Source organism: Lissotriton helveticus, chromosome 10 (genome assembly GCF_964261635.1).
Source record: "Lissotriton helveticus chromosome 10, aLisHel1.1, whole genome shotgun sequence".
In the NCBI taxonomy this organism is placed as follows: domain Eukaryota; kingdom Metazoa; phylum Chordata; class Amphibia; order Caudata; family Salamandridae; genus Lissotriton; species Lissotriton helveticus.
The window spans coordinates 456,083,684-456,227,862 of record NC_136071.1 but is presented as its reverse complement, the minus strand read 5'-3'; positions in this window follow the sequence as shown (position 1 = coordinate 456,227,862).

Sequence of the window (144,179 nt, the reverse complement as noted above, 5' to 3'; positions counted from 1 at the left end):
ATCAGGATGTGTTCTGTTTTGGTATAAAATATCGGATACGTCTATCTCCACATCTGTATGGGCTTCGGAATAGACGGTTTATTTAAGTCTTTAATCTTGGCTAGGCCAAGACAGGTTGTCTGTTGAATGGTGTCATTCAAGAATATTATTTGTTCTGGGATCATGCAGGCTCTAAATAATGCTTCTAGGCCTTGTACCTGCCAATCTTTTGTACCCCAGATGGTTTTTGTTTCAATGTTGTTTTTTCAAAATTCAAAACCAAATGTAATCATTTTTTCATAAAATGTTTCAGAATAGATCAATTTAGTATTTGTCAGCATTGTTTTCATTCCTGTCTTATTTAATATTTTAAAATAAAACGTTTCTGCATCACTTGTGTTGAACCCTGAGAAGTATGGGAATTTCTCATAAAACGTTTTAGAGCTGCTTTTAGGCGGTGTTGCACAATGTTCCCATTGGTTATAATTAAAAACATTTCTAGGTTGAGCAGATTTATGCAAATAGTGATGACCAAAATGATTGTAGCAATACATTTCTTCATAATTTGATGAACCCTGTAAATAATCATGTTCTGTAAATTTTGCTGACATTACTAAATCTGACTTATTTTAAAGAACAGGGGTCCTAAGGATTCACAATATGACAAGAAGATAACAATATAGACTACAATCAGTGCTATATTCTGAAAAACGCCCAGCCGGACGTAAGTTTATTCATAGGATAACGTTGGAGTCGTGTTGGCCCACGGAGAGGCCAAAAATAGTAGCAAGGTAGGGTACAGTCCTGTACCTATCCCGAAAGGTTTAGAAGAGATAAACCAGGAAGAGGGAGATAGAACAAAGAAGAAGTTTTTCAGGCAAGCAAGAAGTTTTTGAGCCAGAAGGTGAATTGTAGTTACAGTAAGTGCAGTTACAACAAATTCACCCTGCAGTGTCAACAATTTCAACTAAACATATTAAGTAATATGCTACACTGCATATTGCGTCGACGTTTCGATCCCTAAGGGCTCATAATACAATGGGATCATCATCAGGACAATTTTTACAGTTAGTGCCTGCAATAAATGAAGCCTGTAAAGAAAAAGGGGGGGAGAAATAATGACAATTTTAAGGCCTAGGCCTACAACAAAGGAAAATTTCAAGAAAACTTAATAAACGACAGGGCACAATTATAAGTTAAAAGGCCATTTCATTACTTGAACTCGCCGGTTCTTAGGTGGTGTGATTGTGATTTAAAAAAAAAAAAAAATTATTTACATGTGGAGAAGTGCTAAACAAGCGGCGCAGTGACATAGGTGTATATCATCGAAAATTGTGCTATATCCGTGGTGACATAGGGGATGCTTTTATTGCGTTGTATGTGCTCTGTGATGAAGTGACTCAGTGAGTGAAATAGTGCCTATGGGCAGTCACCTTTCCAATGGGGGCAAGAGTAAGTCTTTCCAGGAGCCGGAAATTGGGGATAAGGGGGTTCACGATGTAGCTCCCTGCGCAGGGTACTGGGTGCAGCCAGGTAAAAAGTGATACCATTAGTCGTGCTGCCATGGTTGTGCAGTATCCAGGTCGGAATTGCACTGAGGGGTAAGGCTTACCTGGCGCTACTACTAGTCGCCTTTGATTGGAATAATTCTTCTTACCGGAGAAAAGGAATTTCCACCTGGTTCGCAACATCAATTGCTGTGAGATATTAAAATGTTGCCGTTAGTCTGGGGCTCAGATTGAAACATTAGAAGTTACTGCAGGGAGGAAAGGAGGCTTACCTGGCCACATATAGTGTGGGCCGTGTAGGGGTGGGAAAAATTCTGTTATTTTCCGTGTTTTGGAGGTCTCCTTCTGATGGATCCTCGTGGTTGCTGGGGATTTTAAGTTTAACCGTAAATGGCACAGCTCTGATACTGGTAGGAGTGCTACAGATATCCGCATTTACATGTGGAAGGCTTACCTAGCTACGTATGTTGTAGCCGAGGGCGTGGAAAGGAATAGGCGCTCTTCTTTTAGGAAGCTTTGAGTCAATCCGTAGAGTTGCTGGAGAGGAAAAATAACCGAATGAGGGACCGGGCTCCGTGAGTTTAACCGTAAATGGCAGGAGTACTACTGATATCCGCATTTACATGTGGAAGGCTTACCTAGCTACGTATGTTGTAGCCGAGGGTGTGGAAAGGATTAGGCGCTCTTCTTTTAGGAAGCTTTGAGTCAATCCGTGAAGTTGCTGGAGAGGAAAAATAACCGAATGAGGGACCGGGCTCCGTGAGGGACGGAGTGTTCTAATTACCGGCATTCAGATCACGGGCTTACCTTGCTTCTGGATGGAAGCAGCGGCGGGTTGGGCGAAGCTCGGTCAGCTTCTGCCCCCTTCACAATGGCAGCGCAGGTCCGCTGTGTGTGGAATCCTCGTGGGCTAGGCTTATGTGGTTGAATACTGAAAAGGAACGAAGGACTAATTCCAGTAGTCAGTATTGGCAGACATCTTGGAATAAACAGGGAGCTAGTATCGAGTGGATACTAATTGGCGGACATCTTGTAATGGTTAATTCGGCAGGGTCCCCAGTACTTTCGATTTGCACAATAATTATGCCAGTAATATCGGGAGTGGCGCGGACATAAAGTCTCTATCAATTGTGATTTGGGCATTAATTAGGTGATGTGACATGGAATATTTACCATATTGTATTATGGCGTGCGGTGGTGCAGAAAAGGGGGTGAATTAAACTTGTGCAGATAAGGCGAGTAGTGCTGGCCAGCCATGCTCTACATTCATACACATCTGAGTTGATAGGTTTAACCCATCACTGTTTGCAAATTTCTAGTGTTCACATCACATTATCTCAAGGAGAACACATTATATACAATGTTTAACTGATTGTTTGGGGCTGCATACAAATACTTAGAGGAGTGATGTCCAGTCCTCTGTGCGATTAAGTCCCTTGTGAATAGAGTCCAGTAGTATTATACATTTTAGCTCTTCTTTATTCAGTAGGTGGGACATGCTGCCTCCTCTTGGTGGGAGCTTCAGTGACTTCAAGATAGTCCAACGAATGTCATCCTCATTATGATTGAATTCCTCGAAGTGTTCCACCAATGGGGCGTTTGGCGTGCGGCATCTGATGCGGCTCCTGTGTTGACATATCCTGGTCTTGATTTTCTGAGCTGTCTGTCCTACATAATTTTTCTTACATGGACATTGAATCAAATAAATCACGTTGGTGGTGTTACAATTTGTAAGTGTGTTGCATTTAAAGGTGACGTTATCAAATACAAAACTTTTTCCTTCAATTGTGAAATTACAGGATATACATCCACCACATTTCACGTGTCCAACTGTGGGGGACAGACCCCAAGCGGATTCAAGAGTGGAGGAGTTGGTAGGACTAGGGAGGGCAGCCCGAACCAAATGGTCCTTCAGGTTCTTACTCTTTTTAAATGCAAAAAGCGGGCGTTCCAAGTCCAAGATTCCTGCATTTATTACTGGCCAGTGTTTCAGAATCATTTTTCTCACATTATTGGAGATGGGAGAAAATGTTGTAACACAAGCTATTTTGTCCTGCTTAGTTTTCTGGTTAGGGACAAGGAGTGTCTCTCGTGGGCGATACCACGCTCTTTTGAGAGCATTTTTGACAATCCTTCCTGGGTATCCCCTATTTTTTAGCTTGTTCGACAAGATGGTGCTTTCACGGAAGTAATCTTCCTTGTGAGAGCAATTGCGCCTAATACGTAAGAATTGGGAGAAAGGTAAGGAGTCCCTCAGTGCCCTTGGATGGTTACTTGAGTATTCTAGCAGAGTATTTCTCTCTGTGGGCTTTCTATAGAGTTTCGTGAACAGCTCACCATCCTGATGTAATATTGTCAGATCAAGGAAATTGATGGAGTTCTTGTCAGAGGTGAGGGTGAATTGGAGACCCAGGCAGTTGTTATTCATCCAGTGTAAGAAGTGGGAAAGTACACCGATGTCTAATCTCCATAACAGGAAGATGTCATCGATGTACCTTCGCCACATAATGACACCGGAGAAAAAGGGGTTGGAAGGTACAAGGATTGTAAGTCTCTGCAACTCGTCCATAAACAGTATGGCCAGGTTTGGAGCAAAAATAGCCCCCATGGAGGTCCCCTTGATTTGTTGGTAAAATAGGCCTTGAAAGGTGAAGAAATTTTTGGTCAGACAGACTTCCAGAAGCTTACAGATAAAAGATGTTGGAATGGCATGGGGACGTGGACGGTTGTCCAAAGTTCTTTGTATAACAAGTAGGGCTGCTGTTTGCAGAATATTAGTGTACAGGGACTCCACGTCCACGGTACAAAGTGTGTCAGTGATCGGATTGAAGGGATGGTGTTCAATCAGATTGATCATGGCCATGGAGTCGCGCACATAGCAAAATGTTTGGGGAACAAATTCTTTGATAAAGAAGTCAACATATGCTCCTAGGGGCTCCAATACTGAGCCGCAAGCTGACACAATAGGGCGGCCAGGGGGAGCATTTAGATTTTTGTGAATCTTTGGCAAGGTGTATATTACCGGTAATCTTGGGTTTTTTACATTAAGGTAATTAAATTCTTTTTTAGTCAAAAAACCTTCATGTACTGCCTCAGTTGTTATTTTCAGTATTGTTTCCTGAATACCTTTAGTTGGATTGGATGCCAGCCTGAGGTAGTGGTCTTTGTTTCCTAGCTGCCTCTGGATTTCAGCTGTGTAGGAGTCCAGCTCCTGTATCACAATGCCACCACCTTTATCAGCGCTTTTTATCACGATGGAGTCATTATTTTTGAGGGAGACAATAGACTCTTTCTCTTTTAGAGTGATGTTATATGGTACAAACTTTTTTTGTCCTTTCATGTGCGAGAGGTCCTTAAGAACTAATTTCTCGAATGTGGTGACTTCAGGTGGGATCATATTAGCCGATGGTAGAAAGGTAGATGGTGGCCGGAATGGAGTTTGAGCATTTATCTCGGGAGAGGGGTGAATTTGAAAAAATGCTTTTAGGCGTATTCTTCTAAAGAATTTCAGGAGTTCGGTGTGTAATTCCATAAAATTCGGGGCCACAGTTGGGACAAAAGTGAGACCTTTTTTCAAAAGGGAGAGTTCGTCTTGTGCCAACACATGAGTGGAAAGGTTAAAAATAGGAATGGTCTCTATTGTGGGGCTAGGCTGTATTACCATTGGTAATAATTGTTCCTGGTCCTCCTTTCCGGCGGCGAAGGATCAAGTACATCAAGACGTGGTGGAGCACATCAGAATTCCAATTCTTTTTTAGCCAGAGGCCAGCAAGAACCACCACAGCGAGGGAAAGCCAAAAAACCCCAGAGATGGGTAAACCCACCGGGGGAAAGGAGGACCAGGAACAATTATTACCAATGGTAATACAGCCTAGCCCCACAATAGAGACCATTCCTATTTTTAACCTTTCCACTCATGTGTTGGCACAAGACGAACTCTCCCTTTTGAAAAAAGGTCTCACTTTTGTCCCAACTGTGGCCCCGAATTTTATGGAATTACACACCGAACTCCTGAAATTCTTTAGAAGAATACGCCTAAAAGCATTTTTTCAAATTCACCCCTCTCCCGAGATAAATGCTCAAACTCCATTCCGGCCACCATCTACCTTTCTACCATCGGCTAATATGATCCCACCTGAAGTCACCACATTCGAGAAATTAGTTCTTAAGGACCTCTCGCACATGAAAGGACAAAAAAAGTTTGTACCATATAACATCACTCTAAAAGAGAAAGAGTCTATTGTCTCCCTAAAAAATAATGACTCCATCGTGATAAAAAGCGCTGATAAAGGTGGTGGCATTGTGATACAGGAGCTGGACTCCTACATAGCTGAAATCCAGAGGCAGCTAGGAAACAAAGACCACTACCTCAGGCTGGCATCCAATCCAACTAAAGGTATTCAGGAAACAATACTGAAAATAACAACCGAGGCAGTACATGAAGGTTTTTTGACTAAAAAAGAATTTAATTACCTTAATGTAAAAAACCCAAGATTACCGGTAATATACACCTTGCCAAAGATTCACAAAAATCTAAATGCTCCCCCTGGCCGCCCTATTGTGTCAGCTTGCGGCTCAGTATTGGAGCCCCTAGGAGCATATGTTGACTTCTTTATCAAAGAATTTGTTCCCCAAACATTTTGCTATGTGCGCGACTCCATGGCCATGATCAATCTGATTGAACACCATCCCTTCAATCCGATCACTGACACACTTTGTACCATGGACGTGGAGTCCCTGTACACTAATATTCCGCAAACAGCAGCCCTACTTGTTATACAAAGAACTTTGGACAACCGTCCACGTCCCCATGCCATTCCAACATCTTTTATCTGTAAGCTTCTGGAAGTCTGTCTGACCAAAAATTTCTTCACCTTTCAAGGCCTATTTTACCAACAAATCAAGGGGACCTCCATGGGGGCTATTTTTGCTCCAAACCTGTCCATACTGTTTATGGACGAGTTGGAGAGACTTACAATCCTTGTACCTTCCAACCCCTTTTTCTCCGGTGTCATTATGTGGCGAAGGTACATCGATGACATCTTCCTGTTATGGAGATTAGACATCGGTGTACTTTCCCACTTCTTACACTGGATGAATAACAACTGCCTGGGTCTCCAATTCACCCTCACCTCTGACAAGAACTCCATCAATTTCCTTGATCTGACAATATTACATCAGGATGGTGAGCTGTTCACGAAACTCTATAGAAAGCCCACAGAGAGAAATACTCTGCTAGAATACTCAAGTAACCATCCAAGGGCACTGAGGGACTCCTTACCTTTCTCCCAATTCTTACGTATTAGGCGCAATTGCTCTCACAAGGAAGATTACTTCCGTGAAAGCACCATCTTGTCGAACAAGCTAAAAAATAGGGGATACCCAGGAAGGATTGTCAAAAATGCTCTCAAAAGAGCGTGGTATCGCCCACGAGAGACACTCCTTGTCCCTAACCAGAAAACTAAGCAGGACAAAATAGCTTGTGTTACAACATTTTCTCCCATCTCCAATAATGTGAGAAAAATGATTCTGAAACACTGGCCAGTAATAAATGCAGGAATCTTGGACTTGGAACGCCCGCTTTTTGCATTTAAAAAGAGTAAGAACCTGAAGGACCATTTGGTTCGGGCTGCCCTCCCTAGTCCTACCAACTCCTCCACTCTTGAATCCGCTTGGGGTCTGTCCTCCACAGTTGGACACGTGAAATGTGGTGGATGTATAGTCTGTAATTTCACAATTGAAGGAAAAAGTTTTGTATTTGATAACGTCACCTTGTAAATGCAACACACTTACAAATTGTAACACCACCAACGTGATTTATTTGATTCAATGTCCATGTAAGAAAAATTATGTAGGACAGACAGCTCAGAAAATCAAGACCAGGATATGTCAACACAGGAGCCGCATCAGATGCCGCACGCCAAACGCCCCATTGGTGGAACACTTCGAGGAATTCAATCATAATGAGGATGACATTCGTTGGACTATCTTGAAGTCACTGAATCTCCCACCAAGAGGAGGCAGCATGTCCCACCTACTGAATAAAGAAGAGCTAAAATGTATAATACTACTGGACTCTATTCACAAGGGACTTAATCGCACAGAGGACTGGACATCACTCCTCTAAGTATTTGTATGCAGCCCCAAACAATCAGTTAAACATTGTATATAATGTGTTCTCCTTGAGATAATGTGATGTGAACACTAGAAATTTGCAAACAGTGATGGGTTAAACCTATCAACTCAGATGTGTATGAATGTAGAGCATGGCTGGCCAGCACTACTCGCCTTATCTGCACAAGTTTAATTCACCCCCTTTTCTGCACCACCGCACGCCATAATACAATATGGTAAATAGTCCATGTCACATCACCTAATTAATGCCCAAATCACAATTGATAGAGACTTTATGTCCGCGCCACTCCCGATATTACTGGCATAATTATTGTGCAAATCGAAAGTACTGGGGACCCTGCCGAATTAACCATTACAAGATGTCCGCCAATTAGTATCCACTCGATACTAGCTCCCTGTTTATTCCAAGATGTCTGCCAATACTGACTACTGGAATTAGTCCTTCGTTCCTTTTCAGTATTCAACAACATAAGCCTAGCCCACGAGGATTCCACACACAGCGGACCTGCGCTGCCATTGTGAAGGGGGCAGAAGCTGACCGAGCTTCGCCCAACCCGCCGCTGCTTCCATCCAGAAGCAAGGTAAGCCCGTGATCTGAATGCCGGTAATTAGAACACTCCGTCCCTCACGGAGCCCGGTCCCTCATTCGGTTATTTTTCCTCTCCAGCAACTTCACGGATTGACTCAAAGCTTCCTAAAAGAAGAGCGCCTAATCCTTTCCACACCCTCGGCTACAACATACGTAGCTAGGTAAGCCTTCCACATGTAAATGCGGATATCGGTAGTACTCCTGCCATTTACGGTTAAACTCACGGAGCCCGGTCCCTCATTCGGTTATTTTTCCTCTCCAGCAACTCTACGGATTGACTCAAAGCTTCCTAAAAGAAGAGCGCCTATTCCTTTCCACGCCCTCGGCTACAACATACGTAGCTAGGTAAGCCTTCCACATGTAAATGCGGATATCTGTAGCACTCCTACCAGTATCAGAGCTGTGCCATTTACGGTTAAACTTAAAATCCCCAGCAACCACGAGGATCCATCAGAAGGAGACCTCCAAAACACGGAAAATAACAGAATTTTTCCCACCCCTACACGGCCCACACTATATGTGGCCAGGTAAGCCTCCTTTCCTCCCTGCAGTAACTTCTAATGTTTCAATCTGAGCCCCAGACTAACGGCAAAATTTTAATATCTCACAGCAATTGATGTTGCGAACCGGGTGGAAATTCCTTTCCTCCGGTAAGAAGAATTATTCCAATCAAAGGCGACTAGTAGTAGCGCCAGGTAAGCCTTACCCCTCAGTGCAATTCCGACCTGGATACTGCACAACCATGGCAGCACGACTAATGGTATCACTTTTTACCTGGCTGCACCCAGTACCCTGCGCAGGGAGCTACATCGTGAACCCCCTTATCCCCAATTTCCGGCTCCTGGAAAGACTTACTCTTGCCCCCATTGGAAAGGTGACTGCCCATAGGCACTATTTCACTCACTGAGTCACTTCATCACAGAGCACATACAACGCAATAAAAGCATCCCCTATGTCACCACGGATATAGCACAATTTTCGATGATATACACCTATGTCACTGCGCCGCTTGTTTAGCACTTCTCCACATGTAAATAATTTTTTTTTTTTTTTTAAATCACAATCACACCACCTAAGAACCGGCGAGTTCAAGTAATGAAATGGCCTTTTAACTTATAATTGTGCCCTGTCGTTTATTAAGTTTTCTTGAAATTTTCCTTTGTTGTAGGCCTAGGCCTTAAAATTGTCATTATTTCTCCCCCCCTTTTTCTTTACAGGCTTCATTTATTGCAGGCACTAACTGTAAAAATTGTCCTGACGATGATCCCATTGTATTATGAGCCCTTAGGGATCGAAACGTCGACGCAATATGCAGTGTAGCATATTACTTAATATGTTTAGTTGAAATTGTTGACACTGCAGGGTGAATTTGTTGTAACTGCACTTACTGTAACTACAAGTCACCTTCTGGCTCAAAAACTTCTTGCTTGCCTGAAAAACTTCTTCTTTGTTCTATCTCCCTCTTCCTGGTTTATCTCTTCTAAACCTTTCGGGATAGGTACAGGACTGTACCCTACCTTGCTACTATTTTTGGCCTCTCCGTGGGCCAACACGACTCCAACGTTATCCTATGAATAAACTTACGTCCGGCTGGGCGTTTTTCAGAATATAGCACTGATTGTAGTCTATATTGTTATCTTCTTGTCATATTGTGAATCCTTAGGACCACTGTTCTTTAAAATAAGTTAAGTAACCCACGGTCCGAAGGTCCCCTACTGGGTTCCCTTGTGTCCAAAAACGATTACTAAATCTGACATCATATTATTAATATTTTCAAAGTCCCAATCATCAGAGAAAGTACTTGGTTTTACAAAGTCACTTAATGAAACCTTAAACTGGTGTGGATATTTCAAGAGCTCAATCGGGCCAAAAATGTTAAATTCAGTTCTGTCCCATGCTACCCCGCCGGGTATTGGATTGGCTGTGACGTTCACTGATGATAGTTCTCTTTTCTCGATGTGAGATGACTTGTGAGGCTTTAGGACCAAGTTGATGTTCTGACTTGCTGTGTCCATTGTACTGTATTTTCCTTCAATGAATGTTCCCAAACAAAGAACCATGATGAGCCAAAGCTGGAGAAAAAGTACACCTAACACAATCCAAAATTCAATCCATGGAGAAATCAGATAGGTTTCTTTGAGTTGATGAAAGAGTTCTGTTACTTTTTCTTTGAAAGTTTTTGTTGCTGGAGTTTCTTCAGGCTCGCTTGGATCTTCAGAAAAGTCATCAAAATTGATGAAGTAGCATGATGCAGTTCTGTCAATTGTTGGAATTGCTTCCGGGTTTTCATTTGCTTTTGGATTTTTCTTTGTTTCATTAGCATAGTCTGAGGCTACATCGTTGTAGACTGGTGTTTCTTGATGAACTGTTGCAATTTGGGTTTCAAGAGGCATAAGTTCCATGGCATTGTTGCATAGTCCTTTTTTATTTACTGCAGGTTTATCAAATGTGATTAGTCTTTCAGTTTGAACCTCTTGGATTGTAGCAAGATTTGGTCTTCTGCTATTTCTTGGGAGTCCACTGGGCCTACTACTTATTATTGGCCACATGATTGTGGTTTTACCAGGTCGATGGATACAACTCGGTTCTCCTTTTTACCAGCAAGGGGCGGTAGTACAACTGATCTTGTTCCGCTGACAGCTAAGACAGGTACTGCTTTTCTGTAAGAAGGCCCAAATTCCTTCTTTACCGCGATCTTCTCTCTGACCAGATCCCCAATGTTTGGAATCCAGACAGGTCTTCCTGGGACAGGTGGTTTTTCTTCAGTGGTTGTTGGCTGTTGTTTTAACTTTATGTTGCTCAGGTTCCTTCTTGTTTCATTTAAGTCCTGTAAAACAGCCAAACGGTCTTTGATATCAAAGCATTTTTCTTCTACCACTGAAGTGTGACTATCAAGGTCCTGAATGTTCATTCTAGTACCGAACAATAGTTCGTACGGACTGAGACTTTTTAGAGAATTTCTTGGCAGATTATTAAGACTACGTTGGACACTTGTTAAATGTTGGACCCACCCAGCACCTGAACCTAATACCCTCGCCGTTATAGATTGCTTTATGTCCCGGTTTTTTCTTTCTACTACCACATTTCCCTCAGGATGGAAGGGACAAGAGTACCGCAATGCAATGCCCATGCTGGTCATGGCCTCCTTATAAGCCCTAGAGCTAAAAGCAGGACCCTGGTCAGAATGTAGCATGCCAATTGCGTATATGCCGATAAAGACTCGCAAATCTTTTATAACAGTTCTGGCGTCAGCTGAGCACTGGTGTCTACTTTTTAAGTGAATCTAGTCTTAAACATAAATGGGACGCATTTCTCCTGCTGGAGTTTTGCGTATAGATAGCCTTATGCTTTCTAAAAGAAGGGTCCTGGCATTACTCTGGTCGGTTCGCGACTGCGATCTCTGTTGCAGTCTTGACAGCCCATTGCAAATTTATAATGTTGCAGGCTCATCCCCGGCCACCAGTATTCTGATTGTAATTCTTTCTGAGATTCCTTGATCTCTCGGTGCCTTAGACCCAGTCCCATGTGTGCGTCTGCTATTAAAAAGACTCTCCTGTTCGTGTTTGGAATTACTCTATCCCCCACTCCAGGGATTTGAGCAAAAGGAACGGAGTTTGCATCTATTATGTATGTATTACTGAGTGGATAGTTCAGAGGTAATGCTGCATAGTCGCCTTTTAAAGACGCTTTTACCGCCAGCATGGTTTCTCCGTCTATGTATTTTTCTGAACGCTTTTTTGTGGCTACGGAAGCCGGTAGGACCGCTTCCGCTGTGGCTCTGTGAGCCAATGAATTCCCTGCAACGTGAACGCCATCACGTCGATGACTCAGTGTATGTATCACGTGAGTCTTTTGTAGTTCTTTCTGTAAAAGAACTACTTGTTCCCAAAGAGTGTTATGCTTTATTGTGGCACCTGTGTCATCTTTGTAATCATTTTGAACCCAGTTCTGCAAGTCATTGTTGTAAGACTTGACACAGTAATGAGAATCGCACACTATTAGTGTGGGGAATTCGCGATCGGCAATATCAAGCGCCATCTTAAATGCTAGTAGTTCAGTTCGCTGAGCCAAACAATCTTTTACAGATTGAGTTATAGAGACAAGTGGTCTCAATTTTCCTTCGTGCCAACGGCATTTAACAACCGCGCACGCAGCACTGTAAGCTTGTTTACCCACCACTGCGGGTTGTGCTGATCCGTCTGTATATATTATACAGGCGTAATGTTCCAGAGGCAGAATTTCGATTGGCAGAGGATATTCTTCTTCATATTCTAGATTTTCTAGTTTTTTCATTTTCGGGTCAAAATAGTATTTCACGTCTTCTGCAGCAAGAGATTTTTCCCATTGTATCCATTTTGGATCTAATGCCACAGCAGTCAAATTGCGTGGACTTGGTAATGCCTCAAGGGCTGATTCTGATGTTAAAACAGTTATTCTTCTGCCTTGGGCTTGGGCTCTTTCTTTTGCTACAGCAGTTTGAACCGCTATTAGAATTTTTTCAGTAGAACTGAATTTCATTTCAGCTTTTGTGTACAAGTGTGATTTGTAAGCTATTGGTACCGTTTCTCCCTCATTAGAGGTTAGGTACATGAATCCGCATCTTCCTGGGATGACTAGGATTACAAGGTTCGTATGTTTTCGCGAGTTTGTAATTTTGTTTTGGCTAACATGTCTGTTTGCAATTATCTTAAAATTCCTGTGTGTTTCTGAGTCCAATTGACTGGTTTGAAATCAGATTTTATTAATTCATAGAGAGGTTTAACCCTCTGTGCATAATTTAGAATGTATGTTCTTCCGAAATTCAGGATCCTAGTATTGATTGTAAGTTCTTCAGCGTTTTAGGTGCTAGGAGTACAGCACACTTCTCTAAGAAGTTGTCTGCTAGGCTTTTGCCTTCACTTGATAATTCATATCCTAAAAATAGGACCGTTAGATGGGCAATTCGTGACTTTTTAAAGTTGAATTTGTAACCCTCAGCTGCAAACCCAAGTATTATGGTGTTTACTCTTTTCAAGTGTGTCTCCAGGTCGCCATCTGTTAGATAGATGTCATCGACATAAGATAATGCTTCATCATCATATATTTGTAGTAACTCTGTTACTCTTGCTGAGAATAATCCTGGGCTATTCTTGAATCCCTGTGGGAGTTGACAGAAGTGTTTTTTCGACCCCATTATTGAGAACGCGGTCAAATACCTGCTCTCAGGTGCAATGTTTTGACAAAAGAACCCATTAGAGATGTCTAATGTCGTTTTATATTTTTTGCGCACGATGGTATTCATCAGTGCTGCACTGTGTGAGTTTTGTACTGCAAATGTTTTGCAACCGGAGTTTAAGTGTCTGTAGTCCAAAACTAGACGATATGAATCGTCTGGCTTGGAGACTGGAAACAAAGGATTGTTCATTAGTGAGGTGCATGTTTCAATCACCCCCTGATATTCAAGTTGATCTAAGATCTCCCTGACTTGTTTTTTAGCTTCTTGCTGAACAGGATACTGCCTTTGTGCAGTGGGTTGACTTTTTAACTGGATTTTGTGGTGAGGAGAGTCCTCATCCCATCCTACATGATTTTTATATAATGCAGGATCTTGGGCCACTGCCCATTTTCTTGCTAATGTATATTTTTTATGAATTGGAATATGATTTGAGAAGGCAGGCATAATCATTTCTTCGCTATGAGGGCACTCCCTGACAAACTCTGGTGGCCAGTCTTTCTCAGCTAAAAGGATGTCATAGCCCTTCGAAAGGTTATCCCAAAAGAGACCCCTTACTTTCCTAGTCTTGTCCCCCACTATACGCAGTGTTATTTTGTATATTTTATGAGGTTTGCTAACTCTGGTATCTGCAGTTTCCACCTGAATGTATTCATTCGTGTCCACTGTCTCCAGAAGATTCATCAGGATCTTGCGAGCTATGGTCACTTCTGCTGCGCTGTCTAGCATTGTCTGAGCCCACTCTCCGTTTTTCAGTTGTGTCCTCAGTATCCTCGGCATGTTTAATTATTTTAAAACTGGCTACCTTCTTTCTTGGAAATTGTAATTTTTTACTTTGGTGAGCAGGTTCCTTATCTTTGGACTTGACGTGCTCTTCCCTGTGTTCTGACCGTCCTCTTCTTTCCGATTTCTGCGAGGAAGTCTGAAAAGATCGAGAGGGACGTGTATCAATATCTTGATATCTGTCAGGTTTTCTCAATTTATCCCTATCTCTAAGGTTGTATCTTTTCTCAGAGGGCTCCCTTTGGGGAGACGTGTGTCCTCGGTCCGGAGATTTTTCTCTCCGTTGAGGAGACCTTCCTCTGGACTGGAATCTTTTTTCTTTGGGAGTGGATTGTTTATTACCATCCCAACTCTTTTTTGGAGTATTTAGATTATTTTTAATAAAGGTTTTTTCAGGATTTTCAGTTAGTTAGGGTTTTACTGGTTTCCCACCCAAACTGTCTCTTCCTAGTTCTTCCTAGTATTTTTCTATGATTCTGGCAAGTTCAAAAGGTTGTTCTGCTATATCTGTTTCTTTAAATTTCTGGCGGATCGCCACAGATGCTGCTTCTCCTTTTATGTTGGCTAATAATATAGCTGAGACCTGCTTGAAGTCTTTCAGTAATTTCATACCCAGAGTTAAAGAAGGTTCTGGACCGTATTCATTTTGAATCTGTCTTAGCACATCTGGTATAACCGCCATGGACGGAACACCATGTGTTTTTGTGTAAATGGAAGCAAAGACTGTGCCCCAAGTGTCACAGTGTTCCACATGTGGTGCGATCCCCATTGGAAGACAGATAGTCAGAAGTCTGTGTTTTTCAGTAGCTGTAGTATCAGGAAATACTGCCTCTATTTGAGTGATTTTTTGTGCTAACCAGAATGGAATTTGTTCCCGTTTTGCGGGTGTTTTACCAAGACATGATTGTATGTTCTGTGGTGTAATTTTATTTGTGTTCCCCTGATGAGGGGTCAGCTGTGGAATGTTAATTGCTGGTTGGACTGTTGAAGTCCGCATTACATATTGGACCAATTGTCTATGTATTTTAATTAGTATTTTTTGCTGAGCTAAAAGTTCCTGGACTGACATTTTATCAATGTCTGGATGTGGTGTGTAGCTGGCTAGAACTGGCCACGTTGCTCCTGGTCTACCTAGTGGACCGAGCCTGGTGATGTGATTTTTATGTTTTAGGGCGCCTTTAAACCAGAGCAGGTGCTCTTGGTAATTTAATGGGATTTCAACCTCCTCGAAAGGAGTGTATTCATCCGGAGGTTCCTCTATTTTGTAATAGTGAATTCTTTTGTTACAGCGTTTGCTGTTGGAAAGTGTATCCATGCCGATATTCATGGGCCTCTACCACGAATATGACTGTACCACCTCGTGATGATAGTCCATTTTCTATAAGTTTAATAGTTATAGTTTTTCTTATATTTACCGGAATGATTATAGCATTCGGGTCATTTTCTTGGATAGTTGTGTCATCCGCTAGGAGTTGAGCTGCTAATCTAGCTTCCTCCCTTTCATCTTCACTTTCCGTCATTTTTACTAACAGAAAGTTTGTTGCAGATCAAGTTTCTAGGGAAACAAAGATTAGGTGCACAATATATTGGAACACTGTATCCTTCAACATTGACTAAACCAAAAACTATACATAGGAATCTCTTCCTACTAAGTTCAGGCGGATTTTAACCTTTTACCCACTCCAGACGTCTTTTGGAGTATTTATGGGAAAAAGGGTCTGTGTGAAAAAGCACGACTGAGTTACTCTAGTGTCTTGCGTTAGATTATCGCCTTACCAAACATTGGGCGCCATGTAGTGTAGTTCCTATATTCCCAATAGGCTCTGCACATTGGAATAATATAAACAGCAGTGTAGACGTAGGACTGAGGTCGACTAGGTCTCTACTGACTATATTAGACTTAATTAGTTTTGCCTGCTAGCTCAGAGGTCACTAGAAACTTTCTCGAATAAACAAGGAGGAGTTTAACTTCCCTGGATAGACAAGAAGGGATTAGCTTCTGACTACCATAAACATGACAACTTTGCTCCCTCAGAATAAGAGTGTATCTCTAGAGTCGTGTGAAAACAATAGACAGCTATTTCGCTCAGTCAGTCGTGCATACTTAGTTTCACCAGAGTGCAGAGAAATAGAGAGACGGGCGTTTTCAATAAAAGGTGTTATTTATTGAGCAGTCTTCTTTCTCATGCAAGAGAAATTAATTGCCACAATTGCAATACTTAATGTAAAGTAAAGTGCGTACAGTAAAAGGAGTATTATGAAATAATACTGTAAAAGCATTGATATGGTTTCTTAGCCATATGATACTTTAAAATGGATAAAATATATACATACATATATACATTGACTAACGTACTCAACTGGTGCTTCTAAATACGCCTACCCCAGTGTACCTGACCTAAGCCTATTACGTGAGAAGGAGTAAGTAAGTTGCAGTTTAAGGTAAGTTAGTTTTGCCAAGAATCTGAATCAAGAATTCTCTTAAGGGTTTAGTCAGCTCCGTACCTGGGTAATAGAAAGCAGGAGGTCTGGTATCTCTCTCTCAGGACTCGATATCCTAGCAAACCGCAAGGGCGGCTGAGAACACCGGAGCTGGATTTTCTCAGCTGGAGAAAAAGACAGCGTCTTTCTCAGTGCGTCAAAAGGGAGGGGCGGCGTCCGTGGGCTCTCGCATCAGCTGGGCTCTGGGGCAAGTAGATAGCCGCTCTGCTCCAAACCACCGTGTGTTTGCTTAAGGCAACGTTGGTATATTTATACCTGAAAGGTGCCGGGTTTGACGTAATGTTGGACATAAGACGTCAATAAAGATGTCACTAAGAACTGGCCGTTCTTTCAGTGTTCGCAGGAGTTCTAGGACAAATCAAAACAGAAGCTTGGGGATTTCCCAGGTTGCTGGAGGTTTGTTTTGTTTAAAGAACTCGTTGTACTCTCTAGGAGCCTGGGGAAGTAGCCTTGCTTAATTTGGACTGCATGGGCTACGACTAAATATGGATATGATTCTTGTGTCTTTATAAGGATATTATTTATTATAACCACATAAGGGCATAAATCAGGAATGTCGAATTAGGGTCCAAGATAGAAATACAACAGGGTGACGGTTTTTCTCGTTTCGAGGGGATCCACTTAAAGATCCTGCGGAGCATTCAGAGGGTGTTGAAGCAGGATGCGGAGGTGACATTGACCTGCTTGGTCGTGCAGAGGGTGGAGTCGAGGATGACCCCCAGGTTGCGTGCGTGGTTGGTGGGTGCTGGTGCTGTTCCCAGTGAGGTAGGCCACCAGGAGTTGTCCCAGGCTGAGGGGGTAGAGCCGAAGATGAGGACCTTCGTCATGTCATAATTCAGCTTCAGCCTGCTGTCCTTCATCCATTTGGCGACGGCCTTCATTCCCCTGTGCAGGTTGGCTTGGGCGGTGAGAGGATCTTCAGTGAGGGAGATGATCAGCTGGGTGTCGTCGGCGTAGGAGATGATGTTGAGGCTGTGCTGGCGGGCGACGTGGGTGAGTGGAGCCATGTAGATATTGAACAGCGTTGGGCTGAGGGAGGATCATTGCGGTATCCCGCAAATGATCTCGGTGGTTTTGGAGCAAAAGGGTGGGAGGCCGATGCTCTGGGGTCTGCCGGAGAGGAAGGATGTAGTCCAGGCCAGAACCTCCTCTTGGATTCCAGCGTCATGGAGGCGCGCTGTTAGGGTGAGGTGGCAGACCGTGTCGAAGGCGGCTGAGAGGTCCAGGAGGATGAGGGCGGCTGTTTCTCCTTTGTCCATTAGGGTCCTGATGTCGTCGGTGGTGGTGATGAGGGCGGTTTCGGTGCTGTGGTTGCTGCGCAAGCCGGACTGGGATGGGTCCAGGATGTTGCTGTCTTCGAGATATCAGGTCAGTTGTTTGTTGATGATTTTCTCTACGACTTTTGCCGGGAACAGGAGCAGGAAGATGGGCCGGAGGTTCTTGAGTTCCTTGGGGTCCGCCTTGGGTTTCTTCACTAAGGCGTTGATCTCGGCGTGCTTCCAGCTTTCCGGGAAGGTTGCTGTCTTAAAGGAAATGTTGATCATTTTCCGGAGATAGGGGGTGATGGCTGTGCTGGCTTTGTTGAAGATGTGGTGTGGGCTTGGGTCAGAGGGGGATCCGAGTGGATGGAGTTCATGGTCTTGATAGTGTCTTCGTCATTGACGTTGAACCAGGTGCTCAGGCGGCTGGTGCGCCTGGTGGTTGTGTGAGTGGTGAGCTCGGTGGTGGATGTGGGGGTCGTGGCATTGAAGCTGTTGGGGATGTCAGCAATCTTGCGGTGGAAGAAGTTGGCCAGCGAGTCACACAGGTCCTGAGAGGGGGGAATGTCGTTGGTGTTGGAGCTGGGGTTGGAGAGTTCTTTCACGATGTTGAAGAGCTCTTTGCTGTTGTGTGCATTGTTGTCTAGGTGGTGCTTGAAGGCAGTCCTCTTGGCGGTCCTGATGAGCTGGTAGTGTCTGCGGGTGGCGTTCTTGCGTAGCTGTTTGGTATATATTCGCGGAGCCAGTTCTTTTCCAGTTTTTGACAGGTGCGCTTGGAGGCCTGGAGGTCTTCGGTGAACCAGGAAGCTTTCTTGCTGGAGTGGTTGGTGGCGGGGGTCCTGAGTAGAGTGAGGGTGTCGGCGCAGTCGTTGATCCACTGTTTGAGGTTGAGGGCAGCGGTGTCGGGGTCAGTGGGGTCAGGGGGTGGTCTCAGGGCGAAGGTGGTGGTCATTTGGTCTTCGGTGACCTTGCCCCAGCAGCGGTGTGGCATCTGTTGGGTGCGGTGGTGCGTGGTGGGTTTCCTGAAGGTGAAGTGGACGCATCTGTGGTCAGTCCAGTGGGGTTCGGTGGTGTGGTTGAAGGAGACGTAGGGACTTGCAGAGAAGAGGGGGTCAAGCTTGTGTCCCACGCCGTGGGTGGGTGATGTTATGAGCTGTCTGAGTCTGAGGTTGGCGAGGTTGGTGATTAGGGCGGTGGTGTTAGCATTGTTGTTGTTCTCAAAGTGGAAGTTCAGGTCCCTGAGGAAGATGTAGTCTGTGGAGGCGAGGGCGTGGGTGCTGATGAGGTTGGCGATGGAGTCGCTGAACTGTGGTCGGGGCCCGGGTGGTCTGTAGACGAGGGTTCCTCTTAGGGTGGTGTTGGGGTCGGTGTGTATCTGGAAGTGCATGTGCTCGGCGGTGTCGAGGGTGTCGTCGGTGTTGGTCAAGACTCTGATGGTGTTCTTGTGGACGATGGCGATTCCCCTTTCCACTCCATTGGTGTGGTCTCTGCAGAAGATCTTGTAGCCTTCTGGGATGGCCATGGTGATGTCTGTTGCTGAGGTGGTGTTCCACCAGGTCTCCGTCAGGAAGGCAACGTCGGGGGCGGTGGAGTCGAGGAGGTCCCAGAGTTCGATGGCGTGTTTGCGAGCGGAGCGGGTGTTGAGGAGGATGCATTGGAGGTGGTTGGGATCTTTACTTGACGGTTTGGCAGGCTGGACGCTGGTGAGGCTGCAATTCCGGCAGGAGAAGGGTCCATGGGTGCGCTTCAGTGTGGCCCGGTAGCAGGCATGTTCTCGTCTGGGGTTGAGTGCATGGAGGGTGCTGGCGTCGTAGTGCAGTTGGGTGCTGGGGTGTCTTCGGGGTCCAGGGGTTCTGGCACTGGGCGCGGTCCAGGCGCGGATGGGCACAGACGGGCTTGCCTTTGGCGTGCCAGCGGCTCGCCCGCTGTGCAGGCCATGGAGCGGCCGCCATAAGAAGGGGAGGTGGGAGGGTGGAGCAGCTGGGTAGGGGGAGAGGGCCAATGAGGCGGGGGGCGGGGCCACAGGGTACGCAGCGGCAGGGAGCGGGTTTGGCGAGGGAGCGGGCACAGAGGGGAAAACAAGCACAGGCAAAGGCAGAGAACAAAGTGGCAGAAGCAAATAATTCACAAGGCAATATAATCCAAAGACAGAAGCAGATACAGTACAAAGCAATACCAGAACAAAACAACACAGCGATCACAGGCAAAAATGCGAGTGGGCAGAAGCAAACCTAAGGCCTACCACTGGCCACCAGGGATGAGGCGCAGGTGGTAGTCTGCGGGTGGAGGCGGGCCTCGAACACCCTCAGGAGCAGCGGCTGGTCACTGGAGCAAGGGCACAGTCCGGTGGAGCTGCGCGGCGTGGGGTGCGACCTGCCTGGAACACAGGGTCAAGGGTCGCTCTCACTGCCGCGCAGTGGCCACCAAAAGAAAAGGAGGTGGGAGGGAGGAGCAGCTGGGTGGGGGAGAGGGCCAATGGGGGTATGGGGGAGGGACCACAGGGGACGCAGCAGCGGGGAGCGGGATCAGTGAGGGAGAGGGCACAGAGGGGAAACAAGCACAGGCAATGGCAGGGAACAAAGTGGCAGAAGCAAATAAGTCACAAAGCAATACAATCCAAAGACAGAAGCGGATACAGTACAAAGCAATATCAGAGCAAAACAACAGGGTGATCACAGGCAAAAATGCGAGCGGGCACAAGCAAACCAGCGACCGCTGAGCCTACTTCCAGGCGAGGTCACCCCCACTCACCGCTGCTCCTGCCGACTCCTGCCTCGCTCTTTTGCCGCTTGCCTCTCTGCCTGCCTTGGACGACCCAGCCGCCGCAGGGCCGCCACTTTCCCACCGCTGACTCCCGGCGGACACGCCCCCCTCCTGCCCATTCGCCACCCCGCTCCCGCCACCCAGCTGCTCCTCCCTCCCGGCTCCTTACTTAAGGGGACCGCGCACAAGGTGAAGGGAGCGACCGCTGAGCCTACTTCCAGGCGAGGTCGCCCCCACTCACCGCTGCTCCCGCCGACTCCTGCCTCGCTCTTTTGCAGCTTGCCTCGCTGCCTGCCTTGGACGCCCCAGCCGCCACAGGGCGTCCAAGCACTTTCCCGCTGCTGACTCCCGGCGGACACGCCCCCCTCCTGCCCATTCACCGCCCCGCTCCCGCCACCCAGCTGCTCCTCCCTCCCGGCTCCTTACTTAAGGGGACCGCACACGAGGTGAAGGGAGCGACCGCTGAGCCCACTTGCAGGTGAGGTCGCCCCCACTCACCGCTGCTCCCGCCGACTCCTGCCTCGCTCTTTTGCCGCTTGCCTCGCTGCCTGCCTTGTATGCCCCAGCCGCCGCAGGGCCACCACTTTCCCACCGCTAACTCCAGGTGGACACGCCCCCCTCCTGCCCATTCGCCGCCCCGCTCCCGCCACCCAGCTGCTCCTCCCTCCCGGCTCCTTACTTATGCCGCCCCCGCGCACGCGCAGCGTTGACACGCAGCGGGCGCGCTGATTGTGCGCCAAGGGCGTGCCAAAGACAAGCCCGTCTGCACCCGTCCACGCCTGGACCGCGCCCAGTGTCAGGACCCCTGTCCCCCGCCGATGCAAGACGACCCGACAGACCTACTACGCCGTTGCCCTCATCGCACTCAATGCCGGCCGGAACCCCGCCTGCTGCCGAGCCACCCCGAGACGCATCCACGGACCCTTCACCTGCAAGGCCTGCAAGTTCACCTCCCTCCGAACCTGCACCTCACCCGCCAAGCAAAGCACCAGCAGCAACCACCTCAAGTGCATCCTGCTCAACACCCGCTCCGTCCACAGACACGCCGTGGAACTCTGGAACCTCCTTGACGCAACATCACCAGACGTCGCCTTCCTCACGGAAACCTGGATGAACGTCTCCTCAGCCCCCGACATCGCCAACGCCATCCCGGACGAGTACAAGATCATCAGGAGGGACCGCGTCAACCAGACCGGAGGAGGCATCGCCATCGTCCACAGGAACACCATCCGCATCACAACCGACTCCAACGACACCTTCGCCGCCGCTGAGCACCTCCACTTCCAGATTCACACCGACCCAAAGACGACCATCAAAGGCACCCTCGTCTACAGACCCCCGGGGCCACGCACACAATTCAGCGAAGACATCACGGACTTCATCAGCCCGCACGCCCTCCCCTCCGCCGACTACATCCTCCTAGGGGACCTCAACTACCACCTGGAGAACAACAAGGACCACAACACCGCCGCCCTGCTGGACAACCTTGCCAACCTCGGACTCAAGCAACTGGTCAACACCCCCACCCACTACGCCGGCCACACGCTTGATCCCATCTTCTCATCCAGCAAGCACATCACCTTCAGCCACTCCACCGGACTCCACTTGACCGACCACAGCTGCGTCCACTTCAGCTTCAGAAGAACCACGACCCACCCCCACCCGCTACAGGCTCCCCACAGAAGCTGGAGCAAGATCACCGCTGACCAGCTCACCACCTTCCTCAGCCAGAACCCACCCGCCAGCACAACGGACCCCAACGAAGCAGTCCGCAACTTCACGCAGAGGCTGACCGCCTGCGCCGACGACCTCGCACCACTAAAGAACCCTCCCAGCAGACCCAGAAGCAAGAAGGCCTCCTGGTTCACCGACGAACTCATGGACTCCAAGAAGACCTGCCGCACCCTCGAGAAAGCCTGGCTCCTCGACCAGACCACTGACAACATGACCGCCCTCAAACACGCCACCCGCAAGCACCACCAGCTCATCCGCACCACCAAGAAGAAATCACTGAAGGAACGACTGGACAACAACGCCCACGACAGCAAGGAACTCTTCAGCATCGTCAAGGAGTTCTCCAACCCCAGCACCGGCAACAACGACATCACTCCGTCACAAGATCTCTGCGACTCCCTTGCCTCGTGTTATGTAACGTCCTCAGGATTGGTTTGTTGTTAGTATGCCCACCTCTAGATCGAATCAATGCCTGGATAGCCGTAATGGCACAGAGCATTGAGAGGATCAAGCAAGGGGAAAAAAGAAGAAATATAGCAGGGAAGGAAAGGAAGGGAACAGCAGGGAGGGAGATCTGGAAGACATAAACAGAGCATATGTATCAGACACTGTTTGCACCGGCACTAAGAACACATTTTACAACCACCATATAGGAGCTCTACCTGTAAAGGAAAGTAATACTCTTGAAGATGTGCAGAGGTATATGACAGCTTAGAATTGTTGTGGTGTAACTATAGCAAATACAAAAACATAGAATGGATATAAGAACCATGTACATTCCTTCCTTGGATTACTATACCAGTTTCCATAGAGATAAGAACCCACCTAAGTATCCCCTATGTAGTACCTCACAGGGATAGAGTGTAACCTTACACCTCCTGAACCCCTGTTAAACAAAAGGGTACATACAAAAGTTAACACCAAAAACACAATGCATTAACACGCTGCCACTTCTACATGCAGTATAAGTTCAAAGGAAACAAACGTGGAATTCTCCTAGAACTCCTGATAACTCAGATAATGCTTCTTATCTGGTTTAAGTACCCAATCCAATGTAAATGCATCCAAAGGAAATCCTTTAAGGTTAATGTACTCCCAGTACACTAGAACACTTATAGTATATGAGCTGCTCCGTTGGCCGACAACGCCAACCGAGCCAAATCCAAGGAAAACAATTATGAACCCAAAACTTCACGGTAACAGTTGTTGCCCAGCAGCGCAACACAAGACAAGAATCTGGAAACTCAGCGATCCCGCTGAGAAGCGCTCTGGTGCCAGGCACCCTTACCCCACCAGACAATAACGAACTCTGAACCTCCAAGGCGAAAATCTCTGGAAGAATTCCCGACACCGACCTCAGCCGCCGGCGTCCTTTTACTGTCTTTCTCGTGCAATCGCCGAGAACGCAAAGGATCACGGGAACAGTAGTTTCCGCCCAGTGCGTGCCGGGAAATGTAGTTCGGTCGGCTCGCGATCATGACACCTCGTTCTTCCACCGCAAGATCGCCGACATCCACAACAGCTTCGGCGCACCATCCACGCACCCAACCGTCGAACCAACGCCCCCCACCACCACCCTCCGCACCTGGACCACGGTGACCACCGAAGACACAGCCCGCACGATGAACACCATCCACTCCAGATCTCCAACCGACCCCTGCCCACACCACGTCTTCAACAAGGCCAACTCCACCATCGCACCCCAACTCCGGAACATCATCAACACCTCCTTCAACACTGCCACCTTCCTGGAGAGCTGGAAGCATGCCGAGCTCAGCGCCCTACTGAAGAAACCAACAGCGGACCCCACCGACCTCAAAAACTTCCGCCCCATCTCGCTCCTCCCTTTTCCTGCTAAAGTAATCGAGAAGATCGTCAACAGACAGCTTGCCGCCTTCCTCGAGACGAAAGGATCCCTCGACCCCTCGCAGTCCGGTTTCAGAGCCAACCACAGCACCGAGACCGCCCTCATCGCAGCCACCGACGACATCCGAGCCCTGCTCAACAACGGAGAAACAGCGGCACTCATCCTCCTGGACCTCTCTGCAGCGTTTGACACTGTCTGCCACCGCACCCTAGTTCAACGCCTCAGCAACATCGGCATCCAAGAGAAGGCACTGGAGTGGATCATCTCGTTCCTCGCCGGAAGAACACAGGGGGTCCGCCTCCCCCCGTTTCAATCCGAGGCTACCGAAGTCATCTGCGGCGTACCGCAAGGATCATCACTCAGCCCCACCCTCTTCAACGTCTACATGAGACCTCTTGCAGCCATCGCACGCCAACACAACCTCAACATCATCTCCTACGCCAACGACACCCAGCTGATCCTCTCCCTTACCAGAGACCCCGACACCGCCAGAACCAGCCTACATGAAGGGATGAAAGACGTCGCCGAGTGGATGAAGAACAGCCGCCTGAAACTGAACTCAGACAAGAGGGAAGTCCTCATCCTGGGACCATCACCCTCTGCCTGGGACAACTCCTGGTGGCCCCCCACCCTGGGCTCCACTCCCAAGCCAACAGACCATGCACGCAACCTGGGCTTCATCCTGGACTCCTCACTCTTGATGACCAGACAAGTCAACGCCGTCTCCTCATCATGCTTTCACACCCTGCGCATGCTTCGCAAGATCTTCCGATGGATCCCGACTGAAACCAGGAAGACGGTCACCCAAGCACTCGTCACCAGCCGACTGGACTACGGGAACACCCTCTATGCCGGAACCACAGCCAAGCTACAGAAAAGACTCCAACGCATCCAGAACGCCTCCGCCCGACTCATCCTGGACATCCCCTGACGCAGCCACATCTCCGGCCACCTGAGAGACCTGCACTGGCTCCCCGTCGACAAGAGGATCACGTTCCGGCTCCTCACCCACGCACACAAGTCTCTCCACGACCTGGGCCCCAAGTACCTCAACGACCGCCTGACCTTCTACATGCCCACCCGCCAGCTACGGTCTACCAGCCTCGCCCTCGTCGCCGTACCACGCATCCGAAGAGCCACCACCGGAGGAAGGTCCTTCTCCTGCCTGGCGGCCAAGACATGGAACTCCCTACCCATCCACCTTCGGCTGACCCAGGACCATCTCGCCTTCAGGAGACAACTCAAGACCTGGCTGTTCGAGCAGTAGCAGACCCTTTCCCCCAAGCGCCTTGAGACCCTTCCGGGTGAGTAGTGCGCTATACAAATGTTATGATTGATTGATTGATTGAAGGCCTACCACTGGCCACAAGGGATGAGGCTCAGGTGGTAGTCTAGGGGTGGAGGCGGGCCTCGAACCCCCTCAGGAGCAGCGGCTGGTCACAGGAGCAAGTCGCAGTCCGGTGGAGCTGCGCGGCGTGGGGAGCGACCTGCCTGGAAAACAGGGTCAAGGGTCGCTGGAGTAGGAAAAGTTATTTTTACCCCTCTGCAATCCAACACTTTCTCTACTGTTGCATTTACTGTATTGTGAAATTTAAGTTTAAATATTTTGTAATAGTTTAATGTTTTAATTTATTATAGATTTTTTTATATTTTAAATCTTTTAAATCATTGATATATATATTTTTGTTTAAATAATTTTAAACTTTTTTTTCAGATTGTAAAATGTCCCATCATCTATTAATGACGTTTTTTTAAAATATTTTTTTATTGAAATCCATATAACAAACTTTTGTATCCATAAAATTCATTAAATATGTCAATAGTAATACAGGGTTGTTAAATAGCACCAATTTACTGAGAGGGAGTAAATCCTAAAATCCATAGAGATAAACAATACATTTATGCCAGTGTACAAAAGACAAAGAAAACAGTATCCACTGTCGGTCATAAACATAAACAAAGCAATTGAGTAAACCTTCGGTACCTAAGCATATACCTAAAAATCAGTGAGTTTGTGGAAAATACTAAATCATCCTATATTGAATGATGTGACTCATTTACAAGAGAATATAAAATGTTGCGTAATAAATTGATATCCTGATATTGCCGGACATAGATGTCAGACATAGTGGGACTACCTCCTAAAAGATAAACTAAATTTTGAGATCTTAATCAAAATAAGCTGCCCAGACCCTCTCAAATGTCTTAAGTCCCCCAATTCCCAATGCACAGACTCGTTCACTCTTTTTAAATTGCTTCATTTTTTGGACCCATTCATATAAAGATGGTATAAGATCTGAACGCCATCTTTGAAGCAGAAGTGATCTAGCCACAGCCATTGCAATATATAATAGTTTGACAAGATTGTCTGAAAGAAGAAGGTCTGGGTCATAGCCAAGTATTATTAGCCAAGTGTTCAATCCTACTGAAATACCGCATTCACGTTCCAGATAATAAAAAAGATCAATCCAGAACCTCTGAATCAAGGGGCATTGTAGTATAATGTGGGCCCAGTTTGCTGAAGGACGGTTAAGGCAACCGAAACACTGCGCTGATTGGTTGGTATAAATCTTAGGTAGAAAAAGTAGCTCTATGAAGTAGCCATTTACTGAAAAATAACATCCTTCACCAATTAGCTCCCCTTAACGTGCTGAAATTGAGATTGTTAACTGCTGACCACACACTCGCTGTAATTTCCATATCCTCATGTTTAGCCCGTTTCAAAATGGCCTTCCCCTCCAGATTGATGCCCTTGATGGAGATTAAACGCGTTTTCCATTCTCCAGGTTTCTTAAATGCTGTATCTTCTAATAATTCATACACTAAGCATTTCTGATCACTGATCTGGACCAAATCAAGTTTATTCAGGAACTTGCTAAAAATATGATATGACCCAAGAAGAAGGAAGTCATTTACGATTAAATAAGACATTTCAGCTATGTTCAGCCATCTATCATTCCTTAAAAAATCTGAAATGTTCCGGAATCCAGCATGGTCCATTTTTGTTTTTTTACTGAAGATTCTCTTATCCCAGATAGTGAGATAGGGCCAGATAACAGGGTTGAGGAGTTGATTGCAGGGATAGAATATCTTCTGTAAAAATCCTGCCTTTTATGGAAAAACCACTGTACATACTTATACCATACTCATTTAGACGATTTAACCATTGTTACTGGGCAGTGGATCTGATTTTCCTTGCAAATTAAATTCATAAAATAGTTAATAAAAAGTCTCGATTGTAGTTCCGGCTTAAATTTGGACATATATTGTGCAAAATATGCAAAATAATAAACCCTCAAATACGGGAGAGTTAATCCTCCATTTTTCAGTACTTCATATAAAGTGCTGAGTGCAATTCGGGGGACCTTCTTTGCCCAGAGGAAGTCTGTAAACATAGACTCTATTTTGATCAAAAAGGAGCTCATAAAAATACAAGGAATTGTGAGAAGAAGAAATTGAATAGCAAAAGGACAGATATTTTAATCATAGCGACCCTACCCAAGATGGTTAATGGAAGAAAGCTCATTGGAGGAATAAATCCAGAACTTTTCGTAGAAGTGGAGAGAAATTCAAATCGTATAAAATAACTATTTGAGCTGTTTAAACACCAAGATACCTCTTTGGTTTTGTATTTAAACAGGAAAGAATATTGGGGTGTAAATCCAAACATGCTCTGTCACACTGTATGATATCTGTCTTTTTTTAATTTATTTTATATCCAACTAGTGCCTCAAATTCTTTGAAGATCTCAAACGTTTTTGCTTGGACCATCTTCTCAGGCTTTATAATAAGCATGATATCGTCGGTGTATAGTTTGAATTTCGCCATAGTTGGAAGTGGAGGGCAGATATCAGTACTGTTCCTAACTGCAATCGCTAATGGCTCCATAAAAAAGGCAAATAGTCCCGGGGACAGAGGGCACCCTTGTCTGGTCCCCCGTTTAACCTTAACCTAGCCAGCCTCCAAGGTGTTAATGATTACGTTGGCTTCTGCGTTTAGGTATAGATTCTGAACCAGCCTCGTAAATTCTGGGAGGTATGCTCAAATTTTGCAGAATAAAAAAATAGGGTCTCCCAAACAACTAGGCCAAATGCCTTTTTGGCATCTAAAAGGAGGACTAGAGCAGGTATCCTCTGAGCCTCAAAATAGTCCAGTGCTTCTGTTAAATAGTGTGCATTCGAGCTTGCTACCAGCAATAAAACCATTTTTGGTCAGGGGGAATCAAAGGCAAAGCATTTTGATTAAAATGATTAGATAAAAGTTTAGTGATTATTTTATAGTCAGTTTTTAATAACTTGATGGGGTGGTAAGAGTCTGTTAAAAAAAACAGACTATTTTCCCATTTCTGAATGACAATGGTATTGCCCCCACCTTCTAAGATTGAGTTAGCTAAAAATAAAAAATAACCTGAGATGGCCCATGGGAAGATTTTTAAAAATTCTGCGGGGAGGCCATCCTGGCCACAGGCTTTGCCGCTCGGAAGATTTTTTATGACACTCTTCGGCTTATCTTTTGTAAAAGGCCTTGCCATACTCATTTTCTCCATATCCGAGAGTACCGGCAATACATTTTTCTGGAGGAAACCTCTCAGGGATGCAATGTCAATAGTCTGTTGTTGGCTGTATATTGATCTATAATGTTGTAACATTATATCACCTATTTTTACCGGGTCGTCAGTATGGGAAGCAGTTGAAGGACATTTATTTTAATGCAGTTATCTGGTTAGTAGCAGCCTGTTACCTTGCCTGCCAAGCAAGGAACCTACTAGTAGATTTACTTTCTTCATAAATCTTTTGTCTATGTTGCTCGTATAAAGATTCACTCTTAAGATAATATCTTTTGCTAAGATGCCGTTTAGACTGATCAAGCTGCCGTTGGTTAAAAACTGAGCGACTGCTAAGAAATGCGTTGAGAGACCTTTGTACTATCTGCTCTAGGGATTGCTTTTCTTCCTTGGCTTTCCTAAGATTATCAGCATCTTTCCGATGGCCAGCCCCCTAATGAATCCCTTGGTGAGTCCCAAATCACATATAAAGGTGCAGAGCCATGGTTTTGCGCGAAACTTTTAACATAAATTAAAAATAATAGTTTAATAATTGTTTTGAAGTAAATATAGATGTATTAACAATTACATTTCTGAGTTTATCTTTTACTATTAAGTTTATTTGTTTTATTTTATTAAAATGTATATTACATTTATTTTATTTTGTTAAAATTCAATGTATTATTTATTATATTTAATATATATCATTTTATTTTATATTTATATAAAAGTCAATATTTTATACATCTATATTTTTTACATCAATATTTTCTTGTCAATATTTTTTGTACTTACTTCTTTAAGTTTTAGGAGTCAATATTTCTGTTGTCTATATTTTTTACTCGATATTTTTTACATCGATATTTATTACATCGATGTTGTGTCAGTGAACCATCAAATTCTATAGGTATGAGCCTAAGAGGTTCCTTTTGCTTTAGCCTGGCACTGCTTATTTTACAGTCTATCAAAGGTGAAGTAAGAGTGTGTGTGTATCATTTTATGTTCCAAAACGTTTGAAGTTTTAAGACATATGCAGGAGCTTTGGCACATTTTCCGAATTGTGCAGTAATATAACATATATAGCCACAATTATGAATGTTGACTGGCATGGAATAAAGGAATTGTCCTTAAGAAGCTTTTCTTCTCTTTAATGAATGGTGGGGTGTCTCCTTTAAAGAAAAAAAACTAGAACATATTTAGGAAGCAAGAATGTTTTCTTATGAAAATCCAATATAACTTAATGTGCCTTTCCCCAGGGAAACATTTAAGTCTTTTTGGAGCTTTGATAGAAAATGTATATGGTCACAGCTTGCTGTATTTTTACACCATTCATCTTTTCATTGTAAAAAACCTCCCTTTTCACCTATTAACAAGTCGTGGATGCATATTACTCCTTGAACCTTGGTGCCAGATCTTCATTCAGCAAGATAACACAGGCCCTTTACGTCAGTTTACTGTTTGCTTCCTCAATATACATTTTCCTATACACAATGTTGTCCAGGAGCTTACTATAATTGCTATAATTATCCAAAATGTGCTCAACATTCCTAGGACCATCTCTTTCACATTTGTTCATGTTCTTCTTATATGTGCTCTAATTAGTCGATTGAAGCTTGTTCAAATAACAAATTGCCAAATCTTTACATTAATCATTATTATGCCATCTGGCATCTAAGGGAAGGGTTGGAATTACGTTTTAACACCTTATTTTCTTTCATCAGTGTCCCCGGGGGCAATTTCACTAGTTCATCACTGACTTACTCTGACTTCCATAAGTGATTTTAGGTTTCACTGCTGACAATTCTAGGTGAAAGTACAGGACAAAATGAAGAAATTCTAGGGAATCATTTCAAGAGTGACCAGATTACTGATTGCCCGAGGAATTTCTCGCCCATGGTTTTAATCAGAATCCCAGTTAATTCCACAGCCCCTGAGATCATGGGATAATCCGCTTTATTGACTTCAGGGGTGTTGAATGAAAAGGCCTGCTTAGAGGCACTCATAATGAAGCCCATTCTACAGCTGCTCTTTTTGCATATCAATGCTTTTGAAAAGGATGAATCTAGAATTGCATCATACCGCTTTCTTTCATTCTTGTATTGCATCAAATTCCACTATAACAAATGCAATATTGTCCTATTAGGGTACATGAAATCCATGAACAACAGAATCATAAGACCCAAAAAACTAGTGACAAGTCCCTCCTTGATATAATGGTGTGAAATCCATATCCAGGTTAAGGACCATTTGCCCCACGAATTAGCTAAAAGAAAATCGAAACTATCTCACTTTATGTGCCAGAAATATGGGCGCTTCCTTTTTTCCCCACCCCAAACCTAAAAACAACAGAAGAAAAGCTTTTTAATTTCTCAAAGGCATTAAACTCAACCTATATGGAGGCCAATTGTGCCATTAGGGGGATGAACCAGCAAAGAAATAAAATGGTTTTCTAATATGATATGATCGCCAGGGGGATGTTTTTGGGACAAATATCTGTAGGTACAAAATACAGCATCTGAAAAATATTTCACTAGAATGAATGTGACAAACTAGGAATTTCAAAGGAATATTTCCTGTCAAAATACAATGGCCTTTCAAATTTCTTCTTTAAGATGACATTGAATCTCACTTAGCAGCAGCACTAGAGAAGCATTGCAGAAAAAGACCCAGTACCTCTTCATTTCTCCATTGTATTATTTTTCCTAAAACTATGTATGTGTGCAGCTGTATATAACCCGCTATTGCATGTAATAACAAGATGACTGAGCTCTCTTCTCAGAGCATACATCTTACCCTTGAACAACTGTGAAAAAGTAACATTTACAAATGCAAAGGCATGCATTTGCCCCTTAGGAGGAATATAAGCCTACTGCTATATTTTATTCAAATGCCCTTGATATATGAATAATATTAAGAATGTATACCCTAGTAAAAGTGCTGTTCTCTTTCAATGATTTCTATATCTTTTTCAAATTCTCCTTAGATTTTCTAACTATCTGATGAGAATCCGAAGAAGATAAAGAAAAAGATGGTCATTCTACTGTCAGATCAGAACCTCAGAGTAATTAGACAAGTGTCTCCTTTTCTGATAAAAGACATCAGAATGAGGGACCGTGGGTCACAACATAAACAGACCAGCAACAGGTAGTCGCTGTTATAACAGATCAAGCCAGGTGTTAGAATAGCATAGTCAGAAATATTGTATGATATACACATTGTTTCTTAAACACTGTTAATAAAAATATCATCCAGATTGGTCTAGGTCTATATTAATAATTCCAATTGGATGATGCTTCTCTACGTATTCATATGGAATTTCTAAATGGAAACCTAGCTAAAAGACAGCAGAGCAATGTGCATGGTTAAATACAAGCTTAATGTCAACGAGTAATAGGAGGGGAAGCAGGATTGTGGACGGTAATGCATTGTGATATAGTGATCTCCAAAGAGGTCAGTCTTAATCTCTTTCCTAAGTTGGAGCAGCGCTGGGGTGGTCCTGATGGATATGGAAATGATGTTCAAGATCCTAGATGCATATACAGAAAAGGCCAGTCGTATTGTTTCTTCATTTTTTTACACTTCTTAGTCTGCAGTCTTATGGTGTTCTGGCTGTGGATGTGCCAGGGACCACCAAAGATAGTGAGCTTGTCTGCAACATAAGCAGTGGTGCTGGTTGTCATGGTTTTGTAAATGATGCAGATGTTTTTGATAGTGGTGTGGGTTGGCAGGGCAAGCCAATGGAATTTCATCAAGATGGGGTGAGGTAATCACATTATTTCAGGCCATGAATGGATATGCTGGGCCATGTATCATACTCCAAGCAGGTCCCAGTTGAGTTTGTGAGCCCATGGTAGGGCATTACCACCATCCAGATGAAAGTGTATGATAGACTAAACAGCAGTTCTGAACTTGCAATCTAGAAGAAAGGGTTTGACAGAAGAAAGTGGTGGTAGTAGTTTATTGGCAACTTGCCGGTCTTTTTCTTTCTTTTTATTGTTTCATGAATTTGAGGAGAGGGGCACATGTCCCCTGTTCCTTGGACCAATGTTGGCAACAGAGATACCATCCCCTGGGGCTAGGCCAGTTTTGAATGGGGGAGTGGGGCAGCGCAGCCCCCCCCGGCATGAATTAGGCCCAAAAGAAACCACCCCTGGGCACGGTTTAAAAAAAAAAAAAATTCAAAAATATAAAAGGGAGGAGGGTCGCGTGGCCGACCTCCTGGCTGATTCGAGCCCTGGGGATTCCACCCTTGGGACTAACCTTTTTCATATTTTTTTAAAGTAATATGAGGGGGGCCGCACGTCCCCCTCCAAGGCCGATTTTACCCAGGGCTCGGCCTGTAGTGTGGGTGCCTTGGTCCCACCCATGGCACCCACTTTGTATAGTTGGGGACCACAGGGGTAGTCTGAAGACCCCTCTGGTCCCTGCCAGCTCTCTGTATGTTGTAATAGGGGCTTGGATGTTAACAAAGCTTTTAAAAAAAACTCTGTAAATATGTAGGGCATACTCCACTTCATACCCCAACCAGCACTGCACCAGGATGCAAATTTGTAGAGTGGTGGAGAAAGGGGGAATGGCCTCTGGCAAGTCGTTTTCTTTATTTTTTAATGAATTCGGGGAGAGGGGCACATGGCCCCTGTTCCCTGAACCAATTTTGGCCCCAGGGATGCCATACCCTGGGGCTAGGCCAATTTTGAATAAGGGAGTGGGGCCTCGCAGCCCCCCCCCCTGGCTGAATTGTGACCCAGGGGACACCACCCCTGGGCATGGTTTTAGAAAAAAAAAGGTTAAATAAAAAAAAGGAAGGAGGTTTGAGTGGCCCCACTCCTGGCCAATTTGAGTCCCGGGAATCTAATTCCCCGGGGCCCGGCCTTTTTCAACTTGTTTTTAAGTATTGGGAGTGGCGCCACAAGCCCCCTCCCAGGCTGATTTCACCCAGGGCCCAGCTGTAATGTGGGTGCCTTGGTCCCACCCAGGGCACCCACTTTGTACAGTTGGTAACCACGGGGAGTTTGAAGGCCGTGGCGGTGCCTGCAGGCTCTCCGCATCCTGGGGAGACAGCATTGCATTTGGATAGAAGGAACTGCAGAACATGCAGCTCCCTCTGTCTAAAAGCAATTCTGCTCCGCGAGAGCATTTTTCTGCTCTTGCGTACTAGAGAAGCAGTGTTTGCTATGGCACTCCCACCAAGCCACAGTAAACGGCAGTGTCTCAGGTGAGGGCATACTGGCACATTTCAGGAGGGGGGTTAGCAGTCCCCAGGGTCAGCTATGGCTCCAGGAGATGGGCTGTGCGCCCCCTCCTTTCTTAATTTTGGCACAGGGAGGTGGTGGTCCCCGGGGCTGCAAGGAGCCTGCACAACCCACTGGACACAATGTAAAAAAAGCCCAGTGTGGTGATGGTCACATGGGCTGCAGGGGGGTCCGTGACACTCCCCATGTTTTGTCAAATGAAAGCCCCAGGGAGGTGGTGGCCTCTAGGGCTGAGAGGGGTCAATGTGGGCCCACAACATTTATTTAGCATGAAGCCCTGTTGAGGTGGTGCTCCCCAAGTTTGTACGGGTCTGAGAGGCCTCCCATTTAAAAAGAAATAAGCCCCGGGGAGGTGGTGGTCCCTGTGGCAGCGGGGAATTTCTCACAGGCCTCCCCAGCATTAATGTTTAAAGAAGCCCACGGGAGGTGGTGATCCTGGGGACATAATAAGCCCCAAGAGGGGGAGCTCATGCACCCTTCTCCTGTTTCTGCATAATGCCTCCGGGACTTCGCCCACCTGGGGGCTGATAGTTAAAAAAGCACAGAAGCCCTTGTTTTTTTTCTTTTTAAAATTGCGGGATTCACGGACCCAGCATAACTCCTGCTAAAAATGTTTTTTTTTAAGTTTGGGGGGCCCTGCAGGGTCCCTTTGGGACCCCCCAAGAGCTCTAGGCATTCAGGATGTTTCTATCCTGACCCCTTTTCTTTTCTTTTTACCTTTTTGTTCTGTGACTCAGTTCAACTAAGTCCCAAGATGGTTGCCAACACTTCCTGGTTTGAAGTATTGACAGCCAAATAGTTCTCAGGGTTCATGGATCCTCTTCATCCCTATATATTCAACTGGAAATGCCTTTAAATAACCCAGTGTTAGAGTTGATGGTTCCTTAGGAGCAGTACCCTCAAAAGTCCCACCTACTGGCAGCTCCAAGCTCGGAGTGGCCAGATGAGGGGAAGGGTGGTACTGCAGGGAGGGCGTTATGGAACAAAAAATGGAACCACTATAGAAAATAACAGGATGAAAATTGTATGGGCATCAATCACATACTGCATATCATGAGTAACTGTACAGGACTTGGTTAGTATCTTACCTGAAATTAAAGTTTTCACATACATTCTATGATTTCATTGATATGCCGGATAGTAGTGATAACCTAAACTTGACTACAAGGATTTCTCACATGTTGAACAAAAAGTCATTGATTTTATCTACCAATGTTATGTTCTTTTATCCTTCGTTCTATAGTTTAAAGTGCTTTTATTTGCATAGTTCCAAATATTCTTATTTGCAGAGTGTACGATAAAGCAACCAGTAGAGAATCTTAATTGGTATGAAGAACACTTTTTTACTGCTGATAACTGGATACGTTCTTTCCTTACTATGTAGAATGTACAAACATGAACATTCCTCTTGAGTTCAACAATGTATTTTCGAGCACTGATGTAAATAATACTAATGATAGCAAGGAAGACAGTTTGCACAAGAAAAACAGGTCGCACAATAGGATAATGTGCTGTTCACAACAATGGCCAACATACAGTGGCTTGTATAAATATCACTAATGGCCAAAAATAAAGTAATGTCCGTAGTGTTAGAAAAACGTCCTACATTGGGTAATCTTGCCCAGGCTCGTTCGCCGCCATCACAATCCCATGTTTTAGTGTCTACTGAGGCAGGTTGCAACGAAGAAGATCAGGGGAATTGTGTTTTGCACCAGGCTGGAAGCCCGCCTTGCCTCTCTGTAATTGAGGATGTAACTCTGGGCCCTGGAAATGTATCTAACCCACCCTCTAGTAATTCACGGCCAAGTATTTTACCTGGATCACCGGCCCTACGCGTTAAGACTCGGTCTGCATGTAATTCTAAGCAGGGTTTGACTGAACCAGTGTCAAGTCTAACTTCCAAGTGGAAACGTGGGAGAACAAATGCTCAAGGAAGGACAGCCAAAATGCAGAAAGTTAACACCGTTGATATGAACTCTACACCACCAGTGCCCAACAGTCCGGACCCAGGCCAACTCCCTCGCGAAGCAGTAACCTTATCCTCGACCCCTGGCGACGAGATACCTTCCAAGCTGGGGTTGGATTTCTGGACCAAATTGGAATCCATTTAAAAAAAACATGTCTCTCTATCTATGACAGACTTGATATAATTGAAAATAGACTAGTATATCTCGAACTGTCATTTGCTTCGACCCAGGCACGGACTGAAAGTCGGGCTAAAGGAGTCACTGGCAAGCAACCAATTCTGACTGAGCACCTCAACGATATTGGCCATCTTAATGGCAAATCGATTGTGAGCAAACCTGTAGAATCTACTGATCCTGTTGCGCCATTATATATTCCCCCTTTGCCTCCCCCAGGAATTCAAGCTGTTTCTAGACAACCTGTGTTGAGTAGAGGGGCTATGAAGGGGGAAGCCAATACGGTGGTACCACACAATACTCAAGTGAACTTAGATACCCCTTGTGTGCCACTAGTAAAAAGACTACCGCGTATTGATCTTCCTCCTGAATCCATCCTCTATGTGGTGGTACTTGTGGGGGTTCCTTCTTTAAGTCATGATAAAAGGAAGGAATACAGGGACCTCAAGAATAAGTGTATCCATTGGCTTAACTCCAAACGCCCATTGCTGGTGAAAATATCGGCTGAAATCTTGTTCGCAAGGCGTGTAGATTGGGTGGGTCCCCGAAAAAAGTAGATAGAGGGAGACTGTATAATCGTTACCTTTAGGGAAAGAAGGGCTGCAGAACACATTTGTGAATGGCCTGTGGCAAGTACAGCTACATCAATATGTTACCTACCCCTAACCTATTTTTATCCAGCATTACATCAGACACCCGGAAATATGCTGCCAGCTAGGGGAATAGAGTTTTGGGGTAACGAAGGAGGAATAAGGTTGTTTAATAGGTTTGAAAGGCTGTCAGGGTTGGAGGACTGCGATTGACCGTCTCCCTTGTCCTTGTCCAGGTGTAGAATATTTCCCTTAGAGCCTAGCCAGGGAAAGTCAAGTATGAGAATAAACTCAACTATGGGTTGTTTAATAGGTTTGAAAGGCTGTCAGGGTTGGAGGACTGCGATTGATGGACTCCCTTGTCCTTGTCCAGGTAAAGGATATATCCCTTAGAGCCTAGCCAGGGAAAGTCAAGTATGAGAATAAACTAAACAATGGGTAGTATTAATAGCCATGTTGGGATAGTAGCCCCTGAACCCCAGGGCATTTTATCAGAAGCAGGGAATACCGTTCGGAGCCACCAGCATGATGAGATACTGCCAAACCCTCCTACGGGAGGAATAATTTTGACCCTCCCTGTGGGGTCTGGTAATGTAAATAGGCAATGTGATTTTTTAGGTATGGTGGATTCCCGTGATGGGCTGCTTGGTAAGAATGGGACTACTTCATTGATGTCTTGGAACCTAGCGGGTTTGGGTCCCAAACTAGTCTCTCCTGAGTGGTCTGATTTTATTGAAAAGTTTGATATTTGTCTCTTTCAAGAGACATGGTCAGTAGACCCTGTCTTCCGCTTGGGTTACCTTAATTTTTATGTCCCAGCGGTAAAGAAGGATAGGGGCCGCCCGGACAGTGGGCTAATTATTTGGGTTAGACAGGCCCTAAGCTGTAATATTCAGCAACGTCCTGTATGCAATAGTGATATCCTTGTAGTAAGATTCAGTACCCCTTCTGGTATTAGCCTCGACTTTTGCAATGTATATGCAAGAGGCCACCCAGGGAAAAAAAATCTGAAGTTTTAATTGCCTTGGAAGAGTTGCTAGCGATAATGCCCTCTAACTCTTTGCCTCTTGTAGCAGGGGATGTCAATACAACTTTTGAGCCATTAGGGCATGATGACCAAGGCCTCACAGAGGAGGAAGATTCTAGGTGGGACATCCCCTGTCTTGAGTCGGTACCCATAAAAAAAAGGACCGAGGAGGCCATTCAGCTAAAGGGGCTGTGTGTGGGTAATCACCTGAGGGCAGCTAATGGGCGTACTCTTTCAGATAGGCAGGGAACTAACACTTATGACAATGGCCTTAGGTCCAGTCGTATAGACTATCTCCTTGTTCACTTGAGACTGTGGCATTACCTTGTGGATATGGTGGTAACCAGCCGTATAGAAAGCGACCATAATCCACTTATCTCCATTTTTAATTTGTCCCTAGCTGAGGGTGCATTAGCACCACAGGATTCTATATCCTCAGATCTCATTTTAGCCAATGACATGCGCCACCTAAAATGGAGCAAGATCATTGACCATCCTGAAACTCTGGCTGCAATTAAAGATGATGTAACTAATGTACTAGTTGCGCTGGGGTCTAGTGATGCTAGTGTGGATTCTCGTTCTTTTGTGATAGATGCCCACATAGAACTTTTTGACAGCTTAAAATCTTACTTTTGTAAGCCGAGTACAGGCAGGATAAAAAAGGGTAAAAAACCTGTTGGGTGGTACAATGAGGCTTACCGACAAGTTTCGGTTAGTCTTGGCAGGGCCTTAAGAACGAAGGATGCTTGCATAGTAAGGGCAGCTCGGGCTGTTACAGGAAAATGCAGTTGGAGGCAAAAAAGCTATGGGAAGAGGATAAGTGGAAGGAACTTTAAGATGCATGTGGGCCCAGAACCCTAAATTGTTCTGGGACACATTTAAAAGGCAATATAAAGTCAAAAAACAATCCCTGGAGAAGTCAATGTATAGGGATACCTTATTTCACGAAGGCAGGGTGAGTGCCTAAATTAGGTGTTTACGTATTAAACAATCTGGTCACGGACTAGTTTGTGATATTCACAGTTTTTTTATTTTAAAAAAAGAATGCATCATAATTAAAATTTCAGTAGAAATTCAATTGTACTGAAAACATACAATAAAATACCATACAATCAAAATGACAAATTTCAAAAGTTAAAAAACAATTATTAAAAAACAATTCAATCTGTGTAAATTCAACTGAACAACACGAGGAAAGAAAGGAGATACACAATTTCTAAATCATTAACACGCTATCATTGTAAAGCAAAGGATAGAAAAAGAAAAGTAAAAAGACCCCTCTATAGAAAAAAGATGTAGAATATAATCACAGATAAAGTATGATTCAACAGCCTATCCAATCATTTACTAGAAACCACGGTATTGCAGTGTGCCATATATCCACAGTTCTAGCGGCTTGAATTCATGGAGAAAAAAGCGTCGACGCGTTTCGGTGTATATGCCTGTGAATGTGGCTACACCTTCCTCAGGACGATATCGATAGGGGTCGTCTGATTCAATTGGTAGAAATCAGTGCTGTGTGGAACAGAAATTTGTCAGTCAATATCAGTTATCACCTATCTTTATCAAATAGTGATACTTCTACATCCCACCCTGTGATGGATAATGGCGTGTAGTTACTGCTCTACATTCAATTGTGTATCGCTTGCCCTCTAGGCATGTTCTATTACTTCGAAACCTCTTATGCTACTGGCACCATTTATATACATATATATCCAGTTAAACATTCATATCTCATTGTGCGCGATTAAATTACTTCCTTCTGTGACATTACAATATAGTCATTGACCAGTTCTGTTGCATTTGTGTCTACACAGGTTCTAGAGACTACTGACCTTTATATGAGGTGCCAAACACCCGTAGTGGTGTTGGGAAATTTTCACACAACTCCAGGGGTTACTTTTTGAACAATTCCAATCTATTAATAAAAGTTTTTTTTTAAAACATATATTAGTCACTTATTGTTTTATCATAAAGTGACAAGAAAGGAAAAAAACCGGGTTGTTTATCAGGGTAAGGGATAGGGCATTACCGTTGTGTTCAGTGAGACAGGTTTTAATTTCTTTTTTTCTGTCTGTATTTCATTAGGATCTTGATTCTTTAACGGTGGGTTAATATCTCCCGTTATTTCTTACTGTGCCCCCTGAAAAAGTACATCGGGATTTGTTTTTAGAATTTTAGGCGTACTACATGTTTAGCTATCAGAGTCTAGGATCCACCTATGGTTTAGCGTCCATACATACCTTTTAGTTAAGGAGGGGTCGCTTTCCCCGTGGTTTGCCTCTTAATGCAGCTTTTTCACGTGTCGCTCGATGACGATCAGTGGGCCTTCACATATATCTGTATGGGAATTTAGTCACATTATTTATGCTAGTTAGTGGGCATTCAGGATCTCATGTAGATTTGCATACTAACCTTCTCTATTTACATTCACTGCTAAATAATTAATTATATAGCTGCGTTATTTGTGACCGATTACATTTCGTTGTAACTCGAACTATGTAGTTCTGTGTTACGCCCCCCTGGTCAACTTGCTTAATTAGCATTTTTTTAAAAATATATTTATCCATTACCTCTCCCTAGCTTACTATTCATCTGAGTGCCTGTTCTATCAAGACTATCCCCAGCGGTATTGTTCACCCTAGATAATATATATATCGGTAGTATTTCTCCATGAATGGCCCACCAGATATTAGTAGCCGGACTCGAGAATGCCCGTCTTTTAAAACAAGGCCCTTTGTAGTTATTTGGCGCGGGGACTAACCTCGCTTTAAACCGATTATTACTCGTGCCACTGCCGCGACATAAAGCCTGGCGCTCCGAGTACTGTGGATCCCAGGGTCCTAGCGTGTCCCTGGGATCCACAGTACTCGGAGCGCCAGGCTTTATGTCGCGGCAGTGGCACGAGTAATAATCGGTTTAAAGCGAGGTTAGTCCCCGCGCCAAATAACTACAAAGGGCCTTGTTTTAAAAGACGGGCATTCTCGAGTCCGGCTACTAATATCTGGTGGGCCATTCATGGAGAAATACTACCGATATATATATTATCTAGGGTGAACAATACCGCTGGGGATAGTCTTGATAGAACAGGCACTCAGATGAATAGTAAGCTAGGGAGAGGTAATGGATAAATATATTTTTTTAAAAATGCTAATTAAGCAAGTTGACCAGGGGGGCGTAACACAGAACTACATAGTTCGAGTTACAACGAAATGTAATCGGTCACAAATAACGCAGCTATATAATTAATTATTTAGCAGTGAATGTAAATAGAGAAGGTTAGTATGCAAATCTACATGAGATCCTGAATGCCCACTAACTAGCATAAATAATGTGACTAAATTCCCATACAGATATATGTGAAGGCCCACTGATCGTCATCGAGCGACACGTGAAAAAGCTGCATTAAGAGGCAAACCACGGGGAAAGCGACCCCTCCTTAACTAAAAGGTATGTATGGACGCTAAACCATAGGTGGATCCTAGACTCTGATAGCTAAACATGTAGTACGCCTAAAATTCTAAAAACAAATCCCGATGTACTTTTTCAGGGGGCACAGTAAGAAATAACGGGAGATATTAACCCACCGTTAAAGAATCAAGATCCTAATGAAATACAGACAGAAAAAAAGAAATTAAAACCTGTCTCACTGAACACAACGGTAATGCCCTATCCCTTACCCTGATAAACAACCCGTTTTTTTTCCTTTCTTGTCACTTTATGATAAAACAATAAGTGACTAATATATGTTTTAAAAAAAACCTTTTATTAATAGATTGGAACTGTTCAAAAAGTAACCCCTGGAGTTGTGTGAAAATTTCCCAACACCACTACGGGTGTTTGGCACCTCATATAAAGGTCAGTAGTCTCTAGAACCTGTGTAGACACAAATGCAACAGAACTGGTCAATGACTATATTGTAATGTCACAGAAGGAAGTAATTTAATCGCGCACAATGAGATATGAATGTTTAACTGGATATATATGTATATAAATGGTGCCAGTAGCATAAGAGGTTTCGAAGTAATAGAACATGCCTAGAGGGCAAGCGATACACAATTGAATGTAGAGCAGTAACTACACGCCATTATCCATCACAGGGTGGGATGTAGAAGTATCACTATTTGATAAAGATAGGTGATAACTGATATTGACTGACAAATTTCTGTTCCACACAGCACTGATTTCTACCAATTGAATCAGACGACCCCTATCGATATCGTCCTGAGGAAGGTGTAGCCACATTCACAGGCATATACACCGAAACGCGTCGACGCTTTTTTCTCCATGAATTCAAGCCGCTAGAACTGTGGATATATGGCACACTGCAATACCGTGGTTTCTAGTAAATGATTGGATAGGCTGTTGAATCATACTTTATCTGTGATTATATTCTACATCTTTTTTCTATAGAGGGGTCTTTTTACTTTTCTTTTTCTATCCTTTGCTTTACAATGATAGCGTGTTAATGATTTAGAAATTGTGTATCTCCTTTCTTTCCTCGTGTTGTTCAGTTGAATTTACACAGATTGAATTGTTTTTTAATAATTGTTTTTTAACTTTTGAAATTTGTCATTTTGATTGTATGGTATTTTATTGTATGTTTTCAGTACAATTGAATTTCTACTGAAATTTTAATTATGATGCATTCTTTTTTTTAAATAAAAAAACTGTGAATATCACAAACTAGTCCGTGACCAGATTGTTTAATACGTAAACACCTAATTTAGGCACTCACCCTGCCTTCGTGAAATAAGGTATCCCTATACATTGACTTCTCCAGGGATTGTTTTTTGACTTTATATTGTCACTTAGTACCCTGTTCCCTGGAACGCGTGGGGTCTTCTCTCAATTTATGAACACATTTAAAAGGGACAGGGGGTCTGTCCGGATCGGCCACAGAATAATGTGGCTTAGCATCTATGGGTCGACTATTTTAAGCCACAGTATGCCAGGAGTAGCGATGAAGAGATTGATGGATCCTTTTCTTATACCTATTACGATGGGGTGGTTTTTACTCCTGATGAGGTCGATAAGGCCTTAGAAGCTGTAACTGGGGGTAGAGCACCAGGTATGGATTGCATTCCCGCTGATGTCTTTGTAAGCGAAAAGCAAATTTGGTGATTATATATTGCCCATATTGCAAATGCAATTGCCCAAGGTGCCGATGTCCCCACCTCATGGAAGGCGGCGGAAATCGTTCCGGTGTTCAAAAAGGGCGATAAGTCTGTTGCAGCTAATTATAGACCAATTAGCCTAATAGACTCGGTGCAGAAGATTATGGGCAGATTGGTTTTGTGTAAAGTGCAGGCCTGGATAGATGATAATGATATCTTGAGCCCTATGCAGGCTGGCTTCCGCTGCCTAACCAGTAAAGTTGATCAAGTTTTTCGCTTTATCACTCTGTACTGGAGGACGGTTGAATTGGGGAAGGGAGCCCTGTATGCTGTGTTCGTTGATGTGAGGGCAGCTTTTGACCTAGTACAGCGTAGTAAATTATGACAGGTCTTGGGAGAGATGGGGATGGCCCCTGAGTTTTTGACCCTTATCGCCAGGTTACATGAGGATAATTTTGCACGGGTTCGGTGGGGGGCACAGGGGTGAGGTAACGGAAACCTTCCCCGTTGGCAGAGGAGTGCGACAGGGATGCGCCATGGCGCCTACCCTGTTCTTGCTCTTCGTCAATGGGGTCGCCAATTTTCTCTCCGTGGCCCCCGTGGATGCCCCGGTGCTGGCAGGCACCCGTATTCCAATCCTCATGTTTGCGTACGATACTCTGATTATCTCAAAAACACAGAGTGGTCTCCAGGAGGCCCTCCATCGATTTGAGGACTTTTGCCATTTGCGTGGCCTGGAAATAATCACTGCCAAGACCAAATTCATGTCTTTCAATGAACATAAATCCTTTAGAGGTAGTGTGTACATGAACAAATCATGTCTCGAACAGGTTGAAGCTTTTAAATATTTGGGTGTCACTTTACAGAAGGACATGCGTTGGAACAGTCAACTTGATTTGACTGTTTTGACGCACAAACAACAAGCGGGTATCCTTCTAACCAAATTTAAAACTTCCATAACTAAACCGATTAGCCCAGTGATAGATATCTATGGAATGAAGGTATTGAGTTCGGCCCTATACGGAGCTGAGCTGTGGGGGTTCGAAAACCTAAAGTGTCTGACCTTGTTGGAGAACGCGTTTTTACGCAAAGTTACTAGTCTCCCTCAAAGCACCCCACTGAGACCTTTATTACTGGACCTCGGCAAGAAACCTGTGGAAGATCTAGACAAGCTTCGCCCTCTTCTATACTGGCGTAGGGTATGGTGTACAGAGGAACTCTCACACTATGCCAAGGGTCTTATTGATGTCATAAAAACTGACACCTTTCATAAAATCAAATGGCTGAATGAGATTAGATTCCTGCTAGTGAAGTTGGGTATGCCCTCCCACATACCAGTACATGCTGCATATCTACCCTGTGGGTGTGTCCAGATGTTCTGTATCACGTATAGGCACCCTTTATGCAAGAGAACCCCTACCCCTCTGGGCCCTGTAGTGAAGCCCGAGTGTGCTATCATGCGGTACCCCTTTCTATTCAGGGCCATGCATGATTTCCCTATCAGGTGGGTTTCTTGCAGCAGTACAATATCAAGCATCTGACGGTGGATATACAGTAACACAATGCCTCTCTTAATTTTGTCCCCCAACCCGTTGACGTTCCAGGTGGTCAGTTTTAGTCCTTGCCCCCTCGCTATTAACATTTAGCACTAGTAAAATTATTATGACGGAGAGTCTATAACATCCTGCACCCCCAAATGCACCCCCCAGAGCGACCCCTAGGCCGCTACTTTGCAATACAATGCCTTGAGACCGTTCGTCCATGACATGGATGTTGATGTCAACTAAAATGCACACATACCAGATGTAATTTTGTCCTGCTGCAAAAACAACAGAATCTCCCGATCCAAAACAAACCCAAACTAACCCTCCCCTTCCAGTTCTCACCCCCCTCCCTCGATACAGAGATTTTGAGCATGGTCTGTTAGAGGTGTTCCGAGCTCTGCCGGCCATGGGGCCCGGTGCAAAGGTAGGACAGACGATTGTCATTTTGTCACCCTCCCTCAGAGCAACAACGTGCTCTACCTACCCCGTCAGCCGTAGACTCTATCACTACGGGTCTCCTACCCCAGTAAAGGTCTACTCTACTGCGCCTGGTCATCAGACACAATTTTGAGAACCAGACCAGCGGTAGTACACCACTCACTGTTTTTATTATATTTGGTCCTGATGAAGTGCCACCAGACCTGTTAGGGGCTAAGCAGGCATGACACATGTTGACCCACTACACCACCTCAGCCCTATAGGAACATTACATCCTTGTAGGTCTCTCTCATTTTTTAATTGAGCCTGAGCTACCACAGGAATAAAACATATGACAGTAGGACAGCTCTAGACAACGTTTATCTCACTGACCTAGTGCACTACGCAGCCCTCACACCCACACGCACCCCACAGCTTCTTCAAAAGATCTCCACCAAAGAGCTCAATTTACGGGTGCCCGTCGGGCATTGCGGCGGCAGCCCAACAAGGAGCATGGCCAATTATGAAGCATGACATCTTCAGGGGTGTGTGAGGGCATCACGAAGAAAGACCTCCCTTTCCCTTCCCCTCTCACTAGGAACTACACTCCCCTTGGATATACATTTCACCCTGGAGCTCGTGTGCAGGACCTGCTTAAATATCGCTCCTCGGCCCCTTGTTTTTAATACATCCTCAGCATGTGCCAGACCTCGAAAGGTACCTCTACCTGAGCATGCCTCACTCTGAGCATATGCACGCCCTACATTTCATGAGATAGAATAGTGAAAGGCAGTATGTCAGAGTGCAAATCAACTTTCAGGACCCAAGTACTGAGATTTCCCTCTTCACAGAGCCCTGACTGTTTGGGAACGGCCCGACAGCCACAGAAGCTGCGGTGCAAAGCCCCGAAAACTCACCCACACAGTGGCAGGAGCCACGTTATGCAAACCAGCAGGGGTGAGAGGTGGTGAAAGTGGCAGCAGTGGCAAGGGCTATTCCCCCGCAGTAGCCACAGGCTCCGAAGGCCAGTGCCAGCCAGTGCCAGAGGTGGTAAGCGGCACAGTGGAGGCGAGGGGCTGCAAGAGGCTACTAGAGGCCCTCACAGACTGTTGACTGAGAGGGTGCTGGGATGGGTCCCCATAGGAGCCGGCAACAGCCATTCTAGCTGCACAATAGAGGTAGGTGCGGGAATTATGAACCCCTCTGCAACAGTGACACCAACAGCACCACACCAGACAGGACCCAGATCCCAGTCCCAGCATGCCAGGCCTGTTTGAGGGTCCTTGGACCTGCTCCAAAGACAGAACGCGCCCCAAGGGCCCCAAGGCACAGGACTCAACAAGACTGTAGGCAGTGCCCCTGAACCCCTGTGCGAAATCAAGCACCTCAGCATCGCTATATTTAGCTGAGTGACCAAATCTTAATAAGGCGCAATTGATTTATGCTCAGATCAAAACGGTAGTAAGGTGCGGATAATGGTGGTCAGACACTGACTGGCCCAGCCCTGACCAGCCCTAAAGAGCTGCCTACATAGCGGCAGCAGAGTGCAGGGGGAGTGTTGAACACCAATGGATAAAGCACACAAAGCACAAAGCGAAGCGTACTGGGAACCGTGCCACCTAATTTTCACCTCCAACCCTGCCGAGCTCACCCAGGCATCGCTGCAAGCCATGGGGTCAGGTCAAGTGCGGTTGAATGGTCGTCCTAAGACCTCAGGGTGCAGAATAAAGGACAAGGCTGGCCCCTCTACAGACCAGATCAGCGACGATTTTGCTCCAATTTCGACAGAATATGATATAATTGCGGGCGGGTCGTTGAGAGAGAAACCTCATAACTCAACCTAAAAGTTATACAAAACTCAGTTTCATAAAAGACATAGGAGCAGCCCTCTACTCACGTAACGCTACTGTGATAGGCCTCCAGTCTCCTTTACTACCAGACCAAGCATCAGCACTGACACCTGCATCAGGGCAGAGAATACATCCAACTCGCCAAAGCCCGCGGAAACAGCAGATAACAGCACAAGTTCATACTCAAGCTTCAGCCCAAGCCACGGAGATATCTACAACGTCCTCATCATTATGCTCATCTACTCCTACAAGTACATCTTTGACAGTGGAATATATCAACGCAATTCCTTATAATAAAACTATACAGAGTAATACACAGAATAATTCAGCAGTTGATTCCCCTTCAACTTTTCCCTCAGACAACCCTTTGGTGCAGTATAAGGTGCAGAATAAGCTGTTCACAGGAGATTCGCCATTCCCTGGAGGAATCCAATCACATTCTCCCTCACCAATAGGTGTTCTAGGACCTCATAAATCTCCGCAAGAAGAAGCTCAGCACCGAATAAATGCAGCCGACTCAATAATTGAATCAACACCAAGTATAACACCAGGAGTATCCCAGACTGCGCAAGCACCATCGTTTTTAACAGAAGTAGGCCATACATTGGCAAAGGAAAAGGAACACCAGACCAAGCGAAGCACGCAGGCCTGGCTAGATTCACCTAGCCTAGATGGTAGGCCGAATGAACACCACTCCCCCCAGACAGCTGAAGTATTCGCCACCGGACCTCAGGATCTAAACTCACCTAGTGGCATCATGGCTAATGTAGCTGAGAGCGCACTCAGCCCCATTAGCCAAGTCAGCCCCATGAAGTCTCCCCCGCCAGCTAATCTAAAATCTCCAAAGCAGGATGAAGGAAGGGCCGCCCTATCCTACTTAAGAACACAAGAGTGACAGGACATGCTGGCAGCATATTCCCCAGACCAACAGGCGGGTCCTCTTATGGAGGAGCTGAAGCACCTGCACCCGTCTTTAGCGAACAGTCAGCCTTTTGGGGGCACAAAGGAAATGGGCCCCAAGGTGAGGGAAGTCTTAAATCCGCAAGACGGGAGTGCTTGGGCCTCCCTTTTAAAAACCATGCAACTTTCTGTGGAGGCGCTACAATATCAATCAGACAAAATGGATATACAGGTCTCTATACTAAACACTCTGGCAGTATTTACAGCAGGGATTGATGACAAGTGTCCAATGAGATGAAGAACAAATCAACTTGTCCTGCCAACGCTAGTTTCTCTACTGACGGCTCCACTGCACCCCTGACAGCAACTTAAAGCAGCTCTGTAAAGGCATTAAAATCAATACACAACAAAGACTGGATGTTAATAGCAGCGGCGATCCATCTAAGATAGCTTCAGTTACTCTAACTGAGTCAAACACCAACGCCAAACAACACCGCCAGCTGAAAAGAAAAGGTTGCAATCATAAACCACTCCTTCTCAACCAAGCAGCAACCTATTCAATCTTCAACAAACAATGCCCAAATTCAACAACTGCTCAAACTAACAGCTGTCAAGACATAGTAGCACTCTCCTGCTCCCACATCCTGGGAGGGCCCCTAGCAGGAACAGGGAATAAGATTTTAAAGCAAGCCAAAGTGGCCCCAGTGTCTGCAAGGGACAAATCTGCCTCTATCCCAGCTCTCGAACTTCTGCTACAAACCACCAGCTCCAACTTACACTGGCCCGCTGGGCTTGTTGAACATCAAAAAAGTATGACCTAGCAAAGGATTGCAACCGGGAGACCCCCCCCCTCCTTTGCAGGAAACTGGGCAAGTCTCTACTACACATCCAGCTGGCAATGACGAAGCATCATCGAGAATGACCTGTATAATCCAGGCAGTGCCAACCTTAAGGGAAGTGATGCAAATGAGGACAGAGACACGGGAAGAACCTCTTATTATGACCTGAATATCATTCAGCACTTTTAGCAGTTAAGTCAATTATTTGTAATTGACTTAACTGCTAAAAGTGCTGAATGATATTCAGGTCATAATAAGAGGTTCTTCCCGTGTCTCTGTACTATTTGCTACTCCCACCTCTTGACCACAAACAAAATACGGAGTACCCCTGTTCTTAATGCAAATGAGGACAGCCCTGGACCAACCGCCTCAGGCTTCTCACCCCTGGCAACAACAGAGCCAACCCGGAACTTCAACTTCAATATCAAATATTGAAAGAGATCCTAATTCCAGCAGAGCAGTAGTGAAACTGGACCAGAACGAGCCTCACTGGCTAACACAACAAAACCCCGCAGTCAAATGGATGGGGCCACTGGAAATCACTACTCAGCCCTCAAATGACCGGTCATCCTCCCTGCAGTACACATTGCTTAAACAAGAGTACATCTCAAAAGAACGTCACAATCTGTTGAACAGGGGTAACGTTCTAAAATTACTTTGGGCCATACCAACCCTACCAGACCTAAACACAACAGACTTACTTGCAATAGAGTTTCTTACACCAGAAAACCCAACAAAGCCAGACTGTCCAAGGCCCTCGACCTTGGTGTTAAGAGGGGCACTTGGCTAATCTGCGCCACAAAGGGCTCTGAATCAAGGCGCACATCATGGATCTCCTAGGGCAGACATGCCACACGGTGGCAACTCCTGGTATACTGATCCAATAATAGGAACTATAAATGTTGCCACAGCAACTCAATGACATAATAACAATCTAGACCCCGGCAATAATAGACAAAAAGAACCTGCGATACATCTCTGCTCTTGGAACATTAACAGCTTTGCTTCGAAAATTCAATCCCAGAATTTCTGCAACATCTTAATAATTTTGACATCATTATGTTTCAGGAAACAAGGCAGAAGGAACAACTACACATACACAGGTTTCTCTGCTTTGACTGTCCAGCCGTTAGAAGTAGCAAAAAGGGCCACTCTTCAGGGGGGTTGGCAATCTACATCCATACCAACAGCAGTGGTAACCGGCCCGGAGACAGATGTAGCTTTAAGAGTCAAACTTACTCTTCACTTTGCGGGGGCATAAAAAAACGAAGTAACCCTTTTCAATGCGTATGTCCACCCAAAATGGACTGCAAGGGACTGAGCAAAGCTAATCGATCAGATACTTTTTCATCTAAGCAGTGCCGAAATTCCAAACCCTATACTTTCGGGAGACTTGAATTTAATACCTATTGGGATCATCCAAAGCAAAGGAAGTTTGCTTCCATACCTTAAATTACAACATACCAACACAAGGAACCTTCACGCGTGGGAGGCCTAACAAGGAAAACAGATTCCTTTTGGAAGAATTAGAACACCTAAATCTTAGGGCCCTCAACGGAAGAACAGTCGGCGACATTCCTCCAGTAGCAAGCTTCTACATCAAACTAACACGCTCACTTTTAGACTATAAGTTTGTCAGCCTCTCGTTGTTTACATATGTAACAGGTTTTAGAATGGGCAATAAGGGGGACTGCGATCATTGTCTACAAGAGACTATTCTAGCAGCAAATACTCTGTCTTGCATCCATCCTGCTCCACATTTTGGCTCATGTTTGACGGTAAATTACAAGAGGATCAAATACACGGCAGAAAGCATAGAGTCCTTAAAAGATACAGCAATAAATCTTTTACTCGCCCAACCGTTCAAAAAGAACCTGATATATACCTGGGAATGATTCCCCATCAACCTCAGCAATTTAAAGGCTACGGACTTAAAAATGAGGAGTTCTCCGGTGCTCGCACAAGTGAAAAAGACAACCAAGGCAGAAAAAGTGCAAATAAAAGCCCTTAAGAGAATAATAAATGGCTCCATAAGATCTCTGCAGCATGATCCAGGGAATATACCACTCCTCTCATCCCTGCGCCAACAAAGAACTTAAGTAAAGAAGCTGAAATGAAACATCAATAATAATTATGAACAGAACTTTCGGGCAAAACTCATGTATAATTTAAAGCATAACGCCAGTGATCGCTTCTGGAAATAAGTAAACGCAACTATTCACCCTCATCATGGGGGACTTACTTCCCACATTTTGGAGGAAACCTGGGCAAGTTACCTAATCTCTCATTTTACCAGTGAAAGCAACAGCTTGCCCAAACCGGAGCAGGGCAGAGCAGACTCGGTCAGACATGATATCAACACTGGAAGTAGGGAAGGAGGCATCAACAATTTCCCCAACTGCTCAGTTGCTATCCGATCAATGTCATGGGACTCATCCAAACCTCCTGTTTGATTCCATCAGTAGGAAAAGTCAAACAACACAGAGCATCTAATAATCAAGAAACAGATCAGGAAGGGAAGTAAGGTTGGAGCACCAGGCCCGAATGGAATCCCGCCTGCAGTCTTTAAATTAAGGCCGGACGAATGGGCAAAAATACTCCTGCCACTATTTTGGGACGTAAGATGACTCGGCACCATTCCAGACTCATGGAAAGGTTCAACGGTCATTCCGATCCACAAAAATGGCAGCAAGGCCTTGCCAGCCAATTATCGGTTAGTTGCACTCATCGATAATGAGGCTAAATATTCTGTAGGAACACTGCTAGACAAATTACCAACCTAGGCAGAAAATAATGATATAATCCCACTAAACCAGACCGGATTCCGAAAAAATTCTGGCATGATTTCCAACATCCTGGCACTCTCTCTGATAATGGACACAACAAAATTGAGGAAAACACAGCTGCATGTCTGTTTTATCGACTTTCACGCAGCATTTGACAATGTGGAGCGACCTAAACTGTGGAATAAGCTAGCCAGATGGGGCATGCCAAACTCCCTTTTATCAATGATAATGCTTTTACATACCGATACCTGGGTACAGGTAAAACTAGGATCAGGGACTCATCTTTCAAGAAAAATTAAAACAACAAATGGACTTAAACAGGGCTGCGTGTTGGCACCCATTTATTTAACTTCTTCATGGTGGACTTATCACAGACACTCAACACATGTAACTCCCACGCACCCAGACTGGGGGACACCACCTTGTCCAACTTACTATACGCGGACACGTAGTCCTGCTGGGCCATACGGTAGTTGGCTTGCAACATCTTCTTAATGGTCTGCAGGTCTATGCAGAAGAAAACAGCCTGACAATAAATTTAAACAAAACCAGGACCATGACAATCAACAGCAAAAAAAAAAGAGCTACCTATGGCACCTGGGCGGCATACATATTGAATCGGCTGAGTCCTATAAGTATCTGGGTGTCTACTTTGACAAGGAAGGATCATTACCCGCCAACAAGAAGAGATCAAAAGGAAATGGATGATCTTTGCCATAACCATGGAAAGTTTATCTGGCAAACTACTGGGTCCCATGCTCAGCCCTTTTCTAACAGTAGCACAGGCCAAAACCAATCACCTATGGTAGCAAAGCTCTGCGAGAAGGAGATACCAATCTTTTGGATAAAACTCTTGTAAAAGAATACAGAATCATGTTTAGCCTCCCGAACTACACCTCCCCGGCGCAACTTAGAATGGAGTTTGGCCTGTTAAAGCAAACCTGGGCCTGATATGGTGCATATATTAACTGTTGGAATAAAATCAGAACATCAACCCCCAATTCACCAAACCACCTCCTGTAGCAAGAGCTCCAACAGAGGGAGAAGTAACCCGCAAGATCATATCTTCAGGAGGCACTGGCAAATACAGGTTTATTGCCCCTTTGGAATGCACAGTGGTATCACTTAACTATGAAGAAAGTAGTCTGGAAGGCTCTGAAAAAAACTGGTGGAGGATAAAGCTGCTTTTTCATCCAGAACACACGCCTGGCTGACGCTGAATTCTTACAAGACTCTAACCATGCAACAATATTTTAAACTGGGCTATCCAAAAGCACAGAAATTAAAATTCCTAAAGCTACGACTTGGAGTAATACCATGTACGCAGCATCTTCCACCATGGAAAAGGGTGCAGTCATTTACAGTTTGCAGTTCGTGCAAAAACGGCCAGGGCGACATCATCCACACTATATGCCCGTGTACTGAGATGCTTCAAGAAAGGAGGCAACTGCTAAAAATCCCCTTTTATCAAAGAGGCATTCGGACAAGGAGACAAGCAGTTTGGGCTTGCTTCAACCCAGCATCTCCTCAATTGAACACCAGACTAGTCACATTTCTTGAAGCGGCCAGAGCAAAAATGCCAAACTGCTATTAAAGCTGTTTTGGGGCAAAGGAGACTTTAGATTATCTACTTTTACAGGGGGAGCAACAATCGCAGTAATGACCGGTCAACCTATACTGGCTGCTCTCGCATGTTTAAATCTGTATCTTTTAAACTGGAATGTAACAGAAGTGTTTCATTTTAATTATGCTGAAATGTTTATTATTGTGAATTAATATTTTATACATGGTTCTATTTTACACATACATTGCATTGGTTTTAAGTAACTCTGCAAATAAATAAACTGACTGACTGACTGACTCTTCACAGAGCTGTAACTCCATCCAACTGTGCTAATGTTCCTTCACTGGGCCCTCTAGAACCCAGTGTTGATGTCCACATTCACTCTGTGTTCTCCACAGTACTGAGGTGCTTCTTCTCTGCGATCGCTGAAAGCCTATATATAAGCCCTTCATTGCCCCTCCCCCTGGGCTGACATGCTCCTCACTGAGCCTTAGCCTTTCAAACTCTACCTTCAGTGCACCTTCCCGCTAGTGAGAGCCGACTGGTACTCAGAACTCTATTTTACATGGGTATGCCTGGCTATTCATTCTCATAACACTAACAAAAGTGTATAGCTAAAAGTTACACATTGAGGAACTGTTACACAACTCATTGGTACTCAGTCTATCGACCTCAGAAGGATGAAAGGCTTGCATTACATCACAAGCCCAAAATTATCCTTATTCCAGCTCACTATTCCAAGACTAGAGCTCTCCCCAACCTGCCCTCTGCAGATCTAGTGCTCCCAGAAGACACTGACACTCTTCTCAAGACCACACACATGTCCTCTTCCTAGCCCCTCTATGATGCCATTGAGTATGATGGACTCCGAGGAATGGGGGGAAGGTAGTGCATGAGTGAGATGCTGCTGGCAGTGGGAGAAAGGGTTAACAGGGTGAAGCGGGGCAGTTGAGTCGAATGCACCCTCAGGAGAGAGGCTGGGACCTTAGCCTTGGCAGTGGCTTATACATAATAGGGGCACTCTAAGCTGGGTCTTCCCTATAAGACCTATTCAACTACTGCCTTGTGGCCATAAATACTGCAAAGCTGTCTTTTTTTCTCTTCAGTGATGTCAGCTAAAAGAAAGACTGGGGCAGGAATCTGGAGTTCTTGACTGACATGGACCAGATTCCTGTTTTTCTGGGTGACTACTTTGGGAATCATGAGTCAGTTTTCAGGCAAAACACACATTTTGCAACATTGACTAATCACACCTCTAATCCCCTTCTAAACAATAAGTCAATCAATTAATCAGGGTTCATATATAATGTGACTACTCACCCGTAAGGGTCTCAAAGTGCTGATTGGAGAGGGTGGATCTGCGGTTCAGTTGAAGAGCTGGGTCTTAAGATCCTTCCTCAATTGTGGCAGTGATAGTGATTGCCTGAGGTGCAGAGGCAGAGAGTTCCAGGTTGTTGCAGCGAAGTATGAGAAGGATCTTCCTCCAGCCGTGGTCTTGCAGATCCGTAGGATGGTGGTCAGGTCCAGTTGGGCAGGTCAGATCTGTCTGATGGGAGTGTAGAAAGAGAGGTGGTGGTTGAGGTATGCCAGTCTGGCATTGTCTAGGGATTTGTAGGTGTGCGTGAGGAGCTTGAAGCAAATTCTTTTGTTGATAGGTAACCAGAGTCTGGTGGAGGATGATGCAGAGGTTTCGAGCATTGTCTGTGGGAGGGGTTCTGAGCTCTGCAGGCCACTCGTATCACCCCAGGATGAGGGGGTGGAGCACGGGATGAGGAATTTAGTCTTGTTTGAGGCAGCTGTCCTTCATCCAGGTGTCGACTGCCTTCATCCCATTGTGGAAGTTGCTCTTAGGGGCTGTGGATTTGTTTGTGAGGAAGAGAATCAGCTTGGTGTCTTTGGCATAGGAGACAATGTCGAGTATGTGGCTTCTGACAATGGCTTCAAGTGTGGCCATTTTGATATTGAAGAGGGTGGGGCTCTGGGAGGATCCCTGAGGCACTCCACAGCAGATCTCTGTGGATGCTGATTTGAAAGGTGGGAGTCTGACGCTGTGTTAGGTTGTGAGAAAAGAGCGGATCCATTCTAGGGCTTCGTCGCGGATGCCGGCATTGTTGCGTCTTGTGCAGAAGGCGTGATGGAAGACGGTGTCAAAGATGGGTGAGATGTCCTGAAGAATTAAGGCAACAGGTTTGCCTCAGTCGTGGAGGGAAAAGATGTTGCCTGTCTTGGTGAGGAGAGCAGTCTAGGTGCTTTCATTTATTATGAAGCCTGATTGGGAGTGGTCCAGTATGTGGTTTGTTTGGATGAACTTGGAGAGTTGGGTGTTGATGGCTTTCTCAATGACTTTGGCTGGGGAGGGGAGCAGAGAGATGGGTCTGTAGTTCTTGGGGTCTGTTGGGTTGGCAGATGGTTTCTTTAGCAGGGGGTTGATCTCTGCATGATTCCAGTCTTCCAGGAAGGTGGCAGACTTGATGGATCAGTTTATGGTGCAGCAGAGTTCGGGAGCGATGGAAGTGCCGGCTCTGTTGAAGATGTGGTGAGAGCAGGGATCTGAGGGGGCTCCGGAGTGGATGCTCTTCATGATCCATAGGGTGTTGTCAGAGGTGAGGGTGGTCCATTTGGGCAAGGTCTGCTGGGGTCTGGAGCCATTTGGTGTCATGGTAGAGGATGTGGTGGGTGTGTCTTGAGTTCTAAAGCTGTCATAGATCTCCTTGATCGTGAAAGGGGGGAATGTCTGCTCTATCTGTCCAGCATTTGGAAAATGTCTTTGATCCTGGCAAAGAGTGCTTTGATGTTGTGTGCGTTGGCATTGATGCCTTCCTGGATGGTTACTTTCTTTGTTCTTCTGATGAGGTGGTGCTGCACTGTGATGGTAGATTTGAAGGCTGCGGGTCTGCTACGATCTTGCTGCTTCTTCATCTTTTCTCTAGCCATTTGCAGGTGTACCTGGACTCTCAGAGATGCATGGAGGCCGACAAAGGTGCTGTTGCAGTTGTAGTTGCGGCAGGTATATAGGCTTTGGGTGCTCTTCAGGGATGCATGGTGGCAGGCGGTAAAGCGTCCGATGTTAAGTGCGTGGAGGGTGCTGGAGTCATAGCGATGGATGGTTTGGGACTCGGGTTAGGCACAGATCGGCTTGCATTTGCTGTGCCTTTGACACACCAGCGGCACAGTGGCCACCATTAAATAGTGTTGGGGAGGGCTGGACAGCTGGGAAGTGGGAAAATGGCACTGGAAGACGAAGGGCCTTGCACGACCAGCAGCGGCAAGGAAAGAGAAAAAAGGTGCAAAAAAGGAGAAATAAGCAAATGTGAAAAAATTTAATTCTAAGAAAGCAGAAAAAAAGTAAAAAGGAAGGTTCAAGAGAGTAGAGGAGCAAAAGACAGAAAGCAGAAAAAGAGGGGCAGAGAGCAGCAGGAGAGCAGAGATGCTTCCCACTGGACCATCAGGGATCATGGCCTCAAACACAGGATCTAGAAGGGTCAGGGAGTAACAGCTACCAGGTGCAGCTGTGCACTGAGGGAAGCAATCCACTGACAAGATCTGTAAGATCAGAGGCACACAGCACAAACATATCTTGGAGCTTTTCTTTTCCAGCCCTAGCTGTGGCTGCTGCCAGAAGTGCAGGGCCTGGTCTGGATCAACACCAAGTACAGTGATCATTTTACATTAGGATAAAAATTACTTTTCGATTTTAACTTAAAAAATTATATATTTTGTTTTTAAAAAATCACATATTCAAAGAATTCACATATCAATTAAGTGGGCACTTTCGAACCCTTTAATTTTAAGTAAATTTTGTAAAAAAAAAAAAGCAACTCACTTATTAATGGGAATGAGACAAGTGCAAATCTTTAAAAAGCAGCACTATCAAACACTGAGTTCATGGTATATATTGTATGACTCCACCATGAGCAACACACTGCTTCCTTAGTGCCTGTAGCGGTGCAGACGCGACAATCTTTTTTAGGGGCCCTCCAATGACCTCCTTCTCCACATATTTCCACACTACCACCCTCCAACGGTATACTTCATCTCTCAAATGTCCCCCTCTCACGCCATTAATTTGCTGTACAGCACTACTCATACCAGTGTATGGTGTCAGAGCACTTTACATCACACACATACATTATACAGAGACAATGAACCATATTCATGTAAATCAGTCTATAGAAAATGTTACGAAAGTTAATGAGGATTAAAGGATATAGGAATCACGTCATTGATACTTGTGGGCAGTATATTTGAGTGTTTGCTCTGGAGAAATACAAACTCAGGGTTTAAAACGTACCCCAGTGGTTGAGACTGACCCCAGTGGGTGGGGTTAGCATTACTAATAAGACTCTGTGAGACATATTTACAACCCCCTATCACCACAGGAATTTCACTTTTAATGACGTTCCTGTGGTGATAGGGGCTTCTCCTTATTTACAAGGCAGCATTAAACCACTTAAGGAGGCTTAACGTACCATAAAAAAGAGGCCCCGTTTCACACTATACTTAGGAGCCCCTTCCTGCACAGGAACAATCTTTTTAAATACGGTGCATCCCTGCGTTTTCGGAATGGCGGAGCATGGCATTAGCATTTTGTGCTTAACGCCATGCTCCACCATTGCCTTGTAAATATACCCCTATTTCTGCCCAAACAAACCCTTTTTATCAACATTAGGATAATGAAAGCTCCAGAAAAGAGCTCAAAGTTCTAACCTATACTCTGCAGTTTGAAAGCAGCTCTTTGATAACAATTCATAGGTCACTGTGCTATATTAGGATTGTAACCGATGAATTGCCAGTAATAAAAGGATCTCTGTGACAAAAGCTGTAACCACTTGAGCTATCCACATAAATACTGTTCTGTTACTTGCATGGTCCAATTTTTTTGCAGCAGGCATATTAACCCTCTACACTACTTTATGATAAGTCAAAACTGCCACTAGACAGATTCATCTCTCTTCAGCAGGAACATTATCATGTGTTATCTTGACACTTTATTGTTGCCTGAAAACTGCTGAATGCACAGCACAACCCTAAAACAACCGGAAATCACATATTTGACCGAGCTCTCATGTGCCATAATGAATGCAAAAGAGGCTCGGTAAAAAAAGTATTAGGCAAATCTTTAAACAAAATAATCTGGAGTAACACTTTTATTTCACACTGCCTCCTCAAATGATCCATTCTTAAACTTAATGAAGCAGCAGCCCTTTGACTTTGGGGCATGTCCTGGGCCTCCTGCAGTGCAGCCTGCCACAGAAGAAAGAGGAGATTTCACACCTGGCTAAAAAGACAATAACATGACATTTCGTCTGTGCCACGCAGCCAGTGTCAAAACACTAGCCGCGAGGCGACAGCATAATGTCCTTTTATTGTCCCTTTTGAAGTGGCCTGGGCACTCTCAGAGACAATCTAGGCGCAAGAAGAGGCAAGGCTGTGTGCACCCTAGCGCGCAGCCTAAATGGGACATTGGCCAAGACATAAGGTAAGAGCAATAAGATCCTCACACGTTTCTGGTTGTGGATCTATTTGTGCCATGAGGTTCTTGAGCTCGTCTCTTAGACCTTGGTAAAAGAGAGTGGACCGCTTTGCCTCAAGCCACCTAGTTTAGGTCACCAGCCTATTGAATTGTGTTAAGTAGTGTCTCAATTTAATTTTATTGATATAGATCTTCTACATGATCAAAAATTGTACGTAATTCTATTTGTATACATAAAATTCTTGCATAAAATATTTTAATAGTTTAATATGAAAATCACACACATTTAAAACAAAAATAAAAAACATTGCATACATTTGTACAATATATAGCAAGCAAAATCATTTGGTGGACTTTAAAAAAAAGTAATTACATCGGTGGAGGAGGAAAGGTTAAGTCTAAAAGCTATAGGTTTTATGAAATGGTTTCGAGACCCTGCTACCTCCTTGTTTGAACATAACCATAAGATATGTGCTAGGCCCTGGTTTCCGTGATTGCATTTATCACATACCCCACTATCGTTATCAAGGTTATTCCAGTGTCTTGTGAAAACCTTCAAAGGAAGTAGTCCAAAATGGCAACATTGTAATACATCTCCTAATATTAGGTTCCAAGGTAAAACGTGTGCATTGTTGAGGGGACTTAAACTCAACTGTAGAAGTGATAGAGCTGTAATTAAATAATTTCAGGCACAGGTCTTTGTTGCCTTGTCTGAGTTCCAATATTTCATGGTCCACAGATTCTGTAATGGTACATCTATCGAAAACCTTCTCAAATTCCTTAATAAAATTCCTCGAATTATAGAAGAGTTGGTCATCCGTATTCACCAATGGTACCGCCCACATAGTGATGTCACTTCTCAAATAAGATATGAAGAATGCTGTTGTGGATTGGGCGTCAAGGAAAGCTGCTGGGCATACCGTGAAGTGCAATAGCACTTGTGTGAGGAAAGTTTGTACTTGGGTAGCATCCTTAGAGAAACGTTCCAGTAACACCAAAGGTACTGGCATTGGCACTATGACTGACACTGTGGGAGTAACTGACAGTCGCCAGTAGGTCATTATAGTTAGGACCATGTTTCCAGAGGAAAAGAGTTTTTGACTTGCCGTTCACAAACTGTTCCCCAAAAATATGCCCAACTGATTGTTGTTGTGCATGGAAAGTTTTGGGGGCAATCCATCAAGCAGGGGCCAAAAAACAAGGGGTGTCAAAAAAAGTGTTTTTTTTCCAATGTTAATGCCCTTTAGCATTTTGAACATGACAGCACGAGCTGCTTGACATACATACACCAATTTGGGCAAAAAAGCTAGCTCTTGGTCGACAAAGAATGCTTATGTTATTTGGTGTAAATCTGTTCAGCAGTTGCAGAGTTATTAAAATAAATTATATTTTGTGTATATGGGGAAACAGACCCCCTGAGGTTCTGACAATCCCTGTGGTCCCCAGGAAGTATTGGCAGCCATCCTGGGGCTCAGATTCATCTGATTCCTCCGCAAATATTTTTTTTAAGAAATGGGGTAAGGTAGGACCCACTGACCTCCTAGCTTTGGTCATGGGTTACCTGAGGGACCCAACAAGGCCAAAAAGCAATTTGTTTTCCAAATTTTTGCAAACCTGTGTCAATTTAATTTAAATGACAAGTGTGTGTTTTGGCGCTTGTTTTGTATAAAGTCCCTAGGAGTGCCAGGTCCTGGGGACATTGTTTAAAAAAAGGAAGAGTCGCATGGGGCCCCTGTCCTGAGGCTCATTGAGCCCCGGGGACCACCACCTCCCCAGGGCTTCATTGGTTAAAAAGGAGGGGGACACACAGGGCCTTTCTCCATGGCCTCTTTAATTCCCGAGGACCACCACTTCCATGGTCTGATTAAACATTAAAGGGTGGGCGGTATGGTCTCCGCGAGCCCCGGGGACCACCACTTCCCCAAGACTAAAAGACACCTAAAGGGGGCCGTGGACACTTGGGGCCGGGCCTCCACAACCTCCATACATGGCCCTGGGACTGCAACCCCCCAACCAGCTTCTGCTATGTCCCAGGGTACCTAACCACAGGTTATAGCTGTTTGCTTCAACTTGGTGGCACCGCACATCTCCCGCCAAGCGAACTTAAATGCTCAGCTTTCAGCTAGCTGGAGCTGTCAAAGTGCTCCTACCCCCTGGAAGTGGTGGTTTAATCTCTTTACCTGCTGGCAGAGATGCGGGCAAGGAAAGAAGTGAAACAATTCCTCCCGCACAGTAAGAGCTGTCTTTCCATAATCTCCCTCCATGCTGCAGTAATACTGGCTCCCGCAGGACGGTGGAAGCTGGCTGGGACTGCAGGGGCTTTGAGGCTCCCCCCTCGGTTCTGGTAAAAAGAGCAGAAAGAGGCAGAATAAAGTAGAAAATGAGCAGAAAGAGGTAGAATAAAGGTCAGAAAGGAGCAGAAAGAGGCAGAATAAAGAGCAGCAATGAGTAGAAAGATGCAACAAAAAAAAGGTCAGCGATGAGCAGAATAAGGCAAAATAAAGGTGAGAATCTAGCAGAAAGAGCCAGATCAAAGGTCAGAAAGGAGCAGAAAGAGGCAAAATAAAGGTCAGAAGGAGGCAGAATAAAGAACAACAATAAACAGAAAGAGGCAAAACAAAGGTTAGAAATTAGCAGAAAGGGGCAAAAATAAAGGTCAGCAACGAACAGAAAGAGGCAAAATAGAGGTCAGCAATGAACAGATAGAGTCAAAATAAAGGTGAGAAACGACCATCAATGCAAAATAAAGGTCTGCAATGAGTAGAAAGATCCAAACTAAAGCTGAGAAACAAGCAGAACATGGCAGAATAAAGGTCAGAAACAAGATGAAAGAGGCAAAATAAAGATGAGAAACGAGCAGAAAGGGGCAAAATTGAGGTCAGAAACCAGCAACAAGTGGAAAAATAAATGAGAGAAACGAGCGGAAAGAGACAAAATAAAGGTCAGCATCAAGCAGAAAGAAGTCAAATAAAGTGCGAAACAAGCAGAAAGAGGCAGAATAATGGTCAGAAGGAGTACAAAGATGCCGACTAAGAGTGAGAAATTACCAGAAAGAGGCAGAATTAAGGTCAGCAATGAACATAAAGAGGCAAAGTAGAGATCAGAAACAAGCATAAAGAGGCAAAATGGAGGTCAGAAATGAGTGGCAAGAGGCAGAATAAAGGACAGAATGTGCAGGCCCACTAAGAGACTCACACACCCACTCACACACCCACTCACAGACCCACTCAGAGACTTACACTCCCACCCACAGACCCGCTCGGACACTCACATACCCCACACACAGATCCACTCAGAGACTCTTGCACGCTCTCACAGACCCACTCTGACACTCATCCACCCACTCACAGACCCACTCATCTACCCATATTCCCACTCACAGATCCACTCAGAGAGTTGCACACCCACTCCCAGACCCACTCAGACACTTTTAGAACCACTCACAGACCCACTCAGACACTCACACACCAACACACTCATCCACTCAGAGACTCACACACCCACTAACCTACTTATACAGACACGCACACCCCCACTCTCAAAGGTTACAGGTTACAGTTAGGAAATAGAATTTAAAACAAACGTAGAAATTCACTTAAAAAACAAAAGGGACCAGGGACCCTATAGTTTAGAAATAGAAGTTAATAAACTGTGGAAATTCACTAAAAAATACAAAGTTTACAGGGAAGTTACAGTAAGCAAATAGAATTTTTCTTAAACGTAGAAATTCACTGAAAAAATCAAGGTTAGGGGGACCGTTACAGTTAGTAAATAGAATTTTTTAAAACCTTAGAAAGTCACTGAAAAAGCCCATAGATTACAGGCACTTCATAGTTAGGCTTACATTCCACTCGTACAAAACAATAGAAATTCAGCAGTTATGGTTATATGAGCTAACTATAATTTACGCCCTGCAATGTACTGCTTATAACCTCACTTAACCCCCACTGGCCAAATCTGTTGTCTTTTCACATATACAAAGTAGTTCATATGAGGCTGTAAAATTCTGGAATTTTATCATCCAATATGAATATGACATCACAGTTCCAAATATGGCTCAAAGGACCTTCAATCAACTGAACTCCTCATGCGTACTGCCAATCCAATCAAAACAAATTTGATTCCAGGCTGCTTTGGAGGTATATGTTGTCACATGATTTGAGGAAACCTTTCATCAATGCACTGCACAAATGCAATCTGGGAACTAAACTGCAGTTCATGGACGCAATTTATACCGTTTTTGCAACTTTGCTGCAGTTTCAATGATTATTGGATTACGTCTTCATTGCATTTTGGGATTTGCATGACTTTGAGCCACGTGGCAGCCTTGATTTAAAGGAACCCAGCTACTCCAATGTGCAAACTCGCTCACCTGTGATCAAGGCTCATTGTAGAGCTGAAACGCGTTAGGTAATGTGCGTTAGGTAACATGGTCTGGGACTACCGGTCACCCCCCGCCCTAACACACAGACTACGTTACCCATTTAACAAGTCAACACATGAGTCTTTGGAAGGCAGGGGGTCTGAGACCCCCTGGCCGTATTTATTAAAATATGAAACAAAATTAAAAATTTTAATAAAATAAACATTTACACAATTATTAAATGCAAACTTCAGAACATTAGATTTACATCCATTTATGACATGATATGATGGCTAACCTTAACAACTAGCTAATACAGCGTGGTTGCTAACCGAATCTAACATCCTGAATTTAAATTGCATTCTAATAATTTTGGTCCTACGGCAAGGTCGCTAACCGGTGTCAGATCCTTTTACCAGCTACGCTCTCACGTCCGAGATGCGAATGCGCAACCAGGGCCCGTTTACCCGCGTGCGCTCCCTGAACTCCATTCAACCATAACAGGAGGGCCCTTACACTCGCGCACCTTGATGACGTCATAGTGTATGTGAGGGGTGGCTACCAGCCTGAGGAAAGCGTAGACTCCCTCCCCCGCACCCTTCTAAGCGATGGATATCCTGCCCCTGAAGTTCTGGGAGAGACCAGTGGCCCCTCCCCCTGGGCGGCCCCTTTCGTGAATGGGACCGCCCCCCCTAAGGACCTTAAATTGCTGCTCACCGATTATGACCTTACCGCCAGATCCACATAATAAATACGACATTACTAATCTAAGAGGGAAAAAAAAGGCCTAAGGAAACAGAGTTAATGCAACAACAAAACACACCCAAAACATATACATATTTACATTAGCCTGTAAACGGGGAAAAAGAGCCTAAGGAAGGAAAACATTTACTCCTATGACATTGCATAGCGTTACACCATATACCTACCAGTGTCCTCACCAGAATTCTGCTACAAGGGGATGGAGGGTGGGGAAAATTAAACGGCCCCACGGCGGGGCGAGGAGCGAGCCTGGGAAGTGCGGGCACAAAGAGTCCGCTTCCCGCGCTCCCCAGGCTCTTAACCCTTTCCAAGCTGCGGTCCCGCCCCCTTGACCCGGAAGTGCAAAACTGCTTCCGGGGCAAGGGCGGGACGCGCAACCAACAAAGGATCGGGCAGTGAGGGGGGGGCCGGGCCCAGCCATGTGTGCGTGGGGGCCGATTGCCCCCCCCTTTTCTAGGACTCACTGCCATTGCTGAATTTAAGGAATTATGGGCCATATTATCAAGAAAGCGCGATACAATTTTGCCGCTTTTATCGGCAGGAAACTGCCGATAAAAGCGGCGATAATGGGTTTGATAATATGTCCTTGTGAATTCCCATAGCAGCCCAGGTTCTGGTGTTAACGTGGGCTGCTATGGAAATTCACAAGGGCATATTATCAAGCCCTTTATCGCCGCTTTATCAGCAGTTTCCTCCCGATACAAGCGGCGATAATGTATCGCCCTTTCTTGATAATATGGCCCAAAATATTTAAAGAATTAACCTTAATGTGTAGCAAAATTCACTACTTAGTAAAAATAAAAATGGCATTCAAATTATAGTTATTTAACCAAGGACGAGGTTTAAATCTATGTGGAGAGATAAAGTCTCAGGAAGTAGGCCTTGCGAGTTCTGGTTCAACATTTTCTTCATCAAATAGATTGCAGTATGGAATCTATATGGGGTAGTGAACAACGATATATTAAATCAGCCTTTAATAAGGTTGTAGAGCAGAAGGCAACCTCTGCGTTGTAGCATTAAATGTAAGAATGCGTATTAATTCGTATTAGTGTTCCAAATAATCTGTTTTATTTGACCACATCCATTTTCACTCGCATGCATAAATTCCGATAAAGATTGATAGAGAGAGAGGGAGAGAAAAGAGAAAGAGAGAGAGAGAGAGAGAGAGAGAGAGAGCGAGAGAGAGAGAGAGAGAGAGATAAAGAGTTGCCACTAGCAAACAACAGCACTCGCTGTATTCCACCGTGCATGTCCTCCAGTGAATCAAAGACCTTTAGAGGACGTTTCTTCAGGTCACTACAACATGATGTCTATTGAACCGAATGCTCCTTCGCCTGTTCACTGGGAAATCAGGCGCTGCGTGGTCACGGACCCGTTGCCAGAAAGTGTTGGTGGCCAAGTTACGAAAACAATGCAACAGAAGGCTGTAACATTGGCAAGGCAAGTGCAAGCTTCTGTGCCAGCAGTCATTTGGTGCCCCACCAACTGCGATCCATAATGTGGCCCCGGGCTCTGTCATCGCTCCTGCCAGCTGCTGACTTTGCTACTGTCTCCACCTCAGCAGGGACACATGGAGAAGATATGGACAAATGGCTGACAAAAAAAATGACAAACTGCTCATGGTTGCGGGTGCAGAAATCCAAAACCGCGTGGCAGATGGGTCGATCTATGGCCTTTTCTCATCCAAGGGGGTTTCTAATGGTTTACCATATTTTGCTTACCCATATACAATGAAGAAGTCAGACTTTTATTTAGTTAACATCTTAGGCACTCATAATTAAACATGGAATTAATTTGGAGTAGTGCAGCGAATCCCAGGACTTTTTAGTCAAACACCCTTCACGTCTGGTACGCTGCTCTTTTTGAAGATGTTGTCACGTTTAGAAATAGACAGTTCTTTTGACGGTGCATCGTACAGATGGTACACAATGGATGCCATTCCCGTTTAATACCTGGCGCAGCCCTTGTAGAAGTCACTGCAGCAGAGCGATGATGACAAATGCACCGGCTGGCTTATCTTTTTGCATCGAGAAGGGCCACTTGGAAAACAGTGAGTGACATTTAATCCATTCGCTCTTATGTCAAAAAGTCTAAAGGAAAAACAAGAAGAAACATGACAGCATATTAACATCCTGTTGGTCTGCCCTGTGTATTTTTTTTATATGAGCCACACTCATGCATTATCTTGATTTATGTGGCTCATTGAAATGGCATTTATATTCATTGATGCCCGCGGTGCTTCCAGTTATTGGAATGCCTAATTTTATCAGACAAACCATGAGCATGATGTCTTTTGCTCTCAACATGGTATATTTTTAAAAACAAGGCATGTCAAGTCAGCGGGTTACCATGCCCCTCAGGCGATCAATTTATTAGTTATCAAGTACTCTCCTCTGGCAAGAGAAAGTAGATTACCAGGGAGCTGAATAATAAAAAGTTAAGCCTCAAAGAGGATATCATTTTGTTGCTGCTCTCAGTGGGCACAGTAATAAATCAGTCGTAAAATAATCGTGCCAACAAGGGAATAACTAGGCAAAAAATCAGTCCATTTAGAACAATTATATATAGAAGAAAAAACGTAAGCTAAGACTTAAAAATATGAATGAAGATACTTATAAAAATAATAGGCTTTAGGAAGCAATTTTAAATAGCCTGTACATAAGTTGTCCTTTTCAGTAGTCCATCCCGGGACCTTTTCTATGTGACAAGCGCCACTTGTTGAGCATCTGTGCTAAAAATCGTTGAAGAGTAGTTGATTTCACCCTTGATGGTTTGTAGCCTCCCTCCCACTAAAATCGATGAATCATTTGGAACGCCATTTCTAGTCGGGTAGAACAACATTTAAGCGTCAGAAGCCATTTAATTGGAGGTCATAGGCATTGTAAGGCCTAGGCAAAGTGGACAATTGCCCAGGGCCCCCACCTTTCAATTGGGTCCTTGGTAAATTGTTCGGAAAAAGGCTGACGTCTCAGCATTGAAAACAGACTTTGCTTTAATTTGACAGCTGATCATGTGAGCTCTTTGTAGTGTTTTTGCTTGAGCTCGTGACTCAACCTGCTGGCGGGGCACGAGGACAAGCAGAAACAAGTAGGTGCTTTCGTTTAAAATAATACTCGCGCTGTGTATCTCGTGCGTGCTGTTAATAACTGTGTTGTGCAAGTTTAAACTGCAACGTTGCTGTAAGGCAGCTGTGAGCTTGCATACTGTGTGCAACACGCAGCTCTTTTATCCGGTTAAGTATTTTCTGAATAAATACTTCTTAAAGTTACTTCTTGAAGTGTATTCACTACACTTACCGCGGTATTCCAGCGTTTAATGCACAATATTTTTGGTGATCTAAAGTATGTACTAATTTTTCAAGATGATATTCTGGTAGCATGGGTTTAGGACCATGGAATTGAATCATTTACAAAGGAAGAACGGCAAGTATCTATGACTAAGGATGAATGTTTAAACAAGGTAATAGAATATGTCAAGAATGGTTGGCCTCGTAAGATTGAGATGAGTGAGATGAAACCTTTCTGGCAGCTGTCCTCGTGCCCCGCCAGAAGGTCGAGTCACGAGCTCAAGCAAAAAAACTACACATCTCTTCCCTTACAATATAAAAAAAACATTATTCACATACAAAGTCATTCAAAGTTGCAGGACGTCTAGTAAGTCTTTTTCCTCTGATGACTTGATGATTAATGGAAGATGCAAACTGCTCGGTGTCCACTTCACCCTGATCCATTGGAGGAGACTGAATACACTTCTCATCATGTTCAACAAGAGTTTTTATAATAGGAGGAGCATTACACAATGCCACTCTTTTAAGGTTCTAACACTTTTTATCTTCTAAAATAACAGCATTTTTCCTCAGAGCAATCACACGTTGAGGATCATTGAATCTGCTCATACCTTTCCTGATGAAACCCAGTTTCTTAATTTTAACCCATTGTCCAATACTTATTTTCACATCTTTGGTGGAATGCTTTGCATCGTAGAATTTTTTATATTTGTCATGCTTGAGGGAAAGGTTGTTTTTTACTTCTATTGATGACCAGTAAACATCACTACAATCTTTAAGCCATCCTGGATAAGATTTAGACCTGGGTTTTCTCCCTCGCATAAGTTCAAATGTAGAAAATTTAGTAGAATCTGTTAAAGCAACCCTGTAATCCCACAAGGATTTCCTAATATGAATTTCCCAAGATACATTGTTTTTACAAGCCAATTGGATTGCTCCTTTAAGAACCATGTTATACCTCTCAATTAACCCATTTCCACTCGGGTTATACTTTGAAGTGGTTTTGTGTGTGACACCACACTGAGACAAATAATGTACCATGGTATTCGAGGTAAATTGCACACCATTATGACTTACAATGGTGGCAGGAGTACCTTCTGACATGAAAACGTTGTCAAAAAATGTAATGACTGTGTCCAATTTTTTGATAACCTTAAGAACAGGCCACTTTGAAAAAACATCCATCATAGAAATGACAAACTTTTCTCACTCTCTTGGTGGTAATTGCAGTAAAAATGTTTATTTCTGTCTCATGTATCCCTCCTAAATGTACCTCACGCCTTCTATCTCACACATCTCTTTTTACTGATATCTTTTTGTACCTATTTGTAAATCTCTATGTTCCTACCCAATCTTCGACTCACCTAAGTCTACCTCACCTTTGTCTCTCAATACACCTCTCTGTATTGCAGTGTTCCACCTTGCGCTCACAAAGTCACCTCTATCTGCCATGGTGTTGGCCTTCCTTTACAGCTATACCTCTGTGCCACCACCTAATGACCTGTTGACTTCATTCACTGCACCTTCCTCAAACTAATCTCTCTTTAATTTACATCTCCATCTCTCTTTCCACCTCTATATAGCGCACCTCATTTGAACCTCTCTTCCACATCACCAGTTTCTACCTCACCTCTCATTTGATACTTTTGTCTCTGTATTTCCCTTCTCTCTGTACCTAAGTGTTTCATTTCCTCAACATCTATTGTTTCGCCGTCTTTTCACCTCCCTTCTGGTTCTTCCACTTTTCTTCTCACTGATTCACCTCTCATCTCTCACTAACTTACTCTTTTCTAACTTCCTCTTTCTCTACTTATACCTCTTTTTCTCTATTTACCTCTTGTCTGTTGCTCATGTCTCTCTGCATCTTCTTCTCTATATCAACTCACCCCTTCTGCCTTTCCCCCCTGTGTGTACCACTCTTTCATTATACATCCCTGTATCTCATGTCTCTTGTTATCTTTATCTGTACCACACAACAGTTTCTAGCTCACTCTCCCTCAACTTTGGTATCAACCTCATCTGGCCTCTCGTTCTCTACCTCCATACTATCTCTTCCATTCACCTTTTTTATCTACAATTCATTCCTCCTTTTACACTTCACCCCTGTTTACCTTTCTTTTTGCCTCAGTAAGCTCTCTAACCTGTCTCTTTTTTCCCCTTCTCTGTTGGGTTTCCCTTTACACTTCATCACTCTTACTACATTGCATCTCGCTATACTTCTCTCACTATCTCACCTGTTTATCTCTTTCTTTGTCTGTATCTACCTCTTAACTCACCCTACATCTTCTTCTCTCATGATAATTCATATCCTGGTGTACCATGCCCCTTCCCTCTCTCTATATTTATTTCTCCTTATCTCAAACTCTATCTTACTCTAAAACCGTGACTATGTCTGTGTCTTAGCTGTATACATTACTTTCCCCTTATTGTGATGTAACATTAAATACTGGCCCAGAAATATCCCAGCGCAAATAGCACTTGACCCAGGTGGCCTGCAATATTTGTACACATTTTACAGGTTGGGGCCGAAATGGGAGTCACATATACAAGCAGTTTTGATGATGCCTGTATGCCATAAAATCATCACAAAACTATTGCTGCAGAAATATAAAGAACCCTAATATCGACTTTCTTAAAGCTCAGTACAAGAATATTGAGAACAAAAATGCTGACAGTAAAAATACAGCAAGATAAACAATAACGAACACAACATCGACCACACATGAAATACAAACTAAACATTGATTTCAAATGCATCGACCAACAAAATACCAATAAACACCTTCACTATATGCTTAAAATAAAAGTAGCAACTAGAGCTTCAACTCTTTAAATTTAAAGAAAAAAAATTGTCGACAAATAAGGACAACTTCCTAATTAAAAAAACAAATGAATACAGAATAGGAAAGAGAACCAAACTCCTCCAGTGAAGCCAGCATACCAGGTGAGGGATACTCTGTATGAGTAACTGCACCAAAATTGGTCCATTTCATGGATAAAGTTTGATGTCTCCACTGTGCGTTTTCTGACAGATCATGATGCAGGCATTAGGCCCACCCACACTAGTGGGGCACCATTTTTATCAGGAGAAGTGTAGTGTGGGAACACAGAATAGTAGAACCTTCATTATTACCAATTAGACTACTCTCCGTTTCCAAATGTAGGACAATGTGCAAGAAAGAACACATTTAGCAAACTGCTGTGGATAATACCAAATTCAGACCTGTACAAATCACCAGTATCTCTAAACTGAGGGGTATATTCACAAGAACGTATGATAACTACCGCAAGAGTAGCGTAACGCAACTTTCAGCATTGCAGCCCATCGCGGGAAAATAACCCAGTGACAATGTGGAATTCACAACACAGCGGTAGCATGCAATAGACTGCCGACACCGTGGACAATGACCGCGAAACAACCACCGCAACAGAGATAAAAACACATTTCCCAACGCTACAAAACCTGCGATGGACACAAACGCGATAAGAAAACAGTGAGAACCAGCATGAGGGCAGCAATACTAACGCGCAATGCGTGAAAATAGTACAAGACCAGCACACCAAAAATGCGGAAAATAAAAATTCGAATAGGAGAACATAAAAGCAATATAAGAAACTGCAATATGAATCCAACAGTGGCATCTCACTGGCAGAAAGCCAGACATAATATTGCTCAAATACGATTCACCTTTCTTGAACAAGTAACAGTAAGGCAAGATATTGATTTATCTAAAGCATTGGCAAGATCGGAATTCTACTGGACAAAAAAATTACATTCTCTCCAGCCGGAAGGGATGAATGATAGAATTGAATTTAGCTGCTTTTTATAGTTATCAAGACACTGAAGATTGCATTTAATCTTCTTTCCTGCTTCTAGATAAAAATTTGATGATAATCATGTAAATAATACTGAGATACATCATGTTGAACATTTTTTTGATGAATTTATTTTTTAATTATTTTAATTTTATTTGCAATTGATTGTTACTGCAATCTTTGTTTCTATTAAACACTTTTGTTTCACTAATCTAACTTTATTAACCACATCAGGTATTTACGTAACAACACAACACTTAAGCATAATAAGCATGGGCACCTTTAAGACGTGCACTTTAATAGTGACGTCGGAACGCATGGAAGTGTGATCACCATTGGGGAGCAGCGCTTTCGCGGGAGACAGAACGAGCGCATTCACGGAGCACTTTCCAGTAAGTGTATTTACACCCCGAGATATACGTAGAAATTAGTTTTTAGCATGCACACTTATTGTTATGTAAGTTTACTAATTGTCACGTTGTTTGGAGAAACTTTAACACATGCCGACAATGTAACTGATTATGAAATCTGCATAGTGAGTTGTTTCACTTTCGTCTCATGAATATCAACAGGATTTCGTCTCGAAGAACTCGTTTCTGATAATCTTTTGATCTGCACAATTTATCAACACCACTGGCAACATAACAAACTAAAGCATAACACATGGAGCACTATTAATTTTGCACGATGTTTATGTTTGGATTAAATCTCACTTTCTCCTCCGTTTTTGAACATGCCATTGAGCACAAATCACTCTTAACCTTTTCATGCCCACTCATTAAATGTGCTTATTTTTACAATAAGTGTTGGTAGTAAAAAAAACCTCCTGTATCTATTTCATTTCAGTTTTGGAATTGGACCCCTGAAGAAGGGTCAAAGATCGACCCGAAATGCATTGGGTGTTTGCCATAAAGGATTTGCGTCATAATGTGATTCATGAGTGATAGTAACTACATGAAATTGCCTAAGGAAAATAAGAATAAAAATACAAGAGTATGAATAACCACAAGAGAATTAATGGATTTATTTTCTTAAAAAATATGGATTAATACCTGTCGGTATCAGTAACAGTGCTCCCACTAGCACGGAGATATTCATCTCCCTGCAGCCTTTAAAAACAACTGCAGAAGACAACATGTACACTACAACATCCAAGCACCGTGGAAGAACAGAACCACCAGAACCAACAGGCACACCACACAAAAGAGACCAGTGGCAGACAGAGTAGAGCCGCAAAAGTGACACACCCACCGTGCAGCATATGCACACAATCAGGAGTGCGCCCCGGCGGTGACAACATCCCGGGTCAAACAGCACCTCCACCACATTTTAACACAGGACACAACTGGTTCAGCAAATGTGCACTACCTGGAAAATCACAGCAGGGAAATGTAACACCAAAATGCACAAGTACAAGCTGATACCTGCAAAAATGTTTATTCACAAATGCAGTGAATTTGGACATTTTCTACCGTCGCATGATTGCCATGGATGGTCACAATGTAATGTGCTGATGAGAAGTAAGTGTCAATGATGGTATTCCTACGGGCCAGTCATGCCACTGCTGCAGTGGGATGTGGGACACCTGCCCCATCACCACCATCATCGGCCAGCACCTCCTGAACTGGGATCCATGGGGCCCTGGTGTGAACACAAATGTTGTGCAACACACATCATGCAACGATCAGCTTGTACACGATGTCTGGCCTGTACAGGAGCTTCCCACCTGTGCTGTCCAGGCACCTGAAACATGACTTTAACAAGCCAAATGTGCGTTCAATGATGACCCTGGTACGTATGTGGGACGCATTGTACTGCGGCCAGGCTGGTGTGTTCGGATCTTGGAGGGGTGTCATCATCCAAGGGCAGAGTGCATATCCTTGATCACCTTTCACAGTGCAGAGAGAAAAGAGTCTGTGTCTGTGGCTGTGTCTGGTAGGTGGATGTGTAGTTTGACATGTTGAATATGGTTTGGTCGTGTGCATCCCCACAGTTGTGAATTGTGCTGTGGAGGCATTGTGATGTTTGGTGTGTTGACTTGGTGACTTGGTACTTGCCGACGAGCAGTCCCGTTCCATATGTGCCACCCTAGAAGCGCTGGTTGATGTTGGACTGTCGGCAGATGAAGAAATCATGTACACTGCCTGGGTAGTTGACCACGACATTGGTGAAGATTCCCCGGTGGTCCACTATTGCCTGCACATTTTGGAATGCATGTGCTTTCTGTTGCGGTAGTGGTATGCAGTATCCGCAGGGGGTACAAGTGGGATTGCCCCCAACACGGCCGGGAATCTGGCTGTGGCATAGAAGCCTTGCATTGTCTCCAGCTGTTCCTGCGCAGTGTTGGGGAAGTGAAGGTACTGGGGTATGAAGCTGAGGATGGCATCCAGGACAGGTGTGATGACATTGTATAGGGCTGGCTGTGAGACCCCTCCAACTCTGACAGTTGTTGGTTGGAAGGTACCAGAGGCCAACAGGTGCAGCACAGCCAGCAGCTTTGTCTGTGGAGGGATGTTGGTTCTCCTCTGTGTTGGAACCGTCAGCCTGTGGGCGATGTGGGTCAGGATGCGGTGAATGGTTGTCCTTTTGAGCCTGCAGTGGGCAAAGACTTCCTGGGGCGTTAGGTCTGTGAGAGTGGTGCGTTTTCGATAGGTCCGCTGTCTTACTTTGCGCTGCCTCTGTGGTGGTCGGGGGGGGCGAGTCCCAGTCCAGGGGGTGGTGGCAGTGGGTGTTGTGGCCCTGTTGGGGCTCCGAGCTGCATGATGAGTAGTTCCATGGCATCGTTCGGTCTTCGTATGTGGCTGTGCGGGCTCCGTTGCCTACTGCAGCTAGTCATCCGTCTTTGCACCTGCTTGAGGCAGGTGTTAAATACCTGCTGTTAACGCGGCTTATCACGTGTTTTCGCTTCGCTTTGCGGATCTGTCAGTTTGTTGTGAAAGTGGTGTAGCTGTTTTTCATGTGTTTCTACACAGGAAGGCCTACTCTGCATCTCATCAGCATTAGTTGGTGGTGTGCGCCGTGGTGTTAGGTTTTGGGGATGTTACCGCAGGAATTCTGGCGATGTCTTCAGTTTGCACCAACTTGTGAATGGGGTGTTAATTCTCCCACCACTTTTGATGCGTTAAAGTTGGGCTGGTTCAGAGATAAATCCTTGTTGTTAGACCTGGCATCATTGGCATCAGTCTACCTTCCATTTTTTCTGATTGCCTCCTCTATTTTGATATGTATATGCTTTGGGCACTGTGCTACTGCTATTCAGTGCCACAGTGCGAGTGCTCCCTATGTTAAATTGACGCATTGATTAGTGATTCCATCATTGGGTTATTTGATTTACTTGTCAGACCCTAGTACAGTGCACCATGAGTGCCCTGGGCTTGTAAATCAAATGCTGCAGGTGGGCTTGCAGCACTGGTTGTGCCACCCACAGAAGCAGCTTGTAAGTGTGTCTCAGGCCTGCCTTTACAAGGCCTGTGTGCAGTCTGTGACTGCCATGGCAACTTGGCAAGTGCACCCACTTGCCAGTCCCTAAATCTTCCCTTTGCTTCATATTAGACGCCCCTATGGTCCTCCCAAGGGCAGCGTGCATTGTAAGTATAAGGTGGGACATGCTCTGGTCTGTGTAGCATGTCCTAATAGTGAACTACAGCCATTTCCGTTTTTCACTATTGCAAGGCTAGAATGGGCAGTTAGATCATTACATTCTTATAATCCTAACTGACTCAGGGAACATGGTAGACATTCGAATTTGATATGCCTGAACTCAGAATAATAAAATACATATTTTAGTAAAGTTGGTTTTAACATTCTGTGTTTGAAAATACCACTTTTAGAAAGTAGGTATTTTCTTGCCTAACGGTCCAGGCCTGCCTCTGCTAGGTTGTGTATTCCTTGTCTGGAGTTTGTGAGTGACAGGGCTGGGGGATTCCAGGAGACAGGCTGGGCAGCCCAGTTGTAAATAAAGAGATCTGTATCTAGTTGGGAGGAAGGAGTTGCACCTGGGACCTGAATAGAGCTGGGCCTTCCCTCTACAATGCTGGCTCCACCTCCTGTGGCTTGTCTGATGTCTCTGCCCTGCACTGTGAAAGGAGAAAGGAAATCTTGTCAACAAAGTGCCCCAGAGCTGTGCCTTCCCTCCCTGTGTTGGCTCCACCTCCTGTGGGGCTGCTGATGTCTCTGCCCTGCACTGAGAAAGGAAGGAAGGAGTCGTGGAAACAAAGTGCTCATGCACTGGTTTGGACTAGGCAGAGGCGTCTCGGCCTTCAGAGAACAAAGGATTTTGGGGTATAAATATTGGGACCCAGTCCCAGGAACTTTAGATCACTTCTGGAACAAGAAACCTTTTGCCAAGCAGAAGAACCAAGAAAGCTGCAGGAGTTGGACTGCATCCCTGCCAGTGTGCTGTTTGCTGGGTTGGCATGCAGTGGTTGCTTCATTGCCAAGGAATGGAGAAGGAACTTTTTAAGGACTTTCTTAATTTACAGAATATTCTCCAAGGGCTTGAACTTGTGATTGCCTCCTGCTGAAATCTCAGGGACAAAAGACTTCATCTCCAGCACCCCTCTGAATTTCCTTGCTGGGAATTCTATCTACAGACATTTGCGTGTTGCTGGGAACTGGAAGCGCGATGCATCGAGAGGAAGCGTGTCGCTGCCACAGCTGAGATTGTCATATCGCCGGAGAAGCGTGCCGCCGCCGCATCTCCCAGGAAGCGTGTCTTCATGAAAGCTGCCTACTGTCGCATCACCAGAAAAGCGTGACGCCATTGAGAGAGTCGCCATCGCATCACCGGAGGAGCGTGTTGCAGGACCTACCGAGTCGTCGCAAGGCTGCCAGAGCATCTACGCATCGTCATCGCATCGCCGCGTCAAAGGCACCATCTTCTCACATCGCAACCGGATCATCGCATCGCATCAAGGCCCCAACTTGCGCATCGCAACGGGCCCGCAGGCCGAGAATCTACGCATCAACCCCGCACTGGTAAAGATCACGACGCAGCCCCTACTCTTTGCAAGCATTGAGGCACTACACATCTTTTACCCCGGATCATGGAACCGACGCATCGTCCCTTTTGCAAGCCTTTTGTTCACTTTGCGTTACGCATCCAGGTACTTTGTTGAGAACTTTGTCGCATTTAACATCAACTTGAACTAAGCAACGTTTATCATCTTTAAGTATAGTATTGTGGATTTGTGTTGTTTGTGGTCTTGTGTTAAGTCTATATAAAGAATACTTATTTTTATAAAACCTCTGTAGTGTCCACCTGTAGTGTTTTCACTGTATTACTGTGTATATTCACAAATGCTTAACACACTGCCTCTGAGATAAGCCTGTCTGCTCGTCCCAAGCTACCAAGGGGGTGAGCAGGGGTTATTAAGGAGTGTAATCCCCTTATCTTGACTTAGAAGTAAGGGTCCCTATTTGGACAAAAGTGAATACCATTGCCAACTATAGACACCCAGTTCTAACACTTGTGAATATGCCCCTTAGTATTTTAGGCACATTTAAAAAATGCACAAGTTTTCTAAATGCACATTTATCATTTATTAGATTTTTACTATAAGTCAATACACAATTAAACACCCATTTTGGCTGCAGTTCAGTTGTTGGCTTTTGATTGCTTTTGGACAGTCAAAAACACTTTATATCCCTCCCTAAGACCAGGTGAATCTTTTACATATATTGGTGTATTACTTTGTGAATTGATCATTGGGGCAAAAAATTACAGATGGAAATATTGTAAGGTATTTCTTTATTTTTCAAATGTTGTAATATTATTTTAGTTTCAATAATTAGTTTCTTTGTGTAAACCTTGAACAATCTACACACATGGCCCTGGGGATGCAAACTTGTAAGAGGGGTCCCGGGGCCCGGACTGCATCTCCCTTGGTACCGTTCCTCTTGGAGGAGGCTGATGAGAAGGAGCAAAAAAGTTACAGGTGCCTATTTAGTGCTTTCCTTCTCCCCACGGAGCAGGTTGCTAAATTGTTTGTCAGAGCTCACAGGGCCATGGACAGCATCTAACATAGTTCCTTGCCTCATATAATTAAATAATAAATAGCAAAACATACAGTTTTAAAAATACCTCCAACCAAAATCCCCTGCAAAACCAACTAAGCAACAAATACACAAAATATTAAAATAAATATAAGGATTTCTAAAATTACTATTCAAATGACTATATAATTTAACAAATGTACTATAAAAGTAATTGCATAATAAATATAAAAATTGAATACAAATAAAATATAATAGTCAATCAATTAGTTAAATAACTAATATGGTAAACGAACTAATCAGTTACCAATTACAAAACAATATCTTAATACCACTTTACAGGCAACTACCTTACCAAAGCAACATAAAATGTGAGTTTAATAATAAATAAATGATTTAAACCAATATAAAAAATAACACTATTCACAAACCTAAAATTGCAAATAAAAATAATTTGAATAGAAAATATAAATACATTAATTATATATTTTTTTATTATTTAGCATAATAAGTCTACTAATCAATTATCATGTCTATAAAATCCTGAAAAAATCAGTCAATCATTCAAATTCGGCACCATATCAGAAAAGTATTTTAAAAGAGAAAAAATGCAGTAGATCAGTGATGTAGCTAGAGCTTTTGTCGTACAGGGCGCTCGCTGAGCTTGCTGCTCAATGACGGCCAGTGCAGGTAAGATTGGCGGGTTGGGGGGTAGTTGACAGATGATGACGAGGGTGAGCAATTTCGACAAGAGCAATGTAAGTAGATTTCTTTTTTTTATTTTAGTGAAGTGCCACAGCCCCCAAAAAAGAGGTACCTGGGGTGCCCTCCCAGCTATGCTACTAGAGCAAATGATAGTATGAAAAAAAACAATTGCAAATAGCAGGCAATGTGCTTTGTAGACCAGATTACCACAACAGGTGTAGAAATTGTCATATTATCAACTGTAACAATTCTACATATACCCAGCAAGACTATTAACCATTTGTCTGAAGCAATAGGTAAGGAGACAACATAGGAACCTTTTCTGATTCCAGAATCAAGGGAGTTGCTGTTAGGGCCAGAATGAAAGTTTCGCCCTTGGTCTTAGAAGGGGCCTTGAGCCTTCTTCTTTGGAAGATTTCAATGGAGGAAATCAATTTGAGAGGCTTTCACAACTATCTAAGGAATTGCTCAGGCAGTCCCTTGAGCTTGCGGCCTCCTAGCTATCAAACAATCGTCCTACATCAGACGCACCACGCTGACCACGATCTACCTGTGGTTCTACGGGAGCGAAGATGAATGACCGCACACACTTCAAGAAAACAACTCTTGGAGGACAGTGAGAACGTGCTCGCAAGTGACAGTTTCACTAAAAATGTGGGGGAAAAATCATAGTGTGACCACCACTCTTCCACAGCTGATGTTGTAGTGATCCAGCGGCCTATAGAAAATATGTCATAAATCACGGTACCTAACTTTACAACTTATACTAATAATTACTAATTAAACACAAAGGCCCATTAATCAAACATGACATATTATGACCAACTGAACCAAGTGGCCTAATTAACCTATTCACAAATTATATACATTTATATACAATCGGGGTAAAAGAATATCATCATTTTAACAATCCTAACTATTTATTAAGCCACTTATGGCGATAGAATCTAGCTAATGGTAACCTGAACCCATGAAATGTCAAGACCAGCTTGTTTTCAAAAGTAGTATTTTATTAGCTATTTATTATATTTTGTAAATGTAATTTTTATTAAGGCATTTTTATTAGTATTATTTCAAATAAAAACATTATAAGTTTCAAATTTATTATTGCAAAGTATTTATCAGTTTAGCATTTTCAAACCCTAAGTCCCTAACTTAGCTAAATAAATAGAAATAAAGTAAAGTCTTTTGAGGGCTCTTACGTGCTCCAAGTAAAGTCCGTCAGCACGACATCCTCATCTAAAGGTCAGCAAAAGCAGCAGCGAGCAAGCAACATAACCCTTCCACGGGGAATGGGTTTTTATACCTTACTACGCTAACTAATCTAAATAAAAGTAATTCTTTCTGCAAAAATCGAAGTCCCATTGGTTCAAAAGTGACAAGTGACATGTCACCTCATTTTCAAAACATCAGTTCCGTGACTTTCTTAGAGTCCATTGTCTCTAGCATTCGAGCTCCGAGGCTTCCTCAGATTGCAACATTTTCTTGCATAAAATTTTACATCACGTCAAATTCACTTCCTCGGATGCAAAGTTATCAAATGCTCCTCCTGCCGGTTCCTGGCCTTGGCCTTGTCCGAGTAGGAGACTGCTAGAAACACACCACGCTTCCCAAATGTTGCCAACGAAAGGAAAACTTTCTTTGAAAGGACTCTCTCTTGCTCCGTGCAGAAATTATTTGCAAACTCGAGTAAACTAGGCCCAAAGCAGTCAATTTAACTTCTCTAGTGTATAAACGAACACAAGAATATAATTAATGAAAGAAATATTATTCATTCTGTTTCCACCCTTTGTTTGCTAATTATTTAACCAACCCATTAATCAAATGTTACCTAGCAAAAAGCAAACAAATAAAGCAGCATTTTATATCTACCAGTCTTCAAAAATCCACGAAATCCTTTATGCACCTATAGAGAGTAGAATGACACCACATAGACAAGGAAAGCAAAATTAAGCACATGCCACTTTTAAAATTCAGCTGCAATTAGTTATGACATGACAAACGGACAAATTAATTTATTAATTTACATGAACAAAAAGATGCAACAAATATGCACGTTTAGCACGTCGAGAGATATGTAAACTATGGGTCTCACCACTTAGTCCTAGTTTAATGGATTGGATTCTAGCTATGAGGTATATGGCTAAGCTTGATATTTTAGACCATTCTAAGAGAAATAGAGGATTTTGGATACCCTTCCTGTTATGTTTTGGTTGAATTATTCTTATGTTGAAGTCCGATGATTAAGCCCGTGCCTGTCTCGCTGGTATATGGTTTTTTCAGGACGATAAATAGAGATGGAGGAGGACACACATATTGAGTCAGGTGGCCAAGAGGGATAGTTCAGAGGAAGGCCAGACTCAAGAATAGGTGATGTTCATGCCCCATTACTCTAAACCAGCCTATGAGATAAAAAGCCCAGTGGTGGATTAAGATAGAAGTTCTGGGTGGCGAGGTGGCAAATGAGGAAAAAAACGAAAAAAAAAAAACAAATATGCACGTTTATGAGCACACATGTTAGTGACCCGCGTGTTCTTTTCATGAAATGTAACTTTAAACTAAGTTGAATTAATACAAACACAGCACCAAACGTTAATAAAGTTATTTTCATTATGGAAGTATGACTTCACGAGTTGAAATAAATTTATTTCCAAATCTCGCTCCATCAACTCCCTCATCTGGTGATTAACAAATCACCACACCACACCCAAAATTTAGTAAACTTTTTACTACCCGAAAATGGTTCGAATTCATTTGTATTAGTATTTTCTAAAAATTTGTCTCTGCAAAATCCTTGCAACTATCATATTGAACCCTACGTAACTCTTGTAACTCAATTTCTTTCTCTTGTTCCTTTTTGATCTTATAAATTCGCTTCTTTTCCTTCATGTGTTTCTTTCTCTTGTGTAACATGCAACTAATTTTTGTCAAAACTACTATAAATATTATTACAAACAAAGGTGTTAAAATCTTGCCAAGAACTGAACCACCAATTTCTTGAAACCAAGTTTTAATAGCCTGGAATCTCTTTGCAAGTCGCTCTGAAAAATCATCTTCTTCTAAAGGAACTATTTCTGAATGCATTTCTGTAATGTTTTAAAATATACATCTCAATATTCTTACTTTCATCAGGGATGTGAGTACAACAGTGCTGAACATGTAAAATACCACAGACTCCTCCCTCTTTCGCCAGGAGTATGTCTAAGGCAAGGCGATCTTGCATCACCATGGATCTAATTGCAATGACTTCAACATTCACTAATTGGAAACCATCTGCTGTGTCAGTTGACAATCTGTCAACAATTGTGGATAATTTTCAGATCCTTCCTGCATTCAAGGCTATACCTACTAAAGGTATTACTGCTTCAAAAATATCTCCCAAAATTTCTGTAAAACTTTCTCTTTTATATCTATTTATATGATTATTAATTTTAAACACTCCTTCTTCATTTCTGTCAACATGAAATATCTTTGGAAAAACAAGTCCAACAAAACATTTCCCATACCAATGATCTGGAAGGTTATAATAAGCCTTATCACCACAAATAAAGTAAATCCCAGGTAAATTGGATCTTTGCCACCTTTGAATCCCCAACCTCCCATGATTTGATAAGTGTCCTCACAATGACTAGCACCTACAAAATAATTATCAAAAAGTGTATTATCCCTTCTAATGCAAAGCTTACCACTAATTGGTTTATCTATGTGTATTGCAACATTATCAAAAGTCTTGCCATTAAGCTTCTCATCCTCTTTTTGCCAAAATTTAGATTTAGTCTGTTTGACTATTTCATTTCTCTTATAAATTGCTCTTCTCTCCTCAACAAGATTCAAGAAAGACTTTTCTTCATCTCTTAATTTACAGGTTAAATTATTCTTGTAAGCATACTCATAAGTGAGTTCATTAGTGACTAAAAAGAATTCCCTCATCTGTTTACCTTTTTTATGTTTATTCAAAGCACTCTCAATTTTTAAATTCGCAAAAATCTCATCAAAGTTTGAATAGTAATATTCTAAGCGACCAATCTGATAAAATAAGCTAGCTAACACACTACAAGTTATCCCATATGTGAGAGGAAGCATATTGTATGTGACTCCCTCAGAAACAGAAGCAGGTAATTTTACACAAACATAGCAATCTTTGACACTCATTACCTTAACATATTCCCCCAAAAGCCTTGAGAATGAATTGCTTGAAAAATCACTAACAGATTTATCCTGATGAATTTAAGGTTTGTGATCAATTACTTTGTTAGCTAAAATTGTTGCACTATGTTTATTTTGACTAACTGAAGCTTTGCTTGTCATGTTAGCTTTATATAAATCTTTACTAATTTCAAAAGGAATGACAACAGCCAATACTAACCAGAGCAGAATTAATATGAGCACACACACCAGAGTCATCTTACAGCATTTCTTGAAAATGGAACACTTTGAAGTACTCCTCTACATAACATAAGGCATCTTTAAAAATCGTATCTCAAAAGGTAATAAAAAGAAAACAAAATTTTAAAATTTATCTAAAATTCAGACTAAATATAACCCCCTTTTTAAAATCTTTTTTTTTTTTTTCAAAACCTCTAACAAATTTTCTTCGACCTAATGTCACAAGTTAATTTCCAACTAAACAACTTTTCTTTGACCTTGTGTCACCTAACACAATTTCTTCAGCCTTTTGCCAAAAACAAAACCCAAAAATTATTCATATTAGTACTTCAATCATTGTCACTAATTTCTTCAATTTCTTCCTGACTACTACTGTTAATTTCAATAACAGGAGGAATAATCAGATAAGTCCACTCAGGAGATTTATACTTCTGATTAGGTCTCAAAATTCTCTTAGTTTTTCTAGTCACTACTTCTATTTCCCTCCCTTTTTCAACTTTCTTCTCAGGTTCTTTTTGACTAGTGATTTCATTCACCTGTTCCTTAGACTTTTTAATCAACCTGACCCTTAATCCTCCATTTTCACTTGGCCATGATTCTCCTTTTCTCAAGATCTTTCTTTTCGGTTCTGTTATATTTGTTTCATTCTTCCAAGATCTTTTTCTCACTCTTCCTTCTTGATCATCAACATCACTTTCTCCAGAATCACTATCAGAAATTTCTATTCTTGACTCAGGAACTTTTCTAATCGGCAGTCTCACTCTGTTAGGAACTATACTCTGTCTTCCATCACTGGTACTTGGCAATTCGATTTCCTTCTCCTCTTCAATTACCTTCAGTTTCCCAGTTTCTGGTTTCTTGTTCCTTCTTCCAGAGCTTATCTTCTGCTTTTCGATACTCTCCTGGTCAGAAATTTCAATTGATTCAGCTTCTCTGTCTTCAAAATTTTCAATAGTCTCTACTCCATTCACTTTCTTGGCAGACTCTTCTGTTGAATTTCTTTTAATCAGATCTTCATCACTTTCAGAGTCTATTTCAATGATTTCCAATTCTTTTCTGTTCAAGTCTTTATTCACTTGCAGATTTTCCAGATGTCGACCTCTCTGTCGATCTTCAGAATCTGGATTTCTTTCTCCTTCTACTTCGGAATCAGAATCATCTGTAGAATCACTCTCTTCATCAGAGTTTTCAGGAGTAGGAATTGGAATCGTGTGGCTTGGATGTATCCACCTCTTCAATCCTTTACACTTGACAGCATTCGTTGTTACTAGAATTATTTGTCTAGCTTTCTGCCACCTTGGAACTAGACAATTTCTTCTTCGATGTACTTTAGTTCTAACCCAATCTCCAGGTCTCAGATCATGTGTCTGTTCTTTTTCATCTGATTGTACTTCAGTTCCCACCTGATTAGACACAGAAGTAACTACGTCAGATAGTCTCTTGCAATATTCCAAAATATCACTGTCATTAATGCTCAACAATTTCCCTACTGGTACAAAAGCTTGTCTCATGACTCTGCCCATAAGAATCTCATGAGGACTCAGACCTGTCTTTTTATCAGGTATGCTTCTTAGTGACATTAAAACAAGTGGAAGAGCATCTGTCCACTTCATACCTGTATCAAGACACATTTTTCCAATTCTGTTTTTGATCCTCAGATGCCTCTGGTCTGTATGCACAATGTATTTTCTGCTCAATATGCAAAGCTTCACAGATCAATTTCAAAAGTTTATTATCAAAATATCCCCCTCCATCACTCTCAATAGTGACAGGGAAACCGTATCTTGGGATAATTTCTCGAAGAAGCAATTTTGCCACTGTAATCGAATCAGAATGACGTGTTGGAAATGCTTCCACCCATCTTGAAAACAAACACACAATCACCAAAACATATTTTAAACAATTGTGTAAAGGCATTTCAATGAAATCCATTTGTAATCTGGTAAAAGGACCACCCTCTCGACCTATGATTCCTGTACCTACAACTGATTTTCTATTTGGGTTCATTTGTTGGCAAGTTAAACACATCTGACAGAGAGATTCAGCAATTGTTCTAAATTTGGTATTAAACCATGTCTCTTTAAAAAGTCTGATCATAGAATCCCTTCCTATATGACCAGGGCCATGATATAATCTGGCCATGTCAGCAATCATACAATTAGGTAAAACTACTCTGCCATCTTTGTAAGTCCAAACTCCGTCTTCATCTCGTGGTCTACATTCTGCTTTTAACCATGTGTTTTTCTCGTCATCATCAGCTTCATTTTGTAAATCTCTAATTTCCTGCCGTCTCAACTACTGTTGTTAGCATCAATGAATTCGAATCACTTTCTTTACTCCTTTCCTGATTATATGCACAACCATTTCTTGCGCAATACTTAGCTGTCTCATCTGCATAAGCATTGCCTTTGGTGATATAATCCTCACCCTTTTTGTGAGCTGCGCATTTTACAACAGCAATTTCTTTTGGTAATTGAATGCCATCTATTAATCTCCTAATGAATACTGCATTTTTGATTGGAGATCCTGCTGAAGTTAAATAGCCTCTCTGAGACCAGAGCTGTCCATAATCATGCACAACTCCGTATCCATACTGGCTGTCAGTTATTATGGTAACTCTCAAATCCTTTGAAATTTCACAAGCACGAATTAAAGCAATCAATTTAGCCACCTGTGCTGAACGAATTCCTTCAAGACATGATGCTTCTTCAACATCTGCAACTGTACAGACTGAATATGCTGCTTTTAAAACACCTCCCTCTGATTTTAAACAGGAGCCATCTACAAAGTAGACAAAATCTGATTCAGGCAAAGGTTTGTCTTTAATATCTTGCCTTGGCTTGGTACAGTATTCCATAACGTCCAAGCATTCATGCTCCACATCAATTTCATCAACAATTTCAGAATCAGGCAATAACGTAGAGGGATTCAAATTTACACATCTTGAAATAGAGACATTATCTGTTCCTAAAATAACTTTCTCATATTTTGTTAACCTGTTACTGGTTAAATGTTGAGTTCTACTTCTTGTCAGGAGTATTTCAACTGAATGGGGAACATGGACTTTTACAGGAAACCCCATAATGATCCCTTCACTTTGCTCCAAACTGACACTAGTTGCTGCAACTGCTTTTAAGCAACCTGGTAAAGTTTTTGCAACAGGATCAAGAACTGCTGAAAAGTATGCAATGGGTTTTCTCAGATTCCCATGTCTTTGAATTAGTACAGACAATGCACATCCTTCTCTTTCACTGCAATATAGTTCAAAATCCTTTTCATAATTTGGCATGCCTAGAGCTGGAGCTTCACATAGGCTTCTTTTTAGATTCTCAAAAGCTTCCAACTCAGATTCATTAAGAACAATCGGATCTTTTACATCTGATTTAGTCAATTTCTGTAGTGGTTTCGCAATTACTGAAAATCCACTTATCCATTGTCGACAGTAACCAACCATTCCTAGAAACATTCTAACTTGTCTTTGAGTTCTTGGAGGTTGCATTGCTTGAATCATTTTAATTCTTTCAATTGTTACCTGTCTTATTCCTTTTGCAATTGTATGTCCAAGGTATTTCACTTCTTGTTTACAAAACTGCAATTTTGCAGGGGACACTTTATGTCCCTCATCTGCTAGATGATTTAAAAGTACAATTGTGTCTGTCACACAATTTTCTCTCGACTTTGCTGCGATTAGTAGATCGTCAATATACTGCACTAATGTCGACCTGTCAGGTAGATTTAGATCTTCTAAAGATCTCTTCAACAACTCATTAAAGATAGAAGGACTCTCTGTATACCCTTGAGGAATTCTGCACCATGCGAGGGTCATATTTTGGAACCTGAAAGCAAAGATTTCCTGACTCTCTGGATGTAAAGGAACAGTAAAGAATGCATTGCATAGATCAATGACAGTATACCACTCAGCATCATTTGGAATCTGATATAAAATAACTGCTGGATTTGGAACAACAGGACAACATGGAACAACAATCTGATTAATCTTTCTTAGATCTTGAACGATTCTATATGTTCCATTTGATTTTTTAATTCCCATAATAGGTGAATTACACGGACTACTCTCAATTTCTTTTAAAACACCTTGTTTAATGAATTTTTCAATCACTGGAATAACACCCTCTATAGTTTCTGCTTTCATTTTATACTGAGGAATGTTTGGAAACTCTATTCCTTGTTTCAAAGCAATTTTTACTGGATCGATATGTTTCATCAGACCCATCTCATTTCCAGTCAAATCCCAAATCTCATTCTTGACTGTCTCTTTTAGTTCTACAGGAAGGTTTTCCTTTTCAAAAGCAGGAAATAATTTTGATCCTTCTGTTTCTACCAACATCATTGTCATTCTATACAAACCATCTTCCTCCATTATTTGTAACTCTACTCCATCAGGAGAACAATATATTCTGCAATTCATCTTGCACAATATATCTCTCCCTAGTAAAGTCACAGGACTACTATTACAAACCACAAATCTATGTCTGTCTTTAAAGTTTCCTATTTCAACTTTCACTGGATCAGTCAAGTCAGTTCTAATCTGTTGATTACTAACTCCGACTACTTGGATGGTTTCCCCAGAGAGAGGTAGGTTTTCAATTTCCACTGATCTAACAGTAGAACGGGTAGCACCAGTGTCCACTAGAAAAGTGATGTCTACATCATTAACTTTCCCATTTACAAATGGACCAGACTGGTCAACCTCAAGAGTGGCTCCAATTACACACTCTTCCCCCTCTCTCGGGCACCGTCAGAAGTAATCATCAGAATCACTTCCTTGATTCTCTGTTAACAAAAACTGTCCTGAAGCATTTTGCACAATTTGTCTTTGAGTATTATTACCTGATCATCTCCTTCAAATCCCACACCTGGATTATATTTTTGACTTCCCCCAGAATTAGGAAAGGGAGGCTGTGGAATTTGATTCTGCTGTTGAATCAATTGATTTTGCAGCTGTCGCTGAAGACTCAGGTCATTCAGTTTACGTTGCAAACGTAGCTGTTGCTGCAGATCAACATCGTTCTGCATCTGTGGGTTTAATAATGGATTTTAAAAATTTCTCGGTGGGTTTTTACACTCACTCTTGCAGTTTCCAATTTCGCCGCAATTAAAACAAGGCAATTTCTGTTTTAAATCATCCATTTTAGCATTATATCTTTTATTATTATTAAATTTAAATTTTCCTTGACCCTGATTCATGTTCTGATTCTGAATAAAATTTCCATTTTTATTTTCAAGACTAGCAATTTGTTGCTCAGCCACTTTCACCTGTGCCCACATTGCTTTCTCCTTTAACTTCTTTTGTTTGACTTCTAACTCATCACTACAGTATTTTGCTTTTCTCAAAATGTCGTCAACTGAGAGTGATTGCCATCCGACAATACTATTTCTAATCATTTCCCCAACTTCAGGTCTAAGACCGTAAACAAATCTATAAATAAAATGGCTCATATCCTTTTCGTCTAATTTTTCATAACCACTGTATTGTTTGAAAACCAGTAATAACCTTTCATAAAATGAATGAACTGATTCTTTAGGTTCCTGATTAGTTCGATCTATTTTAACCCAATCCACTTCTTTTGGAGCAATCTTTTGTTTTAACCAATAAATGACCTTTCCGTGAAAATCCATTACTATTGGAGCTGGAGCACCAGTTTCTTTAATTCGCTCCGGTTCTTCTTTTGGCCAACTTACAGCAATTTTACATTCTGTCCAAAGATCTGACGGAACAACGATATCAAAAAACCCGTCCAGATCAATCCACAGAACTTTTGGAACTTTTATAAACCTGTCTACTTGTCGATACCATTCAACAGGCTTTTCTCTCAGTCTTGGAAAATCGTTAGAGAAAAGCAAAATATCCTGTCTCGACCAAGGAACATGAACATAACCTCCACCAGCAATTTCTCTCATTGGAAACTGTTTTGATAATTTCTCCAATTTTTCATCCTCCTTCTTTCTAGTCCACTTCACTCTCCATTTGCTCAATTCACCAAGCTTTTTGATGTAAACAATCAAGTCTTTTATGTGCATTATTCTTCCAATTGAGTTCAAATTCTCAATGTCCCTCTCTGTAAAATCTAATCTATAATGCTTTCCAAAATTCTTTTGTCTACTTAAATCAATTTCGAGTTCAGCTGCCAGTTCTTCTAACTGATCATATTTATTCTTCGTTTTCCATTGAATACTCTTGTAGATGAACAGTAATTCATCATCACGACAAAATTTAAGACTGTCAGAACCAATTGTACCAATTATTAATTCTTCTAAATTTGCCTTTAATTTAGCAACATCAAGTTTTGAATTTGACCCTCTTCTTTCAGAGGACTCAGCATCAGATTCTGCACCCCTTGGAGAGTTATTAAAAGAACCTTCATTGAAAGTTAAATCAGGCATTTTCGTTTTTTCATGATTAATTTCAGATAAATCAGAATAAAATTTTTCAGCAACCTTTTGAATTTCTGCATTTAAAGGAATCGTTAAACTTGTCCTGTTATTTTCTCTTTGTTCAAAAACAGGCTGAACAGGACCAATAGTTACTGGAACAGTTACAGCTTCTATACCTTTAGTTATTTGTTGAATTAATTCTTCTTTTGATCGTAAATATTCTGAAGTATTTCTAACTTCCTCATCCCTAATTTCTCTCATTAAAATTTTCGGGACTTCCCTTTCTTTTGGAATTAACGAAAAATGTTTATCCCCAATATAAACATCAGCATTTGTCCCAGTTTCTGATTTTTCTGGAGTTTCAAAAGATTCTGAATTATTAGGGTACAATTTTGGAGATTCATTAATAGGAGGTGCACTTGGTGTGGTTTCAGTAGAAACCATTGGAGTAGACCATGATCGAGGAGGTCTCAAAGGTTCATTTCTTTTATTAGAAGTAAAAAATTCTTCTAAAACTGCATCTTCAGATTCACTTTCTATGACTACATTATTTTTCTTTTCAGATCTCTTTTCACCAGGAGATCCCAAAACCATTTCTCTAATTAAATAGAGACCATCACACATGTCTCCTTGTCTCCACATTCTCTTTCTATCTTCATGCGTCTCTCGTCTATAGCTTGGTATTTTTGGAGGTCTTTTAATACCACTCGCTTCTCTTTGAAGTTGAAACATTTCATCTTCCCACTCAACTAAAGCTTCAAATTGTGTAGGTCTCGGTTTCGGTATAAGAGCATTCATCTTCCTCTCAAATTTCTTAAAATGTTTATATTAAATGAACCATCTTCTGGCCAAGTCAAAACACCGTCGTCTTTAGTGTAATGTTTCCAGACATCAAACCACAAAACAGTATGATATCCATATTCACCTTCCATATACGCTGCAGGTGTTTTGTATTTATGAAGCAATTTACCACCTCGCGTTTTTACTTTCTTGTCAGGTGAAATAAAATTTTTAAACCTTTGAAGCATTGAAGGCTTTTTCTCAACGTGTTTAAAATAATAACTCATTTTTCAAATCAAATCCAATTGAAGGAAATGATCGTAAAATATTTCCTGGATGTTCCGTAACACTAGCCAATCCGTGCGCGAAACACACCAACAAGCCAATCAGAGTTGAGCTACGTCACTACCTTGCTCAACGAATAGAAATTGATCGTTCTCAAAGAACCAATCAGCTTACAGCACGTCAGAGTTCCGAGAGCCAATCAGAACACAGCCTGTGACGTATGCTACCCAATCACTGCGCAAACCGTGTGACGCACACAGCTGCTGCGGTTTTTCGTGTCTCACTCTTAGTACTCAACCCTCTTTTACAAAAACTTTTCACAGCGCCATTTTAAGAACGCTTTTTCAATGAAAAATTAATTCAACAACCACAAGAAAGACTCATCTGTCTGTTTCTCTAATAAAGTGATAGAAATTCTATCATACAAGAATTCTATACGTGGAATAGATGACGCTATTCTCACAGACTATACATTTGCCGATAAAGTAAATCTTTTTACTTTACCCTTCAAACAAGTAATAAAGAACTTGTTTCCCTCAGAATGCACACCCAAGTGACAATTCAAAGTTCAACTTGAACACTCTTACAAAACAATTACGCACTTTCAAACGGAAAATTTCCCTAATCGAACACACATGAAATCCGTACAGGACTCTCACCTGTTTATAGATATCATGCACCGTTAGTAAAATAAACGACGTTATCCGTACAGGACTCTCACCTGTTTATAGATATTAAACATGTTATCCGTACAGGACTCTCACCTGTTTATAGATAATCATACACCGGCGTTAACTTACCCTTCACTCAAGTTCGAATATATACTATTACTTTTATCACAGTGAGTTTTAGAGAACACTTACTCCTAACCCTAACTTGTGTTGCACGGCGACAACACTTGTGATACACGGCGATACCACTACTCTGAAACAGATCAAATGTGCTATGTGACTACCTTCTCATCACACTAATTTGTACCGGTACAACAAGGAATTTTCACGCTGCTGGAAAAAACCTTACATATAGCACGAAAACGGACTCAACAAATGTTAGACATCGATCCTATGTAACTACCATATATGTTGGTTACCATAGCAACCATCCTCTGCTACCAAGGTTATTGATCCAGCGGCCTATAGAAAATATGTCATAAATCACGCTACCTAACTTTACAACTTATACTAATAATTACTAATTAAACACAAAGGCCCATTAATCAAACATGACATATTTTGACCAACTGAACCAAGTGGCCTAATTAACCTATTCACAAATTATATACATTTATATACAATCGCGGTAAAAGGATATCATCATTTTAACAATCCTAACTATTTATTAAGCCACTTATGGCGATAGAATCTAGCTAATGGTAACCTGAACCCATGAAATGTCAAGACCAGCTTGTTTTCAAAAGTAGTATTTTATTAGCTATTTATTATATTTTGTAAATGTAATTTTTATTAAGGCATTTTTATTAGTATTATTTCAAATAAAAACATTATAAGTTTCAAATTTATTATTGCAAAGTATTTATCAGTTTAGTATTTTCAAACCCTAAGTCCCTAACTTAGCTAAATAAATAGAAATAAAGTAAAGTCTTTTGAGGGCTCTTACGTGCTCCAAGTAAAGTCCGTCAGCATGACATCCTCATCTAAAGGTCAGCAAAAGCAGCAGCGAGCAAGCAACATAACCCTTCCACGGGGAATGGGTTTTTATACCTTACTACGCTAACTAATCTAAATAAAAGTAATTCTTTCTGCAAAAATCGAAGTCCCATTGGTTCAAAAGTGACAAGTGACATGTCACCTCATTTTCAAAACATCAGTTCCGTGACTTTCTTAGAGTCCATTGTCTCTAGCATTCGAGCTCCGAGGCTTCCTCAGATTGCAACATTTTCTTGCATAAAATTTTACATCACGTCAAATTCACTTCCTCGGATGCAAAGTTATCAAATGCTCCTCCTGCCGGTTCCTGGCCTTGGCCTTGTCCGAGTAGGAGACTGCTAGAAACACACCACGCTTCCCAAATGTTGCCAACGAAAGGAAAACTTTCTTTGAAAGGACTCTCTCTTGCTCCGTGCAGAAATTATTTGCAAACTCGAGTAAACTAGGCCCAAAGCAGTCAATTTAACTTCTCTAGTGTATAAACAAACACAAGAATATAATTAATGAAAGAAATATTATTCATTCTGTTTCCACCCTTTGTTTGCTAATTATTTAACCCACCCATTAATCAAATGTTACCTAGCAAAAAGCAAACAAATAAAGCAGCATTTTATATCTAGCAGTCTTCAAAAATCCACGAAATCCTTTATGCACCTATAGAGAGTAGAATGACACCACATAGACAAGGAAAGCAAAATTAAGCACATGCCACTTTTAAAATTCAGCTGCAATTAGTTATGACATGACAAAAGGACAAATTAATTTATTAATTTACACGAACAAAAAGATGCAACAAATATGCATGTTTATGAGCACACATGTTAGTGACCCGCGTGTTCTTTTCATGAAATGTAACTTTAAACTAAGTTGAATTAATACAACCACAGCACCAAATGTTAATAAAGTTATTTTCATTATGGAAGTATGACTTCACGAGTTGAAATAAATTTATTTCCAAATCTCGCTCCATCAGTAGAGGCAAGCTGCACTGAACTGTTTGCGGAAGGTTGGCCCTGTGGGGGACAAAAGAAGCACCACAACATATATTACACGCTCTAGATTGAGACAATCTAGCACCTTGATATATAATGAATAGCACTCCACTCACCCCAATGTCCTTGCTGTGTCACTCAAACGATAAACCTCCTCTGGAAGATGAGTGGGGAATGGAGGCTTGAGTGAGGAAAGTAGGCTCCAGAGTTGAAAATCAGGAGACAAAGGTAGCGTAGAGTCCACACACACTCAGAGCAAGAACTGCTGGGAAAGGCGAGTAATGTGAGGGAAGGTCAGGTATAGACTGGGAAAGAGCTGCTACCAAATAATAAAGGGGGGACTTCAGTGCTAATGAAAACACCGGGATTCACCCAGCGATAATGGGAAGCAAGGGCAAGAGGTAGGACCCTCCGGCTCCAGAGGAAAGAGAGCGGAACAGTACACAACCTCGTGAAAAAAGGGTGTAGTGAACCGCGTTGTCCAGCCGAAGGGGAGTGGCGGAACAACCACGCATTCAGAAACCAATAAACAGTAGGGACGCCCGTGAGACGAGTTGTCCAGCTCAAGGGGGAGGATGACAGAGCGGAACAACCGCGCCCTCACGGAGACCTCCCCTGGCAGAGATCCCATCGAGGGGAAGACAAAGGAAGTGGCCCAAAAAAAGATCGCCACTCGCGGTCTTCACAAAATAAATGCCTACTAGGATGCTTGTAAAATCAACACCCCGTATAGGCGCTACGTAAATCCGGAAAGAAGGGAACACGTACCGAAATACAGGGAAAGTACAGGCAGGCTGGAGAGTTCACCCGTAGTTTGCACGAAGGAAGTCAGGAGCCGAAAGACGGGAGGGGATGAAACAGGAAGCATGGGAAAGGGGCGTGGTCAGACCAGGAACCAGTAAACCAAGCAACTCGTCATAGTGGAGGCTGGATTTTGTAGTCTCAGGGAGCGTCTCCAAATAACTGTAAGGGCTGGCTGGTTAGGGAGCGTCTTTACGGCTTGGAACGGGGAGTGGAGGCACCATTCTGCCTACATCAAGGTTTGTCTCTGTGCCTTTACGTCTGTTTCCTAACACTACCAATGCTCATTACTTTGGCACAACATACATAGCATTATTCATCACCAGAAGAAGCCCCTGTTTGGGCGAAACAAATTGGCTGTCTAAAAAGATGCAAATCAAGTGCATTTAAAATAAAGACACACCAAGACTGCAACCAGCGACTATTGATTGTCTTTCTACCTGTATACTTTGCATTGTTCTGCTTGCTAATATTGCCTCTCATCTTCCCTCTGTGCATGTTTGTATTTGTGGTCAAGCGGCCGCTGACCATTTGAGGTAGGCAATGTACACTTCACGTGACTAATCTAGGTAGTGCAGTTTCCTGTAATCTGGCTATTTTCTCATATATTGAATTTACAAAAGCAATACCATCTTGACAATTACTGTGTTAATCTTACAACTCTTAAAAAGTTTGAATAAACGTACTGTGCCAAATTCTGCCTTCAGATAGTTCTATTAGGAAATTCAGTGTTTGAGACTTTGACATCTGTCACAAGATCCTTAATCCCAATTTACGTTCAAATATGTTTAAAGTGATGGAGGCTGCAGCCTATGGCTGCCAGCCTGAGTGTAAATGCTGCTACACAGACCATTGTCATATGCAGACAGGACAACAGCTAGTAAATCTCATAACTTGGCGTGACTGTAACTCAACCAGGTTGGCCTACTATTGTGAAATTTAAGGCACAGATTGATGATGATTACTAATATTGTACCTCACAGCGTCATCTACATGGCCAGCCCAACTATAGTATTTTATCTTTATTCAACTTTCGGAAGTGTAAATGCATTGTTCGTTAGAACTACTTGGGGAACATAAAGGGCCATCATTAAACCATTGTATGTCAGTCAGTCAATTTACTTTATTGGATGCTTACAATATAAGATCATAAAAGTACAGTAAAAAACATCTATGCATAATACACATATGCATAAAAAGATAAAAACATCATAACAAACATGATTAGGGAACAGTTAGTAAAAACCAACTGATGGGAAGAGTTTAGAATTCATTCTCATGTATTGTGCAATCTCCTAATTCTTCGTGATTGGATTAAAAAGGACGCAACAGAAAAACAGACCATAGGATTAGGCAAAGATTGTAGAAAATACATTGTGATGTGACATTGTTTAAAATCTTATTTACGCATCAGGGGCAAAATAAATCTTTTAAGTGGTTCTGCATAAAATTTGAAAAAAAAGAAAACATGAAGATTTGATTGTGCAGAAACACCATCGCAGGGACAGAATGGCAATTCATTTATGGAGTAAATTCCAGCTGGATGTGCCAACATGCAAGGAATAAAATTCAAACGAAATCTAATTAGAAAAAATTTGTGATGTGAATTTGTCACAGTAAAAATATAAGATGTCGGCCCTTCCTGTATCATTGGGCTTTCTAAATATGCTTTGACGAATACTTTTGCACAGTTTGCTTCAGTCTTGCTTTAGCCCTTAATTTGAGGAAACAGGATTTTATCTCTCTTTTTGGAAAATTCACAAAGTCGCCAGGGATAGAGAATAGATGTTCTAATCCTATAGATGAAAAAGTAGATCTAATATAGGAAATCTACAGGATCTTGTGGGAATTTTCCAGGGATAGGCAGTCTTCAATTAACTTTTGTGTGATATGGATAGATTCCCTTCTCCATATGGAATGCCACAACATTATTGGAGCCAAAGTAATTGTGTCAGTCACATAAGGAACATCCAATTCAGCATGAGCAATGAGACTGGAGCAACTTACGGGGAGGCCCACTAGTTTTTTCCAAAATGTGTCCTCTATAGCTTGTAGGGCGGAGGGCTGAATGTAGCCCCAAATGCCTGCCCCGTTGGTTGCTACAGAGACTGATTTTGCTGCATAAACCTTTTTTGCCATGTCAATGAGTTTTACTCCCAATCTTTTAATAAATGAGTGTTGGGCAATAATGCTTCTCTCAAGTGATAAGCCTCTAGTAGCAAGCATATTTGACCATGATAATTCCCTATCAAACGTTACACCAAGGTAGGAAGAATTATCATTATGAGCTAGTTTCTGTCCTAATATATGGAAGTTTGGAACTTTCCTATTTTTATGGCCAGTGATTAAAATAAAGGACTTGGCCTCAATGATTGTTAGCTCCAGTTTTGACATATAGGATACATACGTATCTAGTAACTTTTGAAGGGCGAGGCCTGTGCGGGCAATTAGCACTGCGTCGTCAGCGTACAAGAGAATTGGAGTACAAACATTATTAACTTTAGGGATGTCTGGTATTGAGTCCAGCAGGGGAGCTTCCACCCCATTGGTGTAAATAGCAAAAAGAAAAGGGGCAATAAAACAACCCTGCCGGACACCCCTGTTAATTGGAAATGACCTAGTGCACTACCCCTCTCTCCCGTATCTGATGCAGGCCGCGGCTGATGAGTAGAGCTGTCTAATAAAGGATACAATAGCCTCATTTATGCCCATTTCTTCCATTATCCTCCATAGATGTTGCTATGCCACTCAGTCAAACGCTGCAGACAAGTCCATAAACGGCAAGTAATATCTTTCAGATTTTACTTGAGAGTTCTTGGCGATTATTAGGCTTAAATTTTGGCACTGGTCCTGAGAGCCCATACCTTTTTTAAAACCATATTGAATTGGAATTAAAACCTTATTGCTGGCTGCCCACTACTCTAGTTCAATAAAACCCTACCCATTAATTTAGCGGTGCTATCTAGCAGCGAGATTGGCCCGTAATTTTCGGCCTCGGCTTCGTCCCCTTTCATATAAATTGGAACTAAAATAGATTTCTTCCATGAGTCTGGAGGACCCACCTTAGCTATAACATTAAAGACGTTTGTTTGCACTGGACCCCATAAATCTGGCTGATCAAGGAAGAAATCTATAGGGGTACAGTCTGGTCCGGGTGCTTTGTTTCCAGAGCACTGCATGAGGGCTACTTTTATCTTGTGATGGTCAAAGATCAGGGGGGGTTTGGTAAGATCACACCTAGATAAAAACTGCGGGTTCCCCCCTCCAAATAAGGATCAAATATGCTATAAAATATGAGACCCATGACTCCTTGTCTACATGGCAATCCAGTGTTATAGCTGATAATGGTTTAAGGAATGGAGCAATAATAATACTCTAGAAATCCCTAGGATTTTTGGAAATGACAGCTAGAGGGATTTGTCCCCATGCTTCTTCCTTTAGGGATTTTAATCTAATCTTCCTAGCCTTGTTATATTGGGAACGGCACATTTCGACTAGGGCCATATCTCTGGGATTTGACCCGAGGACTTGATGTAGAGCTTTTAGGGACTTAGGGGCATATTACTTATCGCTGTTGCTTGGTTAGAGACAAAATTTTACCGCTGAGCTGCGGCGATTTTTAACGCAGATAAACCTTGGTATTACCAAGGTTTATCGCAAATGCAATAAAAAACGGCCGCAATGCATGAATATCGCTGAAAAGTCAGCGATATTCATGCATTACCGAGCTAATGCTCTTAGCCATGTTATCCACCTCCCATTGGATAACATGGCTAAGAACTGCTCAGGGCAGGTGTTAGCTCTTGGAGATATTCGCTCTTAGCGCATATATCTCCAAAAGTTGTTAATAGGAGATAGCGATGTTAGCGAATGTTTCCAGTCGGTAACATCTTGGCACGCCCACTTTGCATGTCATTAGTGATAAATATCACTGACATGCAAAGTGGGGCCCAAGATGGTCGCTATCTCCTACTAGTTGTCGCTAACTGGTGTTAGCGACAGCTAGGTAATAGGGAGATTATTTTATCTCCGCTTTCTTGGCTTTTAAAGCCAAAAAAGCAGAGATAAACCCCCTTGATAATATGCCCCTTAGCACAGGATTGATTGAACCATCTCAGCCCGCTATTTTAGGGGTAGACTTTTTCCTAAATATTTGGAACTTAATCTCCGAAAGTATAAAATCAAAAGCCATGATTACCTGGGTTGGGCCAGATGTTGTTTCTAAGCACATTATAATGTCATTTTGATTTTTTACAATTATGTTTGAGACAAAAGTCGATTTATCTATCATTGCCCATTTTAGGGTAATCCCATTAGTTGTTTTTCATAGTTGGCTTGGCGTGTGTTTGCTGCCCCACATGTATTACTGCCCAATTCAATTTGACAGTAATTGCAGCATGGTCCCTAAAATGCAGGTACTTAATCATGCAACTTAGAAGTATTTTTTTTAGGAGTTCCGCTATGAATATATAATCAATTGTGGTACCCTGATCTGGAGTGCCAAATGTTTTTTGCAGCGTACCAGATGGAGTATCAATCAGAATACACATTTCTAAATTATTAATAGCTAATAACCTATTCAGGGCTTCCCCATAGTAATTATGATCACAATGATGCAGGGGGTCGTACTAGGACATTTATCAATATATTCCTCCAGCTGGTCTTTTACTTTTTTCATATCCCCTGTAACGTTGTTATTATAGAAGTTAACTAAAAGAATAGTTTCGTCATCTGGGGCTTTTAAAAGCAATACATGTATGCATTAACATAAGATTGCAAGATTAACAAAAAAACTTGGCAAGTATTCACTACGAGTCTATATAGAAGTCAAGACAGGATTGCATTTGGAGAACAAGAAGGTAAGTGCTGTAAGGGGTTAAACCAGGAGAAAAAGAATAAGAAATAAAGAGAGAAGATTACTCAAAGGAGAAAAGAGCAAAGATCTGTGTCCTTGAGGTACTGTAAAGCAAGTGAGAGGTGAGGCAGTAGAAAAATGGTGTGAGAAACTCTGGAGAAGTGAACAAGAGTATGTTTACTACAGGAGTGAGAGGTGAAGACTTGAAAAAGAGCAAAATGAGAAACAGGGAAAATTGGGGAATGACAAGCCAGTAAATTACCGGAAAACAGCAGGAGTGACGGCTAAGGAAGAGGAGGATGAATATTATGGTGTGTTATGTGTATTTGTAAAGCACACTATCAACCATGAGGGTATAATGGCACTAGCAGGTGTATGTGTGCCTAGCTATCTCTGCCTATGATAGGTCAGTTCATTGAAAAGTAAGGCCTTCAGCTTGTTGCAGAATGCAAGAAGAGATGAGGAGGCTCTGGTAAGGAGTGGGAGGCAGGTCCATACTTTAGCAGAGGTGTAAGAGAACGCCAATCCTCCTCATCTGGTTCTGTGTATGCGTGGGATGTGTGTGAATAGGAGTCCTGAGGAGTGAAGGTGTCTGGCCAGCTGATGGAAGGAGATGCAACTTCAGGCAAGTGGGGCTTGAGTTGTGTAGTGCCTTGAACATATGCGCAAGGAGTTTCAATTGAGCATGTTCATGTATAGGGAGGCAGTGGAGCCTCAGAGGTGTGGTGTGATGATTAGTGGAAGGATGTTGATCCACACAATAAAGAAAGGGCACCAATGGAAAAGAGATGAAAATGGTATTCTACATGGGCAGAGTAGAAATAAGTTTGTAGGTGCTGATGTGGGACACCATATGGTATAAAGGCTGTCTGAACAAAGAATTAGGTGACTAATAATACAGAGTTCATTTAGAAAGGGGCAGGGTTAAGAAAACTCAAGGCGGAGTAAGGGAGGCCAAAGGAAATAGATGTCTAAGGAATGGAGAAAAAACTTGAGTATGTATAGAGATTAGTCAAAATAAGTTTTAAACAGGTAAATGTTTGCAGAATTGTAAGAGGTCTTTTGAGCACCTCAGTTCAACTGTCATTAACATTTTGGCTCTGAAGAAAGACTTGTTTCCAGCTTTACAAGGCTTGTTTTTGGTATCCAGCTTTAGCCAATCAATGTTTCTCAAGTTTTTGTAGTCACCTGATTTTTGGAGAAATGTTCTGAAGTATGCTGTGTTAATTGTGTATAATCTCAAAAATGATGTACTCAAGCATAAATTATGTACTTGCTTCAAGAGAAGGCCAGTACTGATCTTTAGTAAAGGTTATATCAGGTCATCCAGAGATCAACCTAGTCATTGAATGTAAAATGGTTTTTATAGGTGCTAAGGAATATCAGGAAATGCCTGAGAGAATGGAACGGTCTTCATCATTTGAGTTAGTACAACAGCCTGCACAAAATTGATGAAGTGTTTAGTCTACAGGATGGGGTTGAGTTTAATAATTGAGTAAACTGGGACTTTTACTCATGAAGCAGGGAGGAGAATTGGTCAGTTCAATGAAAGATGAGTAACACTGGGTTGTGATTGAACTTCATCCAGCAGGATGTGGGTGAAACCATCAATGTGGAACTCAGATAACCAGTGTTGTTGTGATGGAAAGGTCACCTGTCCTGTGTGCTCTAATGTGAATACATGGTATCCTGTTGTTTTTGTTGTGGCCCTAGCCCCACAGTAGTCTAATGGGTGCACAGAGGCCTAAGCCTGTCCCTTGACATGAGTGGTGTCCTGGACCTGTCCTGAGTTGGGAAGGGGCATCCTGATATTTACCTCATTGCACTGAGAGGGGACTACTATCCCTGTCATGGGTTTAATACACAGAGGGGTGGTGGCAGCATATCATTGTTGTTGATCCATATTTGTAACCAGACCTTTTTGTCACTGGAGTGGAGGCCTACTTGTGCAAAATCTTGCTTCTATGTGCTAGCCTAGATGCTACTGCTAACATCCCAAGTATATGTTGTTCGTGTTTGTGTATGTGATCTGCATGATACATGTATTGCATGTATGAGTGAACCAGAGTAATAGAAGCCAGTGAAATCCCTCTTAAATGCCCCTGGCACGGCCTTGTGTGCAATACAATTTTGAGGTTGTTTTCCAGACAATGAAAGTGTGTGGCTGACAGTTCTAGGGCTATTGATTGTTTGAGGTGAAAGGGACCTGTTAACTAAGACCAGAGATTCATGGTGCTTTGAGACACTTAGGGGGGATTCGTTTGTGCTTTACAAATACTGGGTTAATATTATCATTCTTATAAATACTGCTCATTGGGGCTGATAACAGCAGGTGCATAAAGCTCACACCTCGTTGTGCCAATGTCTGTCACTCTATTCACAATATGTGTCTGGCAAGTGGCCTTGAAAGGATGCTTGATAGGAGGACACTCCTAAAACAGTGCTGAAATTGCATACAGTGGATACACACCTCTTACCTGCAGGTAATGTACAAAAGAGAGAGACACTGACCCACTTGTTGTTCTAGTCCAAGGAAGGAAGAAGCCAACAATGTATAAAGTGTGACTGTCCAGGAACAACCAGAAACAGCAATCGCCTGTGGAGTCTGCCAGAGGATGCAGGATGGATGATAGCAATCTATGTGTGCCACGTGGTGGGTGGCATTAGACTCCTCAAGCACAGTTCCAGTTGGTAACTGTGGAATTACAGCTATTTATGCCACTGTCACCAACAAGTGTGACAAGTGTGATATCTGCTCATCCTTTGCTACTGTGATCAGAAAAGTGCAATAGCAGCTCATACAGTGACCAATAAGTTAGAGCATGTATCATGCTGTGCTACTGTGACCAGCAAGTGTGACAACAGTCATTCCATGCTGCTGTGACCAAGAGGTGTGACCAGAGATGGTCCAATGCCTCTCTGGGTTTTCACACCATGATCAGTGCCCAGGAGCAGGCAGGAGGGCAACCGTGCAAACACAAGGAGATGATGGACAGAGTGCTGAAACTTTTCAGGCGTTCACCCCCAGTCACAGATCCGGGTTGAATCCATCTTCATTCTTTTGCTCACTTTGCCACCCCAGTTTTGACCCAGCCATATACAAATCAGTCTTGACCATGTGCCTCATGGGAACAGTCCAGCCAGAACTGCCAAGCCAGGTTCTCCCAGGGAGGGCAACCATGACCACACTCACCAAATGGGACCACAGCTGCTGAAGTTCATCTGAAAGTCCTGGCAGGAGGTCCTGCGATGTCAGCTCCAACTGCTGTCCTGCACCTTACTGGAGCTGGTGGAAGCCATGCCAAATTGGAAAGAGTGCTTTCTTATAGAAGCTGGAGAAAGACAGCATGCTGTTGCCGGTTGGCTGCACTTTTGAGACCCACATTGTGATAAGATGCCAAAGACTAATGGGAGCTGTGATAAACTGAGCCCACTAAGCATAGTAGACTGCCTAATTTAAATGAGGAGGAAAATACAGGTGAAGAGATACGAGACCGAGATGCAATAGCCCCACTGCCCAGCTCACTAATTTGTGTCAGGTCACTATGAACTGTGTAATATCTAGTTTTTTATTGATACTATTCTTTTATAAAGTAAAGCGCTGGGTTGGATAAACAGTTATTACACTGATGCTTGATTGTTGAATTCTGAGTTTGAGAATCCCGCACACCCTAAGAAAATGTGACTGCTCACCCTGGCTACCACTGAGATTCAAGTGCTGGAGGGGTTGTACTTGGCCCAGCTTGCTTAGATATAATAAAAAAGACCCCGGAACACCAGAGTAAAACTACCCCAAACCCCGTGGCAGAGGCCCAGTAGCTTCTGCTTGCCCTGTGTGGCCCCCGCAAAAGGAGTCTGGCACACTTCTTTTTAAAACTGGATACATGCAGGTTGCCTTGAGAGGATCACTGCAGTTTTTAATGGATTTCTCTTAAGGAACTTGAATGATATTAGTTTATGCAGACTTACTAAACAGTTTGCTGAATGTAAACATCTTCAGGAGATGCCAGTATTAAGTATAATTGGGTCACTCTGGCATGTTGGTGAATCACTACCAATGTCTCCTTCATCAAGATTCTTACTAGGTTCAAGTATAAGTTGACTAACATGGGTGCAAAGATTCATCAGTGAGGGACCTCGCAAGTGACTGTCATGTGTTCATAGGTGTTGCCCAGCCTACCAATTACTTATAATGGGTTTGGAATGAGAAAAATCATCCAAGGATCATATTTTTGAAGCTCATGGTGGATTCAAGGAATTATATGAGTGATTTGAAGCAAATTGTACCAAACTACGCCATTAAATCAAGAAGGATGAGAAGCTACGCATTGCATTTTCCAGCATGTAGTGATTGTCATGCAAAACTTTAAGTATCACAATTTTGGTGCTGCATCCTTTTCAGAAGCCAGATTGCTAAAAGGCCAAAATATGTTCTTTTTTAATGTGTAAGGCTATGTGGTTAGTACCACATTTTTCTTTAGCTTTCCCCTGTCAAGATATATTAGTTATGGACTTGAAGATGGTAAATTGAATGAGATTATTTTAGGAATATTTAGAAGAGGATTCCTTTCACCTATGTTGACACAAGCAACGGAAGTTAAAGAGGTGTTTCTAAGGTGGCAACATCCTCTGCCTAATTCATTAAAATTGTTTTTGTTATTATCAGCTAGGGCGATGCCATATTGAAAGGAAATATGTTGAATAGTTTAATGGTATTCAGTTGTCCTTCAGTTATGCACATAACATTGTCCCACTGCTGTTTGTTAGAGGTGAATCGAGATACATTTTTATGAATTATCTGTTGTGTATATCGAGTTGAATAGGTGATGAGGAATCTTATAAATGTGTCTTGAGACTGAATATGAATTTCAATAAGAGAATATTTAGAACAGAGTTTGCAAATTGGATGAGGTCTTTCGGTCATGTAATGAGTTATTAATCTCGAGTTTGATATGACTAAGCTTCGATGACATAATTTCAAGCATTTAATAATTTGTGGGTATGATTACAGTGTGTAGAGTAGCACATCTTTTACAGTTTTTTTGTGGAGTTTTTCGGGATTTAATTTCTCCCTTCAATGTACATTTAAAGGGGTTAGAGGAGGAAAGCAAAACATTATAGCCTAGCACATGAGCCTACGGACTGATTATCAAAGTTCTAAAACTCTAGAGCATGGTTAATCGCAAACATTTTACTGGGGGGCACAAAGTACTGCCTGTGGCTTCCAGAGCGCTGCACCTATGCCAGCTGGGGAGGCTTGGGGTATTGAAAGGTGGGTGTAGGGAGACGCAAAGCAGATGCATGCTTAAGTTAAGTTATATAGATACAGAGGCAAATAAATTAGGTGCAGCATGCTATTTATAAAGTGTGTCTAACACTGAATGATTGAATAAAAAACTCATAACACAACCTTGGTGTCTGTCAGTGTATCATACTCTGTCAATTTCCCTGCACTTCTCTTGCAATGTACGTCACTATATGCCCCCCCCCAAAAAAAAAAGTTTCTTAATGGCCTTTTGAAGTTTATCTCTGTTTGAACTATGCTTCTGTTGGGTTGAACATTCAGTTCTTTTGGTGAGAGAAGGTCTCACACAGTACTACTGAGTTTGAAGACTGAATGAGCCCTGATTGAAGGCTCATTAGTACAATAAAATCTTACATCAAAAACAACAAACTCAAGATCAATATAACAAAAACTAAAAGCATGACAATTTCCAACCGTCCTTGCCGGCAATTTAGCATTCTTCTTGACGATGTAGTGTTGGAGGAGGTCAGCAGCTACACTTGGAAAGTAGAGGCGATTTCATCTACCAAAATCAGTATATGCTAAAGAAAGGAAACACTTTAATTCACGTCTTCAGTAACCTTACAAAGAAGCTGGACGGCCCATCATTCCAGCTAGAACAAGCAGTAATTTCCACCAAATTAATTCCGGCTGTGGTGAATTCCAGTTCTGCATTGATAGGCCAGGATGCAGCCCTTCTGGACAGGCTGTAAGCCGATGCTTCAAAGCGGGCTTTCTACCTCCCCCAAAATTCATCCCTAGCTCAAATACTGTTGGAGTTTGGATTTACAAAGCAAGACTTTGGATGAATGTCTGTTTTGATAAAATGCTGGTACAAAATATGAAAGGGTCACAAAAATCTATAAAACAGATCACTATGGTCTGCCTTGGAAAATGATCCACAATTGGCTTACCCCAAGTATCTGTTCAGTTCTATAAAACTGCAGCACTTATCAGATGTTTGGGACAATAACTTATCTTTTCCAGCCTTGAAGTGTGTGGTGAACTAGGTGGTAAAGGCGCATCAATACTTGGATGATACAAACCACTTTAAATCACAGTCTCACTCATGGATAGTGATCAAACACTACCATGGTTTGAAACAGTCGCCATATTTAAACACTGGCTTCTCAGCTCACATCAAGTGAAGATTGATGGGCCTACATTTTGGCCAACTACTAGCAGCGGCCAGTCAACCAACCGGGAAAGGGAGTGCACCAACTAATTGCAGGTTCTGCAATGCCAAAAAGCATCTGGTCTGCATATATCCCCAGCTCCTGAAGCCTCGCCCCAGTCTACTAAAAAGTATTTTCAACATCAGAGGAGTTTTAACATGTAGAGAAGCACACACACTTTAAACATTGTTTGGTCAACCGACAGTGTTATTGTTATGGTAGCATTGTTATGGTGTTATTTTAATCACAACATTGCTATGGTTCTATTTAACCGAAACAATAAAATTTGAATTTTGAGCCTTGATGCTAAGAGAGCTCTGAATCCAGAGAGTACTATCATTGTAAATGGTTTAGCGGTGGGTGATTTTGACCATCTATTGGGATTTGAATGGCCTTTATGCGGAGTGGCCAGGGTGGGATGTCAGTTTTATCTTCGAGGTGTTGCTGTATACACTTGGTTTTGTTGTAAGCCTGCTGGTAGAACGCTAAGGAGAATATTTTATTTTGGTGTGGGATCGTCTGATGTAGTAGCATACAAAGCTGTGAATCCTACTTCCGTGCAACACTATGTAGTGTTTTGAAACTCTGGGAAGGTGCCCAAAGTGGGTTGTCTCCCAGAGTAGATTTAGAAAAAAAGAGGGACAGTGGCCCCTTGAAGCAGCGGGGAAATGTTCATTCTGCCACAAGGGTTTGCTCAGTGTAATATGAAGGCGATTACCGCTTACCAGGTAGTAAACCTGTTACATATTCTGTGGTCTAGACACAAAACGACTGATTGGCCCAGTGTTCCCACCTGGCCTGCCAGCTTGCTTTATGTCTGTCCTGCATCCTTAGTAGTCCCTTTCTACACCCTATACTATCTATCCTTCTTGGCTACCTGGCTTGCACTCACAGAAATCATGAGGTTGCAGTCAACTCAATCATAATTTTCTGCTTCTAGGTGTTCTGCTCAGGGGATCCTGGAGCAGGGAATTATGTAAGGGGAGTCAGGACACACTGTTTTATTATAAAGTAAGGAAAGCTCTATCTGCTACAAGTGGGCTTGAATTTCTGAAATTCAAGCAACTAAGTGTGCCTAAACAAACATTTGTACACACACAATTCTTTCTTAAACCAGCATTACAATCACGGTGTCCTCATTTGAAAGTTTTAAACATAGATTAAAATTTTAATTTTCTTCAGAAAGTCAAATAAAGTATTAAAATAAATTATTTTCCACATGTCTCCTTTACAATTTAGATTCAGTGTTTTAATTCTATGACAGGTACACAAAAGTACATTACAGCATTACATGTGTTCCATTTGAGGGACTGTTAGAACAGGGACCATCAATAAAAGTCCGGAGTAAGACATTTCTCACAATAGGTTTGACTGAGTTGTATAAGTCCAAATAACCAGTAATAGCCCATGTAATGAAAAGGCCCGAGACCAGATAGAAATATTGAAAAGGCTAGGATAAAGGTACACACCATGAGCCATTTTAGAGTAAGACAGAGTTTACTGTATAGAGATGGTGGAGGACACTGTCTTCCGATAAAGTCTCTTCCCGTCAGATTTAAAGATGTCTTTTACCCGTCTGCCTTTATGGCAGTTCCTATTTATATAGGCAAAGTTTGATGTATGGTACCATCATCCATGATGTCATTCTGCCAAATTTTTCAAACTTTGTTTTGTTTTTTAAATACAAACTCCCACGGTGGAAAAACAAAAATCTAATGGCATTCACATCCTGTGTTTTCTCACAGGGTGTACGGATGATTTGTTTTTTTTCCCTGTCCTACACCCCCAGATTTTCCCTGACATTGTCAGACAGGACATAGAGACATTACACCATCCAGACTAAACAGGGCATTGGGTGTCAAGCCCTTCCTCTGACCGACTCTAATCAGATTGTCAGTAGAAGTATATTTAAGGTCTGTTTGTCTCTAAATGGGTTCGGGTGGACTGAAAGTTTGGCAGCATGGTCCTCTGTCACTTTTCGACAGAATACCCTGTCTTAAAAACTCTAAATTAGGCCCCAGATACAGAGGTTTGTCGCACAGGTTGGAGGGAAGGAGTTATATGGGGAGATAGGCCCTCATCTGCTATTTAAGTCAATGTTTCCATAAATGTTATTTTGAAAGTACTTTGTGATTATATGGAGGTTATTTTTGTCTTTCGGTCACAAACTAGACTCAGACATATTTTAGCATCATAACAACTTCCAATGCATAATGTTTATTTGTTATTGGAGTTGCTTAAGAATGTCTTAGGAAAGTGTTCAGAGAAACAAACCAGGAACTCCACTAACATCTAGGCAACTTTTCTGAGTTCCGGTCAGTAAAATGATGGAAAAGGCTACTTTGTGAGGACTGAGAAAATAAAAATGTAAATAAAAATGTAAACCTTATTTACTCTTGATATATGACTGCTTTCTCAGGTAATCACATCCATGTGAGGTTCAACTGAACAGTGGTGCTTATTGAATCTAAATTACTGTATTGCACTAATTTGTTGACTGAATTTGGATTATACCTCTGATCATCTGTTCGTTTTTGTATACATTGACTGGCAACATTCGTGTTATTGTGCCACTAACCCAAAGAGCCTAATTCACAAAGATAGGCCCGTCCAACCTGTTTAATGTTGTCCACCCTGCTACGGAGTATCAGCATTCATAAAATTACTATTAGTAAAATTGAAGTCGCAGTTTGTGAATACCCCAAAAATTTAAATATACACAAAAAGTGTAAGTTTGCGTTTGTGAATCAGGTCCCATGGTTTGAAAAGGTACAAAGGAATTGATCCTGTCATGACCATGTCCAGAACACGACAAACCACTCCCAACTGATATATAGATGATAAAGACACAGGGGGTGGCTGATGGTGCCTCTTTGCTGAAGGATCAGAGAACATGCATGCATGGCTTTCTATTATGTAGGATCCTCTTTCATGTTGTATTCTCCCATGGGGTGGTGGGAGCAATACAATCTGGGTTAGGGGGTGCTTTTGTTCTGTGGGGAGCCTGTTTTTCACAGCAGGCCACTGCTGCTTGACTCGAGAGGAGGTCTGTGATGGTGTGAACCCTAAAACAATTTCCGTTAGAGCTGAGGTAGCTTCTGTGCCAGAGACACCAAATGAACATTAGTAAACAATAAGGCAACATGGCTGGGCCAATGAAGTGCATCCATCAGACTCTGTTGCAGACACACTGCAATATTCAGAGGTAGACTGCAGTAGAGAGTGGGATGGCTAATGGCCCTTACCTTCCAGTGAATGGGGGACCAAACAGAACCATGTGAAAGACCACTTCTACAATTATAGGAATAACACCAATCTTTGTACTGGCACCTCTGAACGCCTAAGTTGTGTGGCATTTTAAAAATAGGAAAGGGAGCAGTTTGAACCACGTTTGTGCAGAATCCTGCTTGGTATATATAATATAAAACACATGGACATCATTTAGGGGTCACAGTAGCGACCCCTGTCTTGCCCTTTGTATTCTCCTGGTTTGGGCCAAGTGATGCTTACTGTAAAAGCATGGTTACTTCTTGATTCCTGATTGCGACTCAGCATTTCTACCATTCATCCATGCGCCCACCTAACCCCACCAGGAAATCGAATCTTGTGCTTTACGGACCCAACTCCTGGTCCATTAACTACCCAGACATAATGACCAGTAATGCAAAAAAGAAATTCAAGCACAGTATTCTAAAACAACACCCAGAAACTCTCTTTGTAGATAACTACCACACAGTGACCAATGGCAACACGAAAACTAACTTCATTTTTTACACTAATCGCCCGACTAAATGGAAAAACACCTTCTCTCTTCACCTTCAAGTCGCCAAGGCAGTAATCATTCCCTATGGTGAAAAAATCTCCACTACCATCCCTCCGACCGTCAAAGGGAAAGGGAACTCACCATTTCCATCTAGAGAACTGGAACCCTTCTCATACAGGCCACCGACCCACACCTCACCACTTTTGACTGACACTTCCCCACACTTCTTTCCTCGTTAACTCAACTGAGCCATCAAACCCTATCTCCCCTAACCCTCACCACCCTCACTAATAATGTGGAACTGATCCAATATCCCTGCCCTGAAGAACCTCTCTTCAACTCATGGACATCCACCATCACTCACTACAATCACAATATCCCTAACATTACTCTCCGCCGCCAAACAACCACCATTATTACATCAATTGATCACACCAGGAACAACAAAATCACAATTATCAAACACCACAAGGCCGATCTCTATCTATCTTGTCAGCTCGAACTTTAACCTCAGCCCTCCCGTGACTGAAATCCCCACAGGCACTCCCCTCTCAACCCCTGATAATCTGAACCCTCCCTCACAAACTACTCCTTCCTCCAATACAGACCCTTTTTCCCCGACCCTTACTTCCCCCTTGTCCAATGTCATCTCCAATTCAGCAGTCACTCTCCCCCTACTACCACTGCACACTCCCCTTCCGATGTCCCACATCCACAGCCACAATCTGTCTCCATCACTTACCTCACTGACAACCCCTGTGACTTCCCCATGCCCAAAGTCTTCACCAATCCAGCAGACACTTCCCCCCTCTTATCACTACCCACTCCCCTTCTGCCATCGCACACCCACATACACAACCTGCCTCCACCGCTAATCTCATTGACATTCCCCGGAACTCTGACTTCCTACCTACAATTTCTCTCCCTCCTCACTTGGACAGTAGACCCTCTACTACTCCTCTGAACTCATTGAATGGGAGCATTACTAACCAGGCCCCATCGAGTCCAACCTCTCTCCTCTCCTAATCCCACTGATTCCATCCAATCCCTGACACCTGTTCATTCTCCCTCCATAGACTCAAGTCATTATCGGCCCCTGCCAAAAACCTTAAACTTTTTCAGCTCAATAACACAGCAACTGAACAGAATGGAGCAGAACATTAACTCCCTTGCTGACGATTTCCTATACTTACGACAGGAGCTTTTCAACAGGACCAAGCCACCATGCTCCCTCTCCCTGGGTAGATTTGCTCATACCCCCCTCAATACCTCTCCCATGGCCCCACAGAGCACCCCTTGACCCTCCAAGCCGTCAACGAGTCAGGCCCTTCGACCCAACCGGGATCGGCACCCCCTTTCGTTACCGAAACCTAATGTGATCAACGACTCTTACCGCGCTCTGAGCCAGAACTCATCCCTGTTATTGTTGGCACTAACAGGATCCATAAAACTGTCCACTTGCCTAGACCTCCTGCTCAATACTCCTCTATCCACTTAGCTCACCCCACCATCGAGGCTCCCTGCCCTCTCTCTTGAATGCTTCTAAACTGAAGATCAGCAGTACAACACGCCACAGACATTGCTGAAGCTCTATTAGCTGAAGAAATTGACATCACTTTCCTCACAGTATCCTGGCTCAATGTCCACTCCACCCCCATTCATGACATTCTCACCCCTCCAGGGTACAACATCATCAGACAAGACAGGCCGATCAAAACTGGGGGGGAGTAGCCATCATTCACAAAGCTGGAATACAGATTACCAAATTTAAACCTGCAGAACACCTATCGCTTGAATACCTGGGTGTCGAACTCACTGCCAAGGGCACCTCACCCATCAAATTCCACAGCATCTACTATCCTCCTGGAGAGTGTACCCTTTTACCCGAAGAACTAACAGACCTAATAACATGTTTCTCCATGACAGACACAAAAGACGTGTTCCTGGGTGACCTCAACATCCACTGGAACAACCCAGAAGACTCCACTGTCCAGAATCTATCAAACCTACTTGAAATATACAACCTCAAACAACTCTGCAATGAACCAACTCATATCAAAGGTGCAACACTGGATGCAATCATTACCAACAATGAACTGGTCTCCCTGAGAGCGATTTCTCTCATTTAATGGTCAGACCACCACCTCATTCTGTTCAAGATTGACGCACTTGCCAGCCACCATCCTATTTGTGATGACAAACCTAAACACTGGACCAGAAACATCTAGAAGTCCCTTTACCCGAACTTGAATCCAGGATTCATGCCCTTCTTCAACTCCAACCCTCATCATGGATGGCCGATGACCTCACTAGACACTTTAACTCAAAAATTAAAGAGGTTTTAGACCAAGTAGCTCCACTCAAACTCAAACAATTGAGGCAAACCCGGGTTCAAAGTGGATCTGAATAACGAAAGGCATCAACTCAGACAAACGGAAAGGTCTTGGAGACTAAACCCCTCGACCTTGCATCTAGCACAACTTAGATCTGATCGGCAGGCCTACAAAAACTTGCATTTTTAGTGAAAAGGTGTCTTTCTTCCGCAGCGCTCTAGATCTGGTGAAAAACAGAGCGAGAGAACCCGTCAACATTGTCAAAAGCCAAATAAACTGCACTCCCTCTCACGAAATCAAAGCCACCAAAGAGCGATGTGAAGAAATTGACACCTTCTTCGCCCCCCTTTAACCACCCTTGACCAATCAGAAAGAGTTCTTACCAAGGATAATCAGGTCTGCCTCCAGCTAAAAATCAATGTGCATTGGTCCAACTTTGTGCTAATGTCGGAAACGAGATCTTCAGTATAATTTCTAACTTAAAACTTTCTTCCCACACTATGGACCCCCTCCCATCCACAAATATAAAAGAACTCAACCACACCATTTCCCCCCTTCTGGACAAAAATCATCAACACCTCTCTCATCTCAGGCTGTGTCCCAGACTTCTTTCAACTAGGATAAATCACACCCATTCTCAAGAAACCAGGGGCCAATCCTGATGATCTTAAAAACCTCAGATCTCTCTCCACCAACTCAACAAACTCATTGATGGGTTCAACATCCTCGACACCTTTCAATCAGAATTCAGGAAAGGCTGTAGCATTGAAACAGCTAAGCTCAACATCTCTGACGATATTCAGAAGGCTTTAGATGAAGGTGATGCCTGCCTTCTCATCCTTATTGACCTATTGCGACATTCAACACAGTAAATCATCCAGCTCTTCTGGAGACCTTGTTGAAGTGCGCCTGCATTAATGGCACGGTACTAAAATGGTTCACCTCCTTCCTTCAACACTGCTCACAACAAATTAAAATCAACTCCTTTCTCTCAAAGCCAACAAAAGTCACACTTGGGGTCCCGAAAGGGTTGATCCTATCCCCGTACCTCTTCAATCTCTTCATGGAGCCCCTCACAATCATCTTAAAAAAAAACGGGAGTGACTTACCACCTTTACGCTTATGACACCCAAATCTATTTCAAAATCAAATCTCCCAGTGACATCCGACACCTTAATGTTACTCTAACTGAGATCCAAACTTGGTTCAACGCTAACCACTTAAAGCTCAACCCAGAAAAAACAGAACTAATCCTATTCTCTCCAAAAAGCAACCATCGACCAATCCAAGAGTGGCTCAAGAATCTGGTTCTTAACTGCCCCCTCATCCTATCCGACTCAGTTAAGTCTCTTGGCATCACCCTTGACAAGAACTTATCATTGGAGGCCCCCATCAAAAACTCTGCAAAAGGTGCTCTTTTCTCATTAAAACACTTCAAGAAATTGAAAAATTTTCTTCCCCATGATGACCTCAAGACAGTAGTTCAATCCCTAGTTCTCTCTAAAATAGACTATGTGAACGCCATCCTAACAGGGAGTCCAAAAGCTCACCTAGCCCCAATAAGGGCAGTGCTGAACATGGCTGCTTGGCTCATATCTGGAGTGAAAAGATTTGAACACATCACTCCAGCTCTCAACTCCCTTAATTTGCTTCCATGGAAGGGAGGTGTATTTACAAGCTGGCCTGATTCACACACAAAACCCTTCACTCTCCGGCCCCCAACTACCTGAACAACAAACTGGTAAGAGCAGGTCAATCCAGAACGCTTAGAAGTTCCAACTCACCCGCCGAAACTGAAAAAGAAAACCACCCAATACTGATCGTTTTCTGGCAATGCTCCCCGGATGTGGCACGCTCTCCCTAGAGTCCTCAGATGCAACCCCTCCTTTTCCTGTTTCAAAAGGGACCTGAAACTCCATCTCCTTAACAAATACTTTCCTGACCAATATCAACTAACCTAGACTTCAATATCCGAGTTGACTCCGCTCTCTCTTGACATGTAAGGATAGAGGTGACCGGACTGTGTTAACCACCTTTGTTTGTTTTCTCTCCCTCCGCTGCACTGTTTACCTATTTTTCATATTGTATTTTTATCTCTGTTTTGATTCCTTACTGCCTTCCTACTATGTAATGCAATTTTCGTTTTTTTACAGTGTGTATGTAAAGTGCTCTGATACCTACGGGTCTATCTAGCACTATATACAACTTTTAAAATAAAATTTAATAAAAAAAACCTGGCATTGCTTTTGTGACCCTCCCACTTCTCAGAGGAGGCGCAATCAGTGCCAAGAACGTAGGTGTAACCAGCATTATCAGTGTCAAGCTCCTACCTCTTTGTTTTCTACTCTGTTTGTATCTTAATAGTGAATAACAGTCTACCTTTCACTGGTGCAATAAAAAGTGGAACAACCAGATACAGTACAACACCTTCACTGATATCTTAGGTATTTAAAATAAAATGTTTCTACATGTATGTTCTGTGTGTGCGGATGTGAAAAAGAGAAAGTTTGTGTTAGAGAGCTTGTGCATGTGTGAGCATGCATGTTTGTTTGTGAAAACATTTGTGTGAGTGAAAGTGAGTGAGTTTGAAAGTTGAAGTGAGTCAGAGTAAGAGAGAGAGAGTCAATGAGGGACTCATGGTACGAGTGAATGCAAGAGACTGAGTGAAAATGAATGAGTGCAAGTGAGTGTGAATCAGCGAGCAAAAGTGTGAGCGAATGAGAGTGAGTGTGAGTGAGTGAATGTAAGTGAGCAATAGTGAGAAAAATGCTGCTATGCTTGCAAATCTGCTGTTAGACCTGGCATGAGCCTTGGTTTATAGATACACCATGGCAAAATGCTGGCAATGGCATACTGGAGGCAATACTTGCATAAGGGATAGCATATTGTATGTAATGTTTGGGCAAAAATGGCACCCATAGCAAAAACCAGGCCCTCACAATGGATGTGATTTTTTTTTACATATGGGGGAACTCATTGAATTTTATAGCAAAATGCGGTTAACTTATGGGAGCTGTCACGTTTCCTTAGATTGGTACACCATAAAAATATTTGAATGCTTAATGTGTCTTTTCAGCTTATTTGAAAATCCAGCTTTAAAATGCACTATTAGAGACCATTTTTTAGAAATGTTCTCAAGAGGGAGAAACACCCCCACTACTATTTCCCCTTTAGATGATGTCAACTAGCTCACTTTGCTTTCTTACTTCAAATCATGAAAATGTTCCCTTGACATATCATGTTGGCACCTTAATACAGGTGATGTCTAAAATAGTGATTTGTCTGTGTTGTGTTGTTATATTAATAATGAAGTTATTATCTAACTTCTCTAACTTCAGCATTCATGATTATTGTGATGTCATCAAAGTTAAGTAATTTGACATTAGTTTCTGTTAAGAATTAGGGTCAAATGTCGTATGTTGTCACTTCCTGTGTTGTCATTAGGGTCAAAGAGTAAATGTTGTCACTTCCGCTACCCCAGGTGTTTTGATGAATCGAAATGCACCGTAAGACAATCCCCTTTTCTCTCTATAGTCAAGTGGATATTCTGAAGGAGCCTACCTTTTCAACCCTTTGATATCTGTAGTGGGCGTGGCACGGATTTTAAAAGCACTTTCACATCCCTTTATAAAACAACTTAAGCTACGATTATAATTGAAATGATATAAACACCCTAAAGATATCCAGGTAAAAAAGTTAGAGAGACTTTGCTAAAGAGCAAATTGGTCATATTGACGCAAAACAACAGTGGGAAAGTCCACGGGTACATTCTAAAGCTCAGACTGGCACAAGCAACCCCATTAACGTATCTCAAATAATTATGCTCTTTGGACCCTTATCAGAATTTCAGGTCAGGTGAAAAACACTATGGAAAAGCCAACGGCAGTTATACGCCAGTGCGTTGATTCCCTCATGCTGCTTCAGTGGAAATAAAAATATCCCGCCAGACACAGAGAACTGAAATTGCCAGGGGACAGGAAGAGTGTTTCTTATTCAAAAAATAATAATTGGCGGTAAAGAAAAAATGCTTTATTTCGCACTGCGCATTGAAGAGGACAGAGATGAGATATCAGAATACATGAACTGTTAAAAAAATCAATTAAGCCATTTCAGTGTGAAAGTCGTTCTCTATAGGAAACACAATCTTCTCTTTTAATTTGCCTTCATATTTGCTCTCTCTTTTTCCCTATCCCACAAGGCTTTTATTATTTTACGCCTCGGCTTTAAGGTTTTACTTTTTAAGCAGATTTTGTTTTTGCAGGATAAGATGAAACTGTGTTGGGCACTTCAGGGACTCCTGGGATATTAATACCTAAAGCATTTAGACATAATAGTATTACTTATCCTTTTATCTCCCCATATTAATTCAACACGATTAAGGAGTCAATTTTCTGTGGACAGGGCATGCAATCTTGGTGAAGGGAAAGGCTTTACGTTATCCCAAACAAAACATTGAGCCGCAGATGCAATTCAAGAGGTATATTATAGGATCAGGAAGGCTGTGAATAATATATGAACTCCCGAGGGCTAGAGAGCTACCTTAATTTGCGTGGCAAGGAAGCAGATTTAAACTGTTTGGCACTGCATACTGTGCAATATTGCTTTGTATAGGTAAATAAGGTAACAAATACACATACGCACAAACGTTAAAATACACACTCTCTCTCTCACACACACACACACACACACCCACAAACACACAAACACAATATGTAAACATAAATGTAGGGAACTGCCTTTGATTTCCAATAAGGATCATTTACCATTCCCATACACATATACAAAAATACACGCACTCTTACAAACAGAAGTATAGAGACACACAATAAGCCATCACTGATGACATTCATAGTTCGATTAATTAGTACATATCAAAAACATTTTAAACTGCTATAAGATTAACAAAACTAAAGATATATGACTGCTAGGATAGAAGTCAGGAGCCCAGAAGAGCAAAGTAAATTATTAGAAAGGTAAATAAATAATTAAATACCGGTACTATTTTTGAATATATTAACAATAACAGATAGCTCAATAAATAAGAGGCAGGATCCGATGTGTCCGAGTTGAACAGGCTTTATTCAGGCAAAAGGGGAGGGACTGGAACGGGACAGCCTGAAATAAAATAGGAAGGAAGGCAGCTGCACCATTTCATCGACAGTGCAGCATATATATAGTACAACATTACATTACATTACATACAGTAGGCGTAACTTGTGACAAACGTAAGATAAGAACACATGGGTGGAAGAAGAAGGCGTGCACAGGGCGGGCACGTAGACATGTGATGTGAAACGTCATAGAAGTGTCATGAATGGGCGGAAACATGGAGGGGGCTACCTGAGCAGCTGGGACCTTTAACCTAGTGGTGCGGGCAAACGGGCAATGACGTGTCACCAGGGAGAACTGGGGGCTATGACTTCTACACTAGAAGAGGAGACTAAAGTCTGCGGTGTCAGGACGACATGTACCTATAGCATATCTGGTATCTGGTGTTTGGAGTACATGTTGATAGAATCTAAAAGTTATCAGGGCAAAGGCTACTTGACACTAAGGCTGGTGCATGCATATATTCTACATGTATTGCGTGTGCTATGAATCTTCTATGAATATTAATACAGTATTTCTCTGACATGGAGACAGAAAGACTAGACTATAGCTGAAACTGTTTATGCGGTTCAGTAACTTAGGAATGCGAAGAAGAGAGGCTGGACTGATAACTAGAAGCATAACATACTCTTGGCAGACAGGCAGGCAGAGCCAGGCCGGGCACCGCGCTGCGTGGCAGGAAGTAAGTGAAAGGTCAGGGATGCAGGTGGGGGCTGCATCGCTCCTCGGAGTGGGTTCAGGAGACTGGAGCTTGAATCTGGTGTCCGGGCCCTTTTGAGGCCTAGAAAACGGGGACAATGCGGTGAATTAACGTGCACACTGTGAAACGTGGCAACATAGGCCTATTACTCGTTGCTTTCACGAGAACTGGATACTGGCATACTAGAGCTGGACACAACTGTAATTGCGTCTTTAATCGATCATAGGGGGATATATGCATATCGATCATGCACATATGACATAGGATGGGGAACACGTAGGCACATATAACAAGGCAAAATATAATTTTCCTCATTCCCTCCTTGTGACCTACGTTTCCATCAGGAAACATCAATATTCATGATACCATCTATCTGTTCATATAGCATCATTTGCTCGTCTCGAATTGTCTTGGAACGGGACTTAGGACTAGGAATACAAGAGGTAGCACACAAGCCGCAAATCGCAGGGCCACATTGTAAACAGAGGCAGCAACTGAATATGATCATTACTGCTATACCTAGGAATGACAATACTTTCCATCCCCAGGCAGATATGATACTCCAGGGCCAACCGGACCATGTCCAGGTGCCTGGATTCTGGTGTAACTGATGGGCAATTTTATGAAGTCTGGTTATAGCTGAATAAACAGACGGCGCGTTATTAGGAATGAAAATGCAGCAACTAGATCCGATGACTCTACATGCTCCTCCTCTATCGGCCAGTATGACGTCAAGAACGAGACGATTTTGGAGCACGACAAATCTCATAGCAGATTGCTCTTCGGTTAAGTTACCTAGAGCGGAAGTAGTTTCATTCACTACTGCTTCAAGGGTTCTGGTTACCTACGTATTAGCTTACTATTCTGGACAGGACCTATAAAGAAAAAGAAACCTTTATTGAAGTCTTGATATTGTTCTAGAGCAGTTTCAGTTTGATCGACAATTGGGGACTTAGTCTCCCTTCTATGTCTAACGTGTACTAGATGTGTGTTTCTGTGATAATCGGATGGGGCTAGAAAAACTGGTGGCAGTAGGAAGGCAATGTAACATGTTCCATCCCAATCGAGGGGCAGACGAACATATGCGGTCTGACCACAAACAAAATAAGAATGACGTGAGGCTTTAAAAATAGATTTCCCACTGTCACTATACTCGACCATAGTAGTACAATCACTATGACCTACATGTGCGGAACCATTCTTTCTGACACATAATTCGCCTTTGACTGGTAGAACTGAAATAGCCGGCAAATCTGGAGTAGTATCGGACTGAACATTCAAAACCATGAAATTCGAGGAATAATTACCTAAATCATATACTTCATTTTCTAGATCTAATCCTGTTCTATGGGAAAGACCTTGCTTGTCTGGGAAACATGTTCGATTCAGAAGGGACATATCAGTTGAAGATGACGTTAACGTGGACCATGCTCCACACGAACCATTATGTGAAAAAGGATAAGGAAAGAGTGGCAGAACTCCCTTCGGTGTCTGGAAAGGGGGGAGTCGACCACACACCCAACAATTTGTGGCATTGCTGGTCTGGTGTGAATAGTGCAGCATTCGGATAAAAGTATTATAACGCATAGCAAGACGATAGGATAACTCGTGAGGAGGCAGGTCACTAAATGTATGCTCTACTGTAGCATTAGAAAACATATGTACATGTGAAATAGGAAAACATAAATGTAAAGCATAACTTATGCATGTAACCATAAGGCTCAAAAACAATAGAAAGAACAGAGTAACTATACATCGGCTGCAAAGATTCTTTCGACAGCGTATTCTCTTAGAGTTTTGACTAACTCTCTCACTGTGTGGGTCTGTCTCATACATGTCAGGAACCTGTCTAACCGTTTCACCCGAGAGGGACTTAGACAATTAAACTGGCTGACTTACTAGACCTCAACTTGGATTTATACTCCTGCTGCGGAGTTTTCTCTAACAGGGGAAGTTTAGATTCAGTTTCTGGGCAGTCCTTGAGAACGGGGCAGTCCTTGAGAAAAGTCTTTGCTTTAAGTCCATGAAACTTCTTGACGTGGCTCGCGTGTAGCCACCCTTTTCGGTTTTCCACTTTCACTGCAGTCCGGGTGGTGAGAAGAACGAGGCGGGGCTCCTTCCAGCGGGGCTCCAACGGACTTGAACGATCGAAATTCCTTATAAGTACAAAATCACCCGGAACGACCTCGTGCGGTTTCACGTCGGTGTTGTCTGGAAATGCAGCGGCAACCTGTGAACGACAAGATTGTAGTGCAGACATCAAGGAGGCAAGGTAATCTGTCAGCATATTACTGTCAACATCGGTAATTATACGGGGTCTAGGTGTACCCCACATGTTGGGGGGACGACCAAACACTATCTCATACGGAGATAGACCTGAACGGGAGTGAGCGACCATTCTCATATAAAAAAGGGCGACTGGCAGTGCTACCATCCAATCTACGCCTTTCTCGGCACAAACTTTAGCGATGCAGATTTTCAGAGTCTGGTTATGTCTCTCTACGAGACCGGCTGCTTCAGGATGGCGTACGCAATGGAACTTCCACTGGTACCCTAACAGAAGGGAAACTTGTTTCATGAGCTCGGACGAGAATGGCTGGCCGTTATCTGAATACACGACCCTAGGTAATCCATAGCGGGGAAAGAACTCACGAACCAACTGCCTGGCAGTGGTCGCAGCTGTGTAATCTGGAACTGGATATGCTTCTGTCCACCTGGACAAAGCGCATACAACTACGAGGACATACTTGAAACCTCGACATCGCTCCATCTGGATATAATCCATCTGGAGGACTTCAAAAGGGTGGTCAGGAGGATGGAATCCACCTTGTTCCACCGGGACACCTTTACCTGGATTGAACTGACAACAGATAATGCAGGTACGCACTTTCTGTTTGGCTGCTGCTCGTAAATGCCTGTCGAACCAGATGTTCTGGATACTATCTAACATGGCTTTTTCTCCTAAGTGTGCTGGACTATGTGCGGTGTTAATAATGACTTGAACCATCGAGTCGGGGAGAAACCATGTGGCTTTTCCCTTCGTCAACCATCCTTGATCTGTCTGGACCCCTCCTTGTTCGGACCATTTCTTCATGTCATCGGGAGTAGCATGTAACTGTATATCTATTACATCTTGTGTAGGGTCCTTAACTGTCATACAAGTAGTCTGATCTGAAATGAGTGTCGGTGTCGTGTTAACTGGAATGCCTGGAGTCTGAGCTGTGAGCTTGGCTGTTCGATCTGCTAGATCGTTACCTTGGGAAATAATGTCAGTGACTTTCGTATGTGCCTTGCACTTCATAATGGCTATAGTTGTCGGTAAATGTATTGCATCTAACAGAGCTTGAATGAGGGGGCCGTGCTGAATCTTGGTTCCATGAGAAGTCATAAAACCTTTTTCTTGCCAGAGCACTCCAAAGTCGTGTACGACTCCGAATGCATAACGTGAATCTGTGTATATGTTAACTTTCAGGTTCTTTGCACGTATGCAGGCTTGGGTCAGAGCGACTAGCTCTGCTGCTTGAGCAGACAGGGTGTCTATACGATGTGTTTCTATAACTTCGGTTTCAGTAGTCACTGCATACGCGGCTACTAGTTCTCCTGTACTTGTTCTCATACATGAACCATCCACATAAAGTGTCAGGTCAGGATCAGGTAATGCAATGTCTGTCAAGTCTTGTCTTGGCTTTGTCATGGTGTTAACAACTTCCACACAGTCATGTGTGGCAGGATTTGAAGTAACTGACGGTAACAGTGTAGCTGGATTTAAAATGTTGCAGCGTCTGATTTCTATGTGTGGCTGAAACAGTGTCAATTCATAACCTGTTAAACGTGCAATTGTCAAGTGCTGAGTCTGAGTTCGGTTTAAAAGAACTTCCACGGAGTGTGGAACTTGTACTGTCAGGGAGTGTCCTAACACTATGGAATCACTTTGTCTGATAGCTAGAGCTGTGGCTGCAACTGACTTGAGGCACGCAGGCAGAGCCTGGGCCACCGGATCTAATGTGCTAGAAAAATAAGCACAGGGCTTGTATTGTCCTGCTTGATCTTGTGTGAGAACAGATAATGCAGTACCATCACGTTCAGTAACAAAAAGTGTAAAAGGCTTACTGTAGTTCGGTGTTGCTAGAACAGGTGCTTGACATAAAGCTTTCTTTAACTCATTGAAAACAAGTGTATGTTCCTGGGTCCAAGGGAGGACAGTCGATACGGCTGCCTCCTGTGTCGTTAACTGTATCAGTGGCTTGGCTAGAAATGCATACTGGGGAATCCATTGTCTGCAGTAAGAAGTGAGGCCGATAAAAGCTCGTACCTCCTTCTGTGTCTTGGGTTGTGGAAGATGTGCTATTAACTGGATACGATCTGGTGTCAACTGCCTACCCCTCTTGGACAGTAAGTGTCCTAAGTAGACCACTTGCTGGACACAGAATTGCAATTTGGAAGGGGACACCTTGTGCCCCATCTCGGCCAGAAAATACAGGACTGTAAGTGACGCACGCTCGCAGTCACGTTCAGAACGGGCTGTGATTAGTAGATCGTCGACATACTGGAGCAGGGCAGTGTCAGTTGGCATGTGAATATTGTCTAGTTGTCTTTTAAGTGCTTGACTGTAAATGCTAGGACTTTCTGTGAAACCTTGAGGAGCTCGTGTAAATTTATAGCTTCTTCCATTTAAACAGAATCCGAAAAGGAACTGGCTGTCTGGATGAATGGGGACACTAAAGAATGCGTTCTTGAGATCGATAACTGTAAAGAATGTGGCTTCAGAATCAATGGCTGTCATGAGTGAGGAAATATCAGGGACTACTGGGTACTGGGGTAGGATACACTTATTAAGTTCTCGAAGGTCAATCACTAATCGATAAACTGGAGGTGCATTTGGATCAGTACGTTTCAGGACTGGAATGATAGGAGAATTACATACATTGGAGTCAGTTTCTACAACCACTCCCTGAACAATAAGCTCGTCAATAATTTTGGATAAGGCTGCTACAGCCTCAGGTGGCAATTTGTACTGTCGGATTCGTGGTAATACAACACCTTTTTTCAGAGTGACACGATGGGGTGTGATATGCATACAACCTACATCAGTTGGACCTTGCGCCCATAAATGCTGTGGTACATTCAATAATCTTGGATCAAAATCACGTAATACATAATGACCTTTAAAATCACGCAGGAACAAACGGACCCCTTCTGGGGAGCAGCATATGACTGCTCCTAATTCTTTAAGAGTTTTAATGCCTAACAGATTCTCTGGGCAAGATTTCGTGAGTAACAAATCAGTAGTTCGGGACAATGGACCGACTTCTAGAGTAACTGGTTTCAATATTTCATTAACAATAGGCTTTCCTGAAAATCCAAGGGAAACATTTCTAGAGCCTGAGAGCGGAGCCCCTGGAACCTCGTCATGACTGATGGTAGTCCTACTTGCCCCTGTATCAATCAGAAACTTTCTGTCTTTCCCTAATACTTGACTGTGTACATAGGGACCCTCTTGATCTACAGGTATCTTGATGAGAGGCAAGCCTACCTCCCTCTCTAGGCTGTTTCATGAATATGGCTGATAATCTGGATACTCTGACTGTGCATACTGGTACATCTGTTGTGTAATGTGTTGTGTTGCAGCGATAGGCTGCGGTACTGTAACTGTCTGTTGTGCATTCTGTGGTGGCTGGGAAGTCTGTGAGACTTGTTCTTTTCTAGGCGGACGTGGTCTTTCTTTAGTCTTACCAGTGGCTATGTTGTGTTTCAGAACTGCACATTCATTTATAAAATGACCTGGCCCCTCTTCTGACTGTCTGGTGGAACAGACTGTGCAACTAATACTTTCATTTTTGTGTCTTTCATACGTCTCTTTTCGTGTTCCTGCTCTTCCCTGATTCTATTCTGGTGATACTGGAGCATCTGGAGCATCTGTGACGGAGTATTAGCTTTCCAGGTACTTTCGACTTTCAGTACTCGATTTTTAACTTGTGGACTTGAATTCTCGTTTAGTTTGGTAACAAAAAGATGGGGATACGACTCACTACTTGTTTTCAGACCACCATTAATAATGAAACATTTCTCAAATCTAGAATAAAAATCACTAGTGTCTTCGTCTTGTTTCTGTTTACAGGCTGAGATGGCACCCCAATCTTCCTTTTTCATGGCTAGTAATCTTGGCAAAACTTGTATTAACAATTCGGGCAAAGCTTTAGCTTTATCCCCTAGACCGGTACCTGGCACTCGTGTATTATCTTCAGTTTCTAATGCTGTCCAATCTATCTTTTTCTCTCCCACCTCCCATTCTTTTTCCTTGAGTTTTTCATATATGCCCGCAGGCAACAGGACTTTTAACATTTTAATGATATCAGGATGCGTGTATTCTCCCATACGGAGCATGTCCTTTAATTCACGGTGAAACCCTGCTGGGTCTTTATCATGACAGGGAATTAACTTTTTCATTTCCAAGAGTTCTATTTTCGTGATAGGGGTGTAAACAAATACTCGTTCTAGACCACCACCCTCTTTCTTGACTGGATGTACTTCTCGTAACGGATTCTGTCTGTCTATGTAGAATGATTTACTTTCTGGGGGTGAGACGTGAACAAAATGTGGATTCAGAAACGTTCGGTATTTGTGGCGCTGTTCTAATATGATACTAATTAAATCGGTACCTAGACCTTTCCATCTGTATTGGAGTAACTCGTTCAATATATCATGTAGCGGACCTGGATCAGAATGTTGTTCCTCATACAGCGTAATGAGGTGCTGAATCATATATGTGCCCACCAGACGTTGCTCGGCTGGGGGCAGTTTCAGAAACATTTGTGCCACTATTTTGTCTGGAAAAGTGGTAGAATCACTAGTCCATCGGACTGCTGATCGGGCTAGTTCTTGTTCATGCATGGTACTAAGCTCGCTATAACCTATTCGTGATTTCAGAATGTGATCGGTGGCTTGGAATACTTGCTCAAGAGAACACTGTTCTGGTGCTGGAGGAGGAAAAGCTTTCTTGTAATCTAGGCGTGAATGTCGGTCGGAAAGTCTAGTTCTACCTACATACGCTATTCTGGAAGGATTCTCGCTGTCTACCTCTTCAGTAGAAGAGTCATATTCTTTCTCGGTTGCTCTTTTTGCTTCTCGTTTCTCGTGTATACTTATGATTTCCCTACGAATTTTCTTGTACATACTCTCTATACAACCTTGTGTCTTGTGTTTTCCATCGGCTATATTGTCACTCCACCTAGTCAGGACTTTCAGTTCTTCTTGATCTTTTTCTGGATAATCTTGCTCTCTTACTAAACAGTTAATCAGGAACTTTAAAATCAGGAGCTGAGTCTCGACTTTTCTTTGAACCATGGCTTCGTGAATACTTCCTGGATTCTCTCCTGTACGGATGAAACGATATATTCTGTCTAGATGTTCTCCCATATCGGGCAGGGTGACCAGATAGCTGGCAACCCGTCTTAAACGTAATGAATATATGACCATGTGATCCTCGCCTGGAACTGGATCATAACGACAGTCAGTAAGACCTCGCATGATATCTACGTATGTAGACACTTTTGGCGTACGCTGTAACGCTACGTCATGTAGCGTCAGACGTTTCGGTTGAGGCGGGGTGCGAGGAGAACCTCCCCCCGCGGCTCCTAAACTAGAATCGTCGGTGAATACTGTACGGGCTGGTAGAGTGACTGGCATAACAGGTGCATGTACTGTGGGCTGGTCCGGGGGTGCTGGAACATGAACTTGGCCCCCGGGAACAGTAGTTGGCGGGACAGGAATTACATTGTTAACGGGAGCAGGCGGAACAGGATTTGCATAGGCTGGGACTGTGTCGTCCAAATAGGATGAAAGAAATATGTCAGCTGCGGTCGGTTTATGACGTAGCTTAATCGGGACTAATGGCGGTGGAAAATTACAGGGTGCTTCCGGGGTTGCTTTCGGCAAGCCCTCGGCAAGAAGAGGATACATGCCTTTAATAGGGGCATTTCTCTGTCTGTCTGACTGTTCTGCTCTAACTCGTTCACCTTCTTCGATTAATTCCCTGTCTTGGGCTCTTTCTGAGGATTCCCTACTTAATTCTGTTTTTCTGAATTCTTTTTCGGTTCTTTTATGAGATTCTTTGCGCCATAACTCGATGGCATCTTTCTGGGACTGTCTGGCTTTCTTTTTCCATAATGCTTCTTCTACTCGCATGATGCACTCGGCATCCCATGTACCTGATACGGGCCATCTATATTTCTGTTCTAGTTCCTTAGTATAGTCCGCCCATAAGTCTAGATATATTATGGCATCTAAGCCATGCTTGTGATACATAAAATGTCCTGGACTGTCCCTAGGAGGGACAGGAACAGCTTCTTCGAGTAACCCTTTTCTGGTCTTTAACTGACGTAATTTCGAGAACAGAGGCATTTCGGTAATACACTTGGAACACAATACACAATAATCACAATAATTAAATGGCAAACAAAACATTCATACCACAACATAAAAACACATTTATAACAGTTCGAACAGAACACTACCTGATACACTGAAAACAGAACACATGAATTTCTCGAGAACGAAACTTACTAGAATTACTGGATGCACTGCTAAAACAGTACAGAACATACCGGTCCCATAAAGAGACACGTCAGACCGTATCCACCTAGGTGAATACTTCGGACTGGATCTGTGTACCCAAACCCAACGGACCAGGAACAAACTAATGATCCTGTCTAGATACTTCCCCCGCGACGGTACTCACCGGGAAGCAGAAACTGGAAGGCCTCGGACTGGACTGGACTGCTACGACGTCGGACTACGAACTTCGGACTTCGGAAACAGGTGGGCCTCCGGATACTTCGGACCTTGCTCTCTCGGCTTGGGCTCTGGTCGGGACGAACCGCATTCCACACCGCTTCGTCTGGATGCCGGACCGCAGTCCTCCATCTCCTCCGTGGGCCTGAGGGAGACTTGAAGCAGAAATATCTGCCGGTGCGCAGTAGAATTCCGTCACGGCTGCAGAGGGTCAGGGGACCTGCGTACATCGCCAGCGCGTGAGGAAGGGGCTCGTCCCTATTCGGGCGCCATTATGTGGTAAATAAATAATTAAATACCGGTACTATTTTTGAATATATTAACAATACCAGATAGCTCAATAAATAAGAGGCAGGATCCGATGTGTCCGAGTTGAACAGGCTTTATTCAGGCAAAAGGGGAGGGACTGGAACGGGACAGCCTGAAATAAAATAGGAAGGAAGGCAGCTGCACCATTTCATCGACAGTGCAGCATATATATAGTACAACATTACATTACATTACATACAGTAGGCGTAACTTGTGACAAACGTAAGATAAGAACACATGGGTGGAAGAAGAAGGCGTGCACAGGGCGGGCACGTAGACATGTGATGTGAAACGTCATAGAAGTGTCATGAATGGGCGGAAACATGGAGGGGGCTACCTGAGCAGCTGGGACCTTTAACCTAGTGGTGCGCGCAAACGGGCAATGACGTGTCACCAGGGAGAACTGGGGGCTATGACTTCTACACTAGAAGAGGAGACTAAAGTCTGCGGTGTCAGGACGACATGTACCTATAGCATATCTGGTATCTGGTGTTTGGAGTACATGTTGATAGAATCTAAAAGTTATCAGGGCAAAGGCTACTTGACACTAACGCTGGTGCATGCATATATTCTACATGTATTGCGTGTGCTATGAATCTTCTATGAATATTAATACAGTATTTCTCTGACATGGAGACAGAAAGACTAGACTATAGCTGAAACTGTTTATGCGGTTCAGTAACTTAGGAATGCGAAGAAGAGAGGCTGGACTGATAACTAGAAGCATAACATACTCTTGGCAGACAGGCAGGCAGAGCCAGGCCGGGCACCGCGCTGCGTGGCAGGAAGTAAGTGAAAGGTCAGGGATGCAGGTGGGGGCTGCATCGCTCCTCGGAGTGGGTTCAGGAGACTGGAGCTTGAATCTGGTGTCCGGGCCCTTTTGAGGCCTAGAAAACGGGGACAATGCGGTGAATTAACGTGCACACTGTGAAACGTGGCAACATAGGCCTATTACTCGTTGCTTTCACGAGAACTGGATACTGGCATACTAGAGCTGGACACAACTGTAATTGCGTCTTTAATCGATCATAGGGGGATATATGCATATTGATCATGCACATATAACATAGGATGGGGAACACGTAGGCACATATAACAAGGCAAAATATAATTTTCCTCAGCAGGACTCATGTACTTAAGTGTGGAAAGAGAAAAAGGACAGCTGCAGGCAACAGTATAAAATACAAACTGAGACTTGAAGAGGGAGAATTGAGAGGGCTGCAAAAATATGAGCAAAGAAAGCCTGGTGCACAGTGTTGTCAGATTGAGCGATTTTTAGCACAAACGGGTGACTTTTTTCTATTTTTGAGGGGAAAGGGGAAAAATCCCTCTTCACAGCTCATGATCCTTCCCGACCAGCAAGACCTCTGTCTTGCTGGCGTTGAGCTGTAGGCAATTGTCAGTCAGCCACTTTGCTACATCCGCTAAGCTACTTTGGAACTTGGCCGCTTCGTCCTGACAGTCATTGGAGAGGGCGACTACAAGCTGAGTGTCCTCAGCATATGACACAATCGTCAGCCCTCCCCTTTTGGCTAGTAAAGCCAGCGGCAGAACATACAAGTTGAAAACAGTAGGACTTAGCGCAGAGCCCTGAGGTACCCCCTGTTTGATGGAATACATCCTAGATGAAAAAGGGGGAGCCGAGACTTGGAAAAACCTATCTGAGAGAAAAGAGGAGAGCCAGGTCAGGCGGCACCCTCAATGCCAGCCTCCTTCAGCCTTTGAATCAGGATCTGATGCGAGACCGTATCAAAAGTGGCACTGAGATCCAATAGGATCAGTGCCGAGGACCGCCCCTCATCCAAAGTAGCTCTCAGATGTTCAGATACAGCTAAGAGGGCTGATTCAGTGCTGAGGTTGCGACGGAAGCCATACTAAGAGGAGTCCAAGATGTGGTTTTCCTCCAGGTAGTTAGAGAGAATCGAATTGACATGTGCCTCAGTAAATTTAGAAATCCAAGGGAGCAGGGAGATAGGACGGAAGTCCTCCAACTTAGTCGGGTCTAGCGAGGGCTTCTTTAGGAGCGGCATGACAACGGCCTGCTTCCAAGACCTAGGGACAATGGCCCTGCCAGAGGCAGATTAATGACCGGGCTCAATGGTATCAATAGAACCGAGAGTATTCTCCTCAGATGTTCCGGCTTCATGGGATCAGTAGGGAAGCCGGATTTAACCTTCCTGCAGAGTATGGTGAGCACTTCTTCAGTAATGGATGGTAAGGTGACTAATGCATGGGCAGAGGGAGATAGATCCTTTGAATCACAACCTAGAGCCATCAAGGGGAAGGTGATATAGATGTTTTCCACCTTATTTATGAAAAAAGTGGCTAGGTCCTCGCAATGCTCACTAGACTTGACTATAGGTGCCTTGGGTGCCCCCGCGTTTTTCAGGGTAGTGATGATGGAAAAGACCTTCTTGGTGGGGTTCTGGCTATTTCTAATATCCTCCGAGAAATAGGAAGCCCGTGCTTTCTGGACAGTCCTGTGATATTTTTGTATAGTTGATTGGTAATTGCCTTTCAAGATATTATCAAAGTCATGCCTCCACTCCTGTTCCAGCCATTTACATGCTTTACGCATGGAAGAAAGGATGCCATTGTACCAAGGATTTGACTTGGTACTTCACCCCTTTGACCATTTGGCCGGAACCATAGCATTCAACTGGAGTTTAAGCCAGTTGGTAAAGGCATCACTGGCCAGATCAGGCTCGTCTAGCCAGCAAGGCAAACTACATGAAAGGCAGGTGCAAAGCTGATCAAGGTTTCATTTATGCCATGGACGGCGAAGGGTGCAGTACTGATGGGGCCTGCGAGATGACATCACCCCGAGGAGCTCCATAGAGATCAGATAATGATCTGTCCAGTCTAAAGGAGTAGGGGTTAAAACAGAGAGACCCTGGAGCTTAGAAAAAGCAGGGTCTAACAAGTGGCCTGCAGAGTGAGTAGGACCAGTAACCAATTGAAGCAGTTGGCAGGCTGCAATATCCGCGGTGAAGTTAGCCGCTTCAGAGTAGTGTGGATTGTCAAGGTGAAGATTTATATATGGTTAATTTGATTTATGGTATAAATCTTATAAAGTTTTATTATGTGCCATCATCAGATGTGAAAACATAAGATGAAATAGGTTGTCTAAGAATTGATCGTTTGATGAAATCAAGGGCTTGTAGAGGGCCGTGATTACACGCTATAATGGAACAATATTAATTGCAGCAGAATATCTATTGTGGCTTTATTTTGTGAATGATTTCAAGATAGAACCTGTTTTGCACATAGAATGAAATAATTTGCCATTTTTACCCTTGATTCTGTTAATATCTGAACAAAAGACTCACATAGAGCAGTTTTACTGCATAACAGTAATCACGATCAATTCAATGTGAAGAGGTGTTAAAATGTGTAAATATAATTAGTTTTGATTTGATTTGTTCTTTACATCTGTAAGACGGCGCTTGTGCAACTGTGATTGTAACAGTCCATTATTTGTCTTCATGAATTAAGATGCATCGGAAATAAATGCATTTTGTTATTACAAGTATGATGAAAACATTCGGCTCAATGCAGGTCTTTAAGTGGGGGGGGGTCTGTGGGGGGCTGAGCCCCCCAAGTTGTTTTTGGAGTTCCTCGAAAGGGGGCTCTAGGGGGCTCTATTTTCGGGCCTCAAAGGTAGGGTGAGCAGACGTCCCGGTTTTTATTTGGTGTTACTAGTGTGGGTAACATGTCTTGATAGTGAAATACTGCCAATTTCGTTTTTCACTATTGAAAGGCTATCTTGCCCATAGGATAACATGGGGAATGCTTTGTGACATGTTTACCTGCATATCTTCCCATAACGGAAAGAAGGACATATGGAATCTAGTATCCCTGAACTCAGGCGCGCAACACCCATTGGACTCAAAGGGCTTCAGCCCCCCCCCGTCGTGTGTGGCAGCCCGGGATGAGATGATTCCCGGGCACACACACAGCTGCACGCGAGCACTTCACAGGTCTTTAAAAGACCATTTGCATATTAATGAAGAATTGTTGTTGTCTCACCCCTTCTAAGAGCCCCTGCAGCTCCACTCTGACTATTGATTAAAGATTCAGCCCACCCCCCAAAATGTTTTCTTAGCCCCCCGAGATGTGGCTTTAGTTGCTCCCCTGCCTGAACTCAGAATTTAATAACACATCCTTTGGTGAAGATGGTTTTTAAATTCTAAGTTTGGAAATAGCAAAGGTTTTTTTAAAGTGTTTGGTATTTTATAGCTTATACTTAATAAATATACATTTTTGCATATTTAATTATCCTTTGCTGGATGCGACTTCATGATTTTCTTAAGCACACAATTCTAGTTATCTTGATTTAGACCACACCCCTACTCGGATAGGCCACACCCCTTTAATACATTTACCACGCCCCTTTTAGAGCACCCCCAGTTTTTTGTTCCCACTTAAAGCCCTGGCTCAATGTAACAGTGAAAGAAGGCTCGATTCCGAAGCGCGTCCTGCTTGCTTGCTTGGCTGAATAAAGCAACCGAGTTCACCCTAGACAGAGTGCGGTCTCTCTTTTCCTTTGGGTTTAGGGATTTGGAGATGGATTTAGTTACGTGCTTCCACCACCACTTTTCAAGACCAGCACTGGTTCCAGAGTGCTCATCGTGACTACCGGTGGATTGAACCGGAAGTTGAAGCCACAAATAGCACCGCCGTACGAATTCGGGCAGCAATCAAAGAGAACAACGCGGACGGGTGAGTCAGAGGACACAAAAGTCCCCTGTTGTATTTCTCTTCAAATGTTCACATGATGGATTTGCCTATTATGTGGATTTATCCATTGATTATGGCTGGAATGTGGCAGGGGTGTGTGTTTAATCATTCACTTGGAGTCGGTTGCATGTCAATATCATTAGAATGTTTTCTGATGATTCATGACGTGAGGCAGAAGCCGGCATATTTAAATCTCACGCACAAGGAACATTGAAATCACAATTTGGAAAATTAGAATGTCTCTGAACGAGAGATTCAGAAATGGTGGGAGGCTACCTCTCTAAAAAATTTCATTGAGGTAAAAAGGATTCCGCTCAGTCTGGGCACTTACACCATCCCGGCATAGGAAAACCTGGGTCCTAAATTACTGGATGAATGGGCAGCATACACTACGGATGTCTCTGTAGGAATGCTTAAAATACTAATCAGGAATGCTTAAAATACTAATCAGGTTTGCATGGAGCGATCGGGAAAAATGTTTAAAGGATATTGGAAGCCCAAATCTCACAAGACCAAGATACACAAGCGAAAGATAAACCGAGAGAGGCAATGAGAAAACGCCTCATGGCTTATGAAGAAAAAATTAAACAGAGGAAACACTCCAAATCAACAGAGATGCTCATGATTATGAGCAAGGTAGAGTTCTTACATTTGCTTGTAAATTTGACGCACCGCAACGAGCCCTGAGAAGTAATATCAACAGAAGTACTGTTGAACAATAGGAAACTTCAGAGTCAGATGTAACTACTGACAATGAACAATCTGGTGAAGATGGTACAGACCCTCAAGCAGCTGCACCAGTGAGTAGCTTTTTTTATGAGGAATTCCAGCTCATGAGGCAAACTTGCCAACAGGGCAGAAGAGGCAAGCCCCCTGAGCAAGGACATCAAAATAATCAAGAAAAATGCAACTGGGGGGCTTCAACAAGCACGAATCTAGGCGTGGTAGGACAAACACGCAGCAAGAGAGGGTCCAGAAAATAGACTTGTTGAAGATCTGGCGATTATAAACTTAGCATCAAAGAAACCAACTAAATATGAGAATACAGTCTTAAAGAAAGGACTGACCTTTTGTCCAACTAAAGACTTTGAATACACACAAACACAAATTGATTTATATCTTTTTAGTAGGAAGGCAAAACTTCATAAGTTCTTCGAGATCAAAAGTCTACCAAGTCAAGTTCCGCTATATCAACAGATGTCCTAACTGGATATGATCTGGTGACATTGCAATTATTGGAAAGTCAAGATGATGTAATAGTACAGATGAAGGCATTGATCAGGTATTGAATATCGAAAGTTATGGCATTGAACAAAAAACTGTGAAAACAAACTTCAAAGCAGAATCTACCTTCATGCCTATGACTCCCTTTGACACAATTGATGTATTTGAGGAAACTGTCAAAAATGATTTGGTGCAATTGAGAAATAAACAAATCAATAGAAGGAATCAAATACATGCAAACCTTACACTAAAACAAAAACAAGCTCAGGAACACATTCAGAATGATTCAAATATTGTCTGAAAACCATCTTATAAAGGTGGTATCATAGTACTCATGACACAAGAATTTTATAGCAAAGAAGCATTGCAACAACTATCGGACAGTACATGTTATGAGAAAATGTATTGAAAGTAATAATGCTTATCGTGAAATGATCCAGAATTGGACTGACAAGGGAATGATTGATGCAGATGAATTAAAATTTCTTTCTTGTCCATATCCGGTGACAGCCACATTCTATCACCTTCCCAAGATACACATAAGGATGCCAATACACCTCCAGGTCTCCCAATTATATCCTCAAAAGGAAGTCTGACCGAATCAATGGCACAATATATCGATAATTTTTTAGCTGACTTTGTGAAAACCTTACCATCTTATATTCACGTTGAAGTGGTGCACCTTGACCTTTTTTGAAAAACCATCTTATATTCACGCTATTATTCTCTCGAGGCTGGAAACCCTAGGAGTGGCAGATGTGGCATTGAGATGGATGCACTGCCACCTATCTGACAGATGGCAAGCAGTAGCGCTCCCTCTGTATCAATCGGAGTTTGTAAAAAATGAACACGGGGTACCTCAGGGGTCCTCAATCAGTCCCATTCTGTTCAATGCATATATGCGACCACTGTTGGAGATTGTAAAAACGTATAACATTAGCGTGGTCAATTACGCCGATGACACCTAGCTCATGGTGTCCTTGGACATCGACCATACGGACTCCCTGGAAAGTTTTCACGCATGTATGCTTGAAATGGTGAAATAGCTGAGGGACAACTCGCTTCAATTCAACTGCGAGAAAACAGAGATTTTACACTGTAAGGTTTGTGGGATCCCTCGAGGACTACCAGCTGACTTTTGAACATTAACCACAGATGGTCCTTTGACACCAGTGAATACAGTACGCAATCTGGGGGTCAGCTTTAATGAAAAGTTGAATCTAGAGTCCCATGTCAACAAACTGATGGGAGGTTATTATACTCCCATCCGAGGACTGCGGAAAGTGCTACCATTACTGCCAATCCAGGCAAGAACCACGTTAGTAAGGAGCATTATACTGAGACATCTGGATTACTGCAATGCCCTGCTCTTAGAGTCTCCAGGATATCAGATTGCTAGACTTCAGAGTATCCAGGCGGCAGCAGCAAAGCTTGCTTTGACCTGAGCACGCCGCTCCTTGCTGACACAAGCGCTGGCGGAGTTGCACTGGCTTCCAGTCACTCAAAGGATTCTGTTCCAATCCTTATGTATCGTGTTCAAGGCACTTCATGGACAGGGACCCAATTGATCCAAGACCGATTCAAATGGTATAAACCTACAAGCAACCTTCGCTCATCCTCTGCTAGCCTTGCCAGGATTCCCAGGATAAAGAAAGCAACCCTGGGGTGAAGTGCTTTCGGCGTGGCAGCTGCCCGCCTTTGGACCCATCTTCCTCTGGAAATTAGAAGTACACAGAATCTAATGCTGTTTCGTAAGAGAGTCAAGACATGACTCTTCCCCAAAGTCTGATCCTCTGACCTAGCCATGTAACCTTTGACATCAGCCTTCTCTCTTTATGTCTCAGCACCAGGATGCCACAGGGTTGCAGTGCGCTCTACAAATGATGAAAATAAATAAACATTCGAGATACAAAGGATTTTATAAGAACAATCTCTGACATAACTTGGGAATCTGACATGCTTATGATGGTACTTGATGTAACAAGCTTATACACCTGCATTGATCATGTTAATGGCATTAATGCTATCCAGTATTTCTTGAAAGGGAGATCCTTAAAATATGCAGAACATAATGAAATGATTATTGAATTTTTATTGTTCTGTTTGACAAATAGCATTTTCATGTTCCAGAAACAATAATACAGACAAATCAAGGGCACAGCAATGGGCACCTGCTTCGCCCCCAGCTACACACATTTATTTGTGGGCTGGTGGGAGAAGTAGGTGGCCTGGCGCTGACAGGAACAGTCACTGGGTGTCATTGATTATAGATGGTATAGATACATCGATGATTTATTTATCCTCTGGAAGGGTGCACATAATGAGGCAGAAAAATACATTCAAGAACTTAACAATAATGAAGCTAACCAACATTTCAGCAGGTCCATCAGTGCGACAGATGTGGCATTCTTAGATCTCATGGTTTTTGTAAGTGATGGACAAATTTGCACTTCCCTGTTTAAAAAAGAGATGGCAGGGAATTCAATCCTTGAGGCACATAGTAGTCACCCAAAGTCCCTAAAAGACAGTATCCCTTATGGGGAACTTCTCCGATTAAAAAGAAATTGCACAAGAGATAGTGACTTTCAGCATGCTTCACAAGATGAGATAGAGAGGTTAAAGGAACGTGGATATTCACCCAATCTGTTACAGAAAACCTTGTTGAGAGTGGAGAAGATCCCTAGACAATGTCTGCTGAAAGATAATATACAGCCTAGTAGACAGGGGTAGAGATATTCAGATTCATTACTACATTTTCTAATGAGTCAGAAACAATTAGGATGATTCTCTCTCGCAATTGGCATATTTTCAAATCTGATATGGTGAACAGGAAGAATTTACCTGATCATACCCAAATAACGTATAGACGCTGTCGGTCCCTTAAGGACAAACTGGTTTAGAGTCATTTTGAGGCAATTCCATTAAACCCAAGAATTAGTCTTCAAACAGGATTCTTTCCTTGCTCCAAATGTAAGGCTTGCAGGAGCAGCCCCAAAACTCTGACCTATAATATACCTGGAATGCCACAACCTAGCGTAATTAATAAATTCCTGACATGTGATACACCCTTCTGTTTCTATTGCCTAGTATGTCCCTGCAACTTAAAGTATGTGGGGAGTACTATCCATCCAACCAAACACAGTATATTAGAACATGCAAGGGTGATTGAGAGAAATGATTTCACGTACCTTGTAGCCAGGCATTTCGCCAAATTTCGTAGCAGTAATAGAAATCTTTTGAGATTTTTCTGTTTGGATCATGTTCCCCCCAAAGAACAGGGAGGAATCAGAGAACTCAAACTACGAAGATCGAGATTTATAATTGACTTACAATCTAAAGTTCCACTAGCCCTGAACACAGAAGAGGAATTAGCAATACATCTTTAATAGCTTTTTGATGTCCTCATTTCACCATGGCTACTGCATTCTGATACGTTAACGTGAGCCCTCAATCCATCCATGGTCCATGAGGATTTTATACTCCAGGCCACACTGGCGCTAGTCTTATGAGCCCATGACATGATGTAATCATTGGACCATGTAACTGAATTGATAACCAGATCAACCAACATTAAATTAAAATCCTATTCTATCCAGGTCAAATAGACCCTCCAAAGCTCAATTTGACCTATGTGGGTTGCATTTGGAATATAGTTTGCATGTCCAATTTATTGTATTTAACCAGGCAACTGGCTGAGGGGGCAGGAGATCCAACCATCTTTTACATATCTCTCTTCTTGCCAAAAGCAGCAAATTAAATAGTAGGCCCCTTTGCTTACTGTTCAAAACCTGCCGGGATGCATTATCGACCCCGAGGAACACCAGAGTTTCAGTCAAAGCAATATTCTTCGTAAAGATAGCCCCTTAACTGGTTTCAAAATGTTTCCAGTATTCTCGCATACTTGGGCAAGTAAAGAAGACATGGACATCGCTGGCCCTTAAAAGATTACTCCTCCTACAACTGGGGACTGGTTCCGATGCAAACTTAGCCAATCTTTGAGGAGTCCAATATATCCTATGAATAACAAAAAATGATGGCGTTTAAGATTGGCAGGCGATACAAAGGTGTATAACGTTTTCAAAGATTCTGTCCACAAAGATTGTATATAGTCTTCTTGCAATGAGCTTGCCCAGACATCCGATAGAGACTTCATTTTTTCGTCTTCAGCCTCCAAGAACTGTCCATACCATTTTGCCAATACTTTAGTGCCTAGGTTTATGTCCTGCAATGAGGCTTCAAAGTCTTAATTGCCCCCCTCCTCCTCTGCAATAGTGGAGGACCATAGGGTAAGCTGCAGGTATTTGAACCTTGATAACTTATTGCCAGTCCTATTATTCAGTGCATCCCACGGAATCATTCCTCTGCTGATAGAAGATCCGCCCAGTTTGCTATTCCTGACTGTTTTAGTGGCAAACTCAGCGCATCTTAAATACATTCGGGGTTTCCCGGGGATTTCCAGATTGGGGAAAAGTCAGAAAAGTAGCTGATCTTTAAACGCCGTAAGCCATAGTTTTAATGCCAATTTTAGGATTTTTAACCTTAATTATTAAAAAAAATGTGGGCTCCAAATGTGTATAAAAATGCTTTCTGACTGAAATCCTTAACCATTTCACTCAGTATTAATCCCATGTACTACTCAAGGGCTCCCCTGCCAACATGCGGATGTTTTTAAATTGGAAGGCCATACAATAAAGTTGGAGGGCAGGCAATACTATCCCCCCTTTTTAAGGCTGCTCCATTGTTTTTTCCATTATAGGTGTACACCCTGGGATGTCCAGATAAAGCTTGATATTTTATCCTGTATTTAATTTATTTCTTCTTAAGGAAAGGTGAGAGGTATCCCATTAAAAAGATATGTAAGCTTTGGTAAGACAGACATCTTAACCGGGTTTACTCTCCCATAAATGGAGAGCGGTAATTTCTTCCATCTAGTTAGTTGCTTCTCCACCCCCTTCATGACTCGCCTCAAATTACAGGAGGGGATCTCTTTGATGTTATCGGTGATGACTATCCCCAAATATCTAATTTATTTACATCTTGTACCGCCCCAATCCTCCATGTTCCAACACATCACTTCTGTCTTTGATGCATTTATTGCATAGCCTAAGAAGGCCCCATATTAATTTGTCAGTTGTTCCATTCTTATTAGTGTGTGGGCTGGATCCGAAGTGTATATTATTAAATCGTCCGCGTATATCGCGATTTTACTATGTGACGGAAGTTGATGTATGGGTATGATTTGGTCATTGGCTCTCAGCAGGTATGCTAGTGGTTCTATGTACAGTTTGAAAAGGAGTGGAGACAAGGGGCAGCCCTGCCTTGTCCCTCTATGGAACTCAAAACTCCTTGCCAGTGTGCCGTTAATAAGAATCTTGGCCGTTGGATATTCATACAGCTTTTGCATTGCTCTTATAAAATCTCAGCTTAAACCCATAGTCTCCAGCCCACCCCATAAAAACTGCCAGCAGACTTGGTTAAATGCCTTGGCAGCATCAATAGTGATTACCGCCAACTGAATTGATCAAGCAACTGCTAAATCTATTGTTCCAATCAAGGACAGTGTGAGATCATGTATTGGTCGCTTTGGAGTGAAGCCTTTCTGATCAATGTGAATTAATTGTAGGGCAACTTCAGCCAAGCGGCCCGCCAAGATATCTGTATAAACTTTATGACCTGTATTCAGTAGAGCGATCGGGCGACGTGAGTCAGCCCTCTTCGGATCTTTTCTAGGTTTTAAAATCAATGTTATTATGGCCTCGCTCCAAGACCTCGGGGTCGCCCCTTCCACTCTGTAGACTAAATTAAAGAGAGCCTTCATCTCTGGCACTATCTTGCCTACTAACAATTTGTAGACTTCAATTGGTATAGAATCAGGACCTGCTGCTTTGCCATTTATTTAATGCGTTTGAGCTGCTCTATAATTTCCCTCTCTGTGATGGGAGCATCAAGTTTATTCCTCCCCTCAGTTGTTAAGACTGGAAGACCAACATTTTTTAACCAGTGTTTCAGTCCCTCTTTATCTGGCGGGGCTGATTCTGTATATAACTCGGAAAAAAGGGAAATCAAGTTCTCCTGCATTTCCTCTTCTTTACTTGAAATTGTTCCCTCCTGATTGATTATCAGCTCCCTGATATGATTCCGCGTTCTCTCTGCCTTGGACTTCCAAGCAAGGTGTGCTCCGGCTTTTTCTCTGTACTCAAAATCCTGCATACGACCAGTGGCCCACCTTTCTCTACATTTTAGGTCTAATTTAATCTTGTTGATCATCCTAGCTTCCTCAAGATTTTTCAGCATCTATTCCTTCTGCTGCAGGTTATGTGTTTCTTGCTGTACTTTTCCTCTAATATCCCAATCTCCTCTTCTAATTTTTTTAAATTAGCCCTTTCAACTTTATTCTTATAGGAGACGGAACTTTGTAATACCCCCCTAAGGTAGGCTTTAAAAGTGTCCCATATGTCTCCTATTGAGGCTAAATGGGTATTAGTCTGGAAAAACCCAAGGGAGGCTTCCTTCAGGCGGGCAATCACATCTGAATCTAAGAGCATGGACCTGTTTAATGTCCATCTCAAATTATTCCTCATTTTAAGACCCATCAGTTGGATACTGGCCATAGCATGGTCGGAGATATGTCCTGGGAGTATATGTACTTCTTTGAGGCTCCCTACCAGCTCCCTGTCTACTAATAGATAGTACAGTCGTGAGAAAGGGCGGCATTTTTTGCATTGGAAAGTGTATGCTCTTTTACCTATAATGACAAATAACAGTCCCAGGCAATATATAGTACAAGGCAATTTAATAAATTTCATAAAAATAGGATAAAATATAAAAGATGATACCACTTTGCAAATTGTCAACAATACACATTAAACATATTTCATATTAAACAGTTTGGTATAGGTAGTGACGATTTCTTCAACGCGTTTTGACACGAAGGGTGTCTTTATCAGGAAAGTACCATCAAATGATCAATTTAAAATTAAGTAAACTTTTTTTTTTTTTAATAAGGAAAAAATTATGCATAGTAAAGAATATATTAATTCTTACTGATACATTGCCTTTTATAATAAAATACTTTTCTAAAGTGCAGCTATCATGTACCTAGCTTTATGTAACCATGCAATGGACCATAAAGGCAAAAATAAATAGAGAAAGGGTTAGATATGCAGTGAAATGAAAAGAAACAGAAAATTGAAAACCTAGTAAGGGTAAAGTGCTAACAAGCATATCTTTTCAATTAAGGGGGGGAAAGGGGGAAGAATAATAAGACCTGGATGAATGTCCAGATTTCTAATTATTTATCTAATGTTTGCTACTGTTAGTTAAAAGTAATGCGCTATTCAAAGCTAAAAACCAACCTTATGTGGGAATCCAAAAGCGTATTTATAGTGCTGGAGGAAAATTATTCAAAAGTGGATAGAATTTGATAATAACCGCTAATAGCGCAACGTATTTCTGTTGTGTTAACTCTCTTGATTCCACTACGTAAATTCGAAAGAATGAGCAGCTAGTGGCGATCTGGTATATTTCTAAACACTATAGATCAAGTACAATGATATATTGGAAACTAAAGGACAGCTTACCTAATAGTTAATAACTGCTGAGCAACAATTAAGAATTTCTGTTGCAACGGCGATCACGCTGAAGCATAGTGCACATGTCCGCCAAAATGTGGACTATGAAACACGCCTAGTCAGCTGAGAATATTTAGATAATTGAAACTGGTTATAAAATTATAACCCATAAAGAATTATGCACGTAACAGTGGCCTAAGGAGGACTTTTAATTTATGCGTTTACCTTCCTCAGCGATATGGGCTTCTTTAGTGTATTCACGACGATAGCGTCGCCGATAAACAGGAAGATGAACCGCTGTAATGGCTGCCGGTTCGAGATCCGAATCTAGTATACAAAGCGCGCTGGCCGTGGTTTATAGGTACAGGCGCGTGTCTGTAGGGATGAAACAATGTAACAGTAAGGGCCCTGGTTCCTTTAAAGGGTGGAAGACTAAGAATTGCGAGTGGGAAAATTGAAGGGTAAAGCATACCTAAGAGGGGCATGAACAGCCTCCTCGTCTCTACTGGTGCGTGGTTAGAGCCAAACTGCAACAACTAGTCACTATGTGTCTCATTCGTTTATATATGCTTGCATGTAATTGGATAACGTGATGAAGCCTGCCTTCTTTTAAAGAGACAGGTTGTCTGTCCACCCTAAAAAGATACCAATCTAAAAGATTCTAAAAAAAGTGACAATGATAAAGGACAGCTAAATCTAGGGCAATGTAATTTAAGAAATCTGGAATCTAATATACAGCCAAAAAAGAGACATATAGTGTTAAATTTATTCATGGCGATAAACCCATTCATAGCGCAAAGAGGACTTACACTGATAAGGGCATTATGAGTGTGTGAACGGCACTGCGACATGAGTGACTGTAGAGAACTAGGGAAGTATTTATTACATGATCGCGTTCTCCCAGGGGAGTTCGTTATTCAACCCATGGTGAAAGGTACCAAGCGAGAAAATCCAGAACACCTCTCTTTTTTTGCGAATTTTTTCTCCGCCTTTTTCATTAGGGATGTTTATTTTCTCTAATATGCGCCACTTAATGTCTGCAGGGTAGTGCTGAAAACCAATGAAATGTTTGACTAGTGGAGCTGAAATCTTTGATGTTTTTATTGCAGATCTATGTTCTGTTGAACGAGTTTTAATAGCTCGAGAGGTTCCCCTACATAACCTAGATTGCAAGGGCATACGGCATACGATCAGGTAGATACGCGTGTTGCAGTTCCATAATTCTCTTGTATGGATTTAGAAATTATTAAAAATCATTTCCTCTCCTGTTAGAATGCTCGTAAATGACTGACGTGCCGCACATCTGACAGTACCTCTAATTAGATTGTTGCCGTCAATAGATTTTTGAATGAAAGGACGGTTGATGGTAGCTGTAGTATGTCGCGAATGGACTTCTATATCTTTTATGTTTTTGTTACGGTAATGGGCAAAAAGAGGCTTGGCAATCTGCTTCTGATTTTGATCGATGTTAAGAAGATGCCAGTTGGAGTTATTGATTTGTTTCATCTTGGAGTTAAGTGTGGAATATTTGGTGACGCACACAAGCTTAGATTCTTTTTGTGTTTACTGGTATTAAGTAAATGATCCCTGTCAAAATAGCGAGCTCTTTTGTATGACTCCCTCACCAGCCGGTGAGGGTAGCCTCTGTCCAATAATTTCTTTTTCATATTTATAGCTTGGGCGTCAAAGTCTCTAAGATTAGTACTGTTTCGTCTCACTCTGAGAAACTGGAAAAAAAAGGGACACTATTTTTTTGGCATCTCGGGTGATAGCACTGGAAATGCAAGAACGTGTTTCTTGCTGTAGGTTTGATATACAAATCTACCTCCAGTTTGCCATGGCTATGTTTAATGAGAATATCTAAGAATTCTACCTGATTGATGTTGGTATGCGCAAAGAATTTAAGATTAGTATCTGTCAAATTAAGCCAAACTAAAAATTCTTCCAGAGTCTGTTCCCCATCGGTCCAGATGAAGAAAATATCAGCTGTATAACGGTACCAATGGGAAACAGACTCATAGAAAGGGGCAATTTCATTGTAGATAAACTTTGCCTCAAACTGGGACATATAGATGTTAGCTATGGAGGGTGCTACAGATGCCTCCATGCTGACTCCCTTGGTTTGGAGGTACATAAAATCACCAAATTCAAAGACATTTTCCTTTAGAACTAGATTGAGACATTCATGAATAAAAGCTTTCCAGCATGGTATTTGATATTTGTCTATGAACCACATGACTGCTTCTGATGCTTCCAATTATTCATCATTTTAAGACCCATCAGTTGGATACTGACCATAGCAGGGTCGGAGATATGTCCTGGGAGTATATGTACTTCTTTGAGGCTTCCTGCCAGCTCCCTGTCTACTAATAGATAGTCCAGTCGTGACAAATAGTGCTATTTTTTCAATGGAAAGTGTATGATCTTTTACCTAACATTAAATGTCTCCAAGAATCGACCAGGCCCAGTTTGACTGACATATGTTTAAGAGCTTGTCTTATTTTGGTCCCTTGGTGTTGGGCGCCACTCCTCCTAGTGGACCTGTCAAGTACTGGATCTAACAGCGTATTAAAATCCCCCCTTTTATTACTGGTACTGCTGCCCAGCTACCATATGTTGTAGATCTACTATATGCTGAGGGTCATTGACGTTGGGACCATAAAACCCCATGCAAACGATTTCGAAGTCTATACCTCTCAGAGTGGCCATATCCCATCTACCTGAACTATCGGTTTTAGAGGAGGTCATCTCAACTCCTGAGCCTTTCCTTATTATTATAGCCACTCCTTTTGAATATTCAAATTGGTGGGAGGCTGCATAGCTCTTTATCCAATTTTACTTACTGTAAAGCTCCCTACTCTCTTGTTGCTGTAAGGTGAGTCTCTTGAATAATAATTATGTGCCCTAGTGACTACGTGTTTCAGCGTATTGGTTTCTTCAAAGGTACAACATGTGTGCAATATCCCAGGAATAATTGTTGAATCACTGCGGGACTGCTTCCATACTACAAATCCCATAATTCATGAGGAGTTGAAGTGGATGATATTAATGCAGTCCTAATGTTATTGAATCCCACTTCAGACTCTGACATGATGTTGCAGGTAAGTATGGTTACTGGCAAGCTCTGGTGCACAAACGTTCACGTAGCAGTTGCACAATATCAAAAATCTAGGCACCAAATCCAGTACCTGCTACAAGGATGTGTTTACCCCCTTTCAAATCCCTTTCTCATCACCACTGCAACTGTTGCCTTTAAATCCTCTGGCTTGCAGAGGATTAGGGGGTCCTGCCCCCCAATCAAAATCACACAACAAAGTTTGCTGCCGAATGGGGCCCCCAAACCTGCAGGGCGTTCATGACTAAACAGTAGACACCGCTTCCCGTGCTTCACATCAAATCAGAAAATGCACCACAACAGAGGTTCTGGAAAACAACTGGCCTTTATTGTGATTGGCGCCGGCTGCAACAGTAGTGAACCACCTGACGCGCTTCAGCGTATTGCTTTCTTCAGAGGTACAACACGTTTGCAATATCCCAGGAAAAATTGTTGAATCACTGCGGACTGCTTCCGTACTACAAATCCCATAATTGATCAGGAGTTGAAGTGGAAGATATTAATGCAGTCCTAATGTAGTTGAATCCCACTTCAGACTCCGACATGATGTTGCAGGTAAGTATGGTTACTAGAAAGCTCTGGTGCACAAACGTTCACTTAGCAGTTGCACAATATCAAAAATCAAGGCACCAAGTCCAGTACCTGCTACAAGGAGGAGTTTACCCCCTTTCTGATCCCTTTCTCATCACCAGTGCAACTGTCGCCTTTAAATCTTCTGGCTTGCAGTGGGTCAAGCGGGTCATGCCCCCCAATCGAAATCACACAACAAAGTTTTCTGCCGATGGGGGCCCCCAACCCTGCAGGGCGTTCATGGCTAAACGGGAGACAGTGCTTCCCTTGCTTAACATCCTAACAGAAAATGCACCACAACACTGGTTCTGGAAAACAACTGGCCTTTATTGTGATTGTCGCTTGCTGCAAAAATAGTGAAGCACCTGACACGTTTCAGCGTATTTCTATCTTCAGAGGTACAACACGTGTGCAAAATACCAGGAATAATTGTTGAATCACTGCCGGACTGCTTCCATACTACAAATCCCATAATTCATCAAGAGTTGAAGTGGATGATATTAATGCATTCCTAATGTAAATGAGTCCTACTTCAATCTCCGACATGATGTTGCACGTAAGTATGGTTACTGGCAAGCTCTGGTGCACAAACGTTCACGTAGCAGTTGCACAATATCAAAAATCAAGGCACCAAGTCCAGAACCTGCTACAAGGAGGTGTTTACCCCCTTTACGCTCCCTTTCTCATCACCACTGCAACTGTCGCCGGTAAATCCTCTGGCTTGCAGTGGGTCAAGCGGGTCATGCCCCCCAATTGAAATCACACAACAAAGTTACCTGCCGACGGGAGCCCTCAACCCTGCAGGGTGTTCATGGCTAAACGGGAGACAGTGCTTCTCATGCTTAACATCCAAACAGAAAATGCGCCACAACACTGGTTCTGGTAAACAACTGGCCTTCATTGTGATTGGCGCAGGCTGCAACAATAGTGAACCACCAGACTCATTTCAGCGTATTGCTTTCTTCAGAGGTACAACACGTGTGCAATATCCCAGAAATAATTGTTGAATCACTGCCTGACTACTTCCATACTACAAATCCCACAATTCATCAGGAGTTGAAATGGATGATATTAATGCAGTCCTAATGTAGTTTAATCCCACTTCAGACTCCGACATGATGTTGCAGGTAAGTATGGTTACTGGCAAGCTCTGGTGCACAAACATTCACGTAGCAGTTGCACAATATCAAAAATCAAGGCACCAAATCCAGAACCTGCTACAAAGAGGTGTTTACCCCCTTTCCGCTCCCTTTCTCATCACCACTGCAACTGATGCCGGTAAATCCTCTGGCTTGCAGTGGATCAAGCGGGTCATGCCCCCCAATCAGAATCACACAACAAAGTTTGCTGCCGATGGGGGCCCCCATCCCTGCAGGGCGTTCATGGCTTAACGGGAGACAACGCTTCCTGTGCTTAACATCAAAACAGAAAATGCGCCACAAAACTGGTTCTGGAAAACAACTGGCCTTTATTGTGATTGGCGCAGGCTGCAACAAAAGTGAAGCACCTGATGCGTTTCAACGTATTGCTTTCTTCAGAGGTACAACACGTGTGCAATATCTCATGAATAATTGTTGAATCACTTCCGGACTGCTTCCATACTACAAATTGAAGGAATATAAAATCGATATTATATAATGTTGACCTAATGTATCCAATATATTAACATGCCACCTTAGGAAAACCCCTTGTAAATACACTCAAACCATGCATACATTAAGAGTCGGGCCTAGACTGAACGCCATTTTGGTCTCATTTCCTTGTATCTCTTTCGTTAGTTAGGAAAACACATGACCTGCTACTGTGAAGAGAGCCTGAGAGGCCGGCCTGGGCTATGAAAGGACCATTGATTCTAACTTAGGAAACTCAAGGTCGCATCTGTCTTTCTTGTAGGATGATTCAGAAAAGGGGGTGGTGATGAACAGAGTGTCTGAATTAAGCAGACCACTCTTACCCAGTCCAAAGATCAGGGCTTGATCCATCACCGTTATTTAGCTCACTGCCCCATCCCAGCTCAGAACCTGGCTGTATGCA